The sequence below is a fragment of the Leptosomus discolor genome, chromosome 5 (assembly GCF_034619465.1).
Source record: "Leptosomus discolor isolate bLepDis1 chromosome 5, bLepDis1.hap2, whole genome shotgun sequence".
Lineage (NCBI taxonomy): Eukaryota > Metazoa > Chordata > Aves > Leptosomiformes > Leptosomidae > Leptosomus > Leptosomus discolor.
Genome location: NC_141395.1, coordinates 24376302 through 24482854, shown reverse-complemented (window position 1 = coordinate 24482854; position 106553 = coordinate 24376302). Strand labels below are relative to the sequence as shown.

Here is a 106553-nt window from a genome sequence, read left to right as displayed (position 1 = left end):
CAAGCTACACTGCAAATCCCTGCACAGCAGAGAACATCAAGAGACTGTGGGATGTGCTCTTCTTAGTCTTCAAGTCTGATCATCCCAAATAGTTCAAACACTTTCAGCAAAGTCATAAGGTATAATGGGTCTCATCCAGCCCCCTCTGAAAACTGGCCAGAGCCTTTCCATGAACTCTAATGACAGTAAAATCAGACTCCCTGTCTCCACGCATTTTAGAGGAGATTTGGAGTCTCAGCACTTTGCAGCCTCAAATCATTCCAAAATTAACTTTCAGAATGGAAAATAAGATTTTTTTTCTTCTTCTTCTTAATTAAAATCTCTACCAGACCTGGTTACCTGTTTCTCACGAAACTGATTTATGGTGCTTGCTGCGCTGAACCAAGGCTTTTATTGACAGTACTCTGGCTCTGAGGTGGTATTCAGTTTTCTGAACTGTCTTTGGTGGAGCAGGCTGCCTTACACTGTGCAGATCTGGGGTTGGGCTTTGTTTTGTTTTTCCCACACTCTGGGCAGATCAGTCTTTGATTGCTCCTCTAATGACAGGTATTCAAGTTACTTTCTAACTCATGTCGACACCTGGGCTGTAAAAACTCTAATGCACACTTGCTTGTGTAGTTGCTCTCTCCCTGATGACTGCCCAGGCCACTTAACTATTTGTTTGGGCTTTTGATGTGAAATCTGAACTAATCTCTGTGCACTGTAGTTTTTCAGCATTCTGATAGGACTATTGCAATATTTACAAGAGAGAGGGATTGGAAAATGGTGTTTTAAATTCATTCCACATGTCTGGCCCTTATATGCCTCAGATTTCCCCTTTAGAGGTAGTTGCTATTTTAATATTATTTTATAGATGCTGGCTTTAGTAGACCAGTCACAGTTCACTGCAGGTTTAGTAAGACTTATTTGATCATGATGAAGATCACACTTTATGTTAAAAAAGACTATTTGAATGCTGAAGCCAACTGAATTCTAAACCTACACCTACTGAGAAGTAAAATAATCTGACAGCACATGAGATCCTTGATCCTTTTCTGTATGCCTTCATCACAGTAAAATGCTTTCAACTACACCTTCATGTTGTCCTGTTGGTGAGAAGAGAAAGGTGAATGAAGACACCTGCAGCAACAGCGTTACGCAGGTCACAGCATTAGTAATTTAGTGCCCTGGCAATGGAGAGGGTGTGGTATGAGGTGTCCTAGAGCTCCCATGATGTAACCCGTGGCTCCAAACAGGCTCTTTTCATCCCAGCCTCAGGATTTGCAGAGAAGAGAAGCCCCTCTCCTTATAACCACTGCTTTGAAGGAGACCCACGGCACACCGGTGGGCAAATGTCATCAGCAGAACCCCACCAGCAAAATCCCAGGGCCTGCTCACCAAATTTGTTTCCTATACGTTCTTTCCATGCCGTCTGAAAGTTGCAACAGCTCAAGTGTCCAAAGAAACCATTCAGAATAATTTCTGATAGTTTTTGTTCTGTTATGCCCTAAAACAGTGAGGAGAAGAGAAAAAAAATTCCTCCAGACTTCTATGAAGGTGATTCAAATGGCAGAATTGCTTTCATGCTACACAAAGTGAACAAATGGTCAGACCTGTAACGTTCCCTCCCAAAAAATATGGAGCAATAGGTGGAAAGGCAAAAGACAGGGACGTTAATGTGAACAAAAGTTATTTTCCCATGGTAACAAGTTGGGGGCTGTGAGGGCCAGCCCATGCCTTTCCGCCTCTGGGTCACCAGGTGTGGGGTGCAGGAAACATGCCTTCCTGCCCTCCACCTGCCTTTCTGAGCAGGCTCTCTGCCACTGTCAGGCCACAAATGACCCTGTCTCACTGAGCTGAGCAGTGCTGTGTTGTGAGGATAAGCTGGTGGAAAAAGTCCTGTTCTTCAGGACTTCTTCCAACTTAATGCAATGCTTTTTGTTCTGATTTAGGACTGAATAAGCTGGAGGCAATACTCAGAAATCCTTAATTTCTGGACTAGCCTGTTCACCCTACCAACAGCTCCTAGAGCTTAAAATGGCTCAAGTTTTGGGGAGAAGGCTGTGCAGCGAAGCACATGCTGCTGAACGGCCTCATGACACGGAGCAATCACCTCTGTGGTAATGAGAGACTGGAAAAAGCAGCCCCATCGGAGAGAAGCTCTTGGGCTATGTGTTAGGAACAGTATTTTGCAAACAAAAAAAACATCCACAAGGAGGAACAGGTCAGAGATTAAGATAGAGACAGACATCAGGTCCTTGTTGCCCCTATGTGGAGAGGTTGTCCCTACAGCCTCTCCAGAGCATGGTAACAAGGGCCCCTTTCTTTAGGGCTGCACTCTGAGGTCACCTCCAGCCGGGGTGAATCCCTCGTTGGCTGCGTTGGGCAGCATGCCTAGGATAACACAGTCTTGTGCGTTGTTTCAAACATTTGCGTTGACTAAAGGCTGCCTTGGATGGTAGGTGGTTGAATATTGCAGGCAGCTGTGCTCCGGACAGCTGAAGTAAGAGCTCAGGCACAAACAGGCCCATCCTTCACCATCACGTCTGCCTGGGAGAGAAGGTGAAGTTGTTTGCTGTAGGACTTTTCTTTGTGGAGGGGTTGGGGGAAGGGCTTTTAATTATTTGGCAGGGAGGCAAGAGTGGAGAGGGAGCTGTAGGAGGTTGCAATGTCTCAAATTGTGTCCTCCTGTCCCGAGGGCTGGGATACAGCCTAGTAACTGTAGATTTCTCTGCTGCATTTGGCCCTGACCTCCTGCTGAGGAATGACACACACATGCTTGTTTTAAAACACAGGTGAGACCCCCTCCTGTGGTGCCCCGTGCAGGGGCTTTGCTCCAGGCCTCATTTGCAGGGCTGAGGTCCTGCTCCCCAGGGCAGGGTTGCTGTGGCGGGTGGTGTGAGACGACTCCGAGTCTGAGCAGGCAAGAATATTTCTGTACATCTCTGAAAGCACTGGCTGAAAGAAATTACAGGAGCATTGACTGGATGGAAGCAATTTCTGTTTTCAGTGAGTCAGCGAGATACTTTCTGCTATAGTGTATGTGCTCTTACCTTATCAGCTTTTCTCAAGTCAACATCCAAACAAACTGACCAAAAGCTTTGCTGCTTCTTCCTTATAGTTGACTATATTGGTGATTGGGGGCAGTCCTCCAAAGCTAGCCATTGCCTATGATCCTCTGTATATCTTGAAAAATGTATCACTGAAAAGAAAAAAAAAAACTTTTAAAAATACTTGGATTAAAACAACATTCTGACACCATAGCAGCCTATTTCTTAGCTGTAATTTTCCATGGATGTAGCACCACTAGATTTTCTCCATATAACTTCTAGTTGCCTTTGACAGATGAGGTTTGCTGGATGCAACTTGCCATGGACCATGAGTGCATCTGGCTGTTACTGCTCTTGGTGCCCTGCAGTCATGTGCTGGCTCAGTGATCTGATAGCTCACTTGACACTGACACCCCATAGTAACCTGCTTTGTTACTGTTTTCCCATGATGGTAAGAAGTAGATCGAAAGTGTTTAGGGGGTTTTCAGACTCTGGGGAATTGCCCAGTGTGCGCTGCAGCCAGTGCTGCCTGCAGGGTCACTGCGCTTGGCTGGCTGTTCGGGGATGAGGGAGGTGAGCATGAGAGGTGGAGGAAGATGGAGATGCCTGCAGGATTGGCAGGGTGCAGGTGCCTGGGATAGCGTGCCCAGAGACGTGAAAGCACCTCACAGCATCTTCTTATTTCTTTTTCTAACTAGTCTTGTTCTTGATTTGCTAGTGTGGTTATTTATCTTACTGCTCCTCACTAATCCCCCAGCACCTGCACCTTTCACATAGCTCAGCTTTGCTGTTGTAAGAGGTAAAAGATTAGAACTCTGCAATTTGTTGAAAAGGGTATGTGTAAACCAAAACAAACCAAAAAAATATATCATCGCTCTACAGCCTAAGTACGGCTGAAGAAATGCTCACTGTGATACTGGCTTGATGTGTTTCTTCCCCAAGAACTGCCCTGTGCACTCCAGCCAGAGACCTCCAGGTTCTTGCTTTCCTCTTCTCTCCCTTTTGGCCCTGACTGCAGCAGGATGGTGTTACATCCCCCGGGTCAGTCACTGCCGAGTTTGTAAAGGTGCAGTTCCCTGTGGCAGATCTTCCTGTTATTGCCAGCTCCTGTGTGTCATTTAGGTTGGGCCAAGTCCTATTTTGGGGCCACATAGATCTCATCTGCTTTACGTATATGCCTGTGAATGAAAGCTATCATCTGTCACCTCTCTGAGGGCCATTTGTGGAAAGAGAAAGGAAGCTCTGACTTGGGGTCCAAGCAAGAGCTCTCTGGCATCGCTGGTACTAGCCACCTTCTCTGCCCTGGCGTTTTGCGTAGGGGGTGGCATTTTTCAGCCTGGGTGGAAAGTCACACTCATACTACTCATTTCAGGTACTATGGAGAATTTCTTTGAAATGCGAAAAGTCCCAAATAAAGTTGGCTTCCTCTCTCTGGCAGCGGCAGCTCCCCAGAATTTCCCTGGGTCTCATGCATCCAAAGTAACTTCTCCTCTGTTGGTCTCTTTTTCAGCTGTCTAGTTCTCTGCGAGTGGTTTTAAGGGTGAAATGTTAGTGCCTCCTTTTGCTACCACAGCTTCCTCCAGACAGGATAGAACAATTTGCCTTCTCACAGCCTTATAATGTCCTTTCTCAGGCCCCAGTCTTTCAATCCCTGCATGAAAAAGATTGTTGTTTCAGCCAGAAACCATCCTTAAAAGACCAGTCAGGGATGTTAAAGGACCAAAAAAATACTGACAGTAACATTTTAGGCATCACTTTCTTCCTCCAGAGTTCCTTGGCTTCCAAAGGTTTATCCCAGTCAGGAGGAGGAAAATCCAGGCTCTCCTGCTGAGTGTAGGGTGGTTACACAACAGCCCTGCTGTGTCTCAATTAAAAATGTATCAGGCTACTTTAGGGCCTGTCAGGCTTTTCACTCCTCTATATGTGAGTGACTGAGGCCAGAGTCTCCTAAATATTATTTCTTCACCCTGTAGGGGAATTCCTATTCAGTATATTCAGGTAGCTTCATGCTGTACTGCATTTGTTTGGTGCCCTTGCTAAATTCTTTAGGGGCTTAAAATCATCTATCTGTATATTTATTTTTAGTTTTCTACATACTTAAAACTTTAATAAAAATAGAAGAAGAAAAATACCTGATTTTTTTCAGATGGGATTCACTGGCATGGTGTTCATGGGAAGAGCATCTTTAGCATCCTCTAAAGCTCTCATTCACACCTTGCCACACTCCCGCACCAACTCTGTTAATGCAGACAGCCCCTCTGGCCTTTGGAGGATGCGGTGGTGGAACGCGAGACATGTAGACTTACTAATGACTTGGGTCCACCAAGGAAAGTGGGAGCAGAGGGACTCGAACACATTTCATGACATCATGGTAATGGTTTTTTTATCAAAATGGTTTAATAGATCTGTACTCTGTTAAAAAAGGGCTCGTGAAAAAATATTGTGGTCTGTATGAAACTGATTTTAAATTATTTTCCAATTATTTTGTAATGCTTTTACAGTTAGTTTTCCTTTTTGTTTTGACAGCTACCTTACTAAAGTACTTGGTAACCTAGCCCAATTTCCTCAAATTCAGATTTTTTTAACATTTTCCCTTCTTTCTTTAGCAGGAAGTAATGCATTTTGAAAGAACCAAATCAATACTGGTTTGGAAGTTAGGTCCTTTTGCACAGAGGGTCAATCAGCATTTTAATTGGTGACTTTGGTTTTTTTCCCCCTTAAGTTCTATCAGTTCTATTTTATTTCTACAGTTGTTTGTTCGTTCCTCTTTTTTTGCTTGGAAATTAATCATGCAGGAAATGATTAACCACAGTGAGCTGTCTGTCTGCCTCTGACTCAATATGTTTAAGAGGGGGTGCCTCAAAGCAGCTCAAAATGGCTGACTAGATGCAAACGGCGCACTTGCAGTCCAGTTGTTTGCACTGTTCATTCCATGTTAAATGTCGCATTTCTATTTAGCTCCTGAAATTATTTCTGAAGTACCAAATTAAATCTCAAATGCCCAGAATTTGTGTTTCACGGAATTCAGTTTTGCTTATCGCTTTTTATGGATCACTTCGCGGAGCGAGGTGCTCTTTGCAGGATGCAACATACACTTTCTCTCTGCTCTATTTAACTTTTTTAATGAAATTAGTTTTTATCATGATGTGTTGCATATCATAATATTTTAATACCGTTTCTGATAGTGACTGCCAGATGTGCCTGGTAGCTTGCAAAAATCAGAACTTCCTTATGCCACTCTAATCATATTATTTACCTGGGATTAGGCAGACAGCTCTGGGGTATCTCATTTGCTAACAGCTGGGGTGACTTTCTTAAAAGGCAGCAGATGCAGGCTGTGTGCACACCGCTCTCGAGATGGCTGTGCCTGTGGTCTGCAGGGAGGCTGCCCTGGCACTGGGGTTATAGTTGAGGAGGTGCTGAGCAAGGAAGAGGACTGCGATGGGGTGCCTGCTCATAGCGATGGCAGCCCCAATCGGGGCTGGACCTCCAGAGGAAACGGCGGTGTGCATGGTGCTGCTGGCGCCTGCCTTGCAGCAGGACAGCAGCTGCTGCCAGCTGTGGAAATCCTTCTCTCTTGCTGACAATGCAGGCCTTTGTGTTTGGGGCTCAGGGGCTGACACTGTGGTGTACATGTGTGGGTTATTCTGCTGCACCACCAATGCTCATCTAGATATAACATTTCCATATAGCTTCTTAAAAGCTGTGATAATTTACACTGCTGCCTAGAAAATTGGCAAGGAAATGTGTCTTGTGTTTCAAAGTACCAACATGCCTTCAGCCTTGGTCTTTTGGAACGGGTTCCTTTTCAACACCCTGCAGCATTGAGTGTTATAAGCAACTTGGCTTTTAACAAATTTGGTAGGTAAAATTTATTACTGGGTGGATTGGTGACTATTTCAGGTATTTTAGAGTGTCATCTGTTAGCAATTGAACATAATGTCCATTTCTTAAATCCAGCTCTTTCCCACTGACCAATCATAGACAAACCAATCATAGAATGATTTGAATCATAGAATCATGGAATGGTTTGGGTTGGAAGGGACCTTAAAGACCATCTAGTTCCAACCCCCCTGCCATGGGCAGGGACACCTTCCACTAGACCAGGTTGTTCAAAGCCCCATCCAGCCTGGCCTTGAACACTGCCAGGGAGGGGGCAGCCACAGCTTCTCTGGGCAACCTGTTCCAGTGTCTCACCACCCTCACAGTGAAAAACTTCTTCCTAATATCTAATCTAAATCTCCCCTCTTTCAGTTTGAAACCACTACCCCTCATCCTATCAGTACAGTCCCTGATCAAGAGTCCCCCACCTTTCCTGTAGGCCCCCTTTAAGCGCTGGAAGGCTGCTATAAGGTCTCCCTGGAACCTTCTCTTCTCCAGGCTGAACAACCCCAACTCTTTCAGCCTGTCCTCATAGGAGAGGTGCTCCATCCCCCTGATTATCTTTGTGATGATGAACTTCATGATAATGAACCGAGTCCCCTGCTGAAGTGCGGGACAGTAACCAAAGCTTTCCTCTAATTGCAGTTACACTTAGGATCTTAGGACATCTCTGTGCTTTGTGCAAAACAGTGGTCCTGCGAATTAGTGATGAGCAAAGCAGCCACAGAATTCTAAGTTCAGCGTTGTGCTGACTCAGCTTCTTTGCTCCTGCAGCCCGAGAGGTGCTGCTTATCCCAAGGGTCAGCCCCAGCACTGCACTGCACTGTGCTGTGTGGGCAGGTTGCTGCAGCTCTTCAGTACAATATTATTATTCCTACAGGCTTGTAGTTATCAGATTTAAAAATCCAAAGCATGCCCTTTTTTTTTGCTTACAAAAAGTCACGCAATGAAATAAATTGTACAAAACCTAACAACCAAACAGCAAGGGTGAGTTAGAGCTTCAAAGACAGAGTACCGTTTCTTGCTGCAAAGTTTCAGCTTGACTTTCTGAAATTCTCTTTCTCAGCAGCAGGAGCAGAGTCAGAGTGACAAAAGTAAGAGTTGGGGCAGTGTTGTGATTTACATTTTAAGATAAAATTTGACAAACGGGTGTTTTACTGGCTCTGTAAGTGCATGCACTATACTTTTGTGCATGGGCATGCAGCTTTCTGAGTCATGCCATATGATCTCTTTTCTGATGGCTCCTGAAGGAAGTGTGTGCTCAGAACACCATGAGTAAACAACTCTGCAGGATGCTTGCATTAAAATTCAAGCCAGTTCTGCCTGAGTTTGGCCTATTACAGAAGCTTGTCCTGTGCTTCCAAAATGCTGTTTTGGACCCCAATACCCCTCCTGGTAACTGTCTTGGGGCTATAGGGCTTGTTCAGCAGTACCTAAGCTCACCAGTGTGCAGCTGTGTGCCTAATTTCCACTCCTGCCCTATTGAGAAAGCCCTTCAGTACCAGAAGAGGTACTAGCTAGCGTCCAGCTGGTGACTACAGCTACATCAGAAGATGTCATGCCTCTGGAAGATGGGATAGGGAAAGAAGGGGCACCCAGTGCTGTTCTCCCCCTTATGTCTTGGCAAATAATGTGTGCAAGGGAGGGTTTTGGAGAGGCTGGATGTGTCTGTGGTAGTGACTTCCCCTTGGAGAACTCAGGCTTTGAGTGTACCTTGCTTCCCCGCTGTCCCCACCAATTCCTTAAGAACCTGATCTAAACCAACCCAGTTAAAAGGAAAAAAAGTAGAACAGACCAGCACAAGCACGCAGAGAGCAATTGCTCAACTGACAGAGAGGTAGACAAGTTAGGGTATTTGCAAAAATACTGTTTCTTAGAGAAAGCTGGCTCACTTGCTGCATTCAAGTCTGACCTGCCTTAAGAAATTCATTTAAAAGCCTGATATCAAACCAAACTTTATTCTGCCTGCTCCAGAAACTTTCCAATGGCACATGGAGCACCAAGGAAACTCGTGGCACATTATCCAGACTGCTTTGGCCTCTTATCAAAGCAGTGCGGAAGGCATAATTTCTCTTTCCCTTTTTAATCAGTTGAAGAAGTTAAAAGCTTGGTGAAATAGTCTAACAGGACAGTTACACTAGAGATAACTGCAGCTGTGAAAAGACTGTGTTAAGAAACAGGATGGTTGCGGTCTGTTGTAAGAAATAATTTTCCTGTTGACTATTTTTTTAAACAGGAAGCTGAAGAACAAAGCAGCATTAGTCTTGGTGCTTTTAATAGGCTTCAGCTTTCAAACATTGCATTTAGGATAAGCAGATCGGGAAGGGATAGGGCTTTGTGCAGAGTTTTATGTAACGACCGGGAGCCAAAAATATGGAAGATGGGAATATAACTGAATTCAAGCAGATCCTCTGAATGTGAAGCTGGTGTTTGGAGATGCCGTAAGATGCACAGTAATGCACCAGAGGACTGATGAGAGCACGCCAGTCCATTTGCAGGACTTTGTGAACACGTGTATTTCCACAGTGCTGCGTAGGCTTGGCTTCACACAGTTTCCTCTGTCCGTCAGTCTGTCTGTCTGCCAGCTTCCCCTCTGCTCTGGTTGCTCTTTCACGGCAACCGGAAAAAGAAACAGTTTCTGCAGTACGGGAGAAGAAAACCTGCAAACACTAGAGATAGTGGCAGGGCCTCACGCCACTTTGAACTCCATGGTTCTTTTAGATAGTCAGCCAGAGCTAGGGGTGATGTGTCCAACTCCTTTCCAAGCCCTTTCCTCCCTAAAGATTTTAGACAAAATTCATTAAAGCGTTATTTCAGAAAAGCTTTCTTCTGAGGAAGGTAGCACTGAAATTTTGGGGAGGGGCAGAGGTTCATAGCTGTATTCTAATTCTTTCGAAGCATGAGTATCTAAGGAGATAAATCTGTTTATACTTTAACCATTTTTTTTTCTCACACATATATCATGGATCATCTCAGAGCCATTACAGACTTTGTAGGTGATGACTCACCCCAAACCCTTGCTGCAAATGCCATTTTGTTCTATCCAGGACATTTTCCTAATGTTCATTTAAACTGTAAAGGGTACTGTACCTATCATGAAGTTGATTTGGCAGATACTGTGCTATTACAGTTCTCCTTGGTTTTATCAAAAAACAATTAAGTGACTTCAGAAAGTAAGAGCTCTGTATTCTTGTAAATAACTGCCCTGGGGACCTCAGCTGTCAGCCTGGGGTTGTCTGGAGAATAACCCTTATTCCTGTTCCCACTATGTGTACCTGTCTTGTACAAACATAATGTAAGCAGTGGCAAATCACTATTACTAAAGCTGGCTCAGGTGAATGGGCAAGTGCAAAGCACGTGCATGAAGTGCCATAGCACCATTAGAAAAGCCCTGGAGCCTCCGATAGGCCCAGTTCCGGTAGGCAGTATGCCAAAATGACACCGAAAAAAGCCATTGTGACTTGAAAAAACCTCTTTGATGCTTGTCGTTTCTTTTTTTTTTCATTTAATATTTTTGTTGCAATGAAGTTCTACATCTCAGGTGTGACTCTTCTAGGATTGCCCTAGGTTGGAAGTTCTGCTTGGGGTGAGGAAAAGCAGGAGCCTGGTCTCCAGCAGGGAAGCTTGGGGAAGGCTGAGCATTGGCAGCCAGGCTTTTCCCTCTGTAGCAGCCTGCAGCTAAGAGACTGAGCTGCCTGCTTGCTCTTTCTCCTCTAGGAAAGAGCGCAGAGCATGACTGTGTGTGCGCTGTTCCTGAGGAGAAGGAAGGTGCATTCAGAGGTGACGATGGAGCTTAGAGTCTTCAGAGTAAGCAGGGACAAAGGAAGAAGCATGAGTCTTTCCTAGAGCTCTGCTGTTCCACCCTACCCATAATAATGGGGGGGACGGGGAATCTTCCAGCAATTTAAGGGCTTTAAAAGGTCAACATCTCTTTCTATGATCATAAAGAGATGATGCCTTCTTGAAGTAAGGGGTGATGGTACTGAAGTACTTCCACAGGCACAAGATTGTTGGATTAAACAGAGTTCAATTTTGTTACTGCATTTCTGTGCGTTGCCATAGCGATGCATGGGTTGCATGTGTAAATGCCATAGCAATGCATGCCATGTGTGTAAAACTGGATATGTATGTCTATGAGTTTGTATGGCACCACGTAGGGAGCCCCCGTTTAAGGATGCAGCTGGTTTCCATACAATGAAACACAAAGTGCTTTTTACAGATTATTTAGACTTAGAAAATGTAGTAGATAAATGTTAGCTGCAAGGATGTTTTTCAACTGAGTAGAAATCTGTTTATTAAGATTAATTAATCTCTGGGCCTTGTGTGTTTCTTTGTTTTGCTGTGCAGGTTTCTTAGCAAGACCAGACTGAGCTCAGCCTTCCACCATGCCTGTGCCTCCCCCTCCAGCTCCACCCCCACCCCCAACACTGGCCTTGGTAAGTTTTACACGAAGTAAATGTACCTCTGTTCCTGCTTGTCATATTGAACAGGACTCCAGAGGCACTGAGGCGTGGATGAGGGTATGCGTGACATTTGAGGAAAGCTCGCTGACATTTTGTTTACTGTTGATGACTGATCCTCTAAGAATGACCATCACTTCCACTCCCTTCCAGTGCCCATATGGATGTCACTAGCCATGTTGACTCTCCATCCTCCTCTTCGTCCCACAGTGGTGGTTTGATCTGGTGTAGGGATCCTGGGTGGAGAGGCACAGCTCCTCAACAGCTTGTCTAAGTCAGGGGCATTGAAGTCTTGCTCTGTCCTTGCCTTTCTCCAGCTACATTCTCCCACCTTCTCCCTTGTTCTACTCTAGTATTTACATGACCCAAGCTGGAAAAAATCAATCTTATTATCTAAATTTGGTAAGGATAGTTCTTAGCCAGCACAGCTCCCTCAGCCAGCCTGTGGTATCAGCGCACTGGATCTACTGCTGGCACAGCATGGTGGGTGAGACTACATTGGACTTGACTTAAATCAGCCTAAGCTGGAATAGAACTTGTGCTGTGTTTGCCCCAACAGCCAGTCACCCCACTGACAAGGAAGAAAAGGCTTCTTGAAATGCCGTTGCAAAGTACTTAGGTATCTTCATAGCAAAACCCTAACTGGTTAAACAGATAGATTGGGCTGTGCCACTGAAGAGTCTTTCCCTCATTTTCCACCACAAGCAAGATATGGACTCTGTGCTTGGTCCCCCCATAGCAACTCTCACCACCTTTGAGGAAATTTCTGTAAAGCTGATATGATAAGTTAGAAAGCTTTTCAGGAACCACCATTTCCTAGACGAAAAAATCACATATACATGCGTGTGTGTGTGTGTGTGTACATATATGTGTATGCTGGGAGTTTTTTTGGTTCTTCCTTGAAAAACTCTGTCACCAAAACATAAAAAGAGAGGACCATTGAGACAAACTTCATGCATTTAAAGGTTTTATTGGGTCTACCTGAAGAGGTCTACATTGTTGAAGTGCTGATTGCCATTTTAAAGTATCAAAACTAAACTAGTAGATAAAGCTCCATCTTTCTTCTTATTTATCCAGAATTTGTATATTAGGAGTTTTCACTACAACTTTCAAGAATGTCCACTTTTTTGTGTAATCAAATTATGTGTGTAGCCTGTTCTTGTTCAGTCTCCAAAAATGATAATTTGCCACAGATATGTCCTGGCTTTAAAAAAATCAGACTCTAAATCTTGAGTGTAAAAAATGTGAATTCACATAGAAGTGTCCTGTTTCCAGTGAATAGTGTGGGTTAGAATAGCAGCAGTGTTTGGTGCCTCAAGCCAGTAACAAGGCCAGCTACCTATAACATTATCCACAAAACCAGGTGTGGCACGCTACCCACTCCAGTGTTGTTAAAACAGAAATTGAGGTCTCAAGTAACTACCATATTTGAGCAGAACTTTGTAGCTAGAAGCTGAAGTTTATTTTGCCTCCTTATTTTTAATTTTATTTTGCAGGCAAATACTGAAAAGCCATCCCTAAGCAGGTCAGAACAAGCAGGGCGAAATGCTCTATTATCTGATATTACCAAAGGAAAAAAGCTAAAGAAGACTGTTACTAACGACAGAAGTGCTCCGATTCTAGACAGTAAGTATGATTCTGCATGTTGGAGTTTCTGTATGCGTGAATGGTTCTACACACTTGAATGCAGAAAATTATTTTATATATCGTCATATGAACAGCCATGAGAAAAGCAGGTGAAATAAAATGCCAGAAGTTGGCACGCATAAAAATAAATTCTGTTCATCCTGGATTAAGTCAGCTGAGAAATCGCGTACTGCTTGTGAAATGTGAGTGTTAATTTGTTTGCTTATTCTCATAAAGCAGTTAATTTTCTCATTTGCTTAAATCATCAAATGAGCAAATTTGCAAACCATACTAGGACCTCTGCTGAGGAGCTGCAGCAGATCTGGCAAACAAAACCCCTCTCAGGACTGAGGAGAGCACAGAGAATAAAGTGGAATTTCAGACTCGACTTTTGCATAGACAGTATAAAAATAAAAGCACCCCTGGCATGACACCATCAGCTTGTTAATGGCCCCAGTACTACTTAAAGCAAAACCAGAGCCAGGAGCCACAGCCCCACCTGTGTGTCACTCTGCTGCACGCAGTTTTGCCACTCCTGGAGTGACTCAGGGATGTTATCTTTTTGGCTGAGCCTTGTTGCTCAGCCTGCCCGGCAGTGCTCTGGCACAAGGCAGCACCTCCACTTACCTGAATGGAGACAAGGTCTCCATCCAGCTGTGCTGCTGCTGTGGTCTCCATCCAGCTGTGCTGCAGGTGCTGAGAGAAGGCTGAAAAAGCCCGTGCAGCAAAAGTGTCAGGAAGACAGAACAGAAACAGGAGAAGAGCGAGGAGCAAGGGCTTGCTACATCAGAGGATCAGTGTTCATTGCCTAGGGAGAGAGAACACTTGTACAGACTGATTAACAAATGTCATAAAACTCAGTCCAGACCTGGCCATGCAATTAAAGGCTAGACTGTGATAGGAAGATGGTGAGGAAAGAAGGAAATGCCCAAAGGAGTGTGACCAAATAAGAATAATAAAAAAAATAGATATAGCCCTGCAGTTGGCCAGGTACTTAGTTATTAAACACTTGAGTATTTAATCTCTGAAAGCACAGTTATATGTTCTAGCTATTGTAATGAGTGGAGAAAAGCATTAAGGGGATTAAAGTTAAAAAATATTATAAATGATGCAGCCTATTATCTTGTTTACATGAATTAACAAATCATGATGAAAGACTAAACCATAGTAGCAGCATTTCTCCAGAGGTTCACACCCTATGTGAGTCAGAGCTGAACTGAGCTAATGTGCTTAAGAAAAGAGAAGGATGATGTGAAACATTCCGCCATGAACACATTCTCCCTTCTTTTTACTAGGTGGGATTATTAGAAGTGATTTTCATCCACAGATTTTAATTACTTTAAGTTAGTGAAATTTTTACCCACCCAAAGTTGTGAAAATCAAAATGCCAAGAAATTAAGCAATTGATCCTCAGCCATATAGCCTGTCATCTGGGAGCCAGTCTCCACAGGTATCCCAACCTGTGGGCCTACTCATTTTGCAGCGATGCTCTGAATAGGGCTCTTCCCTATATTTGTAGTTGTGGAAACACTTTCCTTTTACGTTTAGCATGTCAGTATTGTCACAGAAGTAATATTGACATTAGAGAGAAATGGGAGAGAAGGTTGGGGGGCTGATAAATAACCCCGGCCTATTTGAAAAATTAGCAGCTAATGATCCTGTCACTGCATTTCTGGACCTCCAGGAAAGCAATCAGTAAGGAAACCTCTTCCCCCCACTAGACTTTAAGTAAGTAAATATGTTGCAACATCGTCAATAGTGACAGAGTTCTGAGCATTCCCAGAAGTGATCACCAGAGACATGTCCAAGAGGAAGGACACCTCTGTCTTCCTCCTTCCTTCCTCATTTCCCATGAGATTGCCCTGTACCTTGGTTTGCTTATGGAGAAGTGGAGGGGAAGGATAAGAGAGCAAAGGTATGAAGAAATGGGAAGCAGTTACAAAGATACTCTCAGAGGTCTCATCCATGCTCAGTTCCAAATTCTCTATAGTCACTATTTCTCTGCTTTCCAGTCCAGAGCAGACTAAAGGAAAGTGATGGCTTAATAAAACACAGTGGCTATGTTTATTGCACCACCTCTTCCATGGTGCAATAGTGGTGGTGATGGTAGCTGTGATGATCCAACCTGAACAAGGACTTGTGTATTTTGAAAGCTCATCCATTTTTCCCCAGCTCTAATGAAAGAGATGACTTTCCAGAATGTCTCGCTTCTCTGCCTAACGTGAGGGACTTTTTTCCCAACAGAACCCAAAGGACTCAGTGGAGGTGGCGGCGGTGGTGGCTTTGGAGGAGGAGGAGGTGGCGGTGGCAGCAGCGGAGGTTTTGGTGGTGGCAGCAGTGGCAGCTTCAGTGGTGGCGGACCACCTGGCCTTGGAGGCCTTTTTCAAGCAGGAATGCCAAAGCTCAGATCTGCTGCAAGTCGAGATGCTGGTAAGAAAGACCTTGCAGTTCCAGTGTGAAAAAGTAAATGACATTGCTTAAAACCTTTATAGCACTGCAATAAATTATCTGCTGGGATTGAAAAAGTCTTCAAATATCTTAGGCTCTTAGGAAATGTAATTTTCATATTGAATCTTGTTTTATTCTGAGTACTAGGTTTTGTAAGGGAGAAGTGAGACTCCTCTTTCCACCTATCCTCGTAGTTATTGATGAAAACTGAAGATATCAGCAATGTTGAATTGCTACCTGCAAAGTACAGTCAGGCAGACTAGGTCCTCCCTTAGCTGTGGGTGTGCAGGACCAGAGGGGAGCATAAGAGGATTCAAAATTAATTTTCGCTTGTGCACCAGGAAAAAGGATCTACTTTCCAAATGGAAAGTACGTCTGTATCAGCTCCGCAATGGCATTATTTACCACTTAGGGAGTGCATGAGGCATACCAGGTGGCTGGTACGCACACTGCAGTTGGAGGCTTCTCTGGGGCATGCACTGTATCCTTCTGGCTGGCAAAACAGCTGCCTGAAGCCTCACACCCCTTGAAATGAAGATCTGGGGCCAGTAGGCTTTGTAAGGTTAAGGACGTAAGACTTGACTCTTGTTGAAGGAGGGCTAGGCAATGGGGATTGTAGGGTGTAACGAACCTTACGTATTTTACAGACTAACGTAATTTTTCAGTATATATGTGTTCAAAATAGTCTCTCGGATCTGGTATTTTCTATTGTGTCACAGTCTATTTTGGGAATTTTTATTCATACAAAAGTTCCTGGCATCACAGAACAGTACTTCTTTGACTGCAAGGCTGGCTGCCTGCTTCCTGACGTGCACAAGTACATCCTTAGATAATAGCTACTAGAAAAGGCTGAAAAGCACCTTTTGCGAGACTGCTGTTGTTAAGTATCATTCAAAAGCTAAGATTTCTTCGCTTTCAGGTTGATAGTATCAAATACTTGTTCTTTGCCACTTCTTCCCTCCCCCTGCTCTTGCTTGCTGTGCGATGGCTGCACGGGTTGTGTTATGTTGTGGCCGCTCTGGCCTCTGACGAGTCGTCCCTCATGAGCGTTACCTGCAGCAGCTCCCCAGGGCTGTCACAACTGCTGCTGGCTGTTCTGGGTGCCAGGCCCTGAAGGCTTGCGTGCCCCAGGCGGGGCTGACCCTCTTAGCGTCTGCAGGGCCTTAGGGCGCAGCCCGGTAGGAAATCGCCGAGCGAAACCCCTGTCCGATGGACGCTGACGCCCTCTCCTGTGTCCGCAGATGCCGGGGGAGGCCGCCCGCCCGCCCTGCCGCCCGTAGGCCGCCCCGCGGCCGCCAAGCCCTTCTCTCCGCCGAGCGGCCCGCCGCGCTTCCCCGGGCCGCCCTCGGGGCCGCGAACCCCCGCTCCCGAGCCGCAGAGGAGCCGCATGCCGCCGCCGAGGCCCGACGTCGGATCCAAGCCCGAGACCGTCCCGCCCCCGGTGCCCAGCACCCCCCGGCCCATCGCCTCCAGCCTGCACAACAGGGCGTCGCCGCCGGTACCGAGCGTGAGCCGGCAGCCCAGCCTGGGGCCCTCGCCCCCGCCGTTCCCGGGCAGCCGGAGCACGGGGACGGCCGGGCCCCTCCGGCAGCCGGGCCCCAGCGCGGCGCCCCCCTTCTCCGGCCGGCCGCCGCTGCCGCCCACCCCGGGCCGGCCGGCGGAGGACAAGCCGCCGCCCCCGCCGCCCCCCGCCGGGCACAGGCCGCCCGCCGCCCGGGAGGCAGCTCTGCCCCCGCCGCCGCCGCAGAACAGCAAGCCGCCCGTGCCCTCCGTCCCCCGGCCCACCCTCGGCGCCCCGGCGCCCCCCCCGCCCCCCAGCAGGCCGGGGCCGCCCCCCGTCCCTCCTGTCCCCGGCGGCAGCGACGAGATGCCGCGGCTGCCCCAGAGGAACATCTCGCTGGGGTCCTCCTCGGCGCCCGGCGGTGGGGGTGGCCGCTCCGGACCCTTGCCCCCCCCGCCCAGCGAGAGGCCGCCGCCGCCCGTCAGAGACCCCCCCAGCCGGTCAGGTAGGGAGCCGGGGGTTTGAGGGGCTTGAACAGATGGGCGCGGTGCGATGCAGGGACGATTGGTGATGGAAAGGGGAAAGTTTCGGATTGCCCAACCGTGGCTTTGGCCGTGCCCCTTGGAGCGTAGCCCAAAATCTTCAGCCGTCCTGCCCCAATACAGCCCTGCAGGTGCTTGGCCCGATGTGACCCAGAAGGAGCAGTGTGGGATGGCTTCGGCCGGGGCGTCGCATTTTCGCCACGTGCGATGCGCAGAAGGGCCGTAGGAGCACAAAGCAGCATGGGGCTGCACCTTCCCCTGCCAGCCGCAGCCGGGCACACACTGGCTTCGCACAGGAGACAAACGGTGCTGTTGGGCACGAGGGGTTCAGCGGGTGGAAGTGAGGGTTTATGGGCATCACGGTGGCTTAAGGAAAGCCACTGTGCATCACCAGCCTGCTCACGTGTGCTTTTGCAGATCTCAGCGGCTTTCATTATAATTACTGTAATTAAAAAGTGTTGCAAACAGGGGGTTTCCCCATTATGTTCTTTGATGCAAAGAAGCTGTTTTATCTAGCTTCTGGTAGGTGACAGCATTTGCCTTCCTGAGTCAACCAGTGTGAGTTAATGGTGGCGTTCTCGTGAATGGAGGTTTGCAGAGCCTGACCTACGTGTTGGGAGACACGAACACTTACAGCCCAATACAAATTATTTTAATAAAAGACCCAGCCAACAGTTTTTAAATATAATGGCAGTTGTTACAGCATGACTAACTGTTGTTACTTACCATATGCAGATTTCAAATAAGACTAAAAGTAGAATTGTCTTCTTTGAGTTATTTCATACTATACTTTGTCCTCTGTGGCAACTATTATTCATAACTTTTAAGAATTTTACATAAGAACTTATCTCTCAATACTGGATGGTTCTCCCTTTGGAGATGAGAGAATTAGACATAAACAGCCAGGCCCTGTAGCATCAGGAAGGGAGAAGCATTGCACAGAAGACGACGCTGGGAAGCTCCACAGCGTGGCCTTTCAATTCATCCTTTGGAATAAAAATCTGGAATCATGTCAAACCTGCGCAGGCCTGGACAATAGAAATGAGTGTCATGGGACCTCCCACAGGCGACAGCCATCCATGTTGCTTTCCAGCTCCTTGAACCAGCCTGGATCTCCTATAGCACAGCACCTGTAGCCATGCAGCTACAGAAAGTACTGGCCTCGAAACCCTGCTCTGTGGAGCTGGTTGCCAGCCCAAAGAGCGGCACAATGCCAGCCTAGCCTGCAGTAAATAAATTAGAGGAATCTTGTCACATCTGACTGGGAGCATGGATCAAAATTGCAGAGCGTGCCTGGAATTATTCAGACACTTCCAAGAGTTTCTTCTGTGATGGCCTCTGCTTCCACCAGTGCTTTACTGGTTCATTCTTTTCTGGGGCAGATGGTTTTAGCAAATCTGTGCTACCTTTCTGCTGGCTTAGTAAGTAGGAGGAAGTTGTAGCAATAAATTATAAACATAAATACTTACATGCTACAGCAGTTCAATATTAGATTATGAGGTTTAGGTTGGTTTAGAGTGAGAGCAAGCAAAACTATTCTGAAAGTTGTTAAATACTTCTTATTCTTAGAAATCATTCCCTGAAGGCAAACTTCAGTAATTTATAAAAAAAGAAGGGGGGAAAAAATGGGAAAAAACAAACCAAACAAACGAAAAAAACAAACCCGCAAAGTACAGCATATTTCTTGAAGCATGTTTCAAGGCTCGTTGCTGGAGACACAATATCTCCTACTCTCTTTTTCAAAATGCATGTCTATAACTAGATTTCATCAGGACAAGGAAGCATTTCATATAAATGAACATAATTGCCAGTTGCCCAACTGTGCCAAACAGGGGTAGCAAGACCTTTGAACGTGCATAGTCCTCCACACCCTCTGCTTTGTCTCCTCGTGTCCTAACTGTGGGTACCTCTCTCCCTGGCAGCAACAGCTTTCTCACCTTTATTTACCAGCTCCTCTCAGAGAAGCAGCCTTCCCTTGCCCTTGGGACAACACTGGTCCCATGTTATGTGGGCTGTGCCTTCATATTTGACCCATCGTGTCACCATGCCAGTTACTCAGATACACAGACACTGGGAACGCCAGTCTACGTGTGAGGTCTGTTTCCAGTTTAGCGGGAGGTGGATATGCTCCAACTACCAAAAAACCTGGCGTGCAGCACATACATTTATAAATGAGGGAGCTGATGACTTGCTGCTTAATGCTGCCACTCCTGGGCTGAACTCTCCTGTGTGCCACCACAGACACTGGCTGTGACACCCAGAGGGGACCAGCCCTATGGAAAAAGAGCCTCTGAGGGTAGCAGAGCTCTTCTGCTACACGTCCTCTTGCCTTGCAACGGTACATGGAAAGGAAATGGTCTATGGTGCGGACCTCCACAGTAGCCTGAATTCCAGCTGTAACTTCTCCTTGTGGCCAACATAATTTAGAGCGGTTTAAAAGTGGATTCAGGGACCAGCACCTCTACAGAGGCTTCTGTAGCTGAGGGAAGTGGGAATACAGGCACTGAGGTGTATTTATATTTAGATATACCCTGCTCCCCTGATCTCTACTCTTCAAATCAGCACCAACTCCCAAGAGAGCCCCATAGAGCAGGGAAGTTGGTGCCGAGGGCTATTCCCCCTCAGGGCCAAGGGTCCCAAGGCCGCCCATCCTCTCTGGTTTGTTAGCAGGAGGCTGTGCAGTGCAGGCAGTGGCTTTTACCACTGGCCAGAATAACCCCTGGTGCAAACGTGTTTGTGTGCTTGCCTCTTGTCTTGCTCCAGGCCCCCTCCCACCACCTCCTCCCATAAGCAGAAATGGAAGCACTTCAAGGGCTTTGCCCGCTACTCCCCAGCTGCCCTCCCGGGCAGGGCTGGATGGCCAGAGAGGTGGATCACGACCGCCACTTCCCCCTGACCGGCCAGGCTCGGCAGCACCGCCGCCACCACCGCCACCTTCATCAGCCGTCAGAAACGGCTTCCAGGATCCAGGTGATGGTAAGTCATCCTTCCAGTTGTTTGCCTTTGATAGGGACCGTGTAGCAGCTTTTGGCTTTAATGTGTCAAAAATGGTTTGGGATAGAGGGTTTTTTTGTAGTGCAGGCCTTTGATTTCTGACCAACAGGGGTGTCATTTGGGTACCCTGTTAAGTAAGAACAGAGTATTATGCCATACATAGAGCAGAACTGCAAAGTCGTCGATACAGTCTCCAAAATAACTCTTGGAAAAATAGGCAGAAAAAAAGAAATGCGTTCGCTGTGCTTTGCTTTGCGACAATACAGAAGTAAGGCCTAAGGGGATTGTTCTGACTTTGATACGAATTCAAACCGTAGCTACACTAAGGCTCTTTGGAAGTCAGAACGATGACTCAAAAACTGAAAGCTGAAAAGCAGATGAGGGAAGAGATTGTCAGAACGCTGCTGAAAATGTCAAGTGCCTCTCTTTTTGCTGGTGTTTATTGAAAAGGTGAGGTTAAAGATTGTTGCGTTTTAAAGATTCACTGTGCTTTTCTTTTTAATTGTTTTCTATTTGCAAAGGAGATAACTATTTCAGCTAATTATGGAAGGCCAAAATTGGTATTTCTGACATTTGTAAGGTTAGAAAAAGCCAGCAGAAATCAAAACTGTAACTCATGCTTTTGAAGCATCTTCACACATCAGATAAGGCAGGTGGGTCACAGACACATTTTTTCCTACACAGGTCATTTGCAGTGTTCAGAACCTGCAGCTCCTTTACACACTGGTTTCTAATTGCAACCATTGGGAGTAAACATAGAAAAACTGGATCCCAGCAAATACCACATGTACAACTGCTGGGCAAAACTTACTCAGCTGTTCATTACGTTATGCAATAAAATATAACAATATTGCAAGAAAGTTATGGTTGCAAAGTCCTGAAGCAACCAAGTGAAGAAGTGACAAAGTTGAAGATAGCCCACACTTTCTTCCTTGGACCTCCAAATTCAAGTGCAGAACAAAGCTCTGTAAACATTTCCTGTTATTTCAGTGAAGAAGCTGATCAGCTTGCTTTATTCTTTAGAATCCTATAGACTCATTAAGTACATCAATAGGACCTCTGTAGTCTCAAGAAATATAGTTTCAACTGATGCAGCCTTCCATTTTTGACAGTAGTTACATACAGGTTTCTCTGTCATCATAAATTTTATCATGATGGCCCCAAATTTTCTTTTTCCTGTATAAAAATTAAGAAAGAAAAAACACCACTTATAAGTCAGTGTGCGTTTAATGATGCTTTTGAGCTCTGTATATCAACAAAGTAGGAATATCAGAAAATTCTATACCCAGGAACAAAACACTGTTCTGAAGTAGGAGACAGCATGCATTTCCACATATATATGTATGCATGTGTGCGTTAAAAAAGCAGATCTGTTGTACACGGAAGTGAACACAGCACTTTTTTCAGTGGAATTATGGCCATTTTCCTGATCTGTGATGTTGCAATAGATTGGCTAAGTGATCAGTTAAAGTTAATAAGAATTTTCATTCACAAACTAACCGAAAGTATCATCTTCCCTGACTTCCCAATAGGATGCTGGTTCAATACTCAGCTATGTATGCATTTTGCAATATAAAACATGTATTAGACATGATGTTAACGTCAATTTACTTTCCTGAAGGCGTGTCACAAAACTAACAAGTAAATTGCATGGGATTTTTTTCAGATGAATGGGAAAGCAGATTTTCTTTTCATCCTATATCTGATTTGCCACCTCCAGAGCCATACGTACCCATGAACAGAAGTTATCCCAGTAAACTAGCAAGAAATGAAAGTAGAGGTAAGTTTGTTCCACCTCTGCTGTTGGAATTTCAAAGTGTCATCCTAAAAACAGAGTGGATGGGGAAGAGACTGGATGGCTGCAGTTTCAAAACTTCTCAGACTAACAGCGTGGTCGCTCTTCCCCACCACACAGAAAAATCTAAGTGCAGATTCGCAGGCATAAGCCCTCTTAAACTTGTATTTGAGGGGGGGGAATTGTTTGGTTTTTAAGTTGGAACATGTGCTGTGAGAGACCACCTCTGCCGTTATAGTCAGCCCTTCTGCTACAGGCAGACAGAACCAAAAAGTCCCCTAGGACTTCCTCCTCATTTCCCATCTAAATTCATGCACAACTCCTTTACTCTTGTGCCAACGTGATCCTTGAGTTTAGTTATCCTCCCTCCTTGGTGTGTTAAACCCCTAATGTTTTTTAAGACAACAGTCATATCCTCCTCTCAGCTTTCGTTTTGCTGTGCTCATTAAATCAGGATGTACCACGCTCTGCTTCCAGGCAATGTCCTCTGATCATCAGGGTTGCTTCTGTATACATTTCAGTTTGATTTTGTCTTTTCCAATCAGTGTTACATGCTACTCCAGTTCAGGTCTCAGCCCTGTCTTCTACAGCAGCATAAATGTTTCCTGTCTTCATTAGTGATATTTTGCCTGATACACCCAAGGATCAATTTACTTCTTTCACAACCAGTGACATCGGTGGTTCATAGTTATCCTGTGATCATCTGTACACTCAGATGTTTCTCTCTCTCCTGTTTCCAAATGACGAGGTTTTGGTTTAGAGCAGAAATTCCTGTTAGTCTCTGACCCTTCACTTTGCCCTGTTTAGCTTTCAACCCATTTGTATTACTCCACAAAGAAAGGCAAAGTATTATATGAATTTTTTATGTCTCAGGAGCTTGCAGTGAAAATCTTCATACAGGGAAAAACATGAAGAGCTTTGAAATGTTACTGTATTTAGAGCTTACCATTTTCGTTGAAATTTGCATGTGTTGCAAGTAGCACTGAGAAGGTAAGTGTTCACAAAAAATAGTAAGGCTAACAGGAGCTATCAGTCTGGTTTGAGAAGAGGACAGAGGACTAAAACACATATGCTTTCTGGACATTTGGGGATAGCGTTAATTAAAGACTTTCTTTTACACTGTTTGAAGTTCTGATGTTGTTTAATAAACTTACCGGCAATGCTACAAAGATCTTTTAGTAAAACAGCTAGGCAAGAAAATGAGACAATGTTCACCAGTTACTGAATGAATGGCTTGGATGTAAACTCCCACTTTAAAAGAAGGGAGAAGGAGTAACACAAAAAACTTTCTTTCTCTTTTAGGTGGCTCTGGACGAAAAGAAAGAGGTGCCCCCCCGCTTCCACCTATACCAAGGTGAAATGGGTTCTGGCCCGTCTTTGGGCAACGTCTGTTTTCAAGTGTCCTTCGAGTCAGCTGTCCTGTCCACATCATTGGAAAGTTGTCTGTTTTGCTTTATTTCCACTTTTGGCTTATCAGCTGAAACAAACTTCAGTCTCTATTACAGAAGTAATAGAAGTAATAGATGCAGCTTATGAACTATAGTTGCTCAAAGCTATGAATTTTATTTGCTTATACTGCAGGCTGTCATGAAAAGCGTTTTGCGGACCATACACAACATACGTGCATCTTGCTTACCATGTCCAGCCCTGTCCCCTTGAGAGTTCCACAGGGAGCTCTGGCTTTGAATTGAATGAGAGCTGGAACAAAGCTGTTTCATTCACTCTGGGTACAGTGGCTATATTATTTGAATGATAAAGTACAGCCTATTTTCTGTTTAAAAAAGAGTTGCTGGGGAAAACCATGCAGCCAAGAATCCCCTGGATCCTTCTTTGCATGCCTTACTTGGCCCATCTGCTTCTGCAAGCCATAGACCTACTGCATGGTGACCAAGAGTTCATCCTAAACCTTTTCACTTCAGCTTAGCCATGCAAGTCTTATTTTAAACAATAGATAGCACATCCTGCCGCAGGGATGGAGTGTGTCTGGCTTTGTTTTTGTCTGCGGAGAATCTTCCAAAGAAAAGCACAAGTGAAGAATTCAGCAGCATAAGACCATCTCTTTTTTTATCCCTCTTTCCTTGTTTTTAATAGTGTTATGCTTTTAGTCACCTAATTCTTTACTGCTCTAATGTGGACCAACCGACAGTCATCTGTGCCCTGGGTTATTGTAATGCCCTCTACCTGAGACTGTGTGCGAAGAGTCCCCAGAAAGTAGCCTTGGTGCAAATGCAGCAATGATTGTAGTTGCAGGCGCCTTCTGTAACGCAGTGCTCCACAGACTGCTTTCCAGTTGTTTCTTTGATACAATTAGATGATGGGATTTGACCTAAAAAGCTTCCTGGGGCTTAGGTCACAAAGAGAGATTGTATTTGAGTTGCATTACAGTAGAGCAGCTGAGGTCAAAAATGTGTGTTGGTGAAAGCCCTTGGATGTAGTGAAGGAGGTCTGGAGTTTGTGAGTTCAAGTGGGAGCATCAGCTCCAAAATTTGCTCTTCTGCACTGGTTCAAAAGAAATGGGAAGATTTGGCCATCTGAGTTTATCATGAAGCCTGTTCTTTCAAACTTTGCTGAAAGGAGTCTCTACAGAGCACTGCAAGGCTTACATTAATGGAAGAGAGAGCAAAGTGTTCTTACCTTGTGACAATTGGTTAACATGTTTAATGGCTTTTGAATTTTGTGTATGAGAAAAGAGTTCATTGTATGAGTGCCTTTTACAAATGGACCTAAATGCGTATAAAAATGCCTTTGGAAATTAGAGGAAGATTATAATTCTGGATTTGAAATATTGCTCAATGATAGCTCTTTGTTAATTGGACTTCTGAAGGTTAGCTCTGAAAAATTTTTCCTCTGTCTCCTCAATACTTTCTCTTTCTTCAACGTACTCCTTGGGATCCCTACCAAGCCTGTGTCAGCAGCCATGCTTCACAGGGTGTTGCTCAAAAAAAGAAAAAAATAGAAAAAAACTAGTTGTGTAGGTCAAGAAAATGTTTCTCTAGCATGGGAGACCTGATCCTAAGTACGCTCTGCAGCTAGAATGAGGTCAGTCCTTGAAAATCTGGGGAATGTAGCCGAAGAGACTCTGGACCCCTCCCCAAAGTGTTTGTGCGTAGGGCTTTCTGCTCTGTCAGTGGGCGTGGAGGAGCAGATCCCCTTGCTGCCCGACAGCCTGGACAGTCAGAGTGAAGGGGATGAGACAGAGTTGGATTTGGCCAGATGAAATTTAATTTGGCCTTTTCAGTGTTTGTTTACAAAATCTTGTTAGCTGTGATAGCATTTGATTATGTGCCTGTTTTTTACATTTTTATATCTAATGACCTATTTTAAGTTACTATTTATGGTCTTGAACTTGCAATTAAATGCGCAGGCGCAGGGATGTAGCTACACCTAATTGCAGGATCGTGGCTGTAAGAGTATCTTAAACAGATATTAGTGGGACCTCCATGTGACAGGTGCACCTTGGGATCAAACCTAGCGCAATACTGAATTTGTGTATGTATTTTACGGATGTCACTTAAAGTGCCTGTCTCTTTGGGTATTATTATGTGAATAGAAGTCCAAATAAGATTTTTAGATTAATAACTTAAAGGATAAATTATTGTATTCATGTTTTTAAACTTTTTAATAACTTTCTAAGGAAAAACATTTTGAATTTAAGAATGCAATATTTTCAGTACCTTGACCTGCCAAATCCTTATTAATATCCAAATAGCTATGCAGCCAAAAAAAAATACCCTCCAGAACCTATAGCTTTTTTGTAACTTACCTGCTTCCAGCATGACTGTTTTACTTTAAGTCAATGAAAACGCTCCACATTGTTCTGCCAACTCTCTGCATCATTCAAAATATCCTATATTTCATCATTTGAGCAAGGTTTTCTGACCAGGAATTCTGGACCACTACCAAAGACTCGGCAAACCACCTTCAGTCTCGCTTTAGAATGTGCTGTGTAAAAGGCCCTCAGTCAACAAGCTGAGAAACCTGAGCTGCTTGGGTTTTAGCACTTCTTTGTACTATAGAAACCTCTTCAGAATGGATGTTTGGCATATATGTAAAATAGCTTAACAGTGTAGACAGAGGTATTTTTTTTCACCTAATAACAACTTTACTATTTATATCTTTTGCTATAGAAGTCCCTAGATATATTCCAGAACAATGCAGCATTTTATCATTCAATATACTGCTTCATATATCAGTAGCTATTTACAATATGATCAGTATTGAAGTATTTATTTCACTATGAAGTGTTAACAAAGAATACAAAACAGATTGAATCAATGGTGCCTTATGACTTTTTTAGTCAACCTTTCTGGTCTCACTAGACAAATTAATAGGCTTTGTTCTTCCAAGTCCTAATGTAAATAGTGCCGACAGTAGCATTATACGGTGTTTGAGCCAAGTCCTGCTCTTGTAATGTGCTCAGTCTGCAAACTTTGGATTGAGCTCAGTGTGTGGAGGGACTATTGGATCAGTCTTTAGGTGAGGTGTAAGTGGGCACTGGATAGCCTTGCAATCAATCATTGGTATTGCTCTGGGAATTTAACCTTTTCCCAAACCCAGTGTCTCACGCTGATGTCCATACGGCCCAGCTGACTTCAGTGTGGTTGCGTAGGTTATTAGAGGACTATATTTGATTCACTGCGTGCATGTAAGATTTACTGGGTTTGTTTCAATGGCATTGTATTATAAACCTTCACACCTCAAACTGTCTTTTTATGCCATCACTAAGACTTGCATTGTATGACAATGGCCATGGATGTTCATTTTTCTTTAATTCAAGTCAGTAAATAAAATGGGAATAACTTTTGTACCCTGTGACAATAATTTCTGCTCAATATTTTTGGAAGAAAAGCATGTTAGGTCTGTTATGACTTTCTGCACCAGCCATTGGGAGAAGAGGTCACAGTGATTAATGTTCAGACCTGTTAAAGGAAACTCAGCTTGTGATTCAGGAAGCATGTCTTTCTGTAAACAAACTACTTTTTAAATAAGGTCACAAAGTTCTTGTTTAGAAGCCAGCATTTCCCAACACTGAAAGAATCATAAGAATGATTTTTTTTTTTTTCCTGCAAGACTGAATTATTAAAGAAGTTCCTTAAGTTGTCACTTAAAAAAATGGACAGTAGTTTGTCCTTGCAGCAACAACTGTTTACATGTCACTTGTAGAAGTAGGTCTCTGTGGGAGCAGAGGATGAGGGAACTAAACTGCAATCGTGCTTCACATATATTGTAACACAACAATTTTCTGGGCAGGAGTATGGAAATAGAAAGGGTACTCTTTGTCTTGGAAGCAAAGAATGGAGTTGAATGCTCAAACTGGGATTATTTCAAGCAGAGTGTCAAATGTTAAGAGACCTAGGAGGGCCTCTCAGCCACAGGACGCTGGAAAGAAGATTGCTCAAGGAAATAAAAACCAATTGGCTGAAAGTTGCTATCAATACTAGAGTACAAATTATGATATAAAATGTGTGTGTATGTGATACATGTAGCAATAGTGCAAACACCATTGCCTCACAGCCAGGTGCGAACAACCTGTTACGGCGGTACGTGACTCTGTATAACATATATTGTATGAACTTTAATCTTTCAAACGGTATTCACCAGAAAATAAGGGGAATCTCTTAGCTAAGATGTTTGGTAACACATTAAGTGTAGCTAGTTCGTGGAATGGTTCTTCACGTGCATTGGAAGAGAACGGGGATCTTGTAGCCTGTAAGGTGGAAGTGTCTGGACCATTCAGATAAAACGTAAACCTGGAGCACTGGCAGAAAGGGGAGTGTTGGAGTTTCTCACCAGAAGCAAGGCATGTGTGTATGTTATCGGTGAATGAGTATGCAGCAGATGTGCAAGCAGACTAAAAGAAAAAATATTGAAACTGTGTGTCTTAAAAGGGAATAGCCCTTCAGTATGTTGCCATTTTGAAATACAGTTTGTCTGTGATAAATGTTCTTTACTGTAAACTAATGCATGCAAAGGAAGGCCGCTAAATTTGGACTTCCAAAGCCACACAATACTATGAAAGAGAGAGAAACCTAACTTAAGGCATAGGCTGAGCAGAAAGTGAGTTTTTATCAGATGCTTGAAGTTTGATCTTTTTATAAAATATTAATCTAGTTCTGTGAATATTTTTTTGCTTAACAATTATTTTGTATGTGATTTTGTTCTCCTTATTTTTCTGTCCTACGCCAAATAAATGTTACTTTTATTTAATTGGTGGTGCAGACTGTTACATTGAGAACAACCACACTTGCTTCCTTGACAGAAACGCATGTCCGCTTTAGCAGGAGTGTAACAGTGAGCCTGGCGGGAGATGGGGTGGGTTGTCCTCCTCCCCTCCTGCCTGCCATTGCGCAGCAGCACAGTGGTAACGCACAGAGGACTTTGGGCCTCCATACAGTGAAGATTAGACACCTGCAGATAAGGATAAATAATGAGTTTAGTTGAGGATAAAGAATGATTGAAAATCTGTGGTGAGTGATGCTGTACTTGTAGATGACTGTTGTGTGAGCTATGGGCATTGGCTCTTGGCGAGGCAAGCTAGGCAGTTGCCATGGGGAGATGACATGGAAAATCACTCTTGTTAAGCACAGATTTTTGTTCCTCTTATCTCCGCTCTCTAGGCAGAAGGCTGCCAGAGAATACCAAACAAATGAAACCCTCCTTTTGACTTTGGAGCCCTGTTCTTGGATGTTAACCTTTTCAGGTAATTTGGACCAGGTTCGTCACAGAAAGGCCCTTTGATAAAAGCCCAAAGGAGGCTCAAATTCAGGCTGCACTTCCAGCTTCTCCTCAGAAATTAGAAAGGTCATTTAAATCCTGGAGCTAAAAAGCTCTATGCTGTAACTCATCTACCTTGCAAAGACTTAAGTAGCAGGTTTACTCTCACACAGATGGTGAATCCTTTGACATCTATGAGGCCTGCTTGTTGATAATTGAATTTCATAGACTGACTGGGACAGGGACCTTGACTTTCTCGAAAGACCACAAAACACTGATGGCTCAGATGTAGCCTAGAAGCCCACCAGTCCTGGTGCCTGGGCTATATAAATAGCAGAGCCATGACCATGGATTTTGTGACCTGTAAAGGAGTTGGCTCAGCAGGCAGAGACACCTTTGTTTGCAGATCTTAGTGGCAGTAGCCTTGAGCAAGAACTTGGAGGTATGAATCTAATGATCAGCTAGTAGGACTGTCTGGCTCATGTTTTACCAAAGGAGACATGATTCTTTCTGGTTTTCAAGAAATTAAATCACTTGCTTGACTTTGGGAAGAGGGAACTGAACTGAGCATGCCGTGACCTAGTTATAACCACAACATAGTCCTTCCTCCATTTAACTCAAAAAATGCTATTGCTTTAAAATAAACCCACAGACTACATTGTAAAACAGTTCTGACTGCTCCCTGCAGTTGTAGGAAGGCTCACGTGTTGCACGCAGTGCACGCAAAAATATCCAACTCCTTTGATCATGGTTCAACAATTTCCAATGACCTTCCTGCCTTGTATGCACAGGCTGCTCCCTTCTGCCCTCTCACCTAGTCTCACTCCATTTCACATTGAAAATAGTAAGCTAGTCCTAGCCAGTTATTGATTTGGGGGCTAAATATTGGCCCATACATCTCTGCATAACAATTAATGTATTATTTAGGTTACCTAACAAAATAGATCAAGAGCCTGCAGGATTTTTCTCTGGCTAACAGCAAGTATAATGAGCAATTCTTAACAGTTGTTTCTGCTACCTTGTGGTTCTCTGAGAACTACCCAAATATGTAACATGACATAGGCTCGATTCCAAGTTTCATTTTCTGTTACACCCTTATAAGTCCTACACATTTTATTTTATAGATAATGAAACTATGTGGTTTACATTTCTAAAGCACTTTGAAAAGAGCTCATCCTTTTCACTTACTGAATAGGACTCTCTGTAATCCTCCTAAAAAGTTCGTACTTACTTTTCCAAGCTGTGAGGGTCTGGTGCATACAGTGGCATGCCAGCTTTAAAATCAATTGTTTTTCATAAGAAAAAATGTTTCTCCCCGTATACATTAACTTCTGTCTACAGTCAGAGCTGTGCCTGGCCTCCACTCCCTCTTTCAATTATATCACAATAAAAATTTTACAAAGCACATGAGCACCTCAGTAACTTTTTCTGTACCCTGTTGGTTGTTATGCCTTTGGGTTACCTGTGCTGCTTGGTCTATGAGGGTTTACACAAATACAGACTGCTAATCAAAAACTTTGGCGAAGAATAAAAGTAAACGGGGTGGCACTTTGTCTCCACACTGTAGATACTGCATCAACGCTGGGAATAAAAAGCAATATGAATAATTTCTGTTTCTAATGTGAGCTAGTAAAAGCCTCTGGACACACGGATTACATCCGCTGACGAATGTACAGGTCTTACAAAGACACCTCTGAGCAGAAAGATTGTTTCACATTGTTGGATGACGTACTTCATCAATAATAACTTGTCTTTTCTGTAACTCGTGAAAGCATTCCTCTAAGAATTAATTAATACTGCCATAAGTCTTAGAAGATGCTCATCTGATGACTCCCTCCCATTGTCTTTCTTGTGCCTAGGAAATGTCCCAATACAAGCTTCATTAACCCAGCCATTTGCCTTCTAGCAATGTAAGTGCACTATTCTTGTGTAGCAAACCCATGGTAAGCAGCCCTGCTATCACTTCCCAAACTGAGGCAAAACTGCTTGTTGTCTATCTTACAGCCCCCAAAGGCTCTAAGGTGGCATCTTAATGGAAAAGACAATGTCTCAGTTGTGTTAAACTTTCAGTTTCAGCGGTCAAAACTCTCTAGGAATGACTGCATAATGGATTCCTTCTGTAGTGGATTTTCCAATTGTTAAATTAAAAAAAAAAAAAAAAAAAGCTACTGGTTTATTCTGTTCTTTCATAGGTAATGTAAAGAGATATTTATATGCTAAAATTTTGATACCTAAGGGTCTTGGGGTTGAGGGGGCTGAGGACAGAGGGGCTGTTGCTTGCTGCTCGTCCTTCCTCTTGCCAAAACAGAAACCGCTGATCCTTCCCTGCAGCTGGGTCAGGGCTGTATCACTGTGAAACTCCCTTTTCAAAACCATTCCCTTCCCAGGGCGGACCACTTTGGCTACCTTTGGCATTTACCTGTGTGCAAAATTGTTCAGCTCCAAGCTTGTGAGAACACAGAACGCGGTAAGGTGCATACCAGTTCCCTTCTGAAAATGTTTTTGTGTTCACGTTCAGGTAGTTCTTTATCTCACATCCTACCCAACTTGAAGTCATTCATGTATACAGGGCTGTGAAAATGAGACTTTCCTGTCCTTCTCCATTCTAGTAGAAATTTTAGTAAATTCAGTTTTAGTAATTTAGTTTAGTAAAACTAACTTACTAAAAAAAAAAAAAAAGACGTTTAGTAAACTCAGTGGCTGAGCAGCAGAGCCTATGCTGCTGAAGGCCGAGCACTCCCAAGCCATGATAGCAAAAGGCAGCTGAAGTGCTCAGAGCACTTGTGAAGACAGCAAGGCAAAGGCTATGGGTGAAAGTCTAGGCTTAAAACCCAGCCTCTGTCATATGTATGTTGATACTGGAACTCACGTACCCCATAGGTAATGTCCATTGCGCTGCTTGTCAGAGACTGCAGAGCCCGTTAGTGTGCTGCCTGAATGCCAGCCCTTGCTGTAGACTGCTCAAATCCTTCTGTTGAGGGTTTTTTCCCTCCCTATTTAAAACAGGAACTTTCACTTCTGCTGTTTGGCCAGGAGCTTAGGTTACTTACGAAACCCGGGAACCTTTGTTTGAAAGCTTACAGATATGCTGTTTGTTTCCTCTGAATATATAGTTATTCTCCTCAACTGCGCCTGCGGGACTGCTGCTGTGCCTTCATCCAAACGCCTATCAACTGTGGGGTTGGTGTTTTTGCTCCAGATTATTGCTGTTTTGAAAACAAAAATCCTGCTGTGTGCTTTAAGAGAATCACCACATACCCACCATGTCAGGATCCTCATTCCTCCTTCTCATACACACACTGGCCATTTGTGTAGCAGGGGGAAAATTGTAAATCTGTTTTTTTGGCTGCAAACATTTCTAATGTAAGTCCAAATCATAAAAATGAGAAAAAATGTGTGTTTGTGTTTGCTTTTAGCTAAGCAGGTGGGAACAGGTATGATGCACCTCCAGCCTAGGAATTTCTCTGTGTGCTGAGAAATACTCCGCCCCTGATGCAAGAGAAGCTTTGTGTCCTGTACGTTGTCTAAACTTTGTGTTCTAAGCAATCAGAGGCTGAATACGTTATGGAAGAGCATGTTAGACGGTCAATTAACAGCAGGAACATTCCCTGCAATCATCACCAGGGAATTTGATTTCAAATGCTTATTTCTAGAGCTCTCTCGTTTTATTGTTTTAACTAGCTTTTGTTCCCCCTGCCCTTTTTTTTTTTTTTTTTTTTTTTTTCATACAGGAAATAATTTATTTTTACGAAAGGCTCTAGTTTCCACAGCGGATGACACTTAACAGCCCAAACGGCCCAGTTCGCCAAGCCCTGCTGAAGCGAACGGGTGAAGCGAGGGCTCCCCGAGGCCTCCCCGCGGCAGGAAGGCGGCGGGGCCGGGCCGGGCCGGGGGCTGCGGGCGCTGCCTCGGCCGCGGCACCTCGCCCCAAAACCGCCTTCGCGCCACTGGCAGCGCGAAGGTCGCTCGGTGCGCTCGGCGGCTGGTCCCCTTGCCTGCCCCCTCCCGCTCCCCGCTGGCTCTGCAGCCCTGCCTCCTGCGGGCGCTCCGCACGCCCCCGCGGAGCGGCCGCCCCGGGGCGCGGGCGGTGTCCCGCAGGGCGCTAGGTGGCACCTGCGGCTGCTTTGCGCCGCTCTGCGCCGCCCCGCCGGGAGAGCGTCGTTAAATCAACGGGAAACGTTGGGGGTTATGTCAGTTAGAAACGTCTCACAACTGTTTCATTGCTCGTATGGCAAGCAAGTCATAAGCTGCGGCCCTCGTATTTAACTATCGACAGTTTCGATTGTACAATTTGGGCTGTGAGCATATGGCAATGCATAGCCCGCTTCACTGCTGGTACAGCAGCGTGTTCACTCCAGACATATACGGGCCGATCCTCCATGCAGTTACACAACTCTTAGGCAAGTAAAATTCCAGTATTGGCATAAAAATGATGCAACAGAATAACATGTCTGGCTCTACTCTGTTTCAGTTCCACCAAAAGCAGTGTGCTATTAGACCTAAACAAATACAATCTTTAACAAATAAAGTTTAACTGCAACTGGAGAAGAAGGTAAGAATTAAACCATTTTACAGAAAATATCAAGTGGAAGTAACAGATCATAGAACCGTGGAGTGGTTTGGGTTGGAAGGGACCTTAAAGATCATCTAGTTCCATCCCCTCTGCCATGGGCAGGGACACTAAAGCCCCATCCAACCTGGCCTTGAACACTCCCAGGGAGGGGCAGCCACAGCTTCTCTGGGCAACCTGTTCCAGTGTCTCACAACCCTCATAGTGAAGAATTTCTTCCTAATATCTAATCTAAACCTCCCATCTTTCATAGTTGTAAGAAAGCCACTCTGACAATGTTGCAGTCTTAAATCTAGTATTTATTCAACAATTTAACAGAAGAAATAAATTCCTTTGTATTGTGAGTCAAAGAAATAGAAAACACAATCAGTCTGGCAATCCATATGAGGTTAAAATGTTGGCCATGAATTTAAATGAAATGCCAAATTGATGAACATCATCAGGAAAAAGCAGGAGGAAGAAACAATGTCAAGGAAGAATCCGTAGGTGACAGAGGGAAAAGTATGAAAAAAGTATAAGTACAGTAGCTTTATGCAGAAGATTTCAGGAAGAAGAGGGTGTATTAATACACTCCTGGGATAAAGTAACAGAAAGGATTGAATGCTATAGCAGTGGTGAAATGAAGAAGAAATAAATGAAAAAAAAAAACCACCTGGATTTCTGCCAAAGGAGACAATACACTGCAATCAATAAATTTGTTGGATAACGTTTAAACTGTGTTCCTGTAAGTAATAAATGGTGGCTTGAAAAACAGTGGGATATGATGTGATCACAAATGGAAACTTTGTAAGTAGAGAGAGTTTACAGAGATTTGGGTCATATTCTGAAAATACTTCCAAAGCTTTTAATTTGTGATGCCAAAATTGGGTTTGTGGTTTATTTCTTTGTTTTGGGAGGTTTGTTTGTTATTTAGGTTTCTTTACTAATTAATTGCTTGCCGAATAAGCAACAGGTGCAGCAGATCACACATCAGAAACTTGTTTTATCGTGCAGCTTGCTTTAACAAAAGCAAAGCAGCATTTACTAAGTTGTGTGCAATATTCCATTTCTTTGTTTTGGAGGAATCAGGCTGAATTGGAGTAGTTTTACAGTGACTGAGTAGTAAGAGTACTGAGAACATGTAACAAGCTGCCTATGTCAAAATGAATGAATGCGTTTTCTTAGGGCAAGAAAGAGCTCTAACTCTTATGCTCTGTTCTTAATTTCACCACGTACTGTCAGTCCGGTGGGTATGTGAAAATGTAAAAATATATTTTAAGTCTCTACATGCAGTAGATGCAGCTCTAACTGTAATATGAGGCAAAGAAATGAGATTTGATAATCTTTTTTTTTCCAGATAAAGCATTCAAAACTATGTTAAAATAGTGATTTCTTTGTGTGACTTCTGCAGGCTTCCCCCCTGTTGGACTGGTTAACTTGTTAACTCATCTTTGTGTACTTGTATTTTACTTCAGCAAACTTAACTTCTTGCTGAACCAAGTAACAGGTTGATACCCTAACAACCAATGATGCAATTTACACATTTAGGAGTCTCTGCAATGTTGTTTTATCTCCCCGAGAGCATTTTCAAAAAAAATCTCATAGTATTGAAATCATATGGGGCTATTCTGAGCTTTACTGAATTCAGTGCAATCTAATTTGTGCCTCTTTTTATAACTTTTTGCTTTAGAGAGGTGAATTTCACCATATATGTTTACTGTGCTTGCTTACAAGAGCAGTCCATTTCAACAAACCTGAACATACAAAATTATTGCTGCAGTTTTAGTTGGACTTTCTGCAAGCTGACTGTATTAGCTTCATATATTTTCCTCTGGCAGACACAATACTTTGAAGACTATAACTGCACCTGCAGCTCTGTGACAAACCAGTAACACGTGCCCTTGTCTCAGCCACAGAACATAGTGGAAGTGAGTGAGTAGGGTACAGTAAACATGGACTTTGCAAAACCAGCTCAAACATACGCATTGTCTTACAAAAGTTACTATAGCAAAAATATCAATTAAGTTCTCGTAACCAACATAGATAATGAGGGGTACTACTGTGAAATTGTAGATGAGCAGATAAATAGCTTTCTTGAGAAGGAAGATGTTTCACAAAGGTGTTCCAAGGTAATCAAAGTGAATGTAAACATCCAGTGCATCCCTCATCATTTCTGTGTTAACAAGCTTCAGGCTTATGGGTGACAGCATCTTGCTAGGCACTCTCCTGGCCTCTGGGTTAGATTGCTCTCAGGGACACAGATGCTGGATTTTTCATGATATTTAAGCCTCAAAAGTTTGGAAAATTCTTTCATGGGACTGCTAAGTGTTTTCTCTTTGACAGCCCCCTCCAGGGGAGAAATCTGGGGCCCTATTGCCTGTCTACAGATTAATTTTCCTAAGGTTGCCCTTGTTGTTTAACTGCCTCATCACACACAGGTACATTGTAAGCTGTATTTATTTTCCAGTAACCATGTGAGTCAGTGTAAATGATCAGACGCATCTAGACACAGATAAGCATGTTCTTCCTGAACATCCTACGCACAACTGCAAGAGAACAGACATTAGAAACCAATGAACTTTCTGAGTCCTGAACTAAATTTTTAGATAACAAAAGTTAAGACGTGCATTTTCAGATGGAGTCAGCTAAAAAAATTTGACAGAGGCTGAGCACAGGTTCCTGCCTTGTGCATTATATCGTCCATCTACTTGTTAAGCAGTGAGCAGTATGAGAACAGTACATCTTCCAGTACTAGAGTTACAATGCCATATTGTCTGTAGGCATAACCCCAATTTTCATATAAAATTTGGCTCATTGTCAATAACCAAGGCTCATTGAGTAAGTATTTTTCCTGTAATTGTCTATAAGGAGATTACCTAAGAACTGCTAGTCTCTCCACCCACTGTTGTAATTACTGTGTTAGTAAGATATTTAGATTTTTCGATGCTGTTGAAAACTAGGTGCACAACTGAAATTGCACTGAGATTATACCTGTAGATTTCCAGACAGATTTTTTTCCTTCCTGATGCATTTGCCAACATTCTTGCTGTCTGCTCATCCTCTGTATTCCTATTTTTGTCTATTCTTGGAAAAGTCACTTTTTTGTAATACCCTACTGAGAGGTTATTTAGAGAGATGCTGGTGCTACATTTTCAATCAGTAGTGCTGCTTTGAAGCTCACCTGACACTTCCTATCGTAGAAGCAGTGTTGTCTTTCAGTTATCACCATACCCTAACAATTTGGAAACAACTTCCATGCTAGCTCCCTGACTCTTTCTAGAAAAAGAAAACACCATTACTTTCAGTATTTTCAGAAACAAACTAGAGAAATATGTTTGCTAACAGTAAATTCTTGAGGGCTTTTCTTCAGAATAGTCCAGTGTTTCAGGCTTTGCAAAAAGCACTTGCAATTTACCAGTAAAGTAGCCTTTACATCAAGTACAAAGACACATTTGCGATCCCCTGAAAATCTGCCCAAATTGGCTCAGTTGTACATCTTTGCCAAATATGTTTGAATGTAATCACTGCTAGATCTTAAAAGTTAAATTATCTCAAGCCTGTTCTCATTGAGACAGTTAAGCCTCTTGTAGCTCCTGTGTGGGGCCAGCCTATGTACGTGTAATTGTCGTAGGTGAATGAGTATGATGAAAGCCACAGGTGAGCAGGATGACTCCTGTAAGGGTTGCTCCAGCTGCTTTTCACTGGTTGAGCTGTTGCCCAGATTAAGAAGCAGGAACAAACTCTCCCGTACACTTGGTTGACTGCTTTGGTGGCACATAAATGGATGGAAACATCTGATTTGAGTGAAAACAGCATGAAAACCAAGGCAGAAAAGCAGTTTGTGATTATGCAAGGGGTGGTATTGGAATGCTCAAGGGGATCAAATTAAGATTTTGGGGAGAACTTTAAGTTTTATATTTCTTTAGTAGCTATTGGAAAGCTTGGCTTTGCAATGATAGTAATGGCGTTTTCTGTGATCTACAGTTAAACTGCTGAAGTTGGGTTGCCAGTGGTGGAGGACAGCTGTGATCAAGAGCTGACGGACTGTATAAATCTGTCCTCTCAGTAATTTGTAGACAAAAAACTTGCCTCTCCTATACATTAGTCACACTATTACAGCTATGGTCATTGCTAGTCCAAATGTTGGGGGTTTTTATTAATGCAGGGGGGTGTTTCGATATTTCTATGGGTTGGGTGAAACTCCATGACAACTGGTGTCCATGACTGTCACCCTCGGTTTACAAAGATCTTAAAAGGAAAAGGAAAGTAAACTCTATTACAAACCCCGGCTGCTGGAACACAAAGAAGCTCCACCCAAAACAAAGGTACGTTCAAGGCCAGTGAAGAACATGTGCCTCAAAGAAAAAGTCTACAGAGCTTTGATTAAGTACTGGGGGAGCGAGGAGGAGGTGTTGAACAGTGAGAAGATACTGTCCTTTGCTTTTCTGGGAAGCAGGACTTTTTGCAGTCTTTGGGAATATGCAGGAGTATCCTGTGTATTCAGTACTGAATTGGAAAGAATTCTTGACTCCAACATTAAGTTATCATTGCTAATTGTCCAAGTCAAATGCTGCTAATAGCTCCCAACCTAGTGGAGAACTGGTCCTGTCATCCAGTGTTTTAGTTACTTGTGGTGCTGTTCATGTTTCTTAACAAGATACGGGGTCAAGCCCCAGTGCTCTTCTCTGTTCATCTCAGAAATGGCTGCATGTCAATGACATATAGTTGCTAGGCTGCTTATAATAGGTTTAAAAAATTAAAATCTTCAGGAGGAAATATGCTATATTAAGTCCCAATTATTTATTTCTGTGCATGTAATTTTCCTTATTTTTTCTTAGACAGCAGCTGTAACTCACACATCTTTTTTAAAAATAATGAATCTAAATTCTAAATAGAATGTTATTGTATTTCTTCTATTTTTTTATCTCATCATGTGCCTTTGGTACTACAATTTCATACTTTTGAGTATTTCCATTCCAAAAGAAAACACAAGACTCGGGTCAAGTGCAGTTTCCTGATCTAGGAGTGTGTACATACTACAGCTGAGATGGAAACACAGCCTGCTCTCCTGTAACCGCTCATCCCCTGGAAAATCACAGTGTTGGTTGGTGTATATCAATAGCAATCAGTGAGCAGCCTGTCCAGCCCAATTTGTGCTCTTGTAAAATAATGCACTGAAGGATGATCATATTTTAAATACTTTATTAAATGCTGAATCACTAGTGATCTTTTTAAGAGGAAGAAATGAGTTCAAGAGAAGGGAAGGCATAAATTCTCATGAAGATTTCTCAGTACAGTCTGGTTTGCCTCCCTTGCTACTCCTCAGAGCATGTCCCTCTAAGGCATGTCATTTCTATAGGGAGGAGTGCAAGGCAGAAAGCCAAACAATCTGAAAGATCCCATTATACTGTACTTCCGAAAACTAATCCAAATCAGTTTCAGAGTGGCCTTTGTCAGGTGCCAGAGAAACTTTAACATTGAATAAAATAACAAAAGTCTTCTTTCTTAGTGTTAGCATTAAAAAAAAGTCTCACCCTAATGTTACAGCAGGCAAGTGTTACCCAACAGGCTGTACCACCTTCCAGCGATAAACGTACACTTGTTGGCACGGCTTCGGTACCACCCTTCACTGACCTTTTGATTGGGCTGTGTTGGCCCAACGTAGTGACTGGATAGGGACAGGAAGGAGAAGTAGAGAGGACGCTGGCACTGACTTTGGCATTGGCATTGCTGCCACATGTCAGTTGGTGTGTGTATTAACTGTATACATATTTAATGCAGCAACAGAAAAATCAACTTATTAAGCATTGGTACCTTTAAATTAAAATGAAAGCAGACATACAATATCAACAATATATTACCTTCTAAAAGTTTCCAACAGTCATTTTTATCCCCACAAGGTTCTATCCCTGTCTGCATTCTTTATGGGATTTTGCTAACCCTTTCCTGGCCTCTTATTTAATTCCTTTGTTATTTTTGCTGTTACTATCGATATTGCTGGTTTTACTATATAGTATCTGATTTGTTTCTGTTAAGTTTCCTGTAAGTATTTTGACAGTAAACCTTGTCAACTGAACTGACTATGGGTGAATTTATTAGAACATAGCTGAGACAGCGCTTCATAAATTGTCAATCACATGTATCTTTTTTGGTTGAGATAGTTCTCCCCTCCCCTCCGTTTTGGTCTCCTCTGGATGTTACATGAAAGGGGAAGAGGAATGGTTCTTTTTTTGCTTGGAGTTCTCAGTTTGGAGGGGGAAACTACTGAGCACACAGACTCTGGATGGTGTCACATCTGCCAGGAAAGTTCACTTACTCCAGGTAGGACAGCTATTGCCGTATGTCTGCCACACTTAACAAGTAAGACAAGCTGGTTTGGGTCAAATAAACTGTGGAAGAAAGTATACAATAGAATTTCACACTTAAACTCTTTGTGGCAGCGATATCTGTCTTAGTCCCTAGCAAACAGCAGCTCGACCTGCTCTCTCCTCAATTGCATCAAAAATGGGAAGCCATGGGAAAGCTGCAACCTCTCGTTCAGCAAGAAAATCTTTGGCTATTACTAGCTTTTAGTTTTTCCTGAGGAAATCATTGAGTGTCGGACCAGCCTTGGGGAATCAATGACATGCTGAAAACAGCGATGTGTTTCTAAGCACTCTTGACTGCTAAAAAAGTTGACATTAGTGTAGAAAGTTCAGGGATCAGGGTCAGCCCCATTATCGGCCCACGCTGAGCTGAGGGCGGCAGCCCTGGCTCGGGCAGATAAATGTCGGCGAGCCCCGCACTGGCCTCTGCTGAATTCGGGGCCTGTGTTTTGCCCCACATGAGAGCTAAGGCTCTCCCGCGGGGAGGTAGCGCCTCGCCATCAGACCCGGGCCCGGCTGAGCGCAGGTGGCGGGAGGTAGTTCGTTCTGCCCCGGGGAGAAGCGGGAGGCGGCAGGAGCTCGTTCCGCTCCCGCCAGGGAAGGCGGATCCCGAGAGCGGGAGGAGCCGGCGGGGTAAAGGGCGCGGTGGGGGCACGCCGCACCGGGCCGCCCTCAGGCCCGCCGCCACGGAGGGGCTCGCCCTGCGGCTGCGGGGCCCGGCCCCGCGCCGCCGCCATCTTGCGGCCGATCCCTCCCACCCGGCGGCATCCGCCGCGCCGCCCTGCGCCCCTGCCCACCCGCGGGCCCTGCGCGGCGCGGCGGGGCGCCGGCCCGAGCCTGGGCGCCGGCCCGAGCCTGGCCTCCGGCGCACGGGCGAGTGGCGGCGGGGGGCGGGGCGCGGCAGCGGCGCTGCCCCCGGGGAGGAGGCCGCGGGGCCGGCCCCGCAGGGTGCGGAGCCGGCTGCGAGTGCCGGGCTGTCGCTGGCGGGGCGGGCCGGGGCGGGCCAGCCCTCCCCTCCTGGGCCCCGGTACCGGCGGCCTCGGCCTTGGAGAGGTGCTCACCTTGGCACAGTACAAATCCTCTATGTGCACCTTTGTGCGGAGGCGCCTACCAAAGCTCAGTAGGTAAGCTGCCCGCCCCCTCCCCCGGCTTCTGGCTTTATTTTCTAATGAGGCAGCTGTCACACAGGACGGTGCTGTTATTTTTTTATCTTTGGCTGTTTCTGGGTGAAAATGCTGTGTGCTCGTAGCTGGGGTGACCATGGAAAGGAGTGCAGTGATGGGCAAGAAAAGGGCAGGCGCCAGGCGTTTGTTTTGTTGTGGCTTTCTCACTGTAAGTCAAACGATGTTTCAGCCCTGTTTGGCAGGTGGGGTAAGTGAGGAGGTGCTTTTTAAGGGGGGCTGACAATAAAACATAATCTGTATTGAAAGATGTTTTGCTGTTTGCTTCAAAAGTATATATCTATCTGTTGACAAGCCTTAAGATGAGCCTAGTTGAAAATTAAGGGGAGATATGTTTTCCATTTGTTTTTCTGGCTTGATATTTTGTGCTGTTGGCAACTGTTGCTTCATTTGGGCTTGTCTGAACACCCGCACTGGCAAATTTTGATGCAGATTTAAGTGTTGTGGTTGTGAGTGCTGCCAGTCGCGTGCTCAGGGCAGGCCTTGGCTTCGGCGGGCTTCCTGCGCACACGGCTTCCCCCGCTTCTCTGATGTCCAGGTGCTTTCTTGTAAAGACAGTGTAGGGAAAAAAAAACCCTGAAAAAGGAAGTGTCATCTTGAAAAACAACTGCTCAGAGACACTTAAGGTCTGATATTTCTTGTGTCATTGTCTGGATTTCAAGCTGGGGGTGGCCCACTTCTTGGGTTAACTGCTGCTAGAATATAGTCCTCTATCTGCTTTCTTAGCCCAGTAAAGAAAAAAGTAAAAATAGTGGTTAGCTTGCAAGAATAGGAACTGCAGTAATCACTTCTTCCCACTTAATTTTATCATTGTAACTCTCTAAAGTTGCTTCCTCTTTTACTTACTGTACAAACTTTTACATGAAAATGCATATGGTGCGTTCTTATCTGAGCTGAGGATAAAGTGCTGGAGCTGCCACAAATGGTAACTCGTCCTGCCCCGATTCCACTTTCAGCCTCCTGAATAAAATAATGTGTCATCCTTGGGATGTTTCTACATTGCATTAAAGTAGGAAATGAGGTCACGTTGTGGGATATAATTTATGAACAATGTGCACAGCCTTGCCAGTGTCACCAGAATTATCCTGAGAGTGATTATCGGCTGAACGCTCGAGAGTGAGAGGCCAGAGAGAAGATGTACGTTTGAGGTATCTCTTCTATTCTCTCATACCATCTTTAAGTTTCATTTAAAAAGAAAATTAAAGGGACTTTCCTGTTGGAAAAGGAGACAACTTCTTAATTTTGGTACTCGGAGAGGAGCAACATCATGTTGCTTAACTCACAGCTGCTGGGGAATTGAATTTCTGGTCTGGTGAATTTTAACACTTTACAAATATTGACAACCTGTGAGAGAAGTGGGCAAATATCAGCGCTCCAGTTTGTTTCAAGAGAATTGTAAACTGCACTTGTTCCTTGCTCTCTATTGTTGGTCTTCATACCAGGCTACCTCTCGTGCTAGTTGTGCTGTCCTTCCATACAAATGCAAGCAGACAGTCTGGCTGCAAGCAGCTACGCTTGACACAGTTGACAGTAGATAAGACAACGTGATTCCTAAAAGCTTTGTCCTTATGGGCCTGAAGTTCCTAACAATGCAGCTTGTGGCTGAGTGTTCCAGGATTCAAATCTCAGCCCTCAATCTCTGAAGGAATAACCACAAATCATATATCCTATGGAGTCAAAGCTAAGTGCTTTCCTTTGGAACTGTGTTTTATTTCCTTATTTTAGTATCATTTGGCTAGTTAATTTGTTACATCTACTGTAAGAACAGATGAGTTTCTATGTAGAATATATAAGGTTTTGGTTTTGCATCGGATCATTATCTTGGATTTCATTAAGAACTGCGAATTGACATTTTAGCTCATGCGAGATGCTAGCTTGAGGTAAGCCCAAGGTGTGATAAGACTGTATGTTAAATCTGTGATTAGTGATTGTAGCTGTTAAATCTGTGATTGTAGCTAGTGTAGAATGTTGCTGGCTTCTTTTAAGAATTCAGTATTGGAAATCTGTTGCTGATCCTCTTTTGGACACTTTGCAAATCCCAACAACTTACTTAAGTTTTGCTTGTAGAAGAAACGGTTTATTGTCTGGTTCATTTATTGCAAGTTTTTCCATGGTTCTATAGTAGATAATGCTTTGAGTTCCTGGTCCAAATACATCTAGACGAGTGTATCGTCTGTAACGTAAGAAAAATACAACCTTTAAAATACGCCCTACTTGGAGTGAGACTCATTTTCCTTGGGAGAAGAGGCAGCCAAGGCTACTGGGCAGATTTGGGTGATGCAGCTTCGCAGTCCAGGTACGTTACAACAGCATTGTAGGAGTGCTTACTAAAAGCCTCAGGCGTAAATAAAAGTCATGAGTCAAAGTGTTCATGCTACATGTGAGTATGTCTATGCTGGATGCCAGGGCATGCAAGATCTCACCTTTGCTCTGACTTGATTACTTCTTTACCTGGCTGTTACGAGTTCTCTGTTCCCTGCGGATAGGATACAAAGAAGCTGGGAGGACTCTTAAAGCAGTTGTTAATTTGCACAGACCTAGCCATCGTGCTCTACGAAGCACTGGTTTGGGAATTGGGAATCTCAGCTTTGCCACTGATATGTTAAATGGCTCATGGCAAATCAGTTCGCCTTTGCCTTAGTTTCTGTCTCTACAAAGTGGGGTAAGGTATCTTGACTTTCTTCACAGAGTACTTTAGGATTTAGTCATGTCAAAATTTTGCATGTAGAGTTAGCTGATGGTCTGTACATCTTTCAGAGCTGTATCACCAAAGCCATATCTGTTTCTAGCAAGACATTGCTATTGACCAATGAATATTTGTGTTTGATGTCCTCTCTTTTCATCTGGTTTGCAGACTTTACATGTCTACTTGTATATAGAACCTGCTGTGTTATAGTCAGCCCTTTCAAAGGGGATCACTGGTAACAAGTGCAGATCAGGAGTCACAAGACTTATCTGTTGTACATAAATACTTAATGTAATACCTGCTTAAATTTCACCGTTAACAGACTTGTGTGTAGGAATATGGGTAAGCAGTAGCGTGATGAATTAAATCATTGGCCACTGTGCCATATGTTGGATCCCTTGCTAACTGAAAAGTGTATCATTAGCACATGATACTGAAATGTAGGGAGAGATCAAAGTTGCACAAAGCAAGGTACAAGCTTGAAGGGTGATATCATGATTTCATCTCTGAAATTTGAGAGGGCTTTGCCAAATGTTTTTGTGCCAGAGTGGAGAAGCTACGATTCTTGGTCAAATTTCTCTTCCTTGCCTGGCGCTCAGTTCTTGTAAGGGCTGTTCCTCTTGTTATTCTGTAATGGATTAAGAGACCATAATCTTCTGCTGTGAAAGGATATGAAAGCAAGCGGGTTTTGATGTGTAGAGAATGAGTCTGTAGAAAGACTCAACAAAAGATGTAGAAAAAGAGAACTGCTACTGATAGACTATGAAGGTTTTTCTTGCAACAGAATTTAGACGAATATGAGTTCAGTAGGTTTACATTTCCCCCAAATTAGAGGATTTTGTAACCTTTGCCACTCACCTCTTGCAAAATAAATACACAGCACAGGGTAACTGAAGGAGCATCTTTTTGGGAGAATAGGAGGAGGACAGTTTCAGGCTCATTGGACTTGAATCGACAGCGGGATATTCACGAAAGAGATCTTGGAGACAGGCTGAACAGAGGAAGATAGGACTGGATTAGGGAGAGAGATCTGTGAGTCATCTATTTATTACTGAATAAGTGCTTATGAAAATAGGCAGAGGATGTAGAGAGACAAAAGAGGAACAAGAAAGGAGCTCTATCGGCACCCACAGAAATTTAGAGGCATCCTCCCACATAGATGTTATAGGAACAAATAGACTTGGGAGGACAATTAGAAGGCACTGTAATTACAAACTATCTGGGAAATGAAAAAAATTAAGAAGAGAGTGATTAAGATAAAGTTGTATGGTGGTCACAAAGGATGAAGATGGAACACAAATTCTGAGAGATTGGGAAGATTTTGGCCTCTCAGGGTTTTGGTAAGAGTTGTTTCAGGGGCAGAACCTGGATTAAATAGGATCTAAAGATGAAGGAGGGCTCCTGACCATGCGTGAAGTTGAGCACATGGAAACAGAGGTAAACAGCAGTAGTTAAAGGGAGGTCAGGGATGGGATTTTAATATTGGGAGTTCAAAGTGTATTTTTATTGTGAAGGAAAAAGAACCAAGTAGGAAATGGTTTAGGCAAGACCTAAGATAAGATATCCTGGGGCGAACAAAAGGAGTTAGAGAAGAGTGCTAAGAATTTGGTCACTGAAAGCAAAGAGTATGTGAGAATTGTATTTGGGAATTGACAGTGAGCTGAGGGGTAAGGAAGGTTGTAAGCTGCTAACGAGTATGGAAAGAGTCTTGTGCTTTTCTGTTAGAGAGTTAACTGGGCTTATAGTAATGGTGATCCAGGAAAGCAAGGAGCGTACACTAACAATTTAGCAGTTGCTGGTTTTGGAAACAATGGCTGGAAAGTGCTGAAGGGTTGTAATTTATTCTAAATTATGTTTAGATCCTAGAATAATAACAAAAAAATACTTGTAATCTCCTTTCCTTCCAATTGATTTTTTGGTTTTTTTGAATGCCCAATCTACATTTTATTTTAAGATTTTGGTGTTACCCTCAATTTATTTGGGGATTTTTAGCCTCTATCAATTGTCTTGTTGAATTGTGTGGAGTTGTGAGAAGATGATATGTGAAGGTGGTCTGTTCATCATTCTTCTTTCTCAGAGTTATTTCTCTTTAGCTACTTATTTTTTGTCTCATTATTTATTTGTAATGCACTTGTAAGTGTAAACTCTTCTGTCAGCAAGCCTAATACCATAAATATTCACAAACACAGTTTTGGAAGTTAATGAATAAATACTTTTGTTTCTTTTACAGATGAGATCATTCCATGCTCTTTTTTTTGAACAAGGTGGTCAAAGGAAATGGATAGCTATTCGGACTTTGATTCAAAGAACTTCTCATCTTTGGCTAATATGTCTATTTCTTTGCCTGGACAAGCTGGACTCAATACCACTGGCGGTACTCCTTCTATGTCAATAAGCAGACTTTTCCCAGCCCTGTTAGAATGCTTTGGAATAATTCTTTGTGGCTACATAGCTGGAAGAGCCAACATTATCACATCAACTCAGGCCAAAGGACTGGGAAATTTTGTGTCCCGTTTTGCACTCCCAGCTCTGCTGTTCAAAAACATGGTGGTACTTAACTTTTCTAATGTGAATTGGTCCTTCCTGTACAGTATTTTAGTTGCCAAAGCTGCTGTGTTTTTCTTAGTCTGCGTTTTAACGTTGTTAGTAGCCAGTCCTGAGAATCGATTTAGCAAAGCAGGATTGTTCCCTATTTTTGCTACACAAAGCAATGACTTTGCACTGGGATATCCAATAGGTAAGTAGGCTTTCTTCTTTAAAATTAATTTTCAGTGTTCTGGACATGTTTGCTTTTATTTTTCCATAATTCAAAATTGACTTCTGAACTGAAGTTATGAGCTAACAAAGCCATTTCTCAAGTCACATTTCTTGACTTCAGACTATGTACTTTTTGGTAAAGGAAGAAAACTGTCAGCTGATGTGAATGAGACAATGTAAAACAATCCAACTAGTGTTGTCCATATGATCTTGTCATGTTAAACTAAATCAGATTTAAAAAAAAAAAAATTAAAATTGGTATGAAGTACCTTATACTTCCTGCAGGCAATTTTCCGTATGGGAAATTGCCAGTTTCCCTCAAGACCAAAATTCCTTGCTTTGCAAAGTATGAGCTTGTATCTTTGGCCTCTGAAATAGCTGTAGTGGGTTTTTTACTGATTTGGCGTTACCTCTTGTCTTAGCTCAAAGAAAACATCTAGCCATAATGTTGGTGCTTGCTGGTTGTGGAGTGTATGTGACAAACCTTAAATCTGTTCAGAAAAAACTTCTAATTTTTGTGCTACTTAACATAATTTATGTAGCCAATCATGTTCTATCCCTTAATATTTTTTCTATTGTGGCCAGTAGGCATGCTTTAGGATATAGTCCTGGAAGAAGCCAGTCTTCTAAAAGCAAGATTGCTGCGTGATTTGTGGTAACTTGCATTTGTGTGTATCAAATTGGAATTTTATGCGGCTGTGGTGCCATTCTCAGGATGTGTAACTAACCACCAGTCCAGTGGAGCTAAAAAACAAAAAACAAAACACAGAGGCATTCAGACTGTAACTTGTATAGCTGTGTACTCTTATTCTTGTAAGCCTATATTCTAAATTCCCAGCAACATCAGTTATTAAACTTAATTTTATCCCAATTTGCAAGACTATTATTTTCTTCCCTCTTGATAAGCAATTTTTTTTCTTTTTCCTTTTTATAGGTTTTCTTAATGGTATGTTAATATGCTTTTAGCCATGTGTACTGCGATACTTAAGAAGAGATCTGGAGTTGTAGCAGGCTTCTCCCACCTGCTGCTGTCTGAATTGCAGTGCTTTCTACCTGCCTTGGGAGGCTCTTTTGTGCCAATGTATTTTTCAGTGTTGCCTCTTCCTAGGCTGACCCGTGTGGCTGGTGTGGGAATGCACAGTGCATGTATCGGGATCTTCAAAATACATCTCAAGTGGAAGGCATTTGGAGAGGATGCCTGGTCTGTGTTTTATTTGTTTGCTGCTCCCTGAAGAGAAAGTACTCTTTGCCTCTCAAATTCTCTTGAGATCACTCTTGTCATCTAGACAAGGTTAAGAACAAAAACAAAGAAAGCAAGTTTGTTCTGGCAAAGCAAAAAGCAAGACACTTGATTACAGAATGGAAAATGCAGTTACAAAAGAGAAGCTTAAACATGTAATTCCAGATTATATGTAACAACAAGTAGTTCCATGTTTTAGATTACTTGAGGAGTTGGCAGTTTCTTTTTCCCTGTTCCAGAGCAGTGTGCTCAGGAGAATTTTGGATCTTTCTTACACTCTTCAAATTTTCTGGATATGTGTAGAATATAGACAAATGCAATTGCAAACTTTTTCTTCTTTAGGTGAAAATACACTGTTTCTCTCAGTTGCATCTCCTGAGTTTTATTCCTCTTGAGAGAAATCAGGAGTATATCACAAATACGGCTGTGAGGATTTACGTCTTTGTTTCTTGGTACTGGATTAAAATGCCAAATAGGGTTTCTTTTTTTTTCTTTTTTGAGGTTGTCTGAACATATTTCTGTTGTATCTTTCTAGTTAAAATATTCTTTCTACTTTGAATGACTTTCTTGTCAGATTACATTTTTCTTCAAGTATTCGATGATTTATAAGATATGAGTCATATTTTTTCTATGTACAATCTGTCCAAATTCACAACGTTTCGTTCATTAAGAGCTTTACTGGAATGCTTAAGGTTGTTTATTTCTTAGAGCTGTTTATTCACTTTACTGTCCTTTCCCTTCTCCCATCCCCAAACTTTCACCAGTGTTTGGTTCATGCTGTCATGGGAGCAAACTTTTTACTGTTAGTGGCTTCTCTGAAGTGTTTGCAGGACTGAGCAACAAAGAATGCCTTGCTTATTCTTTTAGGTATGGTGATAGGTAGTGTTTTGAGCAAAACCTGGTCTTTTAATGGAAATATATTTTTTTTAAGGCTGCTTCAGTTGAAATTTGTAAAAGAAAAAAATCATATTGACAAATCTGTGTATTATAATAACACTATTTTAAAAAGCAGTTTGAACTCTGAAATAAATAAATACTGTCTTGAGTTTTCATCCCATGTAATTTCTTTAATAACCACTATGCTATTTTTTGCTGCTTAATGAAGATTTGCGCATAGGAAAATTAAAATGCAGGATAAATTTTCAAAAATCACCACTCTAACCACTGTTATGACAGATCTACACTATAAAGTGATGTTGGGGTGAAAAAAAACTGGTACAGAGGTTTGCTAGCACCACACCCCCCCCCACCCCCATCCACCCATGTTGTATATAGAATTAGATGGAAAGCTCTGTCTGTTTGGGTTTTATTACTGAGATGATACTACTCTGACAGAACAGCTTCATCTACTCTCCAGTGCTGTATTGTTAAAGCACAGATGTAGCAGAAGTGTTGTGTGGGTGATGGCTCAGTTACCATGACTTTAATGGTGCTAATTGTTTTAAGCATGAGCAACTAGTGTGTGATTTATATGTAATTTTGAGCAGCTGGGATGTGGAGAATTGATTATTTGTTTTTGAAGTATGAAAATATCTTTGATTTAAATTTTTTGTTATGATCAGCAAGCAGACACCTTGATTTAAATAAAAAGAAAATTTTTCATCAGAGATAGTTGTGGATTATTTTCACTGTTCCATAAAAGTGATTTCTCTTCCCTCCCACCCACTGACTCAGTAATCTACATTGGTTCGACTCTGCTACGCAGGAAAATGCATTGTAACTTCCTACATCAGTAGAAGTATTTATAGACAGTAATATATTGTGTTAAGTATACGGTTTCACTTTGCCAAAAAATAATGATTTATTACATTTTTCACTCAGGCATTGTTTACATGTGACTTGTGTCAAGTTGCATTGGGAATTATGTATAAAGCAGCATAAAAACATCACTCTAAGGTTTGAGGTTTTAGAACATAGAACACCTACATAGAAAGCGTCCAGCATGTTTGAAGTGATTTTATTTGTTAGAATATATTGAGTGTTTAAAACTGGCTTATTAAGTGCAGTAACTAACCACAAACTTGGTAGTTCTGTTCAGCAGTTTATTCAGGATTTTGGGACAGGTAGCTCTTGTATGTGTACCTTAATCATAGTCTGTGAGAGGAAAAGCACCTTTAGTGCTTTTTATTATATATTGGAAATCAATTAATTGAGAATGTCAATTTATTCAATTTAAAGAGGAGACTGTTCATAGTCAGTGCTGATTTAGCACTTAGTAGATCCCATCATTCCAGATGTTTAAATAATAGGAAGGTAAAATCTTGGATTTTGAGAAATATAGTCACGAGGGAAAACTTTTTCAGCAAAATAACAGGTTTAGTATACGGGGAAGTGGAAATACCTGCAACAGTGGGCTGCTTAGTGATCTTGAACTTTATTTAGTACTTTGAGTGCTAAGTTGTCCCACAGAAAGGTGTAGTAGGTGTACTTAGGCAGTAGTGCTTCCTTTTTTTTTAAAATATTCATTGTAGTACAAGTAGATTTGCACCTGCATATTAAGATAACTGTCCCTGGGGAAGAGTGTTTTTAACTAGGGCAGGAAAAACTGAAATGGAAAGCATAGCTTTGCGTATTTCTGAAAATTATCATAAAGAACAACAATGAGGCAGGTAAAAGTTAACATCCTACGTTACAAACATTGGATTTCTTTAATTCACCCTAGAATAGGATCTTGTTTGTCTTTCTAGATTCTTTTCATTATTTTTTAAGTGCTTTTAGCACAAACTTGAAATAAGAAGCAATTCTGCCTTGACTCAGCAGTATGTAATAGTAATGAAAACAAATGCTCACGATTTGAAGTTCATTGAGGGACAAGAGCTACAGCGATAACTCTTGTCCTGAGTAGTCCCAGAGAATGAACTAATAATTGTGTGATAATGTATTTTTATTTGGTGGTTGCTTTGCTGTGTTTTATTGAATCAATGTAGAAAGACCACACCTGCCTTACCTACTGAAAACTGGTTAAAATCCAGAGGTATGAGACTCCCCTAAGATAAGAAGCAACTTGTATCCTGCAAAGGTGCATTTAATTCTCCACAACTCTCATGTTTCTGGGGAGGAAAAGCAATTCAGAAAAAAACCCCAAATGTTTTTCAGCATTTGGGATGACTCAGAAGGCGCATGGGCTTGTTATATTGTTTTCTTCCTTTTTTTCTGTAAATGTTGAATATTCATAGAATCATTGAATAGTGTTGGATAGTTAATCTTTGCTCCTTAGTGTGTTCATTAGATGACTGTGGCCTAATGGTGATTGGGCATACTTCTCTTACTACATCAGCTTATACCGATTGTAAACACAGTTATTTCTGAAGGATAATGAAATAATTTTTCTCTAGTTTTCAGGTAGCAAAGTTTTGTTTCAATATTAATGTATTTTTGTACTGAAATGTTATCACTCATCACTTTTCGTTTCCTATCTTCTAGTTGAAGCTTTATATCAAACCACTTACCCCGAATATCTCCAGTACATTTACCTAGTGGCTCCAATATCTCTTATGATGCTAAACCCTCTGGGGTTTATCTTCTGTGAAATCCAGAAGTGGAGGGATAACCGCACTGTGTCACACAGCAAAATCAAAATAGTGGGCCTAGCACTCCTTCGAGTTTTGCAGAACCCAATTGTATTCATGGTCTTCGTAGGAATTGCCTCAAACTTTATTCTTGGCCAGAAAATTCCTGAATACCTTGAAAACTTCCTTGATGGACTGGGCAGTTCATTTTCTGGCTCTGCTCTTTTTTACCTTGGACTAACTATGGTGGGACAAACGAAAAAACTGACAAAGGGTATGTTTGTTGCACTGATCCTTCTCATCACAGCTAAACTGTAAGTTCAATTTACGTACTTTTATAATTTTGTTCTCTAAATGTTTTGAACTCTGAATGTACTGGTCAGATGGCTTTTCTTTTGAAATCGTTATAGTGATAATATGTTTTGCTTCCACTGTTTTGGACAAGTGCTTCCCAAACTCTTTGCTAGTACACAACTGTACTGTTAACTTCTAAAGGAAACTTAGCAGACTGCAAACCTGTTGTCAGGCTCTGCAGAGGAAAAAAAAAAAAAAATCAGGTGCTGTGGCTTCATGGACTGCCCGCAGGCCATCTGTCACAAATTGGGTATTTGGGCAATTGCTAGCTTAAATTAAAGTTTACTAATGAAATAGTTGACAAGAGTGAGTTTAAGTATTATTTGATTAGTATTTGTATTTTCTTTGGATTACAGAATACACCTCTAAATTAGTTGGTTTTCCTTGCTTTGTCTATAAATCTCTGAAACTGATATACTGGAAGAGCTTAAAAATTCTTTCTTTGCACTCTTAAACTGACCTTTAAGCATGAATAAATGACGATTTGTATTTAGAACTTATGCCACCATTATCTTCCCTCGAATATATCTCAGTTACTGGTGAACTAAATATTTTATTTGCTGTAGAGCTACAGTTAATATGATAGAATGATTGATTGGTGGTGAAGTTTATACCATAAAATTTGAAGGTGCATTTGAATATCAGTACAACTCACTAGCAGACTTAAAAAACCTAATTTGTAAACCAGCTCAGTAACAAATTTTGTAAGAACGTGAGAAAAAATGGGTTTTAATGTTATCACTTTACATTACTGGTAAGTTTATGTAATTATGCTGTGTAAAGCTTACATAGTGAGTCTATGTGATATGCAGGGTGTTGCTAAAGGTGAACAAAGTAGCATTGATGCAGGGTTTTTTTTTGCTGGCAAAAACTTTCAGAATGGGATGCTTAAGCTTGAGCCCTTGTTATATTTCAGACACCTTGCAGAAACATGGTCTGAGTTTCAAAGCTGCTGACTGCTTATAGCTACTATTACTTTAACAGGTGAAAAATAAGGGAGTTTTTAAATATTTTGCCTTTCTAAATCTGAGTTCTATACAAAGAACGTGTCTGCACAATCAGAGAATGTGCTTATATCCCAGCGTGCCTTGTCATTTCTGCCATATCTTTTTTGTGCATGTTTTTTTTGTTTAACTTGTAACATAAAATTTTTAAGCAGCTGGTAAATGTCATGGTAACAGTAAAGACAATTATTCAAAGTGATGTCAGTATTTTGCTTTCCATAAATAGCATTCAGGCAAGCCTTAAATTTCCGTTTGGTTCATTTTCTGAGTAAAGAAGAACCTATTGCTGTAGTTTGAGTAAATATGGTTTTTAATCACTTTTTCCCTCCCTTCTCTTTTCAGACTTATGATGCCATTTCTCTGTAGAGAAATGGTGGAACTCTTGGACAAGAGTGACAGCGTAGTGAACCACACCAGTTTATCAAACTATGCATTTCTTTATGGAGTTTTTCCAGCAGCACCTGGTGTCGCAATATTTGCAAGTCAATTTAATATGGAAGTAGGAATTGTATGTAGTTAACTTTTCCCAAACATGTACTAACTTTGAGCTTAATATTGTTGGTTAAATAGATAAATAAATAAGTAGGCTTGATGAATTTGCTTTTCTGTAGTATAGACTCCTTAGATTTACTTGTACACCCTAGACCTCAAATATAAATTGTATTTGAGGCTATTAATTAAGCAAAGTACTCTTTCCTGATGCCTCAACTGTCTTGATAGTACATGTTCATAAATAAGTCCTCATACTTTTCTTGTTCATGACTCCGATAGGAAGAACTAGGATAACTTTAAATACAAGGAACTTTTGTCTTTGTTATGGGTTTGTTGTTTTTTTGGTTGTGTGGTTTTTGTTTTTGTTTTGTTTTTTTCAAAGACCTTGTCTTTGAGCTATGGTTTTTGTAGGAAAAACCAGAAATTATGTTACTGACTTCCTTAAGAACAGTGTTAGCTTAATGCTGGAAATTTATGGAAGAACTTATGCTTTAACTGATTCTGTTATATTGCCCTTTAGTTAAACCTTGTGATAGAAATGCGTTTTACTACTTTTTTTTTTTTTTTTTTTATAATAGAGGGTATCATTACCTTTTCAACTTGAAATACAAATTTTCTAACTCTTTCCTTGCTTCCACTTAAAGTAACATTAAAACATTCCTGTTGACTTCCATTGTTTTTAATGTTATCTGGTTTTGGTTTGTTTAGTTGAGGGTTGTTTTAAAGAAAAGGGAAAAAAAAAAAAGGACATGGAAAGTAAACCTTACAAAATAGAATTTTATGCCCAACAAACGCAGGGTATCTCTTTAAAACAGAGATCTGTAGTATGCATAACAATTCACATTTCCATCACTGTGCAAATTCTAGAAAGCAGAAAAAGTAGCTCTCTAAGAATTTGCAGTAGGGAGCTCTGTATTCCTACTATTTCAGAATCTTGTTAAAATTTTCAGTATAACTGTATGTATGAAATGGATACTTTCTGGCTCAAGTTCTAAATGATTTGTTAAAAGTCTATGTATTTAATGCAAAGGTACAATTTTCCCAGTGGTTGTGTTCCTGAAAGCAGATTATTTAGGTTGAGATCTGATTAACGCTGTTCTTGTTTCTGACACTTTTTTTTTTTTTTTTTTTTTTTTTTTTTTTAAGATTACCTCAGGCATGGTGATAAGCACTTTTGTGTCTGCACCTATTATGTATGTTTCTGCATGGCTGTTGACCATTCCATCTATGGACCCCAACCCACTGGCATCTGCACTCCAAAATGTTAGCTTTGACATAAGTATTGTCAGCCTTATTTCTCTGGTAGGTGTTGATGAAATGAAATACAAAAGTACACTGTCATGTCAGGGTGGCATTAGTACATAAACAGCAAATCAAGTCATGATGAGACTCACATTTCTTCATCGTATTCTGTGGCAGAAGGATGAGGAAGGAGTTAAAAGTCTTCTTGATTTAGTAGTGGGTCAGCTTGAAGGATGTGCTGTAGAGAAAGATGGTTAAGTAAATTAGAGCACTAGTGCAGGGCTTAAGAGTTTGTCCTTTTCCTGTTTGTTTGTTGTTGGTTGTTTTTTTTTTTTTAAATAACAGGGTGTGGGGGAATAACAGTACTAGCTTACATCACAGGGAATAATTACATCGAGCCATGTGAAGTGCTTGGATATCGCAGTAATGGAGGCTGTATACAAACTTCAGTTCCAGAAGCATCAGTGAATGTTAATTTAATGAAGTGTTAATGAAAATGGTTAACTTGGAAGTTTTAATTTAGTTTTATTAAATTCCTTTTTAGAAATTCTGTTCTTAAAAAGTGGGTTGATAATCCAGAAGTCTTATGTGAATTGTGTTTTGGCTTTATAGGCACTGCAGATGGAGTGTTTATTTTGTTTGCTTTTTTAAAATAAAAGCATCCATGTTGGAAGGAGTTGGAATTTTCTTAAGTTGTCACACTGAAGTCCTCTTGTCTTGAAACTGTGTCTCAAGGGAAGCTGCAAGTGAATGCTGCCTCTTTCTGTTACAGATCATTTTGGGAGATTCAGGAGAGGGGGGGCAATTTTAAATTCTAAATTTCCAGGCTACTCTGTGGTCATATGTGTCCTGAGGAAAAACCTGGCTTCTGTGCACTAGAGGCAAGTTCTTAGTGCTTCCTGGAAATATCTCGCCATCATGAGAACACAAAGATGCATTGCTTTTTCTGGCTGTAGTTACTGAGGCATAGGGACTGGCAGCAGATGGTGTGGAGCTGGCAACAGTAGTCATGTTGCTAAGAAACTTTTGAAGAAGATTTGTTGTATATTTAATTTCACTGTAGTCTGCCAGAATACTCATTTTTTTCTTATATGTTACAGATCTGGTCTCTTATTGTTGTTCTTCTGAGTAAGAAATACAAACAGCTTCCTCATATGATTACAACAAATCTACTTGTTGCTCAGGTCAGTAGTAAGAAGAATGCTGTTGTGTGAGGTTTGTTTTTTTTTAAAGTCTTACCATCTGTGGAGGGTAGGGAAATGTAATGTGTGACTCCTCTAAACAATATCTATGCCTTAAAATACACCCTTGAAAAAAATGATAGTTGATGTTGGTAGTATGGTTCTCAGAACTATAAGCAATTGGAATGGACAGTGGCTTCTGAAACCTATTTTTGGTTACTGCCTCATACTGTTGAGCGCACTTCTGTATCAGTTTATGCCAATCTGAAGTCAGCAATGCCAGGATCAGCAGCAGCATGTGTTTGACTCTATGGTGACCTGATTCAAGGAGCTAAACAGAAAACTAATCCCCGTGGTGGTTTAGCTCCCTGAAGTGGCTTGCTGAGGGATCAGACAGGTGCTAGTGCTGATGCAAGGAAGGGGTGTGGGAATGCATAGCTGGTGGCTAGGGAAGGGCAAAGCCAAATAGCTCTGGATTAAATTTAATTGTTGTTTAAGCTGAGAGAAAACTACAGAGTACATGTTTCTTCTTCCCTTGAAGTCAGCTGCACAACTGCTGTTAAATTAAGTGAGAGCAGCCTGTGCTTGTAATACATCTGTGTGGTAATGCTTTCTGAAGTGTTCTGTAGTTTAAAAAAAACCTGAAAACATATATATGGTAAACTCTCTGAAGTCTGATCATGGAGTCACATTTGAAAGGAGTCATGTATGTGAGTTGCAGGTGCTTGTCGTCTGTAACAGCAAAGTTAGCTTTCATCTTAAAAAAAATGGAACTATTGTATAGTATTTCAGCTTGTCTTTTTAGATTCCTTCACTACTAAAACTGTTGTGTATGCAATATCACTGGGTGAAAACGTGTATAATTCTTGGCTGAAGAAACATCTGTTGACCTCAGCTTAATGTCCAAATCAGTCTAGATAAATGGTTTGTACTTAACAAAAGCTTTACATTTTACTTGTTATAGGGTATATAAAGTTTATGTGATTTTTTTTTTTGATTTGCCTTACTCCCAGTTTATCTGAGCTATATAATTGCTGTAAAAAAAAAAACCAAACACAAAAAAACCCTAAAAACCAAACAAACAACAAAAACCAAATCCTTCTGAAAGTAGGGTACCATAGTCATTGACATAACTGTAATACTGAATTTACTGCTGCACTGCTTTACTGCTGTGAGAACTATCCAATTCATAGAATCACACTCCAGTGAATCTGGGGGTGGAGTTCTGGAGCTTTCTGTAACTACATTACACTGTGTCCAGTTTTTCTTATCATCTTGCTTTCCCAGTTTAAATGATGGCATCTTACCTTTCTTCCCAGTTTATTGCTTGCATTGGAATGGTGGTATGGAATTTCGTTGTTAAAGAGAAAGACATCACCATGCAGATCCTAGTATTTATATTCCTCTACAGCTCACTTTATAGCACCTACCTGTGGACAGGTATGATTTTTCTAGGCAGAACCTCAGTACTGTAATAATATTAATATATTGACATAATTTTATTCTATTCTTCAGAGTAATTGTTCCTTTCACTTGTGAGTAGTTCTACAAATATGTGCACTGGCAAGCTGTGCCAAGCTGCAGCACTAGCAACACAGGGCTGTGTCAGGCCTCTGCTACTGGAAGCTTATACCTAGGGTGGGTCTTGTCTGTCTTTGCTAGATACGGCAGGCTTGCTAGCTTGTCGCAAAAGAACCTGCCCTCGAGGCAGAAGCAGTTAGAAATAGAGTGAATGTGATGGGCTGCCCTTCAGCTGGTCAAAATCTTATTGGTGATTTTTAATTAATGCAGAGTTTAACATATTAATTGTTTGGCATTAAGTAGATTTAAAAACTTTGTGCCTCAAAAAGTAGGAAAAACAGAATGAAGGGAAATACCAAAGTAGCTTTAACACATCTTTCCCCTGGAAATTACAATTTCTCAAAACAATGTGTGCTGCAGGTGTAGATGATTAATAAAGGGATTAGCTGAAATAGGCAGAATTGAAAGATGAATCGAGAAGAACTTTACACATATGAATAAAAAAGAGACTTTGAGTATTCAGGAGACTTTTTACACCGTTCTCGAGTTCAGAAGTCTAAGGGTTTTATTCCTGTGGTGTTTTTGTGGAGTAAGTTGTATTTGTGTTTAGCTGAAATAGGTAGCTTATCAGGAGTGCAGCCTAACATGAATACTAGCTTTGCTTCAGTATGGGCAATGTTGCTGAGCTTCTGAGTTGTGAATAGAATAGGCAGTTCCAGAAGATACTCTCATATATAGTTATATATGTAAAAATATGTAAAACTTTTTTGTTAAATTTATCATTTTCTTTATAAAGGACTAATCAGTTTTTAAAGAAATATTATAACAATACACCATTATTTGTAGGTTACTTAAGAGTGTCAGTCTAGAACAACTGCTGTTGATATCTTAAGAAATTAGTTACTTGTGTCTTAAATGTTCTTACAACATCTTTTATATGCTTGTGAACCTTTCTAAGCATTTAGAAGTGGATGTTTCATATAAAATGTCTGGAATTTACCTCAGGGTTTCATTATTAATATGATTTTTTTAAGGTAATAGGTGTTTCTATTTTACTTTCTCAGAATACAACTAGAAAACCAATTTTGGACTATTTGACTGTCTGAGAAGAGTATCTTAGTGATTCAGCAGGTCACTTCATAGAGTTTCTAAACTCTGAAATTTATCAGTTCTCTTTTTAATAATAAACAAGGCATTTCTTTTGGTTTTTTTTTTTTAATAGGTTTTCTATCTTTCTCTTTGTTTCTGTTGAAGAAGAGAGAAACAGTAAAGATTCCCACTGGATTTATTATCATAGCTGGATGGGGGTAAGTTAATTCAGTTGTTTCCCTGTACAATTAGTGGGACCATGATAAATATGTTACTTTGTTCTTATTTTGCTCTTTCAGAGTCCCAACACTTCTGGTGGGAATCTTACTAATTGTTGGTGAATGTAACAACGCTAGTATTGACTCTGCCTTTTTCTATGGAAAATATCAGGTATGAACATGTTCTGTCCTCATCACTTCAGACCTCTGCCATGTTCAATACGCTATTGAGAACTCGTGTTCTCTGCTTCTTACGTAAGTAGCCTTCAGTCAGAGTACAGGCTACCATAAGAATACTGTCATTATGGAATGCTTATAGATTGATAGAAAAATGTATTTCTGCAATGAACCATTAGGAAAACTTGTTTAAATAAGGACCTTCACGTTGGGCAACTAAGACTAAAACAAAGAGGGGAATAGGCTTCCCAAAGAAAAGGCTTTGGAGTGGTAATGAATAGCAGAGCCCTTTTCCTAGTGACTAATTTCTGCTCTCGATTGATAATTATCTAAAATTGTTACTATTAAATAGCTAATTAATGGCTTTTGGCCTGTAATAGATAGGATCTACATTACCTGTGCAGCAGTAACTGCTTGCACTGTGAGAGACTTCTCTGCACAATCACTGCTTGAAAGTCCCCAAGCCTGAACTACCGTTTTTACCGATAGATAGTTCTTATGAGAAGATGTAAAGTGCACTAGCATAGGTATTTGTCATGTGTTCCTTCTGTCTTCCTGACACTTTCACAAGTGTTAAATAGCCTCAGAGTGGACTCTGGATATCGGTGGCAGATGATTAGAAGGAAAGGATAATTAATAGGATGCTCCCCATTGGCAAAGGCATGGAAATTAGAGCTGTGCCAGAGGGTGACAAAAGCATGTTCCTCTTTGGAATTGAAAGGTACCTGAATAGAACTTAAACTGAAGCTCTAATGATCCTGAGAGGAAAGATGATGATGATGAAGGGATATATTTGGATTGCATGGGAAATGGGGGTTGCCACCTGGGGGTGGGGTGAGAGCTGAATTACTCAGGAAAATTAGTCTCATGTACTGATTACTCTTTCAGTGCCACAAGGTGCAAGAGCAGTAAATACAGAAAACTGTCTTATTCATATGCATTTGTTAGTATATTTGGGAAAGTACAGAAGTTGGAAAGACAGATATATGCAACTATTTTCTCTTATTTTGTATTCAAGTCTATTTTATTTGCTCTTTTAACAGATAATTACCACAGCAGCGATTCTGTTCATCAGTATTTTGATGTCAGGTATCTCACTTATGTGCATGAACAGAAATAGGCAGGAGTCAAGCTATGAAGTATTGAACCCATATTCACCACGTAGCCAAGTGGAGGAGGTTGAAGTGGAAGGGAGTGAGTGGAATAAAGTTTCAGCCACTGTGCCTCAAACTTCTCCAGGATCTTCTGCACAGCCTTCTCCAGGATCTTCTGCACAGCCATCTGCAGAAAGAGGTAGATTTGTAAAAGAATAAATGACTCAGTATACAACAAAATAATGTTCCAAATTTAATTCTGACCTGGGAAGGACGGTTGTTTACGCCTTCAAGTGTTATATTAGGACAGAAGAAAATGTAGATATAACTGCCCGAGGATTTAGATTTATATTTCTAAGGAAACTTTGATGGTTATCACTGTAAGGGTGATGGAAGCGGACAGGAAAAAAAGCATGTGTATGGCTTTTATGTAAGTAGTGATATCTTGATAAGGATGTGATAAATGCAGTCCACTAGATGTTGTAGATTGTTTACCCACTAAACTGTCTCTCTGGGAATGAATTATATACCAGCAGTGTTTCTACGCAGTGTGTTTCTAATCCTCCTTGTTTGTATGTAGCCTTTTTGATCACTTCCCATATGTTTTCCATCTAGCTAAAAGTGTTTGTGTTGCTTCTATTGTGGTAGAGCTGTGTTAAATATTTCTATATATTACTAGTGTAACCCATTTACCCTCTCAGCAAATTGGAAAAATTAAATCTGCTTTCTTCTTTTGGATTATTTTTGAGCATAATAGTTAAAGCTGTATAGAATATATTGTTATACTTGGGAAATAAATTATGATGGTGAAGGAAGCTAACTATCCTGTTACGGTATGCTTAATAGGTTGCTGTTCTTGTCAAACAACAAATGGTGAATTATCCTGTGCTAGAGAGAGCAAAGGAGTGTCAAATGCTGTTGAAAGCAAGGTCCTTCCGATTGAGACAGGTAAAGCAGTAGTGTCTCCTTGTTTTAATACTACAAACTGTTCCACAACATTTATGTGTGATGTTCTCACAAGGAAACTGTTTGGGCTGTTGTTCTGTCAACTCTACCTGGATAACTTGTGTTTCATACTAAGTTCAAGTATTAGGCCATATGTTAGGTGTTTGTTCTCTTCTGCCTAATAGTTATTAGTAATCTTTCAATGCTCAAGACTGACAGTTGTTTTGGTTTGGGTTTTTTTGCCACTGAGCTACTATAACACGTCCTTCTGACCATTCAGACTTTACTTCTCCATCATTGCCTTGTTAGGATGCTGGGAAGTTGAATGCATAACCCTACTTTGCCTCAAGTTTTCAACTTAAACACACTTTTTTTACATTCTCACAGTCAATGTCTTTTGTCTTCTAAAAAAGCCTTTGAAGCCTTTGTTGTAATCATGCACAGGTTTTGAATGAGAAACCTCAGTGAGATCTAGAGGAACAAGCACTTACTGTAGATTAGATCAAATGTCCATTCTGCTGTACTACACATGTCTAGGGGAGAGAGAGGGAGAAAACTTACTAAGGGGGCCTTAGGATCCTGTCACTGAAAAAACAAAAATGGATCCAAGTGAGTGTTCAGCAGCTGATGGAAAACTGTATGCTCAGCCCATTCTCATCGTACATCGCTTTCAGTAATCAAAACTACCTGCAGTGCAACCTTTCTCTTCTTCCTATTTTCATTTTCTTGGGTTTTTTTTGCATCCTTAACAAGGAAGTTCATATCCTTATGCTTTGTTTGGATGCAACATAACTTTCAACAAATCTAAATATTTCACACTGAAATGTACTTAGTTATGTCTTCTCTCACAGAATGCTAGCTTTCCACATATTGCCAGCCTTTTTATCTATTAATTCAGACAAGCATCAGGAGAATGTCTTCCAATGATAGAGGAAGGCCAGTTTAATTTTGTTATCCTAAAAGATAAGGTAGAAAATATCCTATGATTGAGTGGAAATTTTTTCGGCCTACTGAGTGAACGCTTCAAAACTATAAATCAGTAGAAGCAAATGGTAGTGGATACACTGGTGTAACTTTGGCTGCAATAGTTACTAATCCTTCCACTATCCCATTGAACTGCTATGACAGGTATCTGGTGCAAATTCTTAGGTATGTGCTTGCCAGAAAGTTTTTCACTGCCATCTAGAGGAAGGTACTCAGAATTCCTTAGAACTCTGTAGCTGGAAGACAAGCGTCCATTTTCTGTGTGTTTGGCTCATGGTTGATAGAATTCTAAGTGTTCTGACATACCATGTTAAAAATACAGTCACAGAACTGAAATAAATATGGTTGATTATCTGATCTAGAGCTTGACAACAGAGATACTGAGTAAAAACATTAGAGATAATGTTATATTTGAAATATTTATTCCAGAAATTAATTGTAAGTTTAAAAACTGTTCTGAGAAGTGACTATTTTTTCATTATTTCTAGTAGTGTTTTCTAAATGTTAACCACAACTTAAACCTTTGAAAGAAGAGTTCTGTTGCAAAAAGTTTCTTCATTTTAGGAGCACATGTGATCTAGTGTTCATTTGAGAATAGATGTTTGAACAGGTTATCGTCAAAGCTAATACTAAATTTTGTGTGTGACTTCAGTACAGATACTTAGAAGGTAATTTAACTCCGTAAGTTACATTAACAAGTTTGTTCGTGGAGTTTGTGGAAGTTGGAAGTCTAACGAAAAATTCTGGTTTGTTTTTCAGCTGATCAGTGTGTGAATCATTGCAGTGCTCAAACCTGTGTATTGGCTCAGGAAGAACAGCTTCTGCAGACCGGAGACAAACAGCTGGCCAGACATGTGCTGCTGTGCTTACTTCTTATTGTTGGCCTGTTTGCTGTAAATATTTTTTCTCCCCATGTTGTTTAACTCATTGAGGTGGAATGATTTTTAGGAAAGCTATGCAGACAGTCCAGTAAAAATCTTCCAGTTACTCACATAACAATTCATTAAATAAATTAGAGGCTTTATTTTGGTCCCTTACTGGAAGAGGGATGTCATAAAATTAATTATTCTGTGCCACATCCTAAATTAAAGGCAAGTTAAGATTAATGATATTAGGGAGCAAGCCACACTGGAGAGTCCTAAAGGGGAAAAAAAAGGAGTTATATCATTTGGTAATTAATTCATCACCAGCACCCCTCTACCCATTTTTTCTCAAAAGCTAGTCTTCTTCCCTAGACAATAATCAGTTAAAAATATAAAGTGCATTCTACTTCTTGAAGGAGACTGTGCAAAAATTCTTCCATCTGATCATGCTTATATTTGGAGCTTGGATTTCTCTGAGGTGCTTTCATAATGGAAGAATAATGTAAGACTTTATTTGAAATGGGAAAATGCAATTTTGTTGCTTTTAGCGTTGGTTTGGAGGAAATGTAGCTAAGTTGGTGTTGCCAAGCATCCTTACTGACTAGATCCCAGCTGTGAAGGTGGCTGCCCCTGTCTAAAAGTGGAAATACCAGAATGTAATGCATTAGGGACCTAATTTGAATTTTTAACTGTGACAAAGATGAGAAACAACTCTCTGTTTGAATGTAATGCTCAAAGTTGAGCTTTTTGTGGATGACAGTTAGGGGGGAGATTTTTTAATTTGAAATGGAAAATACTATGGCTAGTGCGAAGCAGGACAGTGTGGCACAACTCTGTAGTGTAATAGCTACTACAGTTGCTTTTCAGGTTCTGTTAAATTACAAAATGGAAGTTTTCCCTCTCTTAGATTTCCTGTGTCAAATTTTCCATGCTAACTTATTTTTTCACATCTTCTGTATTTAAAAGGTGTCCTAAACATTAGCCTCTATTTTAGTTGTGTTTGAATTATTACATACATATTATGAAATGAGACCAGTTACATTAAAGAATTAACCTTTACACCCAAAGGAGTTAACTTTAGCGTTTTTTTCCTTCTGTCAGGCATGTAAAGTAGCTGAAGTGGTATGTGCTTCAGCTTAACACAATCTTAACTATGCAGAAAATATGTAGAAAGCACTGGTCTCAGTTAAAGAGGCCTAAAGACAAATACTGCAAATCTGTCTGGGCTAATATTGTCTCTGTTAGGTTAAATACCTAAGTATGCTTGAGACAAGTTCCATATGCAAACATGTAAAGGGGCAGGACCTCTGCACTGGTATGTTTTGCATTATTTTGTTTAAAAACAAACAAACCCTTCACCCCCCACCAGCTATTAAGCCTAACTAATGATGTTTTAAGGTGTTTATTCCCTCTTATTTGTCTTTACCTGAATAATTTGTTAAATAGAGACAGTGAAAATTGGGCAGGAATCTATTAACGTGTGAAGAGTAAGAAAGTGCTTTTGATTTTTAACAATCAGGTTAGGTTTGTGGTTTTTCTTGTTTTTTGTTCTTAACAGAATCTTTCCAGTTGTTTGTGGTGGCTGTTCAACCAAGAGCCTGGAAGGCTATATGTGGAATTGCAGTTCTTCTGTGCTGTGTTTAATTTTGGTCAGGTACTTACCAATGTTTGTTCTGAAAATGACTTTGTTAGTGGGTGTTGCAGCAGATGCTGTTACAAGCACTGTAAGTTGAAGTCCTCAAACAATGCTGAAGTCACCAGCTCCTTTGGCTTTTTTTCTCAAGCTTTTTCATCTCCCTTGATAGCTTTCTTATCAGAATGTGTGTCTTCTATGGGCATGAACACTTTCAAAGGTACCAATGACAACTGAATGCCAAGTGCCTATGGAAATCGAGTAGGATTTTAACCTCATTTGTACCAGAAAGCTTACTGGTGTCACTTCTGTGGAGTTCCACCAGTATAACTGAATAGGTGCAAGATGGCTACATGGATACTTTAGCTATAAGGCTTTATTTTCTCTTAAATTTCAGTTACAGCACCATTAACTAATAGCTGACAGTTAGAGGTATAATTGTTCCAGCTGCACATAGCATATTTCAGTAGAAAGTAACACAAGGTAGCGTTGTTATCTCCAAAGGTGAAAGCAAGGCGGTGTTAATACATGTACTAGAGGAAAGTATTACAGGTCTGCGAACAAGATGCACTGCAGTATCAAGTAATGATAGTAGTTTTGATACCAAAGTGGCACAGAAAAATGCATTAATGAGAGAGCATTCTAGCATTCAAATTACAGTAAGATGGTTCTTTTCTTGACATTAACAAAGACAGATTTAAGTAACTGGCTAGGTAGGGGTAGCCGGTCATCCTTAAGTGTCAGGTAGCATCTCACAGCAGTAGTTTTACCAAACGGCTTCTTGAAGGGTTTCTTTGATGGACTGGTGTGTATTAATCTGCCTTTTTAAAGCCCAAATGAAAAATCAAAACAGAAACAAAATGCATTTTGAAGGATATCTAGAGAAGAGGGATAATCTTCACGTGTGTTTTGTCAATGAGTTTTTAACATTTCATTTCTGTTCTTTAGAAACCAAAGGTTTTGCTTAATACTGCTTTTTCTGTATGTTTTTCTCCAGGGCTTCATTTGCTTTGGTATTTTTGGCTTGGATAAGCATTTAATCATTCTACCATTCAAGCGAAGGTAAATAGAATCTTTACACTTACACCTATAAACTTGGTTATTAATGAAAATAATTTTTAAAGGGTATTGAGTGTTCAGTGCCATTGCATTCTATTTCCTATTTGCTCGCTCTTCCAAATTTCTTTTCTCTCCCAGTTGTGGAGAGCTAATTGCAGTTCACTGTGCATGAGGTTTTACTGCTGTCCTAATGACATTCCCGAAGACAAAAATCCCACTGGCTCCCTATAGACAAAATCTTTGGCAAATGATGATGAAGTGTGTGATTGTATCAGTGAGATGATGGATCTTCAGAAATAATTTCAGCTGATAATTAAAACTTAGATGTGAATGCTGAACCAGATTCTGTCATCACTGTTTTAAAGTCCTGTATTCAAAACCTCATGCAGGTACTTTGTGTGGATGGACATGCTCACTGTGGGGGCGCAAGTTGTACAAAGCCATCTTGAACTTAGAGCTAGCTGGCTGCGGTGCGAATCTAGCAGCTAAAGCTGACTCCCAACTGCTTTCTGTCTTTCCTTCTGCCTGAGCCTAGAATAAAACCTCTCAGTGTTCAAAGGTCGTACAAGTATATTAGGATGATTGTGTATAAAGTGTTTGGTCACAGAAACAGTGGAACAGTTGTGATGAGCTTCCTAGGAGTTCCATTCTTTTATTTGCACTTCCCTTAAAAATGCCTCTGGCTGATTTGCTGTTTTCTGATGTTAATTTTTTTCTTTTCTTTTCTTTATTTGTTTTGTTTTTTGGGGGGGTTTTGTTGTTGTTTTTTTTTTTAAGACTTGAATTTTTCTGGGGAGGAAGAGAAGCAGCAGGGCATACAGATCCCTCTGTACCTGAGGAAATCAGGATGACCTGTCAACAGTTTGTTCGTTATCATAGAGATCACTGTGTCAAAAGTATTGTCCGAGGCAGAAGGTAAGGTTCCTCCCCTGCACATATAACCTGTTACAAAGGTCATAGCTCACCTTTTGGAAATAATGAAATGCAGTTTAATCTGTCTGTAGGCAATTCCTGTTGTGGTGTGTTTATTTAAACCTCAAGGTGAGGATTAAGAATTTAGCAGTAACAGAGAAATGTTCCAGGTCTCACACTGAAACGCTGAGGTGCAAGTTATCACATTATCCCATCTAGGTTTTATATGAATTATAAGAAGTTTCATATCATTAAGGCATTGCCCCAGTTTTTGCATTTAACTGGAGTTCAGGAGAGAAAAATCTTTCTGAAGAAATGTGTATGATAATGCCTATGCTACAGTGCGTGTGTCTGAGTTTTGTCAAGCTTGAGACCCTTAATTTTTTTTATTTTGAGATTAAGAAGGTGTCTGCATTTCTGTGACTGAATGTTTACTAGCAAATAGCTTTTACAGGAGATGAAACTGTTGCAACTGATGTCACTGTGTACTCAGAGGCCATTCAGTATGAGATTATAGTGGTTTTAGGACATTTACACCTTTTGAGTTCATAGTTTCTTTTGCTCATTCCTCTTGTGAGGCCTAAACCTCAATTTATGAGATCAGCGAAGGTCTGAGGCAGATTTTGATACCTAAATCGAGGATTATGTATATATTCAGGTATGTGTAGGTGGATGAGAAGAGAAATGCAGACAGAAGCAACAGGAACGAGAAAAAGATTCTGTCTTTATTTAAATATTTACTGTATGAAATAGAGAAATGAAGAATTGCTCTAAGAGGACACTTCTACTTTTCTTGTCGTGTGAGCTTTTAAGTAGGATTAGTTTGGCAGGATGGGGTGGTCTTTTAATGGTCAGATAGTCCAAAACCACATTCCAGAACTGTTTTTGACAACATTGTAATTTCATTCAGTCTCCTCAGAAGTTGGTAATGTTCCATAAGAAATAAAGTAATAAAGTTATCCATTTAGGAGAAATTAACTATGGCAGTTCAAGGACTTGCTTCTTTCATGCTAGACAGAAAGGATATATCAGAAAATGTTTGTTTTGAAACATGACAGGTTTTGCAGGTTTTACTGTGCCTCTGCTGCTAGTGTGGTTTCTTGGGCTTTGGGCTGTTCATTTGGTTGGATTTTGTGGGGTTTTTAATCATATATCCATGTGAGAATACATGAAAATCTGGCATTTGTTGTTTCATTGTTTTAATATTGTGTTTGTGCAGAACTAGTTTCATGTCTTATTTCTCTCTGTGAGTTAAAAGAAAGCATTTATCTTCTCATATTCTCTAACTCTATCCTATCCTCTTTGATTTAAGGATAAATCTGAGACCTTGTAATCATGGATTTTTATTTATTTTCATTTTTGCTTCTCTGCTAATAGATGTTAATGCCTGCTCTGTGTTACTGCTACTTTTAACTTTTTTTTTTTAAAAAAAAAAGAAAGAAATTTGTTTTTTTGCTGTCTTGTGTAGCTGTTAATCATCTTCAGAAACCCTGCACTTGAGTTGCATAGAGCAGATTTTAGATAACCAGAAACATTCATTGCTTCAGGTAAACTTCTGAAAGATATTTTTACTGCAACTAGGTAGATGTTAGTGGCATTGCCTCATAAATAAGTAAAAGAAAATTAGTTTCGTCTTGTTGTAAACTTTTTGTTTATTCCTAGTACTTCCTTTGTGGTAAATATTTAACCGGATATGCAAGTTAAATGGTTTTTCTTCACAGTATATGTAAGTAGTTAGTGTCTGTTTTAAAGCTGTAGAGAAATTATAAAATAGAATTGAAGTGCAGATTGCATCCCTGTTGCTGTGAGCATGCTGCACTCAAATCAGATATTTTGTTGCAGAAATGGTCTTGCTAATGAATATGCGGGCAGTAAGTATCCAAGAAATAGAACTACATTGTGTGTGTTTTTAGGAAAATTGCTGCTTGTGTTCACTGAAGTTTATTTGCACAAGCCTAAAATAACTTTGTACGTACATTTTACTTCTCATTGAAGCGACTGTAGGAAAAGGTAGTGAACGTTGGCATGTCCCTAATATACAAAACTTGCAAATGCTCTTCTAACATGCTCTTAACTATCATGATGTCTTTCCTTGTTTCCTGCTATTTTTCCTTGCCTTTCCCCATCGTGCAGTGGTGATACCAGATTTACAGAACATGTGGGTGAATCATTCCTTTGACATACAGGTGTGGTGCAAAGATCTCCACTGGCATCTTCTTTGGCTGTGACCTGGTGAACTGGCTCATGCAAGTTGGCCTTGCCTCTGACCGTGGTGAAGCTGTGATGTATGGAGACAGGCTGATGAAAGGAGGTGTCGTCCAGCATATTACAAATGAATTTGAATTTCGGGATGAATATTTGTATTACCGCTTTATTCCTAAGAGATCGGTTGCAGTTGAGAACCATTGACGTGAGCGTGTGGGCAGAGGACAGGCAGTTAGGGGTGAGTGTGACCTCCTCCTCTGCCTCCACCACTGAAACTGGACGTATTTCTTTCTCGGGGCTCTCGGAGAATTGTGTTATCCTCTCTTGTAAAGTTAAGAGATGCAGTCCTACTTGTGTCTATTCTGAAGGCAATGGTAGCAAGTGATATTTAGTGAGTGTTCCAACCAGAATGCAACTAGAATAGGATGCTCTGGATTTAGAGCACTTTTTCCATTTTAAGCAAAACAAATAGTGAAATAATATGTGTCACTGTCCTATTACAGGGGCATTATAACAGCAGCTTTAGCGACTGGTGCCACAGTAAAAAAAAACAACACATGAATGAGAGGTATTTTTCATGTTGCTGTATGTTTCCCATATTTTGCTGTGATGAAATATTGATTCCTGTTTGAGGTCAGACTTCCCCCTGACTTGATAGAAGTAGGATTTCTTCTATCATACCCCAGTTTTTACTACTCTTGTCTAACACGAGAAACTTTTTCTAGCTGTTTGCACTTCAGATCAGGTGGTTTGTTTCTCACTTAAAGATAAAATTCTCCATTTGTAAAAGTGGAATCGTTGTGAAGATGATTCTGATGTCAGAGGATTAAAGCTGAGGAAATATTGAATGGAATGAATAATGGTTTTGTACAAACTTACGAAATCTTGAAAACATCTATGCACCGCTTCTCCAAATTAGGAAATTATATACTGGAATTTCATATAAACAATTGGTTCTGAAGTTTTGCCTTGTGGTGGTAGTAGCAGCTTTGTCAAGAGTAGATTTTTACCTTCTGAAATTAGCCTTTCCAGTTTAATTCAGAAGTGCCAACCTCAAAGATATTATGTAAGCCTTGGATACCTGTGTAAGTCAAGATTAAAAATTTTATCAAATCATAAACCCTTTTAAATGAAATACAATTACTTTTAAATCTATTATATAAAGAATCTTAACTGAACATCCAAGTTAGTGTTTAAAGTAGCTAAAGATCCTAAAATTTTAATATTGGATGCCTAACACTGGTTTCTAATAAGCCTCAGGTGTCCTCCTATCATGTTTGAAGTGTCATTCAGATTCCTGTGCACTGAAGGCAGAATCTGAGAATCTGTGTGTCTTCTGCAGTATATTGAAAAGGTTAAAGACAAATTGTAGTATCTGATGGCTGTTGTGTGCTGCCCTTTTAAAACTACAACAGCACTCATATATCTATATAAAAATTTATATAGTGAGGGAAAGGAGCCCAAGTGTTTAAAAAAAAAAAAAAAATCATTTGCTCAGCATATGAATCACTCATCCTTTTTTTAAAAGTCTTTCCGTTGTTTTTTCTTTTTAGTACACAGGATTTTTACTGTAGCTGCTTATGCATCTCCTTTGTATTAAGAAATACAAGTGAGTTGAGCAGCATAAACTGTTGTTCAAGAAACAGCTGTTTTGTGGTATCTATATGCCATGCAAGACTTACATTGGAAAAATAATTCCTTTTACTGTCAGTCTTATTGCACTCCTGCAGTGTGCACAGAAACATAACTGCATTCTACTGCATATGTATGTTATACAAACTGACATATTTTAGTGTTTTCCAGCAACAAAATAATTGGCATTTGTATTGGGCTGTTACCACAAAGGAAAACAATAGCATATTTTGATTACGTCTGCTGAAGATGGCCACATCAAATATTTTGGAATAGTTAGATATATGTGACTTAAGAGCAGAAGCTGTGAATATGTCTGGCTTCTACATACTGTAACTTGTCAATAAATCTGTTACTTGATTTCAGAGTTCTGAGCTTTGATGTGATATGAGGTGTGGGAGTGTTATGTGTATATGTCAAGACTTAAAACAACTATGTTTTTCTGAGAAATTTGTTAAAGTAGCTCTTGGGTTTCAAATTTGGTATTTCTTAATCAACCTTTGATGCTTTTTAAGTAGGCAGAGGACTTCTTAATGGGTGTTCACACAAAGATACCAGTTTTCGTCTAACAGCCTAAACAGATCTTTAGGAACATTTCACATTATCTTCTACTTACCAAATATATATATATATTTTTTTTTTTAATTCTTCAAACGTTCAAGGAGTTGATCAGTTGATCTTAGGACAGTTTTATGGTCCAGTGCATAGTCATTGTTCTTGCACTCTTGTCTTTCTCGTTTTCATTGTCAAGTCCTGCTTTTGCCTCCCTTTTTATAATGGCTCTGCTATTCCCTAGGTTTGCACATGTGTCTCTTAAGTAAGAAATTGCTCAAAATTTCTGCTTAGAGAGGGCTCCCTGTTACAAATCTAATGAAGAGAACACCTTTAATTAACAACTGACACCAAATTCTGTTAGATTAACTGTTACAACGTTGTGACTGCTGATACCATACCCATTAGTCAAATCAGAGTCTACGATGGTTAATAAACAGACTAAAGAAACTAGGAATGAAATGTGGGATATGATAATTATTTCTAAATCACTGGGTACTTCTGGAAGCTATGAATAGACTTTGAATAGCTTTAGAAGTTAACTCTTTTATCTGATATGTATTTGCTTCCTCCAAGGAGCACTGGCAAGCTTTAAAATAGTTGACAATTTGATGTATGTCAATAGTTGATCTACTGATTTTTGGTGGTTAGAAATAGCTTTGCTTTAAAGATGTGGTCTGTGGTGCAATGAGTTCTTTTATTTTGAAGGTGGATTAGTTTGGGAAAAATGTCAGTTAGCTTGGAAGTTACAGTTCCATGGAAAAGATCCACTGAACAAGTCCAGAGGAGTCTCCAGTGAAACGCTGGATCTCTTTCCTAGCACTAATCTCAAAATAATTGTGATAATGGACAGGGGTGGATAGAAAAGTTTTAGTTTTCTAGGTAGCAATTTTAGTACTTTTTGTTTTTTTAATAATTATCTTTCATAAAGCCCAGACCTTTTAAAGTAAGCTGGTAAGTGTATTCAGACATTAAATACGTGCAAAGATTGCCCTCTAGAGGACATTCTGTTTTGTTTTGTTTTGTTTTGTTTTTTTACGTACGGTTGTGAGAGGGAGGTTTATTCCTCCTGGTCTCATCTTCATTTTCTGTTTTTACACTGCATGTGTTCTAAGAGGAAAAAAGAGGTACCGAAATATGCTGTACTCTGTTGGCCATCACTTGGTCTATCTCCATACATCACACTTGTTTTTACTTTGTATCCTGTAGACCAGTAAATAAAAAACAGCACAGAAGCTAGAGGAACAGTTGGACTGTATCTGCTTATATTACTACCAGACCAATAAGCTTAACTTGGTTAATTGCCACCCTGTGATTAAATGGCCAAGAAGCTCACTTAAAGGCCTGCTCCACCACCTTCACTATTTTCATTCCTGTGTAACTTCACTTTATTTGCATTGTAGCATAAAATTGTTTCTCTTGTTATGCTATGCTACCTGTAAACTTAACTCATACCTTGGTTTCCAGCACAGTTTTACCTGGTATTTATTGATGCTTTGAAGTTATCAAAGAGCTAGTGTGGAACAGCTGATGATCAAAAATAGGATAAAGATACACGCTTGTCAGATACAGATATCCATGAGGAAAACAGGTAAATACAGCAAAACTTTATTAAATATACCTTCCAGTTCACGATCATCCACTGTACTATTGAACTTCTAAGATATTTTGTTGGCAGCAAAGGCACAAAAAGTTCACAGTCAACTGAAGCTTACTTCCAGTCTTGTCTGCTACTCAGTCTTACTTGCTACTGCTACTTGGTACACATAGGACCACTAGAACTAGAAAGTTCAAGAACCTTTCCTGACCCAGTAATTTCTTGGCATGGATCTGAACACAGTATCCTAAATTAACTTCTTCTTTCATTGTAGGATCAGGAAGAATAAATTCTGCCAAGCTCTCAATTTACTTACTCATTCTGCAAACTTCATTGTATATGTATTTCTTTTGTTTGCCTATACTTACTTTATCACTGGGGGGGATAGAACAGTTTACAAAATGAGAAAACTGCATGTGTGTAGCCCCATCTTTAGCATCTGAGATGATTCTAGAAAGTGACTAAATATAGAAACATCATCAAAGAATTATCTTTCTGTGGCCTGCTGCGTCTTTCTGTGGGGATGCTGTCATGTCAACGTACTGCTGCTCTAATGCTCCGTTTCACGTTACATGTTCTCTTCTGAAGGGTTGCAGATGTGCTGTATTTTGGGGTTTTTTTTTTACTTCCAGTCATACTCTTTATCCTGCTTGATCATGTAGTAAAGCCAGAATCTTCTTTCTTTGTTGTTTGCTCAGTATGTCCCTTGCCACAGAAAACAAAAGTAGTGTCACATATTGATCATTGCTTTTAAACAGGATCAAGGAGGAAGAGTTCCTGGCAGAGGAAAAAGCTTGATTAAATTAACTCCATAGTGTAGTAATTCTGGCAAGACAAGTCACAGTTAAAAGGCTTTATATGAAGTGAAAAAAAAATTAGAAGTCCTTTTAAGTGTCCTGCTGAGTACATGTATGTCCTTGTGTACCCCAACTTCTTCCTTTCTAGTTGCCTGATTTAAAAACGTAAGAATTAAGAAACATTAAAAAACCTCCCACATTATATTATAAAGTGTGCTGCAGAATTAATTTGACAATAATCATATTGTATGTAAGTCATTTTAATATTTTTTTTGTATCAGGGAAGGAAAAATAGACAGGGAAGTGATAATTGTGTGGTAACGTGCAGGATGCTTGCATTGTTGAACTCTGTGTAAACAGATTTCACAACAAATCATGGTAAAATTGTAACTGTATTTTGATTTTAATACACCTTGAACTCTTAACCTCATTTTACATTGAAGGAGTAGAAGGTTCATATATGAAACATATCTTAGAATGGTTTTGTCAAACAGCTGAATATCAATCTTATTTGATTTGCATATCACTTTCCTTTTTATTCAGTGCAAGAATATGTTCTACATTTGCGAAAGTCGTTCAGCATGGCCATTTTAATCCAGGCCATGTGAAATTCTGCTATGATTGTCTCGACTATAAAGCTACATGTGTCGAACTAGAACTGAGTTCTCCAAAGCTGAGTTAGTGTTCTTCATCCAGAGATGGGGTTGTTCTACAGTTTACTCAAACTATTACATTCTAATTGCATGTTTGTTGACAAAAATCAATCTCTGATGACAGCTTTATGCCACGTGCAAAGCCACTACCTAGCTTTTAAAAGCCTTTTCAGCGTTGCTTCGTACAAGCAAAAGTTCTTGGGCCTGAATATGAATCCGCATCTTTAAAACTGTCCATACTAACCGGTATATTGAAAATAAGGTGTAATCTATATCGCCACTTCATTAGAAAAGTTGATCATAAAACTGAATTTTACCACATTCAAATAGGAATTTTAGCTATATATTTTGAGTTCTTCTTCTACACACTTTGAAAAAAGGTTAACCACATGGTTAATGTCAAGACAACCGTTCTGCAGGACTGATTCCATTTCGCTGATCTTCTGTTTCTCCAACTCCTGTATCTCTTTCAGCATCTCTTTACCTTGGCCCTGCAAAAAGAAACATCTGTATTTCACTAAAAACTATACAGAGTATGTAGCGTTCACCCTAACAAAATTCTATTCTACTGCCCTTATTTTAACCTCTTAAGAGGTTCTAGGGTACAGATTTGTGTTGGTAGCACCATGACAGGTTTTCTTAAGACATCTTTCCTAATATCTAGCACTCCATATCCCTGCATCCTTGTCCGATGCCCTGAAAATAAACAAAATTAAAGCTTTAGGTATTTATGCTACCAAAACTTAAGTCGGCATATGTCTTACTTTTTAGAACGTGTATCTGTAAATAGGAGAGACACTACTGTTACAAGTAAGCAACTACGTCCCTGCTTCACCTTTGTGTCCAGCTGTCTTTGTGATTTTTGTTTCCTTTCCTGTCCATACCAAGCAGTCACAAAAGACATGCTCTCCTTACTGCCTGAGACCAGGGTCCTGAAGAGTTGTAAGTACTCTTAGCAGGAGCTGTATATTTGCCTGTGGCTGCTCAAGCATTTCCCCATTATCTGAGTGGTGCAGGAGCATGTGTGGCCTGCTGCTTAGCAAGATGAGCAGTACAGATACTTGTTTGGGGCTAGGTCTGGGAGTACAGCAACATGCTAGTTGCAATTTTTATTGTTTCAAACATATGGCTGCCAGATGCCAAGACGAGGGGCTTCTGGTGCACTACACTGTTCTCTGCAATTCATCAAAGGGCACTGAATGGTATCGCATTAACAAAATGCGAGCAAGGAGCTTATATAAACCACCTGCTTGCATTGAAATCTATTTAATCAACGTACCTCGATAGTTTCCATAACTACAGCAGCACTTTCATGTTTTTTATAGAGCTCATGTCTTCGATCTGGCTTATTCTGAAAACGTGGTTGCTTCTTAACTGGATCATCGTGACCAAATGTAGGGGAGCTAGTTTTTAATAACTGAGTAATATTGGGCACAAAAATGAAAGGCTTAAATATAGACCTAGAAAGAGAAAACAGAACAGAGATCCTTTACTGATACAGTTTTGTTAAAACTGTTGACTCAGTAGATTGCTGTATTTTTCCCCATTCTTCCACTTCCTCAAGAAATAATAAAAATTAAAAAATCTCCTAACTGATGTTTAAGTCAGTGTCATAATAGCGTTTCACTAAGTAGGTTCAGAGGCAGCATTAATGTACATAATGTACATTACATTCCTCCTACTTTTTGATTGTGCTTGGGGGGAGACACCAAACAACAAAAAAAACAACCCAAAACCAAAACAAAACAAGAGGAATATAATTAGACAAATTGCAAAACATTTTCATTTAGATATCTGCAACTTTTTATCCTAAGTATTTGCTGCTACATCACCTTGCAGGATCTGGAGTTCCAGTGAAGAAGTGAATACACGGCAGATTAGGCTGCTGAGGCAATACAGAGACCATGCTTCCAGTTGTCATAAATCCACCTTCCATGTTAATGCCACTTTCTTTGTCACGAAGAATTTCCATCATTATTTCAGAAGTGATAGATCCTATTTAAGATACAATTATTTACATACAGCACTACTTATAATACCAACTAAATGGTATGTTCTCCACAACTGGCTCCTTTTTCCTTTAATAGGCAATGCCAATTTTAGTTTGTCCATGTCAGCAGAAAAAAAAGAATCATCCTAACAGCATACCTTAATATGTAACACACTTTAAAATATTATTGTTTTCCCCGAGATATTTATTTCAAAGAGTAGGTGATAATGAGCTGTAACATTTATGACTGAGAAAAGGGGGAGGATGACAACACATGATGTCTCCCAGAAAGGTAAAATACACATGGCTAGCAAATGGTCATTCACGCAGTAACTTTTCAGATGAAAGTTAGTAGCTTGGTTAAAGACTGAACTTTATGAGCACTGTGTGGAAGTTAAGATAAATCACTATAATAGTTACTAGTATTTGTACCAATAAGTTAATACCTACCACTACATTGCTTTGGAAATGTAAAAATAACAACTGTGCATGGATTTTGTGTGTACCTTTGAAATTGAAACAACAAGAGTGTTAACTAGGCTTCAAGCTGACATTGAAAGGATGCACTGGAGTAACACATTCTGTACTTGGAATCAACATGAACTGCAACAGTACATTCATTTGTAAAGAAGTCTTACTCAACTCCTATGTCAGGTATAGTGCCAAATGTCTCTCTGAAAGTAATTTTTTTCTTCTCAGTTAGGTGAAACAAAAGCCTGCCCACATATGCCCCTGCATCTAGTGTTCAAATGGAATCGCTGTTCAGATAGAGTACACTTGAACCTTAAATACTGGCATGGTATCACCAAGCAGTCCAATATTCTAACAGGCAGCACTTGTAGTATTTTTCATTCCCAATTTGGTGTACCAGGTGAATGTATGCTTACGGCAGAAAAATAGTAGTTCATTCACTTTTTTTTTTTTTTACTTGAAGGTATCATCTACCATTTAATCTTTTTGTGTTTCCCTCAGTGAAGTTCTAGCTGCGTAAAGATTCCTTTTTTTACACTGCCTTGCTGTTTGCTCTTAAAGTAATCACTCTGCTGCTAAGTCAGATGTCTCCAATATTATTTTTTTTATACACGACTCAAATTCCCTGTAGACAGGCATGCAGCACTACGTTTCAGCAAGAAAACACTCTTAAGTATTCCCACAGATGCCTGGAAAAGTCAGAGGATTCAAGAAATCAGCAAGCTAGATGAATCAAAGAAATTAAATGAAGCAACAGTCAGTTTGTCAACTGCAAGTTGGCAATTTGTCCAGCAGGAAAGAAGGCATTGCATATTTTTCACTAGACCTTTTTATTATTTTGTATTCCTGAAATATGTTCCCTATTTTTTGAAATATAAATAATGTTTATGTAAAAATGGTCTCCATGTGGTAGGCAGCCTGGAAAAAAACTGTAATGCCACTGAGCGAGAAAGCTGGGAAGGGTAGATTAAGAAAACAGTGATTTTACTGATGCTGTAAACCAAATAGCTTTTAGTTAAGGCACCTATTTAAAATAAATCTAAACAAGCTGAAACCGTATGAAGCTGATAACCTGAACACCTAGTGTGATTTTAAAATGGCTCAAGTAAATGCCTGAAAATGGGGATTTAGAATGAAAACACTGATAGAATCTCAGCATTGTTATAATACAAGTAAATACAGGTATTATGAAAATGCTTTCAGTATTCAGAACCTGCAATTCCCAAAATGAATGCAGGATTTACATGATCACTAGAGCAGGACAGCAAAAGGTAATTCATTCTGATGCATTAACTAAATACTAAACCTGGTCTGGCAGAGCTCAGCCAAATAAATAAAAAACCAGAGGGGTGCAATGTAATTTTGGTTCATATTAATTACTTCAAATGAGCAAGTGAATACAGATGCAGCAAAAACCTGCCAGGTGGATGCAGTTAGAAGAGAAGTAATAGCTTCTTTCTACAGAGGTCTGAAAAATAAGTAAATAAGTTAGTGATTAGGAGCACCTGCTTAGAGTGCAGAAAATGATTTTGTTCTGCTCTCAGTGTGTTTTATTAGACTACAGGAGGTTAGAGTAGCAGTTACAGTGAAACTACAAAGATTTAAAAATGAAACTCAAAAATTGAGCGCAAGATATGTATCTGAATGCTGTGCTCTTGCCTCGGGCCTATATGAATGGTACCAGACTGCAGTTGTTTACAAGGTTCTGTTTGTGGCTGCAAACCACTGGGAGTCTTTTAGCTTGTTTCTTTTCTTAGAGGGACATTAATAATACATAGCCTATCCAGATTTTTCAGAGCAGATCTTACAGAGTATTTAGCGGTATGGTCATAATGTGACATCTCAGTGTCGTTACTGTAGCTGTGTGTTCGCTATTTGACCCTTGTTTTAATTTTTCCTCATCAACAAATTGGCAAAAATAGATATAAGACTTCAAGTTCAGTGTTTCTGCTTTAGGCAAAAAAATTATTGTACTAAGTTCTGGTTCACCAAATCATGTGAATGATTGCCCACATTAGATGTCTAATAATTTATGATTTAAATTAATGTAGCTCACTAACTGCTTTGCATATCTTAAAATATATAAAAAAATTATACCTTTGTGTTTGTTCAGAAGTTTATAGCCTTCACAATATCGGCCTCTGGATGTGGTCATTCTGGCAGTATTTACATAAGAATACGTGGCAGCGAAATCAAATTCCTTTTCCCCATCCCACCAGCCCTTGCTTTTGGCATATTCCTTCAATTCTGGGTGTGCTCTGTCAATCTTGGTTGTGATAGAGAGCTGGTTGGAAATATTCCGTACACCTCCTGTTTGTAAGGTGAGGAAAGGATCAGTTTAATACATCAAATGCTTTTTCTTGGTAATTTGTTTACAATTAGCTTACTAAAGCAAGTTATGCACTGAAGAGTTTCCTACACGACCTGTGAGTCCTGTGGTTTATTTTTGGCCCTCTCTCCCTGGCTGTATGTGTCCTTCTGATTGAAATTCCACTGCCACTCAGTTCTGACTCATTTACTTCTATTGCCAACATCATATTTTAGGTTCTGTCCTGATTATTCCCGTCTCTACGTTCTTCCTCTTAGACCCCCACAGACATAGCTTGTCCTTCTAAGTCCACTGGAACAATCAGCCATGTCAGGGCCCAATGCACCGATCCTGTCACGTTGCCCTGTCACCAAATGAAATTGTCATCGATTGCCACCATCCTTAAAACCATACATACTGCTGTCATTCTCATGCTGACTTCCTTGCTGTCCTCCGTTTTCCAAGTGCAGGATTGGTCATTTCTGACTCTGAAAAGGCCCCTTGCGACTCAGCTCCTCTGAAGCCGCTAGCCACCCCACACTGATGCCCCTAGGAAGAAACTCCTGTTGCTTACAGGCCCATGTACATACCTGGAGGCTAGTTTGATGCCTTAATGAAATGGTAAATGAGAAGTGGAGAACTGCTAATTGTCATTGCATTTGAAATGTATAAAATGAGGAGCATCACCCATACCTTCTATTTTTTCTGCTGCCCAGTATTTTCCTGATGTCTCCAGCACCCATGCTTCCTTTCTGTCAGCTATCAGAAAACTGTTATGGTATGTAAATACCATCTGGCTCTCCATACAGTTTCCTCCCTGTCCATATTTTTCAAGCAAATCGACTATGACAGTAAGAGCCTTTTCAGCTGTGTCCGCTCTCTCGAGTCCAAGCCTAAAACAAAAGGAAGATGTTATCTTTGGAACGAGAAACTTTACATACAACTATCCAGCTACTGCAAATTGATTTGGAATGCTATTTCTGTATGTACATGGTGCTTGTATGATCTGGTAAGAGAAAGGAGCAAGTCACTTAAAGGGCTTGTTTGAAGTGGGTCCTCTACGTCCTCAACATGGGGAAAAACAACCAAATGGAAATACAGACAGGTAGGGAGAGGGCTCCAAGGAACCACCTGCAAGTCCCGTGAGGGTATTGGACTGGGGGGAAACAGGACCAAGAAGAATTGAGTGACTGCTGTAGGTTAACCAGAGTTGCACTGGCACAGAGTAAGGCAGCCACAAGAAGGTGTCATTTTTACATGGAGATGTGCAACTAAGACTGAAACTTAAAAATATGTGTGTGAAAGATGGGGGAAACAGGAAATGAGTACAGACTCAAGAAAAAGGTCCAAATGCTAGTTCCTGAAGTCCAGCCGTGATCATTAAGAGTCTTGTTTCAGTTTAGTATAAACTTCGTAGAGAGAAAAACGCTTGATGATTTCCTTAAGAGATTCTGTTCTAGTGCCTGATACCTCTCACCGGCTCATGGCTTCTAGCAGAGGGCTAATGCCTGTGCCAAGAAATACTTATTTTTAACCATGGCTAGAACAGCAGAAGAGACAGACCTGTCTTCTGAAAGTGGGTGTTTCACCATGTAACTCAAATGTTTCAAAACTAAATTCCAAATTCAGCACCGTTTACCAAAACAGCCCATGCAAACCTTACGAGGTCCATGCCGAGGAGAGCTTCGTCGTCACCGATCTCCTCTCTACCCCACACCGCCTCGTTCCCGATGCACACACCGTGCTCGTTGGCCCCCATCTCTGCACCCCAGAGCCACGCGGGGCGGCTCAGGACCACGGCGTGGGTCTTTTCGACTTGCTCAATCGTGATGTAGGTGCACTGCAAGAAGTCAGAGCACGCAACACATCACCTTTCATGCCACCGCTTTGGAGAGCACCTCCCCTTAATTAACCGCGGGCTAAAAATACACAGAAAATAGGATTAAAGGCGGTTTTTTGTTGGGGGGGGGGGGGGTGGTGGTGTTTGGTTTGTTGGGGTTTTTTTGGTTTGTTGGGGTTTTTTTTGCCGTCTCCCGAAGAACTCGCCCCCGCGCCCTCACCTCCAGCGCGGCGCCGGGTGGGTGCGCGGCGGCCGGGAAGTGGACGACCTCCTGCACCTCGTCTGCCGGCCGGTCCGAGTTCTTCCCGAAAACGACGCGGCCCCCCGCCGCAGCGGGCGGCAGCGCCACGAAGGTGTCGCAGGAGCGAGGCGGCAGCCGGGGCAACATGCTGGCGGCGGCGGGTGGCGGCCGCTCCTCAGGGCCCGGCGGCGGGGCGGGGCGGGGCCGCGGCGTTGCGGCGCAGGAAGACCCGCCCGCCGACCCGGAAGGCCCGGCGGAGGCGGCCAGCTGAGGGCCCGTGCCGGGAGCCGGTGGCTCTCTCCCCGCCGCTGCTGCCATGGGGAAGTCGTTCGCCAACTTCATGTGCAAGAAGGATTTTCACCCCGCCTCCAAGTCCAACATCAAAAAGGTGAGGGGGGGCCGGGCCGGCGGCGGGAGCCGTGGCGGCCCTTGCCGGGCGGCTGGGCTGGGGTGAGGCGCCGTGGCCTGTCGGCCTGTCGGTCGGCCTGTCGGTCGGTCGGTCGGCCGGTCGGCCTGTCGGTCGGTCGGTCGGTCGGTCGGTCGGTTGGTTGGTCAGGCAGGCAGGCCGGTCGGACGGACGGACGGACGGCCGCCCTGGGGGAGCCCGGGACGAGGCCGGGTGGTGTCCCGGTGGGCGTGAAAGGCTGCTGGCACCGCGATGGCGTCAGTAGGGCAGGTCGGCTCCTCAGAGGTGGGACGGGGTTGGGGCAAGGGGGAAGGAAGAAGCAGGGAAAGAAGTTAAGAAACAGATGAAGCTTCAGGTTTACTTGCTCATAGGCGCGTATAACCGTCGCCTTTTCCTGGCTCCAGCTCTTCAGCACCTGGTTCTCTGGGTAAATAGGCACCGTGCATCGTCTGGGACAACATCCGCCTGTCACGATGTGCTAGTCTTTTCCTGATATTTCGCGCCTGCCTTGACCTGGTTCCAGGTTTCTCTTCCCCAGAGCGGTACCATTCCAGGAGCTCCCGAGAGAACCTGGGGTTTGGGGTGTGGTGAGACTTAGGTGATGAAGTGTTGCTACAGAGAAGACTGTGGCACATCCAGGGTGTTTTCTGAGCCTACTTTTCCGTTTGAATTACTGGACTTTTCCTGTCTTTTCAGTTCTCAAATGTTGGAATTGTAGCTTATCAAAATTACTACTTGTGTGAAGTTCAGTTGTTGAAAAGCTGGATTAAAATATTACATTTCAGGTAATTAGGATGGGTTCTTTCCTTTCTTAAGTATTTTCAGTAGATTAAGCCAGTTAAGTATTTATATGTGAATACATTTCACAGTAGTTTTTGTATTTGTTTAAAGTAGAAACGTACTTGTTGTAACTAGGTATGGATGGCAGAACAGAAAATATCATATGATAAGAAGAAACAAGAAGAATTAATGCAACAGTATCTGAAAGAACAGGAATCGTATGATAATAGGTGAGAATTGTCATAAGATCACACACTTTTGTTCTTCCTACTGTCTCTTGTCTTCATGGCAGTGAAGGACATATCATTGTGAGTTATTTGAAATACTGTTTCCCATTGACTGTTGTAGGAGAGGACAGTGAGTCATGAATTGATGTCTGATTAAGCAGAGGTCACAAGAACTTCTTTAAAGTGGCTTGTGTGTGTCTTTTAATTAATTCCAAAATATGTTACATTGCACAGAACAGCGGGTAACCTTGTATGACAATAAATTTGGATCACACAGAAATCTGTCTTTCATAATTCTGTGGACACAGTTATGTTTCATTTGTGGCTGAGATGTGTGATTTTTGGTACAATGGAGCACACAGAAGTACTGACTGGTCTCTCCGGTTTTTTGATACTCAACTTTTGTAACTCAAATTAACAAATGAAAAATAGCCAGTTATTATAACAATTTCTTGCTGAACATCTCTGGTTTGTGGTTGTTTCTTTGTAATAAGTAATACCAATGTGAATGTTTTGTGTGTAACACCCCAAATTCTGTCCTTTTGATTTAGGTTGCTTATGGGTGATGAGCGTGTGAAGAATGGTCTTAATTTCATGTATGAGGCCCCACCTGGAGCAAAGAAAGGTACTGCGGTTTCCTGACCATGAGCAGACAGTACTGCAAAGCTAAAAACCTCCTGAAGAAATACGCACAGTCTTTTATTTTAAAATAATGTATCATAGTGAGGCAATGCTAGAAGGTATGATTTTTAGTTTTTCCTCTGGGAATATGCAGACATATATAGTATGTAATAATTTTGATTTCACAATACTTTAATTTATTTCAAACTGAGAAGGGTTGGTGTTTTCTTAAGCAACAGTTCAAGGTGAAGGCAAAAAAATAGATAAAATATCTTTCTGGGCAAGAGCAGAAATTCTGTCCTTGACCAAAGGTGTTTCATTAGCTGATTATAAAGGCATTGGATGAGGAGGACTAGACCTTACCAAGGTGATGACTTGGACAACACAAGCCAATTGGTCTGCTCTCCTTTTCTAGAAATAGCAGGGTCACTTTTGCTTAAAAGTTCTGCCCTTAATTCAGCTTGAGGTATGTCAAGCGTAGGAAATAGCAAAGCAAGAAGTTAATTAGTGGAAGTTTTATAAATAATAAATACTGACATTCTGTATCGAAAAGTGCTGGCTGACCTGATTCTGGTGGGTCTGACTACAACTGTATTTAGTAGATTCGTAAACTGAAGTTACCGGTGGATACTCATATCAGTCACTTAATTTTAGCAAAATCTGAATGTAGTGCAGAACAAAAAAATGTATTCAATTTAAAAGAAAACAAGTTCTCTTTAAAATGCATCTTTCCTGTTGGAAATGCTTGGATGGGCTCATTCTTGTAGGGCGAATTTTGCAATTATTTAACTTTAAAAGCTCTTAAAGTAATCCCTTAAACTTAGAGCAAATGCAATTTTAAACTAGCGATTTTTGCTAAAAAAACCCAAACAAACCTTCTTTAAGGATTTAAAAATTAAATATTGTCGCAACTTTCACAAAAAGAGTTTAAATTTTGTATTTGTATGTGAAGTCAGTATAGTTTTAAAAGATTATTCTGGTTTAACAGGATTTGTAACCATATATTAAAGGCTGATTATTTCTAAGTGTGCTCTATTTAAAGAAAGTTACTTTCTGAGTATTTGTACTATTGTATTAGTATAAACTGTAAAATGTTTTGTCTCCAGCTTAGGCACCAGCTGCATTTTACATGTATACTTAATGTAGCATTTCTTTTCTTTCCATGATTGCTGAAAATTCAAAGAGGAAACTAAAGAGGTATTTCATTACATCATTTCTTTGTTTTCTTGTTTTCTTACTACTTACTTAAAATGTATTTAAAAAATAACCTTCAAACTTCCCATGTTTTCTGTTTTATAGCAAGAAGGAGAGACTGAATACAAATTTGAATGGCAAAAAGTCGCCCCTCGAGAAAAGTAAGATGTCCAGATTTTATCCGAATAAAATTTTTCGTCTTACTTACCTTTCATATCCTTTTCTTTTCTTTTTCTTTTCTTTTTTTTTTTTTTTCCCTTTTTCTTTTTTTTCCTGTTTTATTTTTGAGCAGGACACTTGTGTAAATCATGTCATGTCCTGGCAGTTAACAGTTCCACATTTACAGGTTTTACTAATTTCCTTGATCAGTTTTTGTTTTAATATTACATCCTTACTTGAAAACACTTGAAACTAATGTTTACCAGAAGTATATCTCTGAAATGGATACTCACTTAACAATAAAAGCTAGTTTTGTAATGATGGTTTAAAAAAGAGTATAGTGAATTGAGTATTTGTTTTCTTTTGTGTTTGTGTAACAGATATGCTAAGGATGATATGAATATCAGAGATCAGCCATTTGGTATCCAGGCAAGTTACATAAATTTCACTCTGTGGATGTCTTGGGTATATTTCAAATGTTATCTAACTGCAGAACATTCACATGGACTCTCTTAATTTTATCATCTGTTTCTCAGTGAGTTTAAAAGCTTTTCTGATGCATAATAAGGTAGACATTTCTGTAAATGTTAAGCTGTATTGATAACTAAATAATGTCAATTTTGTTTTTTCCTTTTAGGTGCGGAATGTGAGATGTATTAAATGCCACAAGTGGGGACATGTAAACACTGATCGAGAATGCCCCTTATTTGGCCTTTCTGGAATTAACGCAAGTTCAGTCTCCAGTGATGGTTCAGGTAGGCAGTGAGTGACACTTATAACAGTGCTGGTTAGAAATCTTGGGGGAACTCATCCCATTTAATTTTAGAAGGTTTAAATTTATCATATTTCAAAGAGATGATGAAATGGGGAAAACACTTCTTTATTCCAAATGTAAGATTCACAATTTCAAGTTATTTCAAATGACAGGGACCTAATTTTCTCATTACTAACACATTTAAAAAAGATTCCATAATGACTGATGCTTTGATTATGTCTGTGGCAAAAACCAAGAAGCTGCAATGAGATTGTTTATATCAGAATGGTAATATTTGTGTCACCAAAAAAAAAAGAATGTAATGGATTGCCAAAGACTGTCCCAGTTCAGATTCAGACAAATAGCTTGGAAAAGCTGGATGTATCAGTATATCTTTGCTAATCACTTGGAAAAAATGAGAGGTTTGGGGTTTTTTATGTATGTAATTGTGCTTCTATAAGTGAACAAGGAATTGAAACCTAGATTTCCAAATGCTGGTTTCCTTTCAGCTGGCTTGGTGTTGCTTACTGAACTACTTTTTTTTTTTTTCTTTTTTTTTTTTCCCCCCCCTCTATTAGCTTTCCTGTTACTTGAAGTCACACAGTCACACAGCATTTAGTGTTAGATGAGGTTTAAAGAAGTGGATATAAACATTCAAATTGAGTAATTTTTTGCCTACAATACTTTGTTTTCTGTAAGTTGAACCAAGTTTGTAACACTTTTAAGATTCTTAGGAGCGTGGCATGTTAAAGAAACACCTGGTGACACAGGTGAGTCTTCAGCCTTGTTGTACTGCCCCGTAAGATGACGTGCTGTGTTGTGTAATTTTTCAGGGATACCATTACAATTGCACACTTGATAACATCTTTTTTTTTCTTCTGTCTTTCCTAAGGGTATCTTTTTATGTCGTAGCTCTTAGATTTATTACATATTTAGCCTATGAACAACCTTGCTTTTCAGAAGTGGTCATCTAGATATGTCATTTCTTTGAGATGAGGCCTGGAAGGCTTAAGTTAGAGGAAATAGTGCCTCTTACACTGCTCTGCTTTTAGGCGCTGTCTGATGATTATACCTTTGTATTAGCCATCCTGTAGTTGACATTCTCAGCCTTTCTATTCAGTACATTATTACATTAAATCATTTTCTTGCGTCATTCTTATGTTAGAAGTAGTTGTGCTTGGAGTGTTTGGTGGTGGTAGAGTTATATCGTGCAGCTCTTACATGTCAGGTAAGCTTTTATGCTGCAGAACTTACTGTTCTGTTGGGGTTTCTTTGGTTGTTTTTTTTTTTTTTTTTTCCCCCCAGTTCAAATGATGTGGGTAAATTTTAGGAGTGTTTGGCTGGGAAAGTGGAAAGTATTTGTACATGCTTGCAAAAACTTGAAAATGGATGACTTCTTATTCATAACAGCGCAATATGGACACTTTGCAGTGCCAGTGTAAGACTAACTGCTTGTTTCAAACCTAACTGAACTATCTAGGTGTAGGCAACGTTTGACTGCTGTGGGCGTTTCCTAGTCAGAGAGATGTTCTCCAGGGTAGCTTTCCAAACTGTCTTTCTAAACCTAAAAAGAGGGATTTAGCACATATGATTAATTTTGCATGAAGGGATGTGCTGTAGAACTACTTAGGTGTTCTCAGACTGTGCCAATGCCCTCTCGTTTTCAACTCTGGAACTTCGAAGAGTGTGTGCTATGCTGAGCATAGACTTTTGTAGGCTGAGGAAGGATTTCAGGGCGTAGGGGTGGGCGACAGATCACAGTTTGTATATATAATTTGTAAGACACTGTTCTTGGGTTTGATTAGTCAGCTGTAATGATACTGCTACTTTCTCTTTCTTTCAGGGAAGCTATGTAAAAACACTGTAGGTAAAGTTTAAAACAATTTTAAGTTCTTGATTTAATAGCAGATACAAGGCTTATAGGTAGTGGTAATATAATTAATTAGATTATCAGGTAAAAGGTTGTCTGCTTTTTCTAACCTCAGGAATACAATCCTTTTATCAAACTTCATCTGATTTAATAACAAGCTAAATTACACTCCTTTGACAGCTTTTGGAAATTCCAGGTATGTAAATGAAGCACTACAGTTAAGTAAGAACACAAGTTACTGAATTCACTGATTCTCTTAAGGCTCATAATTCATCAATGTGGTGTGTTAAAGCTTACATCACATGTTTAAAAAAAAAAAAAAATTTTTTTTTTGTTTGTAGCTAGACCCTGACACCAGTCCAGTGTTGCTGGGAACGGGAGTAAGTAATTATCTTTGCATTGCTGAGAATTCTACCCAGTTGTTACAATGCTGCATTTCTGCAGTTGGCTCTGTAAAATTAACCTGTGCTGAGGGTAGAATAGTGTTTTTACATTTCCTGACAAGACACTGCAAGATTAAAAAGACAAATTCTATCATGTTCTGATCAACGCTCCCCAGTAATGTAATCTTGTCTTGACCATTTCTCTCTATTGCTCTTTGTTTCCTCTCATTGCTTCTACTTTGTTACTAGCCCTAATGCTGAATTGGTGTCCATCTCCAAGAGCCTTCTTCTGTTCCTCTGTACAACACATCTCCTCAAGCTCTGCTTCTTCCTGCTTCTTTTTATCAGTAATTGCATGCACTCCTAATTTGCTTTTATGTCTCTAGACTAAATTCCTGATTATTTTATAGTACTGCAAAAATGCCCATTGCCATGCTGTTCTTACTTAGATTGGCTGGAACTGCAGAAAATAACTGCTTTGTAAGAGACTTTATGAGATCATCTTTTTATGAAACCTTTCTGTGTTTCATGAACTGATGATTAGGTTTAAAAAAACCCCAAAAGCACTTGAATTGCTTCCCACCCACCCCCACACCCCCCTGCCATATGTCACAAGTGTCTCCTCATGCTTAGAAAACTGTTAAAAAGCATGTAAATAGTCCAGAGTTTTCATTTATCATGATTGTCAGCACACAAAAAAAAAAGGTACAAAACCACTTGGCTTGTAAGAGCTGAAGTCCAAACATCAGTTTTCAGAAGCTGTCTGTTCATTTCTAGAATGTAGAAGAAAATATGTGCCTCTGAAGAGAACAATGAATAGGGATTTCAAAGATAAGGAGTGATTGCTTATAGTATACAGCAAGTCTGGAATGTGTATTTAATTTATTTGACTGTGATTTTTAATAGCTAAATGTGTAAAATAAAAAAAGTTTGCAACCAGCTCTGAAAAAAGAGTTGAAAAATGTTGGTCTAAATTATTACAGCAAATAATACTTTTAAAGCTCAGGAAGTAATTGAAGTAATGTAGAAAGTCATCTTTGAAAGTTTGTCCCTAGCTTGTGTGTCATGAAATTGAAATATAAATATTGTCTCATAAATGAAAGAGTACATCTGAGAAATATAGATAAAATAAGGAATAAAGGTGACACCAGAATAAAATTGTAGTGCTACAGTCAATATACCAGGACTCCAAGTAGTTTATGAAATTAATTGTATTAGAAGGACCAAATTTAGGCTATAAATCATTGAAACTTTGGGGTTTTTTAAAAAAAGCAAATCTTTGGAGTTTTTTTATATGGTCTTTGAAAAGAGCTGTGTTGCCTTGAAGTGATTTACTTGATAGCAGTTGATTTCCTCTGATTTATAGTCTTTTCATCCTAATAAAAGATGGTCTCGCATCCTTTTCTTGCAAACTGAACTGAATAATTTTTTTCTAGGCAGTGCGTGGTAGTTGCACTACCTAAATTTAGGTCAGTGTTCTTCAAACTTTGAAAATACTCACCCTTGTTAGAGCACACCGTGCATCAGCACAGTGTCAGAAGGTGCTAGTCCGTGTGCTGCAGAGCATTCTGGCTGATAATGAATCTCTAAGCAATCAGTGCTTGGGAATCCTCAGCCTCGTGGTTCTGAATCTGATACTCTGAGGACATTGGCATCACTAACCTCTGCAGAAGTGGCTTTTAAGAAATGATCTGGCTTCCCTGTAGGGGACTTTTAAGAGGTCTAGTTCTTCTGAACCTAGTGCTTTTGCTTTAGAGAAGCACACTGAGCACACTGGAAAGCGGAATACTATGTTTCGTTCACTTCTGTCTTCGTGCATTTACCCAAATGTGTTTCTGTCCACAGAACAGTAATGGTAGGAACTTCAGATGCTGTGCTGTAAAGGACTGAAACATCCTGTACATGCAAGTTTAGGAACGACAGGAGAAGTTTATTATATACCTAATTACTCGTGACTGAATTCCATCATGTAATAATTTTTGCAGTCTTTAAAAACCTAGTATAGAAGGGTGATGGCTCTGAGGAGTATTACTGAACAGAGTTAATTAACCTGGAAAGGAAACAGGGTGGTTTAGCCCAGATAGGCAGCTCAGCCCCACACAGTGCTCGCTTACTCCCCTGCAGCAGGATGGGGGAGAGAATCAGAAGGGTGAAAGTGAGAAAACTCATGGGTTGAGATAAAGACAGTTTAATAAGTAAAGCAAAAGCTGTGCACGCAAGCAAAGCGAAACAAGGAATTCATTCACTACTTCCCATCAGCAGGCAGGAGTTCAGCCATCTCCAGGACAGCAGCGCTCCATCATGCTTAATGGTTGCTTGGGAAGACAAATGCCATCACTCTGAACATCGTCCCCCTCCTCCTTCCCTCAGCTTTATATGCTGAGCATGCCATCATGTGGTATGGAATATCCCTCTGGTCACTGGGGTCAGCTGTCCTGGCTGTGTCTCCTCCCAGCGTTTTGTGCACCCGCAGCCTCCTCACTGGTGGGGTGGTGGGACTCTGTGCAAGCGCTGCTCAGCAATAACAAAAACATTCCTATATTTGTATCAACAGTGTTTTCAGCACAAACCCAAAACATAGCCCCTACAAGATACTATGAAGATAATTAACTCTATCCCAGACAAAACCATTTCAAACGGTGGTAGTAGCCACAGTATTGCTAACCAATCTTTATGCATGTGTAAAGGACTGGTGTTCCTAATTGGAGGGACATTTTCGTCATTCTCCTTGATCAAAAGCAAAACTTTTTGACAGAGAATGAGTATATAAAAAAAATTGTTTTATTAGGATAACCAAATTATTGCGTTAAAAACACCAAGAGCAGCCTTTTCCCATCCTTCCCTTTCTTCCTCCAAAAACTTGATCTTCAAAAGTCTTAGTTGAATGGTGACTTCAATTTAATAAAAGCCCAGGGAGTAATGATTTTTTTTTTTAATGCCCAAATCAATGAGTTTCAGTAGGATGTAGACTCCTTATTTCAATGAAGAAAAGTTTAAGTAATGCAGAAGCCAAATTCAAGAGCACTGGACACAAGTTTAGTTTGTGTTTTGTTCTAATTTTTTCCTGCTTCAGAAAGAGAGTAAAACAAAATGTCTTATTTGGACTCAAGATGTTTTTTCAGCCTCAGAGGAAATGTTTGAGTTCAGATGAATGAAAATGAAACTCGCATGTCTGATTTATTTGCATTATCTAAAGTTCCTGCTCTGTTTCTCTGTGAGGAAAAAGAAGTTACTGATGGCCTAGGTACTTTTTTTTTTTTTTTTTTTCACATCATAAAATAACCACCAATACAGGCTTTTTCTTTCCCAGAAATTCTGTAATCTGTGAGTCTCTTATTTCAGCGGAAGGATACTTGTCTTTGAATCTGATGTGAAGACTGCGTTGTAATCTTCCTCTCTGCACATAAACTGATCAGCAATTGATGTTTTGGATTCAGCATTGAATGTCTTGTATGCGAAGACTAGTCACGGGCTTCAGTTTACTCCGGTGGAGCTGCTGCAGGGCAAAAGCGTGTCTGTGGCACAGAATGGTGTTCTGTCTTTCAAGATCTGACGTACACTGCAGCACTCCAGAAAGCAAAAATAATTACAATCAGTACCTTAACTTAGGCCTGGTGACTTGGTTATTTTCCTTCTGGGACCATTTTACTAATCTAGCTGGTAATTCATACAAAAAAAATAATAATCTTACCATTAAAAAAGCGCCTATTGAATAATACCTCACCAGTGAATAGAGATTATTTTTGCAATAAGGCAATTTCAGTGGATGTGGTTATCATGGGATAATCACACCCCTGGGGTACAGCCTTGTCTGTAATCTCCCAGGAGTGTAATTATTTCATGATAACTGCACCCCCTGGTGTTGCATTATTTCCATTATGAAATTCTTAGTTTTAGATATAAAGTAACTTACTTTGATCGCTGGAAACTGCAAAGTAGTGTTAGAATGTTCCAGCTGTGAGGCTTACAGAGACCAACTTATAAGATTTACTTCTCCTTTACAAAGCTAAATTAGGCAATCAAAATGCTTCTTTGGGCTAAACAGATTTACAGTGGTTTTTACTGATAAAATCCTAACTTTCAAATTTCAGACAAGATGAAAATATCAGTTGTGGTTCTGACTTTATGTGCCACTATGTATATATGCATGTATAATATATATAATATATACCAGCAAAAAAAACAGTCACTGCATCTAAAAGTTTGCCTGTTTTTACAATCCTTTTTTATCATTAACCAGCAGCATCTGTTGATTTTTGTGCTTTGCAGTGCTTTTTTTTCGTGAAGCCTGAAAAGCCTTTGACTTTGTTAGAACAGGGACCAGTAGGTTTTCTGTGCAAGTTATTTTGAAGTAATACTGTTATTTCATTTCAAAATTGCCTGTAATTGTCTCAGTCACTTGATCAGGTAAAGTTAGGACAGAATAAGTATTTCCTTTTTTTTCCTTCTTCTTTTGGTGTTTTTTTTTTTTTTTTTTTCCCCTGCAAGCAATCTATCTTGTTCAGTGAGGGTTGCGGGGGGTTTGCTAAAAAGCTATGAAAGTTTACATGCTTACAATTTTTGTTATAGGTTTTCTAGAACAAATAGCCTGCTAGGGATCTGCTACTGTCTTATGAAGAAAGGTATTAGTATCTTATGAAGTAACGCTAGTGTCTCAAATGGGGAGGTAACGTTACGAATGGCGTAGCTAGAAGAAGTGCAATGGTGAGACTGAAAAAGGTTCTTGTGCACTTGGCCTATGAAGCCTAAGCCTGGAGAGTGGTGGGCATCCTGCTCTGCTAGGGACTGCTTGGAATGGTTGCAGCCAACTGGCTCTGTGTGTGATCTGTCCGGTGACATTACTGAGAAGGACAAGAGTATTGTAAAGTGATTAGCATGTTGTGGAAAATTAAGGCAAATAATAGTAACAATGTAGTGGAGCAACATGTGTCATATGGTCTATGAAGATAAAGAAACTCTAGGTATGTCTCTGCAGCTGCAGCCTTCTAAAGACTAGATACCTGCAACTAGAGTTTGTGCCCTCGCTTTTCATTGCCTGAGCACCCCTAAACTACTTGTGGTTGTGGTTTCTGTCAGTCTGTCACCTAGTGTGTTCAGCTGATCTTTAGCTTTTGGGTGAAATTCCTTTCCGTAGTAATTGAAATTAGCGGTCACGTGAAGACAGCAGAAAAGGAAATCTGTGTTATGTTTTGTCTATGTCTCACTGCATTTTTTCAGTGACAAATACGGTACTTTTGTTTCCCAGCAGATAAAAATCTACATTGTATCAGGAATGCAGTAATTGATTTAAGTGTTCTCTTGAATCTATGACAAGAAAAGGTATTTGAATGTATTAACTGTGAATATTTGTATAAATGGTCATCTGTAGAAACATACAGTGTGTGAAACCTTCCTTTATGATCTGCAGCTGAGACCTTTGATTGTGAACAGTAGGAACCTTAACTAAATCTTCACATAGTTTAAGAACTGTCACATTTTAGAGTAATTCTCCATTTATGTTTCAGAAGCCTCTGTATTTGGTATGAATGCGTAAAATACAGATTTCTATTAGAAGTCTTGTGCTTGGCATTTAAGCAATAAATATGGATTCTTATAGCAGTTTGATAATGTTAAATGGTTTTTACTACTCAAAAAAAAGTGAAAAGGGAACTTGGGATTATCTGAAATACCCTATGACAAAAGCATGGCAAATTATACTTAAATGCTGTGCTAAAGTGTTCATTTAAACTGCAGACCCTCTGAAAAAGAGTTAATTAAAAGCCAGAGGTTTTTTTATTCATTGATTTCTCTCAATGCCAACTGCAGCAGTTGCTTTGAAGTGTAAATATGATCTGAATACAGTCATTTCTGAAATTGATGAAAAAAAAATAGTAAAAAAATACCAATTATGAATTAGTGGAGGCAGCATTAATTTGCTGTGTTCTTCATGACCAGGATCATGATCACATAACTTTGATACTAGCTCTTTGTCCTTTAGATAAATGTCTTCTTGTGTCTTTGTCACAACCTCAATAAAAGTTCACAGACAATACGGTGTGATTAGGCTTAGTCTGTAGGGTTTTTTTTCATTTTTTCTATTTTTGTTCAATTTTGTTTTAAGCTATATATATATAAAAAAAAAAACTCTGTGGAGAGCACAAAAAAGGTATATGGACGTATTGACAAAACTATCTATGCTGATTTTAAAGTTAGTTTCTCTTTTAAAGGAAAACCTAAAAAGCCTTGGATCATACGTTACGCCTTTGCTACCAGCCAGAGAAGGCAGCATTCTGAATTCCGGGTATATTCATGCTTCGTGTGATTGTGTGCTAAACTGAAACACACCAACAGAATGGTTTTCTAAAACCTGGTTAATGCGAAAGAGCTGTTTGCATACTTCCTGGAGTATTTATTTATTTACTTATTTTTCCACAGCAGAGGGTGGCTTTAATATCACTGTTAGGTAGAAAATCAAATTTAAATTTAGAAGGAATGGCCTCACGTTGTCCAAGATGCAGATAACAAAGACAACATGCTTTAGGCCTACTTTGTCAACAAAAATTATGTAGTAATAAAAGATAAGCCTCGAAAGTATCTTGTCCTTGATTCGTAAATGAACTTTTAAACGTGGTAGAGTGGAATATACTGAGTGTGATGTATACTGATGAATTTATAGCAGATATGCCAGCATGCTTTGCTTACGTTTACATTCATGTAAACTATCTCTCTATTACCAAGTGAGGAGAAGTCTGTTGGTATGATCGTGGTGACATTTTTAGTTTAAAATGGTCACATCTGTAAACTAAAAGATGTCCCATACCAGGACACATTCTCAGGAAAGGGAGGCTCTAGAAAAGCCCTGTTCTAAATATTCTGGTTTGATGATACACAAAATGAGTATTAGTTAAAATAAAGGTTAAAAAGTTGTAGTTAAAATGACACCATGAAGAATCTTCGGCCTTTTTCAGTAACTTTTATGTTGAGTACCCCATTTCATTTCATAACACTATATAACTGCAGCTACTACCTAAGTACAACTGGTTACTGTAATTTCCCCTGCTACAGGTGGAAGAAGTGGTTACACTATTACTGCTTCTGTCTTTTTGCTTCCCATATGTATTCCACAATAAAAATCCATTTAAAACTTAATTGATTGCAAAGAATAATTCAGTTGGCTCATCTGCACTGGTGACAGCCGTGAAAGCTTTTATCAATAAATTGAGCAGATACTGTCAAGACTATGCGTCATGACTAGATAGAAGTAAACCTGCTATTTTTGGTTGTACTGCCAATTGTAACAATATGGTCTGTCCTTACTGCCACCGAAGCTGTTGCAGAAAAAGTGGTATTTAACCAGAGTTGTTCTGAAAAGAGGTTTTGGCATACTGTTCTCTAACAGTGGATAATTTGAAGAATGTGCTTGAGGCATTTTAATGGAGGCCTGCTAGACAGTGTGTTACAGTGAGCATTGTTCTCCTAAGAGGAGTCCTGTGCCTGTGCCTCTTAGGGGAAGCGTTCTGTCAACAACAGTGTGTTACATACACTCTGCATGTGTAGCTTCAAGAGAAGTACAGGCAGAATCGAAAATTAATTGCAGCTGTAGGTTTCTCTTGCTTCTAGGACAGGAGTGGCGTGGGAGAGCTTGCTGTAAGCTAGGCATTTAAGTAATTGAAATTGTATTTCCCCCCTGGTTCTTTAACAGAAGCAGAACTGATTCTGTTAAATTGATCTCAGTTCAGTGTGATAAGAAACTGGACTGCTCTTTGTTATAAAACCAGCAAATTTACAGTATGTTGTAGAAATCCTAGTATGACATCCTTCTGCAGTCCAGTATAATTGATGCTCATATAGGCTTCAGAAAACATCTATTTACGGCTCTTCTGTTTTGTACGAATATTATAAAGATGCATCAACAGCTGTCAAGCTAAGGTTGCACTCAGGTTGTATTTTGTGAAGACTAAGATCCTTCTTTTCACACTTCGTTTAGTGGTTGTGAGTTTCTGGATTTTGTGCCCCAACTCTGAGTCAACTCAGCTATTTTTTCCTTAAATAGTATCTTAAACGGAAGATAACAGAGAGGAAGAAACTGTAGCCCATTTGCTTGACAACACTATTTTTTGGGAATTATAAAGGCCATGAAAAAATATTTTAAAAATCCTCTGGTGGGTCTTTAACTATAGAGTCTCTTTTGTGCAAGCCTTACATATGTAGTTTTAAGTACCTGTAGCTGTAGAAAACTTAAGTTGCCAGTTGTCTTATTGCATAAAAAGAAGTATGATATCAGCATGAAATTAATTCCACTATGTGATAAAAATCTTTTCTGAGCCTATGAATTAATTTTAAAGCAGATAAATGTTTTCGTTTTAAACAAGTGTCATCTGGATAAGTTTTAAGGTGGGTTTTTTTTTCCTTTTTTTCCATATCAAAATGTAAATTCCAGAAAATAAGCTTGACAGTCATATTCAAAAATAGCAAGGTACTGTGTTTGACTTGTTTCAGAAAGAATAAGAAACCGGTGATGAAATATTGTAACTTTGGACTTATTTTTAGTTTGCTGTTGGAAGAATGCTGAGAGACTAGTTGTCAGAAGTTGTAGTGATCAGCTATTTTTACAGGGTTCCTCTATCTAGTGTTCTGTCAGCTCATGGCATAGTGTCATCTCTAGATGTTTTCACATGCGTGAGATCACACAGATAGTTTTTTCACAGACTGTCTCACAAGTCCATCAGGAATGCATGTATGAGGACACCAGTTTTCATAGTACACAAAGTGTTTTTCTGTGCCTGGTGTGGGAGTGATTTTCTGCAAGTTGATGGGTGCTGTTCAAGAATGCTTAGCTACTCAGTTCCCAAGATTTTAGCCAACTGAGAGCCTCTCATCACAATCAATCTTACTGCCTGTTTTACAGTTTATGACTTAACTGGAACTTAACCAGATGAAGATATGTGGCTGTCAGGTGTACTTAGTACTGTTTTGTCTGAAGATCTTGGAGCTGATGTAGTCATAAACCAAAAACAGGCTGAAAAGATTTACCTCTTCAGCTTACCAGGCAAACCAAGTATGATCACAGTGGGCATGGTCGCCTCTCCAACAAGCAGGACTCCACAGTCAATTCGCACCAAACCAAGGAAGAGGCCATCTACCAGCCACTATACTGGTGGCTCCAAGATTTAAGCTTTAGCTCCTAAATAAGGAAGCCAAGGACAATTCTGAGAAGCTGAGTTTTTCAAACCTCTGTTGAGTGAACTTCAGTGTTAGGGGTTTCTTTTACGGTTTTTGTCTCCCTCGTTTGTATTACCCAGGAGAAATCCTCTACTTAATTTTATAGTGTGGAAATTGGAATGTGATTGTTTGCTCACACATTTAGGCACCTACGTCTTTTATGAGTCTGTGAAGAAGCAGCCCAAAAAGAAATGTGTAACAAGCCTCAGTGCTGTCACATAAAATAGCTGTGCCCAGGAATTCTGGAAGACCTCAGTCACTGATATTTCAAAGAAAATCAAATCTCATTCTAAAAATCATTGAATTATAGATCAAAAGCAGTCTGTCGAGGCATGGATGGGAGAAGACAGTCACCAAGCATTTGATTCCTTTAATTCCAAGCAAAGGAGTTTAATTACAAGAATAAAATTTTTTCTTGATTCTCATTGTTGTGTTGCAGAAAGTAGGTAGTAGTAGAGGTTTGCTATTGAGCTGTGGAGCCATTGTCAAATATGATGTCTTAATTGAACTTCTCAGTCTGGACTTGTAACCAGATAGAAAACAGTCCCTTTAGAGCAGATCAGATACTGTTTTCTCCCTACTGTGGTCTAGCATTGTTACCTGAACAAACATTGCAATGTGGTCTTGGTGTCATTGGGGAGCAGAGGTTCAGTGGCATCAGCTGTTCGGAAAAAAAACATGAGCAGGTTTGCCTGTGTCATACTCTCAAAAATGTTAATGTTTTTTAAACTGTAAAGATCACGTGCTGCTAGAGAGTCCTCCGTTATCAACCATAGTGGACAGCATGCTTGTGTGGTGTCTGACTGGGGTCTGCGTGCAGAAGCGTTGTGAAATAGGGCTGTGATTTGACTCTGCTTTCATTTATGGGGTTAGTTTATTTGCTGAATCTCACTTCCTAGTGTTTTCTAAAACCTTTAATTACGGTAAAAATAATGTACGTAATAAAGCTTTGTGGAGATTCTTGCATCTCCTCACAAGCTAGGCTGAACCTAAATTACTGTTTCCTGAATAATTTGTTTCATAAACCACTCAAGGTTCTGTAAGTGCATTTGGTGTAGCTTGTATACATCCACAAATCAGGAATAACAGTGGTTTGTTAACCATCCTTGTCATGGTAATGGCATGTTGCAACTGAGATACTGTAGATGGAGCTATGAATGTCTCCTTGATGTCATTAATAAACAAGGAAACGGAAGTCATACAAGTTCATTTTTAGCCTGTCTTGCTTTCCTCCTAAGCTTACATGCCTTTTTATTTTTTTAAACCTCATACAGATTTCACCTCTAAAAAGCACATGGAAGCTAACTCCAAGGTTTGTGTGCGGTTGCGTGTTGGATCCCAGCCTGAGCAGCCACTCTGACAGGTCCCCTGTTCACTTGTATGGATCGGTGTGTTACAGCACAGCTGGCATCCATTGCGCACAAATGCACAAAAATCAGTAGTATGGTGCAATGAAATGGTTTTGCTTACCTCTTTCCAGTGAAAGGTTGTTTCTAGAAAATAATTTTGAACTGGGCTTTTGAAGGCCGGTATGCCTTCATGCCTCTCTGGTCTCGATTCTGTCCATGGTCCTTGTATGGAACCACAAAGTCAGGGCTTCTGTCTTAGTTCTCTTGCAAATCTCCTGTACAGATTTGGACAGGTTGTATTCCTCTGTTGATCTAATCACGCTAATGGGAATCATTAGGTATCCACTACACATCAAAATGTGTACAATGCTGAGATGCTGGAGGGGGAATAGCTGGCAAATTGGTTCGGTTGCTTTGTCTGTACTTAGGTACTGCCTTTGAACAACAGGGGGATTCCAGGCTTCAGTCTGGTCACACATTTTGGTTTCCTTGGTATGGTGAAATCTTCTTTCTTGACTCTACACTTCGTCTCCATCCAGCTTCCTCATACAGGGCTTGGTTTTGGTTTAGTATTTGACTGAATTGTATGGCCGGTTTATGTGGCCTTTTCAAATCAAGACATCAGCTGGTACCAAATTCTGGTTAGGTTTCTGTCTAGTGTTGGTTTCTGTTCCAGCCAGAGCAGATTTGGGCAAGCAGAGCAAGGGTTTAGATTTGAAATAAGCAGAAATGTAGACACTGGGGCCTGTATACATTCATTAACTATCAGTGAGCTGACAATTACACTATAACACATCAAAACAAAAAAAAAATCAGTAAAATATAGGGGGGGGAGGTTAACCTCCTACTTAATAAAAATGTAAACTCTAAAGGGTTTTAATAGGTCCTTTAATAAAGGACGACTAAAAGGTATCTCAGAAAATTCTTCTGCTTGGGAAAATAAGGAACTGGTGAAAAGAAAGTCACTAATGCAGGGGCTCCTTAAACCATTTTCAAAGTTTTATCTTCTTCATTCCTGCTTTACATATAGGCCTGTTTGTTTCTGTAAGCAGTGCATTATACAGGAAAACCAAGGAAAAGTTGAAGTTGAAATTTTTTTTGAGAAAGTGCTATTTTACTTTCCATAGTAAAAATTTCCCTTTACTTTCCATACTTTTCTGTGTTAAAAATCTATGTGTTTTGTCCATCACAACTAAGACACTCTTAAAACCACAAAGCAGGATCAGTATGTTTTATGAGACCAGTTAATCTTATAAATTACAGTTAGTTTACTGAAGTTATAGTAATCTTGTGCTCCATGCTTTATTGTACATTCCTTCTAATTTAGATTCGCCTTATACAGTGGTGCTAATTCGTTGACAGCAAGGCCAGGGAATTAACTGGTAAGGAAACTTACTGAAAGTGACCTTACAAAAGAGTGTATGTTTAGGGTGAAGAAAAAGTGCCTTATCAGACAAGTACATGAGGTTTTGATGATCACAGGTATCCATTTAAAGCAAGAGTGAGTTACAACGTTTGTAAATTACACAATCAACTCTGAATGATCCAAAATACGTCCGATGTTTTGCTCCTTGTTAGATGCTTGCAAATTAAGAGAACATGCCTAATCCCAAACACCTACTCTAATGTAATATACAGTGTATTTTTTAAGCTGATAAATCAGAAATCTCTGGAGAGGTAACAGCCTAGAGACCCAGCATATTTGGACATACCTAGAATAAGTAAGGACATAGATTTTTTTTTTCCCATATATTTATTTATTTTCCATATGTGTACTGAGTTTCTAATAATGGTTACTTTCTACACTTAAGTTCAGAAATTTGTGTCATGAAAAATGCCTTATTGGTGACATGCTAGAAGTGCATTTTCCCATTGTTTTAGGAGAGAGGAGGCACATAAAAGTCTTACTTAATGTGCTCTCTTTAGGTTTCCTGTGCTTTTTTACTGTAATAAGAATATATTACTAGACTTACCTAAACATATTGTTTTTAACATGACAAAGTTACATAAGAGAATCCCCTTGTACTTAAAGAAAAATGCAATTATTTTCAATGCTGAATCTCCAGACTGCTGTTTTAGAAAATCATATCTGATTATTTGCTCAGCAGAAGATTATTGAGTTGATTTAGCTGTGATTTTACTTAACAAAGCTTCAACTGAATTCCTACTGTGGAGTCCAAAAAAGGTAGAGAGATATAAATGATACATTCAAACTGTGATTTTTGTGAACAGGGCCATCAATGCACCCCTCGGAGCTAATAGCGGAGATGAGAAACAGTGGGTTTGCACTGAAACAAAATGTACTGGGGAGAAACTTGACCGCAAATGATCCATCACAGGTAATGATCTTTTTACCAGTAAGCTGAAAATGTCTATAAATCTAAATGTGATTGCTTGTGAATTGCTACTTAATGTTTTCAAATATGCATATCCATAGGAAAGCTGAAGAGCCATACCAGTAGAAAAACATCTAGAAACTTACTGTTTTCCAGCTTTGTTTTAGGCAGAATGGTGAATCATAAATTACTTCTTTTCAAACCACATATAATAAACAAATCCCTCCTCTGGGTGACTAGAAATTGAATTTTTCATAAAGGGGGTGGCTAGGGGGGTTGCCACATGCTTGTGATGCAATGCTAGCCTTTGGATGAAGTTTGAGGAAGTATGCACAGACAATGACTGACAGGAATGCTCTATTTCAAGATTGTTTTACTTGATTGACTATTGTTACATTTATTATTTCTGGGAGTGAAAACGTTTTATTGCCTTAGGCTGCACAGGGTGCATTTCTAATTGAGGTACTTTTATTAAAGTGTAAAGTGAGCCACCATGAAATGACCTTTGTTCATATGGCAGGACAGTCAAACCACTAGTAAAGAAGGGACGACGGCCCTCAGCTGTTAAAATCTTGGGTAAATCAACAATTCCTTGTGTCTCCACAGATGGATGTACCTTTGCAGTTAACAAAGCAACGCAACCCAGAAAAATGTAGCATATGGGTACTGTTAGATGAATCACAGTGATATCAGTATGTTCGGTTTATGTTAGGTGTGGTGGGTTTTTTCTGGAAGAGCTTTTTAATCTTTATTTCTTCTTTCCCCTCCTGAGTGTGGCTAAATTAAAAACATCACACAGAACTGTAGTGTACCAGATGCACATAATTTGAAGAATTCAGGGTTTTCCAAGTAGCTATGCTTTGCTGATTGCGTTACTGTATGTAGATTATATGATTGCAGTATTTTGCATTGCTAGAACGCTTTATGAACATTTAAAGACTAATAACACAACAGTGAGGTAGATGTGTTAATACCCATTTTCCTAATGACTAAACCGAGACAGAAAAGTAATTTGCTTAAATTACTCTGGTTTCGAGCAGGACTAGCGTCTTACCTATTCATCCAAGCATGATAACAATGGAGTGACTTATCCTGGAGAATCATGTGGGCTCCAAAATTGGCTCATTTTTATTAACTATTTCAGAAACATTTCTTTCCCTAGCAGTGATTTTTTTCATATGTTACTAATAATTCCTGTTGTATAACCCCACATTATAACACCTACTCAGCTTTGAGACAGAATGTGGGGGGAGTTGCTTTGTAGTGAGTTTGCTGCTCTTTCCAAAGAGTCATAAGCTGACTTAGTAATACAAATATATTTGTGCCTGTGCAAAAATAAGGTACATAGATGCATCACTTTTAATACAGAAATATGAATGAAGAGATTATTTTTATATGTAAGAACTTAATGTCTTACCACATTTTCCTTGTCTTACCACATTTTCCTAGGAATTTGTTGCAAGTGAAGGAGATGATGATCCAGAAGTTGAATTTTTAAAATCACTGTCAACCAAACAAAAACAGAAACTTCTAAGGTAGGTGTGGTACCAAGCGGAGGGGATCTGTATCGCCAGTAGTTCTGACTCCATGGTTGTCCCTGTAACTCTTCTGTGCCACTGAAGAATTTAGCACCATCAGTACAGGCGAACATCAGCTTCATTTACCGTACACGTGACCACAAATGGCATTATGCAGTATGTTATTTTAATCTGGTTGTTTTGTTTTAATCTGGCTGTTCTAATCTAGTCATGATGCCTTTGCACTGGGGCTCATTTCCAATTTAACTGGGATACTGAAATAATAATTGGCTCTCTGAAGATGCTGCCAGTTGCTATTTTAAAATATTATTTTGCACTCCATTGTTTACATTGTCTTCTTTCAGGATTAAAAAAATCCTTGTTTACTGGTTTACAACTTGGCAAAGTTCATTATCTTCTGCTGTGCGGCTAAACTGAACCTGACCTTGCACCCTGGGGCTGAGGTTCCACACTGGCTCCACACTGCTCTCGGATCAGGGTTTCCAGTTTGCTGCTCCAGCAGAGGGAGCGCCCTGTGGGTTTGTAGTACTAATAAAAAGTTAATGAGGTTTTCAGTCTTTGCTTCTATCCTACTGATTTCATGTCAGGTGACTTTTTTTTTTTTCTCTGTTAATTTGCAATGTTATCTTGAAATAACCTGAAAATGTTTAAAATGAAAAATACTAACTAACTACTGCCTGGTAGATCCCATACAGGTATCCCTAATTAAAATGGCCTTTTAGCTTAAACGATGTTCTGTATGTGGGGAGTGGGAGGGGGGCAGAAAGGTGCATGGCTAAGCAGTAGGTAGGTACATGTGGTATTTGCATTTATAATAAATAATTCTTTAAAAATGGGTGGCTTGTTGTATCTTTTAAATAAGGAATGTGTATGTAGTTTGAGTAATTGAAAATGGTATTTTGTTTGAACTTCTGCTGGCCCAACACAATGAAATTATAATACTTTATATTTTGAAAGCTGAAGTTCAGTAAATATTTTGGTCCTTTAGATGTTACTGGTCTGAAGGGATTTTTTTTTTTAATGCACTGAAAGTAGTTTCATTATTCAGTCACTGACTTTTTCAGAAGAATAAACACTGAAAGCAAGGAAAAGGCTAGGTGAAAGCAGTCAAATGGCAGTGAATGCATGTACATGATGGAATATTGTACTTATGGCTAGAAAATTTAAATTTCTAGTTGTGACTGAAGAGGTTATTAAACATATCCATATTATTTGCCTGGAGAACTCAAGAGATGTAGGCTTTAGAGTCTCAGTTTCCATCATTAGTAGAAAGTCAGTGTTAATTGTGGTTTTTTTGTTTTCAGAATCCCTTCTAAAAACGCACAAACAAAAGCAGCAATGATTTTTTCCAAAGTCTCCAGAGCAGGCTGACAGCAGAAAAAAACCCCACACACTTCTGAATGTATTTATTCCTAGTTACAAGGCCAAAATTGCTGTATCTTTCTTACTTTTTTTTTTTAAATTAAAGAATTAAAAAAATCATATTCCTCCTGTTTTGAGGGAGCAGCTGTGGATTACAGGAGGATTCTTACTGTGGTTAACATCGGGTTAGAATTTTAAAAATAATGCTTTGTTGAAAGAGGAGAGGAATTCAACGTGGTTTTATGGAAAACAGTGTATTTACTGTGTAGGCCATTAGAAGTAGTGAAGTTTAAAAGACAATGACTTTGTAACTTAGAATACCTTAACACGTCTGATTGCGCTGCTTTTCTGTTTTGAAAATAAAAGGAAGCTGGATCGTCTGGAGAAGAAAAAGAAAAAGAAAGACAGAAAGAAGAAAAAACAGCAAAAGAAGAAAAGCAAAAGTAAACACAAGAAACATAAGACGAGATCCTCTTCCTCATCTTCCAGTGAGACTTCAGTAAGCAGCAGTGATAGCGAGACTGACAGCAGAGATAAAGCAGCACAAAAGAAGATGTATTCTAAGAAAAGAAAAAAAGCCAAGTTTTCAGAGGCTAGCAGCAGCAGCGATTCAGAAGGAAAGGCAAAGACGAGGAAGGAAAAACTTTATGAAGAGCTCTCCAGTAGTCACGGTAACAAGGACAAAGACAGGGAGAAGTACAGACTTTTAAAGCGAGATAGTTCTGCAGAGAACAACAAATGGAGCTCCTGTGAGGGGGAAAGAAAGTCCAAAAGCAGATACCATAGCACCATCAAGAGAGAGACTGAAAGAAAGGAGAGGGACAGTAGAAGCCAAAGCATGGATGAGGGGAGCAGGAGAAGCCCTTGCACAAGTCACAGCAGTTCCAGGCAAAGGCAAATAAGAAAAAGTCCAAGTCAAAGCCCTGGTGGAGAGCGGCACAAGAAAAATGAAACCAGAAGCCCCAGCACCGATGTGCACAGAGAGAAGAAAAGATGTAGAGAGAGCTATGGGGACAAGTGCAGTAAGGCAGAGCACAGAGAAAGGAGCAGACGCAGTAGAAGCAGAAGCAGAGAGAGGAAAAAAAACAGATAGTGTAGGGGACAGGTGCAAACACGAATGTCTCTGTTTTCTGATGAATACCTTTAACAAGGGCTCAATTACCTATTGCTGTTAATTTTCCAACCTCTGTAACTAGCATTTCCTGGATAAAGCCAACAGCGACATTTCTATAATGTTGGATTATTTGTAAATTAGGTATAAATGTTATGGTATTTTTCTTACTGTATAAATATACTTGTTGGCAAATACCTCTTGTATACATGTAGTAATTCATAGACCTAATTTTAGGGTTTTAAAATATTTCAGAGCAGTACATGATAGTCTTGGTTTTGTCAGCGATGATTTCTGTTTAGATACAGCTGTGAGGGGAAGCAGAGAGCGACTGGGAAGAGTCTTGGGATATGCTAAATGCTAACAAACATTTAAGATAGTTCTGGATAAAATCGCTGCTTCAGAGATCAAAACATTGTATTGTAGAGGGTTTTTTTTTCATATTGAAGCATTTTTCCTAAAGTTCCCTGTAAGAGATCAATTTCATGAGTTAAAACAACAGAGAGACATAGTTCACATAAGTGTGTAGCCAACATTTTTTGACCTCCTGCAGTGTACAGCTTGGTCAGGGCTATCTAAACATCTTGAACCCCTGTTGGTATGTGTCAGTACAATGTCAAGTTATTGTTCAATAATTTCTCAAGACATGAAAAGAATATTTACTGCCTCAACTGTTTCAGGTATTTCATTGTTTGTGGTAGAAAGTTAATGTAAATAGTCATCCTTTTGTTTTCATGAAACAAACTTTTTGGTTTTTAATGATTGTCAGTCATTTTCTGCACACAGTTATGAAGATGAACTTCCATAATAAAATACCTTATTCTTTAAAATCAGTAAGAATTGCTGCTGTCTCCAGAGTTCTGAATCGGTACAAATGCACAAGGCAATGCTTCACAAGGTTTTTATTGCAAAGAAAATGTTTCTCTGCCATTGCAGGGTGGCAGATGGAAGTACATTAGTTAGTGGACAGGTGAAAAGGCATCACCATATTCAGCATTCTGGTAAGCAGCTTTCTTGCCCTCCTCACTCACAGGACAAATGGGACTGTCTTCTTATGGGCCCACTTCTACTTCTTAAAATGGTCACTCGGAAGTTTTTCAGTATCAGACAGAGTATAATATATGGTGGAAGTGACCTGGCTTATCTTTTAAGTGCATATGAATGAGTTTGAAAGGGTGAGCCATTAAGGGATGTCACCTTCTCTTAAATGAGTTTGTGTTAGGTTGCTGCAGGCATTCTTGCTGAAGTAGCTGGGAGTGAACAGGCGTGCACAACACAGTGGAGTCAGGCCCTGTATTGACGTGCATGTGGAAGCTGGGGTTTAGAAAGAACTGGAGACTGCCAAAACGCCTGTATGAACAGTCTAAACAAAATCTCTTGTGAATAATTTATTGCCCTTCTGTGAGAGAAGACAGAGTAGTGTGATAAGGGAAAAGCCATAGTCTGGTAGAGCATTGTCGTGGTAAGTGCAGCATGAAAGATACGAGGAATAACCAGTAAGTCCTCTGCTCCAAAGAAAGGTCTGTTGCTTATGGGCCTGCCTGATTGTCATGTGTGTGTCACAGGAAGCTGCCCACCAGTGTCTCGCCGACTGCCATGCAGCCGACTTCTGCCTGAAGGAGTTAGGAGAGCTCTGCAGCTGCAGTTGGAGGCATGTTTGTGGGCTCTGCATTTTATTCGCATGTATGTAGTTAAAGTGCATGCTATGTACACCTTGCCTTGTTGCACAGGAAAAGGCTGGCAAATGGCATGGGTTTGTCATGACAATGGCCATTGTGAACGAAGAATAATGGCATTTTGGATGTATGTCTCAAAGACTACCTGTTGAAGAGCTTTGAAACAAACCTTGCGCCATCTTTCCTGCTTTCAGTGTAGCCTTGGGAAGGTCGGTGCAGCTTTGGAGGAAGCGGCTGCTGCTCTCAGTACTTCCCCCAGGCCAGTTTGTACCACCTCACCGGTACGAGGGGCGATCCTCAGCGCCCGACCAGGCGGCTGTGGGAGGGATGGGCCTCCCTCGCCCCACTTAGGCCAGGGAAAGACGGTGGGTTTGAAACTCGATGAAAAGCAGAAGGGGAAGGGTCTTTGGGGCGACGTTTCGGCGGCTTTCCCCGCGCAACCTGCGGGACCCCGGCGAAAGCCCTCCCGGCGTGGCCGGCAGAGCAGGGCCGTCGCCCCGGCCAGCTCAGCAGGCCCCGGCCCCACCCCGGGACGCCGTCCGGGCCCTCAGCGCGGCTGCTCGGCAGAGCGCGCCGGGGCCCTGTAGGAGGTGCTGTCGGTTCACAGATGACGGTAGGAGCGTATCTCTCTTTCTCTCTGTCCTTTTTTTTTTTTTTTTCCTTAAAAGACGCGGAATAGGGTTAACCCTCTGCCGCACGGCGCGGCTGGGCGGCCGGGGACCGCGGCGCCGTGAGGTGGCTCCCTCAGCTTGGCGGGGAGGGACGGGGCCCGTCGGCGCAGCCCTCCGCCGGGGCCGGAGGCGTGGGGGCCGAGGGAGGGCCGGGGGCCCCGAGGGCCGCCCTCCTGCCGCGAGGCCCCGGCGGGCCGGGGCAGGGGCAGGGGCTCGGCTCGGCCCCGCGCTGGGGGCGGCGGAGGGACAGCGCGAGCTCCGGCTCCCGCCCCCACCGGCTCCGCGAGGCGGCCCTCGGGGCTGGCAGGGCTTCGCCTGAGGGAGCCTCCGTCCTCGGGTGTGGGGGCTTCCGGGCCGCCCTTTAGCGCTGCCTCCCCGCGGTACCGACCGTTTAAAATTAATGCTGAACCGTAAATTATTACTGTTCCGAAAGTAAATAAACAGGTGACTTCCAGATCAGGTTCCTGCTTGTATCGTTACAATAAATATCCCTGAAGGAAGCTCTCTATTTATGTTGTCATTGATTAATTCTCGCTACCTCATTTGATTTCGATTTAGAACGATTTGATTCTAATTTAATTAG

The 106553-nt window shown here is 40.5% G+C and overlaps 4 protein-coding genes across 8 annotated transcripts; 3 read left to right on the top strand and 1 right to left on the bottom strand.

Moving 5' to 3' along the window:
* Window positions 1-11296: 11296 nt before the first annotated feature.
* WIPF1 (WAS/WASL interacting protein family member 1) lies at window positions 11297-23635 on the top strand. Of its 2 annotated transcripts, XM_086465943.1 has the most exons (7): window positions 11297-11347; window positions 12868-12997; window positions 15242-15427; window positions 16687-17451; window positions 20252-20464; window positions 22149-22262; window positions 23580-23635. In XM_086465943.1, exons 1-7 carry the CDS (start codon window positions 11297-11299, stop codon window positions 23633-23635), a joined length of 1515 nt encoding a protein of 504 aa, XP_086322069.1. The 2 variants fall into 2 exon arrangements, with proteins under 2 accessions (XP_086322069.1, XP_086322070.1); XM_086465944.1 differs by lacking the exon at window positions 15242-15427 and having other exon boundaries at window positions 12868-12996; window positions 16887-17451.
* A 17354-nt stretch (window positions 23636-40989) lies between these two features.
* On the top strand, window positions 40990-70243 carry GPR155 (G protein-coupled receptor 155). Of its 2 annotated transcripts, none has more exons than XM_086465080.1 (16): window positions 40990-41029; window positions 46003-46509; window positions 51193-51592; window positions 52979-53144; window positions 54275-54430; window positions 55471-55554; window positions 56871-56991; window positions 58295-58379; window positions 58461-58551; window positions 59600-59849; window positions 60497-60598; window positions 62339-62472; window positions 64001-64096; window positions 65073-65137; window positions 65912-66049; window positions 68233-70243. In XM_086465080.1, the coding sequence occupies exons 2-16, from the start codon at window positions 46050-46052 to the stop codon at window positions 68453-68455; spliced, it is 2571 nt and encodes an 856-aa protein (XP_086321206.1). In that variant the 5' UTR covers window positions 40990-41029; window positions 46003-46049; the 3' UTR covers window positions 68456-70243. The 2 variants fall into 2 exon arrangements, with proteins under 2 accessions (XP_086321206.1, XP_086321205.1); XM_086465079.1 differs by lacking the exon at window positions 40990-41029 and adding an exon at window positions 43224-43382.
* Window positions 70244-72027: 1784 nt separating this feature from the next.
* Window positions 72028-80479, bottom strand: SCRN3 (secernin 3). The gene is made up of 7 exons (XM_086465434.1): window positions 80312-80479; window positions 79910-80091; window positions 78945-79144; window positions 78041-78253; window positions 75315-75477; window positions 74762-74942; window positions 72028-73973 (listed from the first exon to the last, which is right to left on the bottom strand). The coding sequence occupies exons 1-7, from the start codon at window positions 80477-80479 to the stop codon at window positions 73818-73820; spliced, it is 1263 nt and encodes a 420-aa protein (XP_086321560.1). The 3' UTR covers window positions 72028-73817.
* A 119-nt stretch (window positions 80480-80598) lies between these two features.
* CIRSR (corepressor of RBPJ and splicing regulator) lies at window positions 80599-103820 on the top strand. 3 transcript variants are annotated; one of them, XM_086465702.1, is made up of 10 exons: window positions 80599-80720; window positions 81654-81748; window positions 82297-82370; window positions 83550-83563; window positions 83666-83721; window positions 84100-84148; window positions 84357-84474; window positions 99509-99615; window positions 101062-101147; window positions 102879-103820. In XM_086465702.1, the coding sequence occupies exons 1-10, from the start codon at window positions 80649-80651 to the stop codon at window positions 103603-103605; spliced, it is 1398 nt and encodes a 465-aa protein (XP_086321828.1). In that variant the 5' UTR covers window positions 80599-80648; the 3' UTR covers window positions 103606-103820. The 3 variants fall into 3 exon arrangements, with proteins under 3 accessions (XP_086321828.1, XP_086321829.1, XP_086321830.1); XM_086465703.1 differs by lacking the exons at window positions 81654-81748; window positions 82297-82370; window positions 83550-83563; XM_086465704.1 differs by lacking the exons at window positions 80599-80720; window positions 81654-81748; window positions 83550-83563 and having other exon boundaries at window positions 82300-82370.
* The last annotated feature ends 2733 nt before the right edge of the window (window positions 103821-106553 follow it).

What these genes read in the sequence shown, in the direction of transcription:
- WIPF1 (XM_086465943.1), top strand. Translation starts at nt 11,297, where the DNA reads ATGCCTGTGCCTCCCCCTCCAGCTCCACCCCCACCCCCAACACTGGCC. An exon ending in CACCCCCAACACTGGCCTTG is followed by an intron (nt 11,348 to 12,867) that starts GTAAGTTTTACA and finishes TTTATTTTGCAG; the next exon opens with GCAAATACTGAAAAGCCATC. An exon ending in TGCTGCAAGTCGAGATGCTG is followed by an intron (nt 15,428 to 16,686) that starts GTAAGAAAGACC and finishes CTGTGTCCGCAG; the next exon opens with ATGCCGGGGGAGGCCGCCCG.
- GPR155 (XM_086465080.1), top strand. Translation starts at nt 46,050, where the DNA reads ATGGATAGCTATTCGGACTTTGATTCAAAGAACTTCTCATCTTTGGCT. An exon ending in TGCACTGGGATATCCAATAG is followed by an intron (nt 46,510 to 51,192) that starts GTAAGTAGGCTT and finishes CCTATCTTCTAG; the next exon opens with TTGAAGCTTTATATCAAACC. An exon ending in CTTCTCATCACAGCTAAACT is followed by an intron (nt 51,593 to 52,978) that starts GTAAGTTCAATT and finishes TTCTCTTTTCAG; the next exon opens with ACTTATGATGCCATTTCTCT.
- SCRN3 (XM_086465434.1), bottom strand. Translation starts at nt 80,479, where the DNA reads ATGTTGCCCCGGCTGCCGCCTCGCTCCTGCGACACCTTCGTGGCGCTG. An exon ending in GGAACTCCAGATCCTGCAAG is followed by an intron (nt 74,943 to 75,314) that starts GTGATGTAGCAG and finishes TTCTCTTTCTAG; the next exon opens with GTCTATATTTAAGCCTTTCA. An exon ending in TAGTTATGGAAACTATCGAG is followed by an intron (nt 73,974 to 74,761) that starts GTACGTTGATTA and finishes TTCTTTTTGCAG; the next exon opens with GGCCAAGGTAAAGAGATGCT.
- CIRSR (XM_086465702.1), top strand. Translation starts at nt 80,649, where the DNA reads ATGGGGAAGTCGTTCGCCAACTTCATGTGCAAGAAGGATTTTCACCCC. An exon ending in AGTCTCCAGTGATGGTTCAG is followed by an intron (nt 84,475 to 99,508) that starts GTAGGCAGTGAG and finishes TTTTGTGAACAG; the next exon opens with GGCCATCAATGCACCCCTCG. An exon ending in CAAAAACAGAAACTTCTAAG is followed by an intron (nt 101,148 to 102,878) that starts GTAGGTGTGGTA and finishes TGAAAATAAAAG; the next exon opens with GAAGCTGGATCGTCTGGAGA.